This window comes from Bos javanicus, chromosome 9 (assembly GCF_032452875.1).
Source record: "Bos javanicus breed banteng chromosome 9, ARS-OSU_banteng_1.0, whole genome shotgun sequence".
Taxonomy (NCBI): domain Eukaryota; kingdom Metazoa; phylum Chordata; class Mammalia; order Artiodactyla; family Bovidae; genus Bos; species Bos javanicus.
The window spans coordinates 25,241,186-25,363,081 of record NC_083876.1 but is presented as its reverse complement, the minus strand read 5'-3'; the positions used below and the strand labels follow the sequence as shown (position 1 = coordinate 25,363,081).

General features: G+C 39.3%; 1 protein-coding gene across 7 annotated transcripts; it reads left to right on the top strand.

Moving 5' to 3' along the window:
- The first annotated feature begins 548 nt into the window (after positions 1 to 548).
- TRMT11 (tRNA methyltransferase 11 homolog) lies at positions 549 to 62,494 on the top strand. 7 transcript variants are annotated; one of them, XR_009738404.1, is made up of 14 exons: positions 813 to 947; positions 9,333 to 9,398; positions 11,183 to 11,256; positions 16,024 to 16,105; positions 16,209 to 16,301; positions 16,594 to 16,728; positions 17,466 to 17,622; positions 27,750 to 27,830; positions 30,467 to 30,631; positions 32,776 to 32,848; positions 32,986 to 33,117; positions 40,193 to 40,313; positions 55,777 to 55,892; positions 61,940 to 62,028. XR_009738404.1 is itself a non-coding variant. In XM_061427351.1 (14 exons), exons 4-14 carry the CDS (start codon positions 11,234 to 11,236, stop codon positions 62,069 to 62,071), a joined length of 1,194 nt encoding a protein of 397 aa, XP_061283335.1. In that variant the 5' UTR covers positions 881 to 947; positions 1,112 to 1,217; positions 9,333 to 9,398; positions 11,183 to 11,233; the 3' UTR covers positions 62,072 to 62,494. The 7 variants fall into 7 exon arrangements, 6 of the variants coding, with proteins under 6 accessions (XP_061283336.1, XP_061283334.1, XP_061283333.1 ...); XM_061427351.1 differs by lacking the exon at positions 55,777 to 55,892 and adding an exon at positions 1,112 to 1,217 and having other exon boundaries at positions 881 to 947; positions 61,940 to 62,494; XM_061427350.1 differs by lacking the exons at positions 55,777 to 55,892; positions 61,940 to 62,028 and adding an exon at positions 35,188 to 35,279 and having other exon boundaries at positions 812 to 947; positions 40,193 to 40,309.
- The last annotated feature ends 59,402 nt before the right edge of the window (positions 62,495 to 121,896 follow it).

The window sequence follows — 121,896 nt, the reverse complement described above, 5'->3', positions numbered from 1 at the left end:
AAAGTTACCAAAAATATAAAAAGCATACTAAATCTTGAGTGGGCCAGCTAAGTCAGTCCCCGAGCCTAAAGTGGTTGGAGAAGTCTGTACTGAAGTAAGTGAAATTTCAGTTCAGTTAGAACTCGGATTTGAAGAGTTGTAGGAGAAGGCAATGGCACCGCACTCCAGTACTTTTGCCTAGAAAATCCCGTGGATGGAGGAGCCTGAGTGGGCTGCAGTCCATGGGGTCGCTAAGAGTCGGACATGACTGAGCGACTTCACTTTCACTTTTCACGTTCATGCATTGGAGAAGGAAATGAAAACCCACTCCAGTGTTCTTGCCTGGAGAATCCCATGGACGGAGAAGCCTGGTAGGCTGCAGTCTATGGGGTCGCACAGAGTCGGACACGACTGAGCGACTTCACTTTCACTTTTTACTTTCATGCATTGGAGAAGGAAATGGCAACACACTCCAGTGTTCTTGCCTGGAGAATCCCAGGGACGGGGGAGCCTGGTGGGCTGCCGTCTATGGGGTCACACAGAGTCGGACACGACTGAAGCGACTTAGCAGTAGCAGCAGGGAAAGTTAAAAGTACATTTCAGGTGGAGGATCACTGGGAACTACACTGTCTCATCGCAACCTGCTCTGGAACACAACGCAGCATCCCACACAAGCTCCTAGTACAAGGCGGCCTCAACCAGCGCGCACCTAGTACCAGAGGAAGCCTCCCCTGGAGCCGCAGGGTTCAAATTCCAACAGCTGGGAAACACGGGACAGTGCCCCGCTCGCCTTACTCCCGCTTCCGGCTCAGACTCCGCCCCCAGCGGAAGTGGTGTGTGGGGGAAGAAAGCGATGAGACACTCTGGACCGCGCAGGCGTGTTGTGGGTTGCTGCGATGGCGCCGCCGGGTATCTTGAACAGGTATCTTCTGCTCATGGCACAGGAGCACCTGGAGTTCCGCCTTCCGGTGAGCCCGCAGTGCCGTCCACTGCTTCTGGCTGGAGACGACGGCGCGGTGGGGATTGATGTGCGGGTGGAGGCGACCCGCGCAGTCTGAGCCCGCGGGGATTGGGGGTCTGTGCTTGTCGGGGAGATGACTCGTCCCCTCCAATCCTTCGGCCCCTGGGACAGGTCTGAGTTCCGCGGAGGATGTGAGAGAGAAGTCCGAAACAGCTTCACATCCTCGCTAAGCATATTTATTCATTCTTCTGTCCTTGTGCCAGTTAACCGGAGTTAGGTGAAATGGCAACCTACCCCAGTATTCTTGCCTAGAGAATCCCGTGGACAGAGGAGCCTGGTGGGCTGCTGTCCATAGGGTCGCACAGAGTCGGACACGACTGAAGCGACTTAGCATGTATGCATGCATTGGAGAAGGAAATGGCACCCCACTCCAGTACTCTTGCCTGGAAAATCCCATGGACGGAGGAACCTGGTAGGCTGCAGTGCATGAGGTCGCGAAGAGTCGGATACGACTGAGTGACTTCACTTTGACTTTTCACTTTCATGCATTGGAGAAGGAAATGGCAACCCACTCCAGTGTTTTTGCCTGGAGAATCCCAGGGACGGGGGAGCCTGGTGGGCTGCCGTCCAAGGGGTCGCACAGAGTCGGACACGACTGAAGCGACTTAGCAGCAGCAGCAGCAGCAGGTAGGTGAATACGACCGGTCCTCTTCCTGCTGGAGCTTTTCGTCTATGGGAAAATAGAGACAGCGGACAGAAATGCTTAGGGTAGTATTCTAAGTATCGAATATGCGGCTCAAATTTCATGGGGGTTGGAGTAGTGGTGGTGAATTTGGGTGCTAGGGTTGAATGATGAAAAGTTGGGGAAATTTTTTATTCATTCAAGAAAGATTTTCAGAATACATGTAATAGAATGTGCTGGACGCTGGGGATATAATAACGACAAGAGTTTCTGTCTTCACGGAGTTTACCGTTTAGGATAAAGGGTGACCAGATGCGTAAACAGAGCATTATGAAATAACTTTGGTAAGTGCAGTGATAGACACGCAGTGAAATACCAGCATATGGAAGGGAAATCTGAGGGGTGGGGGATGTTGGCCATTGAGATGGCTTTCAGGAGGGTATAACACTTGAGCTGTAACTTAAAAGATGAGTAGAAGTTAGCCAGGCCAGGGAGAGACACAAGTAAATTAGAATTACAAGCTATTCATTATTACTGAATTACCAAATATGTAGCAAAGAATGACAAGAGAGTGGGAGAGAAGGATTGTTGTTGTAGTGTCTTAAGTTGTGTCCAAGTGTTTAGCGACCCCATGGACTCTAGCCCACCAGGCTCCTCTGTCCTGGGATTTCCCAGGCTAGAATACTGGAGTGCGTAGCCATTTCCTTCTCCATGGGATCTTCCCAACCCAGGGGTTGAACCCGTGTCTCCTGCATTGGCAGGCGAATTCTTTACCTCTGCCTGGGAGAGAAGGGTCAGTTCAGTTCCCTCAGTAGTGTCCCAACTCTTTGCGATCCCATGGATTACAGCATACCAGGCGTCCCTCTCCATCACAAACTCCTGGAGCTTGCTCAAACTCACGTCCATCGCATCAGTGATGCCATCCAACCATCTCATCCTCTGTCATCCCCTTCTCCTGCCTTCAGTCTTTACCAGCATCAGGGTCTTTTCCAATGAGTCAGTTCTTCACATCAGGTGGCCAATATATTGGAGAGAAGGGTAGGGTTCATAAAATGCAAAGCCTTAAATACTCTGGAACTTGGAGATTTTATTGAAGAATTTTAAGTAAGGAAGTGACAATCAGATTTTTTAAAAATCACTTTGGAAGCAGTACGGAGGATGGATTTGAGGGTAATCAGGAGCTAGGAGTTGAGTCTGTTGGAATAGTCTTGTTAATAAATTAAGAAAGCCTTAATTAGGGCAAGGAATAAGATGACTGTATACATTGGGACAACATTTAGGTGATAAAATCATCAGGGCTTGATGATGAGGGTTGACGGTTAGATGATTGGTTGAAGGTGGGGGGAAGAGGGATCAATCAAGGATGAGTCCTGGGATGGATATCAAGGTGTTTCTGTTTAAAATAGCACGGGCAGAAGTAAGATTTAAATTTTGGTTATGCTGAATTTGATATGCTTGTGTAACACCAAACAGACATGACGAGGCAGTGAATATGAGTATGCATGGATCTTAATATAGCTGCATGGGCTGGTACCTAACATTTAGAAGTCTTTTGCATATGAACTCTAGGAGAGAGAACGAAATTATTCAGAGAAAGCATAGCATCAAAAAAAGCAGTAGGCCAAATACAGCATTGGAAGCATTGATGTTAAGGGGAAGTGGGAAAAGAAGGTCATGAGGAAAATAGGCAAGCGTCAGAATAGGAAGAGAGTTGTTCTTGTTGTCGTTCAGTCTCCAAGTTGTGTCCGACTCTTTGCGACCCCATTAGCTGCAGCACGCTAGGCTTCTCTGTCCTTCACTCTTTCCTGGAATTTGCTCAGACTCATATCCATTAAGCCAGTGATGCCCTCCAACCACCTCATCCTCTGTCATCTCCTCCTCTTCTTGCCTTCAACTTTTGCGTATCAGGGTCTTTTCCAGTGAGTCGACTCTTCATATCAGGTGGCCAAAGTATTGGAGCTTCAGCATCAGTCCTTCTAGTGAATATTTAGGGTTCATTTCCTTTAGGATTGACTGGATTGCTCTTCTTGCAGTCCAGGGCACTCTCAAGAGTCTTCTCCAGCACCAAAGTTCAAAAGCATCAATTCTTCAGCACTTAGCCTTTGTGGTCCAACTCTTACATCCATAAATGACTACTGGAAAAACCATAGCTTTGACTGTATGGACATTTGTTGGCGAATTGATGTCTCTGTTTTTTAATGTGAGACCAAAGAAATCAAGAGGATAAAGCTTTAGGGTTTTTCTAGAGTGGTTGTATAGTTTTAGGAAGAAATAGATTACTTGGTTTAGTGATCACTAGAAAATGAGAAAGCAGAGACAGACTGCTCTTAACACAAGAATGGAAAGTAAGAGATTGGTTAACAGTTTGAGGGAGACCTAGAGTTGAGGGAGAATCCCTTTCCCTGTTGGAGAAATTGCTGTGTTTGACGGCTGGAGGGAAGGGGAAAGTGGGTATAAGGACACAGCTGGAGGTGTTGGCCTTTCCACAGGAGGGAGCTTGGGCAGAGGAGACTTAGAGCAGGTGAGGGTAGTTGCCTGAAGGGCTATTTTCTAGGTAATGAATGAGTCAAGGTACTTTCTTGAAAGATAGAGGACCAAGCAGTTGAATGGAGAAATTGAGAAAACTTTGAAACAATCTTGAGAGCAAAGAGGGAACTGATGAGCTAAACTATTAGGTAGAGAGGGACTCGCGTGTTAGAGTGATGTGGAAAACTCAGCTGGGGTGAAGAGCACATATTTGTAATTGTGCCAGGATTCTGTGATTCTCCAGTTGTGTTCAGTCCACTGGCCTTACGAGTTTCCAAGGAAGACTGCTGCATTCATTCAGGACTAATGTGTGGCTGAGCAGGTGCACCGGCGAGATGAGGTGCAAGGGCATAGAGTCTCATGGAGGAAGTAATATTTTAGTTAGATCTTAATTGATGAGGAAGATACTCTGGGGATGAAGAGGACTCAAGAGCCCACTTCACTGAGAAAAGAAAGCAAGTGTAGAGGCCCGGAGGGGTGGTTGTTTATGGTGGTTTGGGTGTGGGTTGTATGGGGAAGGAGGATGAAGTAATGGACAGTGAGGCTAGAGAGGTGGCAAGGATCCAGATTCTGAAGTGTTTTGAAACTGTTGGAAGTAATTTGGATTTTATTTTAGATCATGGAGAACCACTGGCTTTTTTTTTTTAATTTCCTTTTTAAGCCAAGAAGTAACAAACTTTTTTCCTTTTTAAATCATGAAGTGACTAGCAGTCATTTGTGTTTTAAAAAGTAACTCTGGAGTCCCAGAGAAGGGATACCACTTAGAATCCTCTAGGATTCTAATCCACCAGGGTGGAAACTAGAGAGCAGCCAAGGAGGGTGAGTGCCTGTAGTCAGGTAATGCAGGGAGAATGGCGTGGTTAGGCTGCAGTCTTAAAAACAGCATCCCTAGTAGTTGCTGATTGTTTACCTGTTTCTTCTTTCTTAAGTTCTTCTTAGTATCTTTCCTTTGTGCCAGTTCCATCTCCCCAGAACTCAATCTTTTTTCTGTCTCCATTGTCCTAAGGCTGAAACTCTAGTCTGGTGTTTAAAGCCTGCCATTGCATGATTTTCTTCTCTGCGTCCTCCCACGACCTCTGCCACAAACAGCGCAGCCAGATACCCTTCCCTGTCATTCCCACCATCTTGTTTGGGTCTTTCCTGTACCACTCTTCAGTCTATTGATTTTATATAGTCAGTGTTCATTTAGATTTGCCCACATACTTGTTTATTTTAGATTTCATGATTTTTTTTTTTACTTGATTCTTTTTCAGATATGCAGTTTCTTTTTTTTTAATCCTCTGCCCAAATTCTTAATTTTGTCTTTTATCTTCTTCAATATAGAAAGCACTGCTGTGTTAAAATATGTAATTGATAAAAGGGGTCCTGTGGGTCAGTTTCTTTCATGTATTGTTTCTCTTGCTGCTTTTTCATATGTGTGCTGGGTGTTTTTAAAATACATGCCAGATATATTTGAAAATTTATTTAAAAAAAGAAATGAATACTGGGATGATGCAAATGCTTTTGAAGATAGGAGCATTAAAACTCCATTAACACTCCAGGATCACTTGAACTCGTTTTCAGGCCTCGAGTTCTGTCTCTGCTCTGATTTGCACGCACTTGATAATATGCATAGGTTTGGGGGATTCCAGTCTGAACTGAGTGGTTTTATCAAACTTTCTTTCCTTCCCATTGTTGGCCCTGTGCTCTTTTTTGTTCTTCTGGCTCCATTAAGCTGTCCACCTTCACCGCTACTCTTGGATTTGATTTATTTCCCAGGGAAAGAGTGACTGTACCTTGAGATATCTGTCCTGTCCTGGATCTTGATTTGGTAATTCTTGTAATCTCTCATGCCTTCAAGTAGAGGTCATTTTTTTTTTTAATTCTTCTCAACGGGAGGCTTAATCTGAGTTACCTGAATTAGATTTGAATTGAATTGCCATCACTCAAAGTTCTCTTTCTGTATAGATTCTCCCTGTGTTTCAGGGCTTAAAGTGAGTTTCCATTGAAAGTTTTCTTCTAAAACTGAAGCAATCTTTTCTTCCTTTGTACTCTAGTATATTATTATTGTGTTTTGTCTTTTTTTTTTTTTTTTTTGCTTCTTTAAGGGCATTTACTGTTGTACACCTCACATTTCAGTTACTATTAAATGTTAGTTCTACTAGACCCTAGCTCCCTCAGGGTCTTTACACAGCTCAGTGAATCTTTACACAGCTCAGTGCCTTGCATATATTAGTCATTTAATAAATATTGAATTGAGTGAAATAGGATCTCTTTGGGGAAGGCAATCAAGCACGCTTTTGGACCCATCTCCTATGTTAGAGGGCTTCCCAGATGGCATCGTGGTAAAGAACCTGCCCGCCGATGCAGGAGGCACAAGAGATGTGAGTTTGATCCCTGGATGGCAAAGATGCCCTGGAGAAGGCAGTGGCTACCCACTCAAGTATTCTTGTCTGAAGAATTCTATGGACAGAGGAGCCTGGCGGGCTACAGTCCATGGGGTGGCAAAGAGTTGGGTTTGACTGAGTGTGCATGCGTGCATGCACACACACACATTATTAGAACTGCTAGACAGGAAAGCTGTAATGAGTAGCAGCCTATGTGATTTAAAGTGAAAGATTAAGAGTGCAAATATGGTTCTGGTTTTACCTCTGTGCAGTTAATCAGGGCTAGTTTTAGTTGGCAGCTGCCTTATTGTACTAAAAGTAAAGTTTAGGCACCTGGATTTTACTGCTGGTTCTGAAGCAAACTAAATGGATGAAAAAGTGAGTGGCTAAAAGAACTGCAAAGCTCGTGTGAATTAATGCATCAGGTATGCCCCAGATCATGCCATATTTTTGTATCCAGTGTCTAAATTCTTTGTTCCTGATGTAAAAAGATTAACTGAAAAGTAAATTTGCCATGTGATGAATAAAAATTTTGTTTTGCTTTTTCCAAGTAGATTGATGTGGTAGTTTTAATACGTGTTTTGCTTTTCAGTTTGAAACATGGATTATCACGTTTACTCTGACTTTTAAATCATTTCTTAGATTTTGGGTAATGGTGCTAATCCTATGCCGTAAAATTTTGAATGATCCTCACTTTTTTTTTATGCTTAGAACCTTTGTGCTTTAACCTGTTGTTCATTTCTAACTGTATTCCAAGAGCAGCAAACTTTCATGTTTTGAAAGTATGTTATGAATGTGTGAATTCATATTCATAATATGCTTCAATAAGGAGTGAACAATTATCATTCTTGCCAAGAAACAGTCTATAACTTCATTTTTCTTTTAAGTAGTGTAATTGTCAGTCTTGCTTGCTTTCTTGACCCACTGAACTTCAAGGACAGTGTTGTGGTGATCACTATCTTGATTCATTCAGTTACAGCCTAGGTTCTTTGCTCTTTTCATTACAGATCTCCTTAACCTTTTGAGGTAGCTGATTCCTGTTTCATTGATGAGGGAACTGGGAGTCGAGGGAGTTAAGATTCTTGTATAAAATCACATAGCTGCCATTTGGAAGAACTGGAAACCAAATTGTGGCCTGCCTCCAAGGTCGAATGATGCCTCCTGTTTACATTTGTGTCACCTATGTTGCAAAATAACTGTTGGACTACCTTGAGTGATTTCCTGATAGTCTGTGCTAGTTCTTGGTCTGTCCATATGATTCCGGTGAATGCAGCACCTTCTAGTACCTGGGATTAAAAAAAAAGATTCGTTGCACAGACAAAAGGAAAAACAGATAAGGCGCTAGCTGTGCAAACCTCCCATTCTTCTTGGTCTGGAGGTGGAGGGCTTTCACAGTCTGGGTGTACTTTCTCCCAGGGTGACCAGGGCTCGTGGACTCGGTGTTAATTCTTCCTTCCCCTGCCTGAGAGGAAAGGGGATTGTAGGCACCCTCTCATTGGGTTTCATCCTGTGTAAGACCTCCCCAGTGGAGTGGGAGTCTGCCTGCTTTATGTTATTTGAGGAAGGTAAAATTTGTTAGCAGCACGAATTAGAAAGTTTGTATTCTCATCATGTGTTTACCAGTACAAAGTATTTGCTTCATAGGCCATATGAACTATCTGAACAGATTTCAACTTTGCATACTTGATGTTTTTAAAGTACCTGTTGTATTCTCTTTCTAGTTCTGTAATTTTATCCAGAAAGGATAAAAAGTACCATAACTTGTACTTATTCAATTAATCTATAGTTATGCTCCCTAATAATCACTTTTCTTTTTTTTTTAATTCAACATATATTTATTCATCTAATTAACTGGACAAGACAGTGAACTTAGTCTGTAAAGTATTCTCTTCTGACATTTGGTAAAATTCTATTATTGGTCTTCATTAATCATAAATTAATACATAACTAATGATTTTATTTTCTAGAGAAAGAATAGTTCCAAATACAGCTTGTAAACATACATTAAAAATAATTTTCTATCCAAGTAGTCAAAAAATTAAAACTTTAACAAAAGTGCTATTTTTCATATATTTAATGAATTAAAAGCAGTACAGCATCCAGTTGAACAGTAGTGAAGGCAAATTGATACTCTCACCTTATAACTTAGAACAGTTCTTTAAGAAAGTATTATGACCATATGTACTTTAAGAAGCCATACAACTTTCCACATCTCTGGGTATAATATCGTTGTTTATTGCATCTCTATCTTAAAGAAACAATCTAAAATTTGGAAAAAGCCAGATATTTATGAAAATGAGTATTTAGCCTTTTAAACTGATAAAATTTAGAAAACACCTAAGTGTTCAACATATAGTATATTGTTTCCTACTGAAAAACTTGTAATCCTAATGCCAAGGAGAAAAATGTTTATGAAATTAATATTTAAAGGGAAGAAGAGTCCTAACCCTCATTACAAACATGTTATTTCCTTTCTGAACATCCTCAAATCATCTAATGGTTTTATTTTTATTGATCCATTGTCAGATACCATTTTTTGCAATCTGCTTTTTCCTTTTCAGAAATCAGGGCATTTTCTCAGAATCTTTTGACAACTTTTTTTTTTTTTCCTGAAATTTCTCAGAAATTGCTTCCCATGGTTGTGACTATAAAATATTTTCAGAACCCAGAGTTATAATTTGTCTGGTATTGACATTTTAGCTCTTTAGGTAGATAATCAACCCCCTCTCTCTTTTTTTTAAATTGTGTTAATAAATGTGTTTTATTATACTTCTAAGTTCCATGTGTTCAAATGTATTCTCTAATATTTTCAATATAGGAGATAAAGTCTTTGCTTTCACTTTTTGGAGGTCAATTCATCAGTAGTCAGGAAACTTATGGAAAGGTAAGTTGAATTTACATTTTTTATTAGACCTATATGTATAGTATCCTTAGAAATCTTAAATTTATATAGTTACTTGTGTCTGTTTTTAAGGGCAGTTGAATAAAAAGGATATTTGGGGGAAATTTTTGTTTTGGAAAGTTAGATTTATCTCCAATTTTCACTTTATTAGTTTTTAAATTTTACTTTGGTAGTCTACCATAATTTTTATCTGTCCCTTTATTGAAAAGAGGTCTGTCCTCTGTTGATGAGGTATAATTAGAATTTAGCTGCTTTCAGACTTATTTTTGGTACTCATTTTATAATTTTAAATTAATTATGCATATGTGAAATTGTGAGTTTATGAGCCATATATTTGGGTTTGACAGTTTATCAGTGTATTGGGGAAGTTTAAAAAACAAAAAAAATCATTTACAGTTCTTCTTTGACGTGACTTATAATTTGGCGAGACTGCCTTCTAGTCTTTTGATATATGTTTTCCCCCTTCGTTGTAATACTAGCAATGAACTTCTGGATCTCTTTTTCATTTGATAGCATTAATATAGTCACATATAATATAATCACATATATAATATAGTCACTCTGCTTAGCATTGATTACTAACAGGACTGTGTATTTTTCCATCAGTTAACTCAACCATAATTTATCTAATGATTTCACTTAACTCAGCTTGCTTTAAAATTTTTCCTAATAAAAATAATACTAAGGTTACTGTCTTTTCCCTGTTTGGGTTATTTTGAATTTTTTTGTAGGATAGTATAAAAATTGGAATCAAGACTGGGTCTGGCAGGGAGGTCTTCTCATAAAAAGTGAGAGAACTTAAATTGAAAGTTCTCTGGTATTGGACTTTTACACCTGAAGTGAAGTGAAGTCGCTCAGTCGTGTCCGACTCTTTGCGACCCCATGGACTGTAGCCTACCAGGGTCCTCCCATGGGATTTTCCAGGCAAGAGTACTGGAGTGGGTTGCCATTTCCTTCTCCAGAGGATCTTCCCCACCCAGGGATCGAACCCGGGTCTCCTGCATTGTAGGCAGACGCTTTACCGTCCGAGCCACCAGGGAAGTGAACTTCAATTATTGATGGAGGAGGAAAGGAGAGAGCGTGTGGATATAATTGGGTGAGGGGGATGAACTGAGGTTGGGGTCCTGCTACATATTGCTGCATTTTGGCAAGTGGTTATCTGGGGGGAGCACAAAGATGCCTATAATCTTGGGTATTAAAACCCCCTGATGCACTTGGAACTTTTTTCCTTGGATAAAATAATAAATGATAATTGAATAATATACTCTATATAATTTTTCATCATAGTTATTGCAGAGACCCCACCCTCTTAGGTGGCCAAAGCTAGCTAGAAAAAAAAAAAAGATGATTCAGACATATATTACTTAGTAATTCAAAACAAAATAGCTGTATTATAAGAAAATTTTAGCAACAATAAAAAATATTCTGAGATTATACTTAAGGGTAAAATGTGCATTAATTCTTGGTCATAATACATATGAGCAAACATGAAATTGACCTTAAGTTTAAATAACCTTAAATTTCCGGTAAAAAATGTTTTCATTTATATGATCATTTTAAAAAGAATTCTGATTTTGTACTGTATTATCCTAACAGGTTACCTATTAATTAATTTTTTTTCCACTATTGGAGCAGTTTTTATTTTGGTTAGTGTCAGATTAGATATTGTCACATAAAAGTAGCAAATAGGAATTTCTTCTTACTGACTTCTTAAATAAGGTCATAAAACCACTTAGAAGTAAGTTGTATATTATTATTTCTTTCAGTCTCCTTTTTGGATTCTTAGCATTCCCTCTGAGGATATTGCCAGAAACTTAATGAAACGGACAGTGTGTGCCAAGTAAGAAAAACTTATTATGTTCTCCTGCATGAGTGTAAGCTGGACTTCTCGTAACTACTCTGTTCTTTCGCTATATTGGCAGAAAGTAGAAGGGGTTGATTGTTGTGAGCCCAGTTTAGCTTGTAGTTATGTGTATTTGCCACTGGATGGTGGTAAGAGAACAGAGGAGAGTTACCTACTGAAACTGTGGATGAGAGAATCTCAGATGATGAAATGCAGAAACACGTGCTTTAGAATAATTTTTTTAAACTTCTATATTAAGCAAGCATATGGTTTAAGATGTAAATGCTATGTTATTACATAGGAAAAATGCCACATTTAATTATAACCAAAGTATTGAAAGCCTAAAAATCTTTTTCTTATATATGGTTTTTAATTAGATGAACAGATTGGTGAAGTGTAAGATGACAAAAAATGAAGCCTACCATAAAATATGTTTTACTGTTTTATTTGTTAGTGTAGTTCTGATTATAATATCTTGATGTGAATTAATATAATGATGTCATTCTTGTTTATCCTGCCTGAGTGTTTTCTGGCTTTCATCATTAGTATCTATTCTTCCTTCCTTCTTGTTTCGTTGTTGGAAAAATCTGTCTTTGGGTTTGGAAATTAAACTGCATTTTCAATTAGCATTTTAAAATTGAAAAACTTACGCTATCCTTGCTTTTTTTTTTTTTTAACACTCGTCTTCAACTCCCTGAAGATTTTGACAGATTTCTGAGAAATTCCTTCTTTTTGCTTGGAAATTATACTTAATAATGCAGTGCAAATAAGAATTTACATATATCTAGTTTTGTTAATATGGTTAGCAATGCTTTATTATTGAGTAGATTACAACCCCCATATAATTGAGGGCAGGAGGAGAAGGGGGCAACAGAGGATGAGGTGGTTGGATGGCATCACCAAGTCAATGGACACGAGTTTGAGCAGACTCCAGGAGATGGACAGGAAAGCCTGGCATGCTGCAGTCCATGGGGTCCCAAAGAGTAGGACACGACTTGGTGACTTAACAACAATTGAAAACTAGCTGCATTGCTCAGTCTAATCTCATAAATTGAAGCTTGTTAATGAGTTTTACTTAGTCAATAAAAATGACCAGAAAATGGAAACAGAACTAAAAAACACGTCATTTGAGTAATTATCACTGTATGTTAGCATATTAAAATTTATGGCTCTGAGAGATGTTTGAATTCCAAAGATAAATCTTATAGGCTTAAAATAGCTTACTGAGAACCAGATTTATATGCTTCCTTCATAGCTCATATCTTTGATGAATGCATTTGAGTAATGGTACAGTAAATAGTTGTGTAATACTTGTGTAACTTTATGAAATAATATCCCTGGCCGCTTTTTCAGTTCAGTTCAGTTGCTCAGTCGTGTCTGACTGTGACCCCATGGACTACAGCACGCTGGGCTTCCCTGTCCATCACCAACTCTCGGAGGTTGCTCAGACTCATGTGCATTGAGTCAATGATGCCGTCCAACCATCTCATCCTCTGTCATCTCCTTCTCCTCCTGCCTTCAGTCTTTCCCAGCATCAGGGTCTTTTCTAGAGAGTCGGTTCTTCGCATCAGGTGGCCGAAATATCGGAGCTTCAGCTTCAGCATCAGTCCTTCCAATAAATATTCAGGACTGATATAGGATGGACTGGTTGAATTTCCTTGCAGTCCAAGGGACTCTCAAGTCTTCTCCACCACAGTTCAAAAGCATCAGTTCTTTGGTGCTTAGCTTTCTTTATGGTCCAACTCTCACATCCATACTTGATTACTGGAAAAACCGTAGCTTTAACTATATGGACCTTTGTTGGCAAAGTAATGTCTTTGCTTTTCAGTATGCTGTCTAGGCTGGTCATAGCTTTTCTTCCATGGAGTAAGCGTCTTTTAATTTCATGGCTGCAGTCACCATCTACAGTGATAATGAAGCCCAAGAAAAGAAAGTCTCTCACTGTTTCCATTGTTTCACCATCTATTTGCCATGAAGTGATGGGACTGGATACCATGGTCTTAGTTTTTTGAGTTTTAAGCCAGCTTTTTCACTTTACTCTTTCACTTCATTAAGAGGCTTTTTAGTTCCTCTTCACTTTTCTGCCATAAGGGTGGTATCATCAGCATATCTGAGGTTATTGATATTTCTCCCAGCAATCTTGATTCCAGCTTCAGCTTCATCCAACCTGGCATTTCTCATGATGTACTCTGCATATAAGTTAAATAAGCAGGGTGACAGTATACAGCCTTGACATACTCCTTTCCCAATTTTGAACCAGTATTGTTGCATGTCTGGTTCTAACTGTTCCTTCTTCACCTGCAAACAGATTTCTCAGGAGGCAGGTAAGGTGGTCCCGTATTCCTGTCTCTTGAAGAATTTTCCACAGTTGTTATCCACACGGTCAAAGGCTTTAGCATAGTCAGTGAAGCAGAAGTAGATGTTTTTCTGGTATTCTCTTGCTTTTTTGTTGCTCCAACAGATGTTGACAGTTTGATCTTTGGTTCCTCTGACTTTCTAAATCCAGCTTAAACATCTGGAAGTTCTCAGTTCACATAGTGTTGAAGCCTAGCTTGGAGAATTTTGAGCATTACTTTGCTAGCGTGTGAGATGAGTGCAATTGTGCAGTACTTTGAACATTCTTTGGCATTGCCTTTCTTTGGGATTAGAATGAAAACTGACCTTTTTCAGTCCTTTGGTCAGTGTTGAGTTTTCCAAATTTTCTGGCATATTGGGTGCAGCACTTTCACAGCATCATCTTTTAGGATTTGAAATAGCTCAGCTGGAATTCTATCATCCCCACTAGCTTTGTTCATCATAGTGATACTTAGTAAGGCCCACTTGACTTCCCTTTTTAGTCTTTGTATATTTTTCATGGTTAAGGTTATACCTTAAGTGATAACTAAGTAAAAGTAGTATCACTGTGGAGGCCTTCTCCCTATAATTAATAGGTAAAGGGGAAGTCATTTTCAGAGGATAAAATTGACAATCCTAATTGTAGCATTAATTATTCTTGAATAACAGACATTAGAAGTGTGTATTCAAAACTCACTTAGATTCAGATTTTTTTGTGGTAGAATAGGGATTGAAAGTTGATTTTATTTGACTTATTTTTAACATGCACTGGTTTTTTTTTTTTTTTTTAGCATATTACAGAGTGAAAAATATAACAAATGCCTAGGTACCTATCTTGTTAAATCTCAACATTTTGGGGTAATTTGCCACAATTTTTTAAAAAAATAAACCATTACAGAAATGATTGGTGCTCCCTCTGTACACTTCCCAGTTCTAACCCTCCTTCCTTCAAAGGATAGTTTCTTAAAGCATTATTTGTGAGAAAGGTTTCATTATTATTGCTATAATCAGTGAAATATTTTTGATCATACGGATATTAATAAGTTGACGCCATGCTTATTTATATAGCAGCCATGGGAAATGTAGCAATCCATTTAAGTTTTCTAATGTCTAAAATAGGAATCATAATAGTGCAGTCATATATATGGAAACAGTTTACTATGAAAATCTAAATCATAAAAGGTGTTACTCCAGTGTGCCAGTTATAATGGAAGCTTATGATGTTATATATTGAATATTTTTATTTTTCCATTTACATATAAATTTATTATATGTATATAAATTATTTGTTATATAAATTCTTTCTGAAAGAGGATATGGAGTATTATTTTTACTGAATCTGGGTTGTCACTCCAAGCATTAGTTCCTTTATTATTACTGTATAATAGTTCATTAGGGATAATTATGAATTGTGGCATTGTCTGTGCCTTTCCTGAATGGCCTGGAGTTCTTGTCTTTTTGCATAGAGAAGTGATGTATGGATTCTGGAGTCAGATGGATTGGGGTTTGAATCCTACCTTACAAATTGCTATATGACTTGAGAGAGTCATTTAATCTTTTTGTACCTCAGTTTCCTCACTGGTTAAATGGATGATGATACTGATAGCTACCTCAGGATTCCTATTAGGAATACCTGAATTAATATTAAATGGCCTTAAAACAGTCCCTGGTACTTTGCGTTATATTAAGTGTTAGCTCTTACTTAGCTGAGTAAGAGTAGTATAATTGTAGAGGCCCTGTTTCTATAAATTCAGTACAAGGGAAAGGAGGAATTCATTTTCAAAGGATAATATTTGCAGTCCTGAGAGCAGCATTTTTTCTAATCATAAAGTAGTTGATTTTAGATGCACAAAACTGTAATATATAGATCAAGTTTCATTACAACTGATTCTAAAAGTGGTTTCGTTGATTGCAATAAAATTTTGCTTAATTTTTTTTATTCCCTAAAGTAGATATAAACTTGAAATTTTTTTCATAATAAGAATTTTTTATTTAAAAGTAACAATTACTAAGTGTTATCAAATATGGCTAGATATTAATGGTAACATTTTTATCCATTTTTCCTTTTATGTAGAAGACATTGGGAAAGATTGAATTTTCTGCACTTTATAACTGTTTCATTAAAAGAAGTGATTTTTATGGCATCATTTGTGTTCTAGTTTTAAAAAAAAATGAAATGATAATGGTGAAGACTTCGAAAAAGATCTTGACTTACAAATTCTTCTTCTGTGTAAAGTTCAACTTGTGTTTGTAATTTAGACTTAAGCTATATTTGTTTTCAGGACACGTATTTTTCATTTAATAGCTTAGAAACATAGGCAGTAATTGTTTTGGTGGAGCGAGCATAAAGAACCAATGAAATAACTGTTACATATTACTGTATGAACTAACTTTTTTTACTGAGGTTAGTGCCAATCATTTATTTCCTAGGTCTATATTTGAACTGTGGGGTCATGGGAAGTGTCCAGAGGAGCTGTACAGTTCTCTTAAAAACTACCCTGTAGAGAAGATGGTACGTAGCAAATGTGGCTTTATATAAGTAGATCTGTAGATACTGTACTATCTACATGTGTACTATGTACAAAACTTAAAGGCTTTATCTGCTCTTATTTTAGGTTCCATTTCTGCATTCAGATTCTACATATAAAATAAAGATTCACACATTTAATAAAACACTGACACAAGAAGAAAAAGTCAAACGGATAGATGTAAGTGAATTTAGCAAAAACCAAAACCTATGGTCGCAAAGAGTTGGACACAACTGAGCATGCAGGCAAAAGCAAAGCTAAAAGGACCTATGAGATTAACGTAAAATAGCCACCGTTGATGGATAAGAATCCCCAGTGTCTACTGAGTGCTTTTGTACCACATTGCTAAGCACTTTTCATGTTTTGTCTTATTTAATAGCTGATAACCAGACTTACAATATAGGAATTATTATATAAGCACTATTTTTCCTTTTAGATATTTATATTATTTAGAGTTACTTTTATTTTTTAGGCACTTGAATTTCTGCCATTTGAAGGGAAAGTGAATTTAAAGAAGCCACAACATGTATTCTCTATTTTGGAGGATTATGGTTTGGACCCAAACCACATCCCTGAAAATCCACATAATATTTATTTTGGTAGATGGGTAAGCAAGTGTTCTTTTTACTTATTTTAGTTTTCTTTAAAACCTAAATGTTAGTCCTTTGAATTGGACTCTATATGTAAAACTTGAAAGGAGCCGAAGAGTCAGAACTACTGTGTGAAGTAAAATCAGTGGAAAATATGTGGTTGTGTGTTTTTTTTTCCGCCCCCCGAGATTCTGATGAAATGCAAGAGGATTATTATAAGGTGTTATAAGGTGTGGGGCCTAGGTAGGAGGTTGCGTACCTGGAAACCTTAACCCAAAACTTGCTGGAAAGCGTGAACTGCTTTTTAAATAAAAGTAGAGAAAAGGCAGAGTGCTGTGACAGCAGGAACCTCATTTGTGAAGCTCTGTGATTGAGGTTTCCATTCTTAAAGGAAATTACTGCAAAGCAGTTCTGCCCACTTCCCTGAGGCACTGAGAGGACAAGTGGAATCTGTGGCTTATGCTACAAGATATTGCTATTTAGGAGAATAAAAGAGGTGGTTAGAGCTCCCTACCAGCTCCTGGAATAGTTGCATTCAAATTCAATTCATATTTGCTTTGAAAAGCAGAAGTAAATGGGAACACACTAAGAAATAACAAGTGTATGTCCGTAACTGCCTCAGTCACATTTTTATATGAAGCAGTGATTAAGTGGAAAGAAGTTATTGTCATCAAGATACTGTGGATTTAATGTGAATAATTATTTTAAATCCATTTTGTAGATTTATACTTATTGAAAAATATCTCTGATCTAGATTGCAGACGGGCAGAGAGAGCTTATTGAGTCATACAGTGTCAAAAAGAGACACTTTATTGGAAATACAAGCATGGATGCTGGTTTATCATTCATCATGGCCAACCATGGAAAAGTGAAAAAAAATGATATTGTGTTTGATCCATTTGTTGGAACAGGTATTTTTATTTAATTGTTTTAAACTAATGTAGAAATGTTACTTGTTTATATTAATCAAGGTCATAGTATTATTTTTGCTAAAAGATTAAGTAGAATAATTTTTTATTTATCACTAAATAAGAGACAACCACATATTTGTATAATAGTTAGTATTTGACATTTTTGCTACTTCCAGAGATAACGCTGAAAGAAATTTTGTGGGCTCTGTTTTTATTTTTATTATGTTTTTAAGAATTTTGTGGGTTTTTTCCCCATAAGTAACGACTCAGGGGATCATACCATTCATTATAGAAATGTTGTAAAGCTTTACAGTTTCTTTATATAGGAAATTTCTTACTGTACATGAATTAAAAAAACGGGAAAACACTTGAGGAAGAAAGACTTGAGTGACACAATTTTAAAAGTATTCATCTTTTAAAATTGGCAGTTATATACTTACATAAAAAATGATTAATGTGCCTTATCTTTGGGTTGTGGAGGTTCATGTGTGAAGTTTGAAAATAAGAAAAGTGACTAAGGATCAGTGGCCTAGAGCATGTCTGCTGAGGCCGTTACCTGGGTTTTGTACGCCCTTGATTGGATGTCCTCGTAATTAACTTTGTGTGAAAGCCCAAAGTTATTTCACCTGAGTCTGAAGACATTTTCCTGCTTCAACCCATTTTTCTTCCATCTTGCCTATGCATATGGAGTATTCACAATTAGGTTCGCCTGACTAAATTCACTATGTTCAGACTGTAAGAATAAATTATGTGCAGTTGGAATTTCTCACTGTAGTGGTCTTTCCCTGTCAGAAACTCCTCTGAAACTCCGTAAGCAGTGATGATGCGGGAGCTCCCATTTGTTGAATAGAAAACATGTCACGTACTAGCTGTGCATTCCAAAGTTATTGTCTGATTTAACTCTCTACAGCTACTGAGATTGAGATACTCTACAAAATCTTCCTGAGATTATGGCACAGAGATTAAGGGACTTGCCCAAACTTATGCATGGTAGACGTCTCATGGGTTTCACACTCAAGCAGACTAACTCCAGGGCTCAGTGCCTGTTACTGTCATAGCACTGCCTCTCTCAGCATTAGGATTTGCCAGCCAGCTGCTGTTGCTAAGTCGCTTCAGTCGTGTCCAACTCTGTGGGATCCCATAGATGGCAGCCCACCAGGCTCCCCGTCCCTGGGATTCTCCAGGCAAGAACACTGGAGTGGGCTGCCATTTCCTTCTCCAATGCATGAGAGTGAAAAGTGAAAGGAAAGTCGCTCAGTCGTGTCTGACTCTTAGAGACCCAATGGACTGCAGCCCACCAGGCTCCTCCATCCATGGGATTTTCCAGGCAAGAGTGCTGGAGTGGGGTGCCACAGCCAGCTACTGTACCATAAACTAACGTGAGGAATACAGCACATTAGGAGCAAATAGAATCAAGGTCAAGAGATTTCTAAATGGTGGAATAATTTCCTGAGTTGTTAAATCAATCTTGGTGCATCTCTCTGCTCCATTCCTCCATTGTCTCTGTATATCCTACCCCTGACATATTACCCATTCCTTTTTTTCCTATCCTAATCATCCTAAGTGCCTCCCCAACTTTTTGAACTTGACAGGAAATAAAACTTATGGAAATGTTACAATTATAAAAATAAGAGAAAGAAATCCTACATATCCCTGACCCAGAGTGGACGGTTGTTAAAATTTGGCATTATTTGCTTTATCACTTTCTCATTATGTTTTATATACACAGTATTTTTCTTTCTGTACCATTTGAAAGTAAGTTGCATCCATTATATCCCTTTACATCTCAAACACTTTAATATGTATTTCTTGATGATAAGTATATTCTCTTACATCACCACAGTATAGTTTTCACTGTTAGTAAACATACTATTCAGATAGTACTTTAGAGTTGGTATTCCATTGTTGTTGGTTGACTCACGAATGTTTTTTATACCATCTTTTTTCTTTTTCATTCTAGCATCAGGTGTTGTATTTTGTTGTCAGCATTTCTTTGATCCCTTGATATGGAATATATCCAAAGTCTGTCTTTTTCTTTTAGGAAACTTGGAATATTATCCCTCCTCTCTTTATTTTTTATCCAGAATATTCCTTATTTTGGCTAATTTGATGTTTCCTTATGGTTAGATTAAGGGGTCTTACTTTCCTGGCTGGACCACTGCATCAATGATTTTGTGTCCTTCTTAGGGCATCCACATAGTACCCATCTCTCCCCATTGGTAATGTTAATTTTGATCAACTGATTAAGATGGTGTTTGATTTTTTTTTTCCCCCCACTGTGTGATTACTATTTTTTTTCCATGCATTTAATAGGCAGTCTGTATGGTGACACACCAAGATCCTACATCTGAATCACCCCCACCCTGTGGTTGTCAGGTTTAGCACTGATTGTCGGTTCTTGCCTACACCTGTCTTGACTTTGGCTACAAAGGGATGATTTTCTGTCTTTAGCACTCCCTCCAGTGGACACCTTTCTTATTATAAGCAAAAGCTGTTTATTTTCCTTTGTATTCATTTATCTATTGTTTATAAGAATTAGTGGATTTCCCCTCCTTTCCCCAAGTGGTCTTAATTCATTTTTTTCTTAATTATTTTATTGCTCAAATTGTCCCAGATTTGTCTTTTGCAGGCCCTTTCATACTGGATCTGTCTTGTGATATGTTCCTGTAGTCTTTTTTTTTTTAACACCTCCCTCTTCTTTCTGGCTCATTCAGACCCTGGAATCAGTCATGTCTCTTAGAAATTCTTATTTCTTTTAGTGGGGAATGGTATTAATATTAGAAACCAAGATCTAGGTGCTAGGTATTTTTGCTTCTACACCCTTTCAGCAGACAACTTGGAAATGCATGTGTGTGTGTGTGTGTATGTATATATAATCTGTATATAAATGTATATGCAAATATACATATTCATGCATACGTACTGTATGTACACATAACTAAACGTATATGCATAGTTTAGAACTTGTGAGTTCTCACATATACTACAAATTCCACTCTAACCTTTTTTCACTTAACAATATTTCCTAGAAATCACTTTCTTTAGTTCATAGAGATTGTTTTCATCTATTTTACAGCATACTGCATGGGTTTGAAATGAAATGAAAGAGTCAGTTGTACCTGACTCTTTGTGACCCCATGGACTATATAGTCCATAGAATTCTCCAGGCCAGAATACTGGGTAGCCGTTCCCTTCTCCAGGGGATCTTCCCAACCTAGGGGTCAAACTCAGTCTCCTGAATTGCAACAGATTCTTATGTACTGTAATGTATTCAGATAGTCTCCTAAGCTTGGGTATAGGTAGTTTCCCATATTCACAGTTATAAATAGTGCTTGCAATGAATAATCTTTATATATATACTTTTATAGTGTTGGAAATACAGCTCTAGGGTAAATTCCTAGAATTAGGAAATTAGGTTGAAGAGTTTACGTAATTTTGTTAAATGTGGCGAAGTTACTCTCCATTATGCCATTTTGCTTTCTTGCCAGCAATATATAGGAGTCCCTGTTCCCCCACAGCCTCACCAGCAGAGTGTATTATCAGGCTGTTGAAATTTGCCAGTCCATTGGGTGAAAATGTTATCTCAGTGTAATCTTAATTTGTATTTTTCTTATGAGTGAAGTCTAATAACTCTATTTTAAGGACTAGCAGTGTAACTTTTTTGGAATTTTCTTAAAGTCATTTCCCTATTTTTCTGTAGATATTTTGGTTTCCCCCCTTATTTTTAAAAATACTTTGTATTTTAGTCCCCCTCTTTTTTTCCTGTTTTAATGTATATAAATATATAAAATATTTTCTCTCAGTTTGCCATTTTTCTTTTGATTTTGCGTGTAACTTTTTTTTTTTTTTTTAACCAGGCAATAGCTTTCCCTACATCCAAGTTATAGAGGAATTCAGCTATGGTTTCTTCAGTAGTTTTGATTTTTTCCTTTTAGATCTCTGATGCATTTGGAGTTTATTTTTTGTGTGCTGTGAGGAATAAATCTAATTTGTCTTTTTCCAAATGCTAACCCTCTATTGCCGGGGTCCTGCCCCGGCTGATCCAGGGTATTCGAAGGAGAGACGGCGTAGGCGAAGATCAGGAAACAATTGCTTAATTAAATGTTAATTAAGGATATAAAGAGTAATAGAATGAGGATAGCTCAGTAGGAAAATTCAGTGGAGAAAAGAGGCTGAGTAGCTTGGTTTACGCGGGAGACCAATAAAACTTCAAGACAAGAAGTTTGCACCACTTACGTAGGCCGCAGGCGTCCTTCCGTTCTCCCGAAGGAGAGGAGACACTGAGGCCTCCCCGGTCGGATCTTAGAAGCCCAGGCATAATTAGTAAGCATGGTGGGTTCCGCGCTCCAGATGGAGACTCAGCCAGAGTGAAAGAGAGAGCGACATGGGGAGACCAGTATTTCGAGAATCTGATCCCAATTCTTTATTTTCCAGAGTCTGTTTTTATACACTGAGATGTTATACAAAAGTCACGTGGGGACAGCAGTCCTGACTTTTATTAAAGTCAGGTGCTTCACACAAATGTATACAGAGGTCTTAGGGGTGTTACATCATCTGGCCAGGGGGGCCTGCTGACAATTTACGACCCTCTCCTTGTGACAGCGGTCAGTCAATCAGGACACTTATTTCTCCAGGGCTGATTATTCTCAAAACAGACGCCACCCAAATAAAGTTACATTCCTACAGGGTGAGGGTGTAGTGGGTTTTAGTTAAGGAAAGAATTTACTTAGCCTAAGGTCTAATGTGATTAATATCAAAGGTTAATACTTATTTCTTCTATATATTCATTAATGTGTGTAAGGGCAGGGGATGTGGAGACGTAGCAACAAACATTGGCTCAACAAATGAAAAACCCTTCACCAACACAATTTCTAATCAGCCCACTATACTTATAGTTTTCTAACTTCTCTAAAGAACCTGTTTTTAGAGGGTTTAAAGCATCTCGTGCCTCTCACGGTTGGGAGGCTGTGAGCAATCACATGTGGCCGGACGAGCCTGTCAGGCAGGCTAGAGAACCTTCAGAGGAGTTTGTAGGTTAAAACATTCTTATCACGCCCAGGAATTATTATTAACTGGAGCTCTAGGTTAACTCCTTCTCCAAAAGAGGTGGTGGGGGACAGCCCCCTGTAAAGTCAGAGGTGTAGGTGAGAGCACAAAGTAGTAAAGTAGGCAGGCTCTGGTTATGGGGGTAGATGCTCAAGGAGTTCCAGGGGGACTCCTGAGGCTCGATCCCGCCTTTGCGTATGTCGAGCCTCCTTCCTCATGACCTTTGTCACGGGCGGAGTACCTCACTCTGGCCCCCAACACTCTATTAATTATCTTGTTCTTGGATTTCTAAAACCTTTTTCTGGGGAGTGATTTTTTATGAGATACATACATGTACGTGTTTAATATGCACACACACACACACACACATACACATAGGCAAGATCATAAAGATTAAAAATAGTTACTGGTATGGGTAAAATTTTCTTCCCTGGACATGGATGAGGCTGGGCATGTTATGAAATGCTAACTTCCATAGCAGTCAAGATGTTGACTACCTTTAGTGTGGGAAGAGGTGAGAGATCTGCCCCTAATGTGCTTTAGGGCAGCTCTTTAGAGTGAGGGGCATATCTTGGTCATTTAAGTGTTTGTATAGGACAGTTACAGAGGATAAGATGATGGGATGGCATCACCGATTCAATGGACATGAACTTGGGCAAACTCCGGGAAATGGTGAGGGACAGGGAACAGGGAAGCCTGGTGGGTTGCAGTCTATGGGTTTTCGAAGAGTCAAATACGATTTGGCGACTGATTGATAACAACATAAGGACAATTAACGGAGAAATTAATTGCACTATGCAGGACAGTTAATGAAAAATTGCAGGAGGAAGATCTTTGCAAAGACGTTGCTAAAATACATTTCATAATTTGTGCTTGTTGTTTAAGCATAGCTTTAAGACTTTAGCTGTTAGTGCTTTTGTTTTAAAACTGGTGCTCAGTTGGTCCTACTCTTCGCAACCCCATGGACTGTAGCCCACCAGGCTCCTCTGTCCATGGAATTTTCCAGGCAAGAATACTGGAGTGGGTTGCAATTTCCTTCTCCAGGGAATCTTCCCCACCCAGGGGTCAAACTCACATCTCCTGCATTGGCAGGTGGATTTTTCACCACTGGCTCCACCTTTAGAACTGATAATGGCCAGTAATTGTGAACAGGCAACAGTTTTTAAGCAGTTTGTCCTCTTGCTTGGGCCTTTTCTCTCTGATGGGTAGTACCTTCTGAAGGATTGGAGAAATAAGCAGCCCTGTGCTTTCCTCCATGGTCATAGTTTTTCACATACTATTGGTTATTTTTGTCCTTTTTCCTTTTTAGTTTTTGTTTGTTTATAAATGTAAGTGTCTGCAATCCCTTTTCTGTTTTAAAAGTATAAAATTGATATTTATTAGTTTCCTAAGTGCTTTACCCACAGACTACTTATGACTTTTGATATTCTCAAGGTTATAGAGTAGGTTAGAGAACTTCTGGGAAGTTGAAAGGAGAGATATAATCTTTTGCTACCTAAATACCTTTTTCTTTTGGACAGTCTGCTGTCTTGTCTAGAATGACATTATAAGCTGCAGAAGTACACTTTTCATTTCTGTTTTAGCAAATACATTGATTCTCATTGTAGTAAGTTTTTTTTTTTTTTTTAAGTTTTGCATCTCCATTTTTCTAAGGGAGAAGATACATATCCTGGATCCGCTCTCAGTAATTAGAAAATACTGCTATTCTAATATGAACATCACTAAAGGAGTGATGAGGATGCATCAGTTGAATACCTATAATGTCACAGGCAGACCTGTGATGTGATATAAGACTTGTGAATGGTACACAACTCTTAACTGAGTGTATAGTCTTACTTAATCCGTTTAATAACAAATTTTTACTTTTGTGTATTTAAGTAGTAGCCTAATAAATATTTACTTCAGTTGCTGCTGATCTAGAGGAGGTTGTCTGATTATAGACCACTGTAACAGCAAAGAGAGTGAGTTTTAAATCCTTACTCTTACCAGTTACTATGTGACTTTGAGCAAAATTCTTAACTTGTTTGGGCCTCCATTTCATCATTTGTAAAACTGTAATAAGTAATATATTGTGAGGGTAAATGAGGTAATATATGTATATGAATTCATTAGGAAATTGTGTGATGCATGGTAGACAGTGAACTGTACTGTTTATCATTTTTAAATTATTTTGTTAAGCACTGAGATCCTTTTTGGTGAAAGATGTTAGATATAGCCAATATTGAATTGTTAGCATGAACAATTTGGCCATGAATTCATTTTCTAGTTCCTTCTTTGGCTGATTTCCAAGATATTCATAATTTGCAGTTATTTGCAAATTATGGCAGTGGGAAAAGTAATTGAGGGTTAAAATTATAAACTTCTGTTTCTTTGTTTATAATGAAAATAATTGGCATGAATTGTCTGCCAGTGTCTGCAGATGCAGTGACATAGCTCTGCAGCCATAGCTCAGATTCCTTTTCCCTTTCTCCTTTCTCAAATGAATCAACTCCTTTAGTGGAGAATATACCCAGGAGACTGGTTGTGTATTCCTTGGCTTCTTCTACCTTCAAATGGCCCATAGGTGTAAGGAAAAGAGTGAAATTTTATCTTTGCAAAATGATAGAGCAAGGTGTTGAGATACCCACTGTCCTAGCTCTGAAAAGAGACTATGAAGAGGAGGAGAGGAAGTTAGGAGAGAGATAATGGATCTCTATAGGTCTTTCTAATAATTTCTGCTTCCGTTTTATTCACCACTCTGTAGTCCCATTTTCCTGAGTCTCATAGTTTGGTAGACTTTCTGTTTTCTGGCAGTATCCTGCATATGCTGCCAGTTTATTAGAGTTCTGTGTATTTTGTTTTCTTCTTTTAGGGTAACATAGGTAAAGTAGTATCACAATTTTTCCTCCTTTTCTTTCAGCAAAACTAAAGCCCGGTTCTGACTTTCACATTTTGTATAGCTTTCTGCTTAAATCTCTATAGATGGAAATCATAAATTAGTTTCTCCATTATAAAGTTCAGTTATTGTGTCCGTTTGTCTACCAAGATATTGCCCGAACCTTAAACTGGTTACTGTTTAAGTAATAAGAAATTAAAACACTGGTTTACTAGTGTGGATCACACTGTGGTACTTTTACACTTGATAGCATAATGAGAAATTGGGTGAATTGCATTATCTGCCCCCTCAACACTTCACCCCTCCTTTTTTATTACCCCTTCTTCCACCAAAAAGCTTCCAAGAAAACTCCATCTGAGATATATAACTAAATGCAAAACTGCTTCAATTTAGAAATAAAATGAGATGATTAACAATGATAACCCAGTGACCAGAGAAGCTAATTTATAGTGATTTTATTTAAAACTTGAAAACCTTTAAAGAGTACAAAGTTAACTAACAGATGTAGTCTAACAGATTATTCATCTCCTTTCAGCAGTGTACTCTAAATTGGGTCTTCTCAAAGCTCACTCTAACCAAATGGATAAGGTTCTGTTTAAGGAAGCACAGGAAAGCTTTTCTGTTCCCCTTGACAACTAGTTCTTCTAGGTGAGTATCTGCCTTAATTGGCAGAATTGCAGTAATGCTTCATAATTTGGATGAAGTGATTTTTTTTATGATTATTTCAAGTCATTACATACAGTATCTTTCCTAAATTTTGACTGTTCCATTTATAGGCTAAGAATTAGGAGGTCTTACTTTACCTCCTCAAACAAATGCTTTTTGTAGTTTGTATGGGGGAACCTAGTTTTTGATTTCTGCTATGCTATTAGTCTTCCATCTCTCTTACTCGTGGCTCCACTAGGAAGTAGTCAGTTGTTTGTCATTGAGCAAAGTATTTTTAAGTACATGTTACCAAACTATGTTTTAAATGACTATGGAAGGAACACGATTTATAGATTTACAGATCTATATCTATATAGATATATAAATCTATATCTATCTATAAATCTCAAAACAAGATTTATGGATCTTGACCCTCTGGAGGCACTACCCATCTTAATTTTAGAGATTACATTTCAAAAGGATAGAATGGAAAGAGCCCTAGTTATTTCCCCGTATCCAAGTTTGTGCATCGTCTAAGTATATGTTTCTGTATATTTCTGATTTCATATTGACTGGCAGATCTTTCTGCAGTAAAGCTATTAGGATTTACCCAGTCACTAAGAACATTTTTAGTTTGGGTATTTTATAAAGTGAAGTTCACTGAAAAGAACAGCTATTAACTTTGTGAATTTTTGTTCTTAAACAATTTTAAAATATTTCATTTTTCATTAAGGGTTTCATTTTTAATTTCTATTAGGATTCTTTTTCATATTAAACTGGTCATACCTACCAAGTTACTTAGTCCCCTCAGATTGTATTAGGACATTTGTGTTTTCTTTGTTTACAACACTAGGTAAAAAGATTTGTTGTATTAACTGTTTTTGTTTATGTCTGATAATAGTTATTCAGAAATTTGTATTTACAGTTTTTTTTTAATAACAGCTTTATTCAGACATAATTGCCCTACCATAGATATTTACAGTTTAAAATGAGATAACTACCTCACTGATTATAGGAGTAACTGTTACTTGTCCTCATATTTTAATTTTTGTAAGAATTAATCTCTTATATATTAATTATGCCCTCTTTAAGTTATCTGAAACTCTGACTTCTGTGAGAATTAAGTTCAATTGTTAGAACTTACTTATTGCCAGCTCTTTGTGTAACAGCCTTATATGTTTATTTGTAAGAAGGGAGCAAGATGCTTTTATATAGACTTCTCAAAAATAAAAGGAAAATGTCTAAACACCTTATTTTCACCCCAAAAATGGATAATTTTCCCAAAGTAGTGCTGGGAATTTTTAAGTAGTAATGCCAGGACATATATTAATTCCTTGCTTTCGAACCAGGGTGATGAGCACAGGTTAGGAGTTTGTTTTTTCATCCTGAAACCTGTTAAATATGGCCAGAACCAAGGTCATTCCAGGGTACATTCCAGGTCATTCCAGGTACCTGTCTGCCTACAGGTAGTCTGTAAGAATCTGGATCAGATTAAATAGAGGAAGAAATAACAGTCTGGAACTTTCTGGTTAACAAATCACAACTGTGTGATTTTTTTCAGGTGGCCTTCTGATAGCTTCTGCTCATTTTGGTGCATACGTATATGGGACAGATATAGACTACAATACTGTTCATGGCTTGGGTGAGTAGTGGTTCTAGACAGTGTTACAGTCTTTCCTCTATAACAAGTGAGCAAATGAGTCTTTGCTCTTGTACCAAATGTACCTTTAAAATACTTAAATAGTTATGTATGGCATTATGCAGCTGCTTTTAATGTTAAAATATAGCACTGTGATATAGTTTTAGTTATTTTTACAACAATAAGACTTTTCATTGGGTATCTGCTTTTCATGAAGTTATCCAGTGAGCAAAATGATCTCCCAGGGGAACCAAAGATGAATAACAAAAAGCCCTTCTCTCAGAGCTATTTTTGGTCTTAGATTTTTAAAAAGTAGGCAATCAATAAAGTTGTAAAACTTTATGGCTGGGAAAGAAGTAGGAGAGGGATGAACTAAGCCTTTTGTAATTAGTGTATTTACCTAGTAAAACATAGTTTCTATAATTTAAAATAATTTAAAAATTATCACCATTCTTTTGTTTAGCAGTCATTTGTTATGTGTATACTTGATTAATTACTCTAGTCCTTGAGTACCATATATGTTTTTGATTTCATAATTAACCAAAACATCTTCAAAGCAGTTAAGGTGACGGTAACTCTAAAGATTCTGCATTAGACTGAGAGTAACTTGAAATAAGCATCGGCTTGGTTTTGAGGCAGTTCTGGAAAACACTTTTAAAATCTAGAAGCTACGCTAATGATATGTGATTGCATGAAATTGAATCAATCTAAAAATATTTATTTATAGCTGAATAGTGTTAAAAATGTAAAGTTTCTTTGATTTTGAAGTTGTATTTATGTTATTGTTTCATCGTTGTAGCTAGAATCAGCCTGTAAAACATGCTTTTTATTTTTCTCACCCAGTGTAAATGACTATATAGGTGAGAATTTATTAGACTTTCTTTTCTTGACGTAATTTGATATATTGTATTTGATGAACTGCTTTTTTTTCTACCTTGACTTTAAGGAATTTAGTACTATAAGGAGAATGAATAACATTTTATAAAGTTCACCTAAATGGGCTAACTAGAAAAAGATAGTCTTTGTTTGCAGTATTTTAGCATAGACAGAGTGCTAAGAAGAATTATTCCTGTTTGCTTTTAGTAGAAACAGTCTGTTTGCTTTAAGGGTATTGTCCTGTGTGCTTCATTTTAATTTTTATTTATTAGAGTTACATGTAAAAGTTATATGCTAACCTCTCAGTCTGCTGGAGTAGAATTCTGATTGAGGTAGAATTTCCTCAGAGCTTATCCAAGGTGCTGTTAGATTTGCCCTCTGTTTCCTATGCTTCCCATCTCTTCCTATACTCTTCAAATACTTCCAAATTTCTTCTATTTTAAAAATGCAAATTTTTTTCTATCAACCCTATAGAGGCCCTCCTCCTAGCTACTACTTTGTTTTCCTCTTCTGTTTGCCAAAGTGCTACTTAAAAAGACTAGTATTTACTTGCTGTTTCCTCTTTTTCATCTCTTAACTGTCTTCTGCCTGTTCTTTTCCAGCTTCCATGCTTACTGAAAACTCAGGCCACAGGTCTACAGTACTTGGCAGTGTTGACCTTCATAACGCCTCCCTTGGTTTCCTAGACAGTGACTTCATCTGGTGGTACTTTGATTTCTTTTGTGTCTTTCTCAGTTTCCTGAAGGCCCTGTGGTTTTCTTCAGGGTCTCTTTACATGTTGCTTTTCTCCAGGCATCTTTGTTAGCCCCTTCTATCACATTACATACTCTGCAGAGTCATGTCATTCATCTTTTAATTTTTAGGTTTTGTTTTTATTGTGAAGTAGATCATAATACAGAGGAGTTTATAAAAATAGAGAAATTATAGAACAAACATACAGTTGCTACTTACGTTAATAAAAAAAATCATTCATTCTTATACATTTAGCTTAAGTTTATTTACTGATATCTCCCAGTGTGTATATATATTCTGGCCTCTAACTCCCTGCTGAATATCTCTTTCTGAATCCTCTATAGATACCTCAAGGTATATCGAGATTGATGTATCACAAATGAATTTCATCTTTTTTCCTAGGCTTGTTTTTCTTCTTGGTTTCTCAGATCTTAATTGACGATGTCATCATCTACTCATGTCTCCTAAACTAAAACTTTAGAACTTCCCTTGAGCCCCCACTTTAACTTTTCATATCTCGTGTCTCCCTTTTACTTTCTCTCTCTATGGTCACTGCTTCTGCATTTCCAAAGTTAGCTCTCTTCATTTCTGCTCCGTTTATCTCATTCATCAGTATTTCTTCATTGCTAGAAGAAAAGGACCATGTTCTGTTCAGCCCTATATCTATTTTTGTCATTTATTTATTTTAAATTGAAGGATAGTTGCTTTACAGTATTGTGTTGGTTTCTGCCAAACCAGCCCTGTATCTTTATTAGTGTGCTTTGAATGCATTAATTATTGAATGAGTGTTTTAAGACCATTTTACATGAAAGGATAATTAGACAGCACTATAATTTACTGTTCAGAATATGTTTTTATAATAAGTTAAAATAAAAATAATTGTTCATTTGTATAAATGAAATTAAACTTTTATAAACAAAATCAGGTTCTATTTGAGTTAGGTTTGGATGAGCTAAATATTGCTTTTAGCTAAATGACAAGAGTTAAGAATGTTGTTTGTTAGTTCTGTCTTCATTTTTCTTTCCCTTTAGGAAAGGCTAGTAGGAAAAACCAGAAATGGAGAGGACCGGATGAAAACATTAGGGCAAATCTTCGTCAGTATGGTTTAGAGAAGTATTACCTTGATGTCCTGGTCTCAGACGCATCTAAACCTTCCTGGAGGAAGGGCACGTATTTTGATGCAATCATCACTGATCGTAAGTATGTTTTTATACAAAAGTAGGAATAGGATTGGAGAAGGCAATGGCACCCCACTCCAGGACTCTTGCCTGGAAAATCCCATGGACGGAGGAGCCTGGTGGGCTGCAGTCCATGGGGTCGCGAAGAGTCGGGCACAACTGAGCGACTTCACTTTCACTTTTCACTTTCAAGCATTGGAGAAGGAAATGGCAACCCACTCCAGTGTTCTTGCCTGGAGAATCCCAGGGACGGGGGAGCCTGGTGGGCTGCCATCTATGGGGTCACACAGAGTCAGACATGACTGAAGTGACTTAGAAGCAGCAGCAGGAGTAGGATTGAGTTCCTAAGGTCATTTATATTTCATGTACAAAATATATCAGTACAACAAAAAAGAACCAACTTGTACTAACGTTACCCCCACTCCTGACTTCTTCACATAGTGAGAAGGAAGAAGTTATGAATGTAGGGCAGGACATCAATTTAACTTCCTGGTTTTGTTTTTCTAAACTATGTATATTAACTTGTCACCCCTTTTTTCTCTTCAGCTTATTTTCAAGACATAAATTTGTTTGTATATTTGTTTTATGTTTACCTGTAGTTGGTTATTAGCGTACCAACTAGAGCCAAAATGTCATTTGCAATTATGGGATCAGATTTTGAAAAGAAAGTTTCAGGTATCTCAGATTTTCTGTGTCTAACTTTTTGTGTTTGTTGTTGTTTTTGTGCCCATTATAACTGGCATCTTTTTCCTAGAGTTATAAAAAATTTGGAGTTCTGTGAACCACTGGGATTGTGAACCCACTGAGCTTCAGGAATGTTCACAGGAATTTGTTTTCACTTGCCTCCTTAGCTCTTGGGCTTTTCAGGCATCCTGTCTAAGAATAGATCTGCCTTTTCTGTAGTCTTTGACTGTACATAATGGAAAGCTGTATCTCAGCCCTTCCATCTCAGACCTCTTCAGTTCTTTGGTAACTTAGGTGGTTTCATATATAACAAAAGGAAAATTATTAAGGCATTACAATGATAGTTCAGTTGGTTAAGAATCACCTGCAATGCAGGAGACCCCGGTTTGATTTCTGGGTTGGGAAGATCCACTGGAGAAGGAACAGTCTACTCAGTCCAGTATTCTTGGGCTTCCCTTATGGCTCAGCTGGTAAAGAATCCACCCACAATGCAGGAGACCTGGGTTTGATCCCTGGGTTGGGAAGATCCCCTGGACAAGGGAAAAGCTACCCCCTCCAGTATTCTGGCCTGGAGAACTCCATGGACTACAGTCCATGAGGTCTCAAAGAGTTGGATACCTTGTAAAGTTTCACTTTACAATGTCACTATGAATATACTTATGGAAATTGGGTGGCTTTTTATTTATAACGTACTGTATTACTTGCTCTCACTCTATATGTATTTATAAAATATGTAATTTTGTTCCTGATCAGTTGAGAGTAAGTTGTGTCCATCTTGGCCCTTTACCTTCCTACACTCCAGTGTGTATTTCCTAAGAATAGGGATAGGCTCTCAGATAGCCAGAGAGCATGCATGCTCAGTCCTGTCCAACCGTTTGCAATGCCATGGGCTGCAGCCTGCCATGCTTCTCTGTCCATGGGATTATCCTAGTGAGAATAACTGGCGCAGTTTGCCATTTCCTCCTCTAGAGGACCTTCTCAACCCACAGATCAAACCTGTGCTCCTGCATTGGCAGGCAGATTCTTTACCACTGAGCCTGGGAAGCCCTAGATAGCCAGAGTACAGTTATCAATTTCAGTGAGTCCGTGCAGTACTTTAATCTGTAGTTTCTCATCCAGTTTTGTCGGTTGACCCAGTAATACTCCTTTATAGCATATTTTTCCCTGAAGTACAGTATCCAGTCTAATGTCAGGCATTGCTTTTAGTAATCATATCTTTAAGGCCTCCTTTAATTTGTAGCATTTCCACAACCTTCCTCTGTCTTTCATGACATTGACATTTTGAAGAACACAGTCACCTGCCTGCCTGCCCTCCCAGTGTTAACGAGAATGTCCCTCTCGTTTGCATTCTCAGCTGGAGTATTGCACAGGTGCTGTGTCCTCAGGATGTCACATCTGGAGGCACGTGGTGTCCATCTGCTTGGCAGTGGTGATGGGGTGACTTTTGACTGTCCTTATTCCCTGTGCTTTCTCTCTAGCTCCATATGGTATTAGAGAATCTACAAGAAGAACAGGTTCACAGAAGGAAATACCAAAGGGAATAGAAAAATGGTAAGTGAATATTAAATATGATATATTACTACCTTGGGAAGAAGCATATTGCTTCTTTTTAATTAACTGAGTTTAATAGTATTAGTTTTCAGTGGTTTTTAAGTTTTTCACTGATTCTGAAATTTTGTTTTGTCTAGTCCAGAAAGCCACGTTCCTGTTTCCTTGAGTTATCATCTGAGTGATATGTTTTTTGACCTGTTAAACTTCTCAGCAGAGACCCTTGTATTAGGTGGAAGGCTCGTCTATTGGTTACCAGTATACACACCAGAGTATGTAATAATAATAATTTTACTTTTAATTTCATTTTTATTATGGTGTTTGTGTATCTAACATGCTTTTTTTCTGTCTCTAATCATATTCAGAGTGAGTATCTTCGTGTTTAATGTGTACATGTGAACAATAGCCTTTATTTACCAACATGTTGTATAAAACAGACCCCTTTCTCTTATTGATTGAATTGTTTTGAACTTTTTATTTTACATCAGGGGTTGGCAAATTACAGCCTATGAGCCTGATATGGTCTTTAGCCTTTTTTTTGTAAAGCAGTTGAGTTAAGGCTGGTTTTTACCTTTTTAAAGGGCTGTTAGAAAGGAAAAAGGCAACGAAAAAGAGTATGTGTCAGAAGCACACGTGGTCCATAAGGCTAAAATATTTACTGTCTGACCTGTAAGTGCAAAAGCTTGCCCTAGTGTTTATCACTCTTAGCTCAGGGTCTGTGTGTCAGCTGTTCATTAGCTCTTTTGCCAGGCCACAAACCTAGGTAATTTTTAACAACTTAGCTCAGTGATTCATCTATTTACTGCCTGTTAGCTTTAATATATGTTGGCTCTTGTGATTGTCTTAAAAAACTAAGACCAAAATAAGAGCTATGCATATAGTTAAAGCCCTGATTATGTTCAACATTAGTGGTTTGGGTTTTATTATTCAGTAATTATTAATTTTAAACAGAGCTATGTACATCAACAATGAAAGACATGATATGTAATCTTTAGAGTTGAAAAGCAGTATTAAGCTCAAGATTTGGCTATTCAGTCTGCTATAGAAATCTTTCTTAAAAATTATTTTAATTTCTATATTTACTGTATATAGTTATACAAAGAGCATTTTAGAACAGTTTTATCTCATTTGTGTTTTTGTAGTGGTGGATGGTCTTTCAGCAGTTGGAAGCTATGCTTTTTTGTTTTTTTATAAATGTCACATTGGGAGCTACCATGTGCTAACTTTAGTCTTGCATTTTGTTTCTTGGCTAATAAAACTGTGTACATTTGTATCTGAACCCCTTAACACTGGGCTTCTGTTCTGTTAAGAAATTAATCGTTTCTTAATTTTAGAAATGTGAGAAGTTAATTCTAAGGAATGAAATGACTTGTCTAAAGTTTAAAGCTGACTAGTTCATTGGTTTCATTATTCCTTGTGCTGTGTTCACTTAATTCAGCATCCTGCAAAGATCTCAGGTACCTGGTATATGAAGTGATAGATGAGGTTTTATTAATATTTTCAGAAAAGAACATATTTGCTTATTTCTATGAAAAAGTGGTTTCTGCCTTAGACAAGCTAAATTCCAGCAGCAAGCTTCCTTGTGTTTTTGTTTTAATTCAAGTTTCAGGACTGAATTTTTTAAAAACTTATTTTGAAATAAATTTAAAAATTACAGAAAAGTTTCAAATACAGTACAAAAAGCTCTAATTTCTCCCCTCATCCAAATTTTCCAACTGTTCACATACACCTCCTCTGCCCTTGTTTGCTCACACATTACATTTATGCCCACTGTCATTAGTCTTTTTCGGAACTGTTTAAGAAGTTGCAGATATGATGTCCTATCACCCCTACGTATTTCATTGCATTTCTCAGTAGCAAGAGCATTCTTGTCAAATCCCCATCAAGCCCCAGAGTCTGGAAACAGCACTGACAATGCTTCTGCCCGATCCTGGACCTCTTCAGATTTTACTGATTATAGTCTCTCCAGGAAAACTGCCTTGATCCATCATGTCATTCTCCTCCAGTCTGGAACACTTCCTCAGTCTTTTCCTTATCTTTTGTGTCCTTAAGAGTTGTACGGTACATGGCTTATATTCTGAAGGTTGACCCTTAACCAGGTCCATCTGATGTTTCTTCCGTGATCAGACTCTGGTAATGCTCTTGGTAGGAATACCACAAAAATGATACTATGTTCTTAGTGCATTGCATTATGGGGCACACAGAAGCAGCCCCTCCTGGAGATCTTAATCATCTGGTCATGTTCTGTCAAGTGGAAAAACTTTATCATTTTTGATAAAGAAATATCAGAACTCTGATAAAGAAAGTGATTTATCATTTTCTTTTCAATATGTATGTTCCAGGGGACAGAAACCCAGGATACACCAATATCTCGTTTTATTGTTGACAACCACCATAATGATGAGTTTGCTATTCCATCATTCCTTCTGCATTTGTAAGTTGGCATTCTGCAAGGATTAGTTTCCCTTTCCCTCCCATTAATTTGTTGATTTATATTGGTATGGAGTCTTCCAATATTATTCATTGGGTTATAATTTAATTCTATCATGACTTTGTTACTTACATTGTCCTAGATTTGAACTATGAGAGTCCCTTTGAGGTAGCTGCTCTGTCATTTTGAAGTATCCTCGTTAGTTTTTGTGTTTCTTATTTTCTGGCATTTTTTTACTTTCCACTATTTTGTAGTTTATTATTTAATTATAATTGAAATTAAATGTGGCTATGAGTATGTTTTATAATTCTTTTATTGTTGTTAAGAAAAGTCAAATTGGAGGCACTTTCAACTATTTTACTATTTCTGAAGATCTTAAAAAATGGCTAGGATGTTTCTTCAGTGACGTCTCTTTTGATAGTTTTTGACAACGGGAAATTTCCAGGTTCATATAACCAAAGGGATTTTTTTACAAGTAAAAAAGGAGGCAGGTTTTTAATCTTTTTTTTTTTTTCGCTTTAGATGTTTTATCAAAGGGCAGATTTCATCCAGGCTAGGACACAAATAGGAAGACTTTTGTGGCATTTACTTCCCTGACTTACTTGTCTGAGAGTTATTTTCAGATTTTCTGATGTTCATTACTAGACTTCCATTGTGTCTTCTCCCCTTAACCCGAAGTGCTCTTATTAATGAACTTAATTTGTCATGAGTTTATATTAGGGAATGAACTGTTTTCACCTTTGCAGCAAACATAACCCCAAATCTTTACTGTTTCTATTAGATAAACTTAAAACTAAAGTCATCTGCGAAAGTTTGAAATATTGTTCTTGCTTTTGAATTAAACAATGTAGAATTAGTTTGGTTATGTTGTATTGTGGATATAGCTTCTTATTAGACTGGGAATAAAGAGTTCATTTTAAAACTGTGCCTTGGCACAGCTTAATTGGAAAGCTTTTGTATTTTTGGTATAGTGATGTTGGCTTTTAGTCTTGCTGTTGAATTCATTTACTCAACCAAATCCTGTTAATATGATTGAAGTTTAAAAATAAGAATTGCACATTATAATCAAGTTAAGGTATTATTCATTAAACCCAGGACATTTTGAAAGTTGTAAGGCATCATAAAAACATCACAGCTTAGTTATTTGTGAAGAATTATCAAAACTGATGATTGAAAAAGGATTTTTTTCACTGTTTAACAATTTAAATTGTGGTGAAGAAACTACTGCTCAACAAATTCTGCTTCCTCTAGATCAGATTCTTCCTGCTCCAGTATATTGGGTTTGAGGCCTGCATCAAGACACTCTGTACTCTTTATACCCTTTTACCTTTTTATTTTGTCCCCTTTGCTTGATATACTCTCTCTTCTTTCTTCAGCTGTAAAATTCTGGTAATCTAAGGCCAGGCTTACTTGTCACGACCTCTGACCCTCCCGGCCCTTCTCAGCAGAATACATCAGTCTAGCATCTGTGCTCTTATAGTAGTTTACTCTTATTACTCATAGAAACTTAACCACATAAAGTTACTGTTGACTCTTGGTATATGTGAGTTTATTCACAATTTCAACTATTTGCAAATGAAACTGAAGATCTGTGTAACATTCATTTGGTCAGGCCATACATTCAACTTGTGTGTTTGATGTTACAGGAGTTGCTAAGCTGTTGAGTGACTGTAGCTTCTTGCCCAGGTTCCACATATCCATATGAAACGATTAGGAACTGTGTTTCTTTGTGAAAGATGTCCTTTCATAGAAATCCAACTGCTAAGCTTGTGAAAAAATAATGACAAAGTGAAGAAGTCTGATAAAGAACTCCAGAGTAGGACTTGGGGGTAAATTTTAATTGTGATAAAATGAATTTTGTGGTGGCTCAGAGCAGTGAACAGAACATATTTTTCATTTTTCATTTGGGAAACAGAAAAAAATGATTCTTTAAATTGTTTTTAGTAAGTGCTCTAATCAGCACAAAATCTGTGTCTTGAATGGGAAGTACACCTCATATGACATTTGGAAATGGTTAGTCTGAGGCGTGAAGATTCACAGGAAGATAAATGACTGTCAGAACTGATTGATGGAAAAGCTATGTATAAATATAGGGGTTTTTCCCCATTTTTTTAAAAAAAGTTGAAATTTAATTTGTATACCATGAAAATCACAATTTTATCTTTAAATAAGATTGAATTTGTCATAATATTGTTTCTGTTTCATATTTTGGTTTTTTTGGCCACGAGGCATGTGGAATCAGAGTTCCCCTAACCAGAGATCGAACCCACACCCCCCTAACATTGGGAAGCAAAGTCTTAACCACTGGACTGCCAAGGAAGTCCAGAAAAATCACAGTTTTTAAGTGTGCAACCCCACAGTTTTTAGCCTTGCCACAAGGTTATTTAACCATGCTGCTAAGTCACTTCAGTCATGTCCGACTCTGCGAGACCCCATAGACGGCAGCCCACCAGGCTCCGCCATCCCTGGGATTCTCCAGGCAAGAACACTGGAGTGGGTTGCCATTTCCTTCTCCAGTGCATGAAAGTGAAAAGTGAAAGTGAAGTCGCTCAGTCTTGTCCGACTCTTAGCAACCCCATGGACTGCAGCCCACCAGGCTCCTCTGTCCATGGGATTTTCCAGGCAAGAGTCCTGGAGTGGGGCGCCATTTCCTTCTCCAATGCATGAAAGTGAAAAGTGAAAGTGAAGTCGCTCAGTTCGTGTCCGACTTTTCGCAACCCCATGGACTTCAGCCTACCAGGCTCCTCCGTCCATGACATTCTGCAGGTCTAACTCCACAATGTTTTTATCATCCCCTAAATAAACCCCGTTCACGCAAACAATGTCTCTTGCTGTTTTCCCTGCCAACCACTTATCTATCTCTGTGGATTTACCTATTCTAGCTGACCATTAACTATTTAGATTTTTAAATAGTTGCTTGTATCATAGGGGGATGGTAATAAAAACAGAATTAAGATACCATTCCATCATCATAATCTGGGCATAGTACAGATTTATAGCTCCTACTTAACAGATGGCAAACAATCCATTGGTATGAAATATATTAATAAATATATAGTAGATGATTTTAAATGCTGTTTTTTAATTTTTTTTAGTATATTTTGGAAGTACATGATTAAATTGATTGGCTCATTCAAGAGTAGTAAGTTAAAAACAAGTTTGTTAATGATGATAACCTAAATGATGTCCTTTCATGCTCAAACTCAAAGATCAAGTCAAAAAATAATCTAGAACATGTAAATATGTTTTTCTGCTGTTAAGCCAAATGCCATGACTTAGTTTTACCAGTTTAATATTATTCATGTCATAAATAATTGTATTGGTTTTGTCCTTTGATTTCTAGATTTCTCTTGGGTTTTATAATTATACAGATTATATAAGCATGAGGAATTTATATTTGTATACATTTAAGAAGCATTTTAACAATAATACCTTATTACTTTGCTGGAAAATAAGATGCTTTTCTTTAAAAAAGGGTACATTACTAAATTTGACAGTTTCAGACATCTAGAAACCCTGCTGCTTGCGAGCCTAAGGTCAGAACTGTGTTTTCTTTCTGTTATCATTATTTTAGTCTGTCAACTATGATATAGAATGTATTCTTTCATATCATAAATGCTTTATATGAAGTCTCCAAATTTGACGTCAGCTGATGTTATAAGAGCACATTTTTGATTGTGTAGTTAGCATTAGAGAATTGTGGGGTGAAATGAAATCCAAAATGGTCATTACTTGTTGGAAAGCCCTGAGGAAGGAGTCAGAGAATGACTTCAAGAGAATTCCTTCCACTGATAATGAAGTGAGGTGCATTATGAATGTCGTTTGGTAAGTGGGTGGTGAAGGTTCTGAGCAAGTGGTCAAGGTAGTGAGGGAGAGCTTGTTGAAGGTCACAGGGACCTAGATAAATCAGTTAGAGGGGTGGGGGAGACAGTGTTGATGTATTACAATGGGCTAACCAAGATGGTGGGTGGTCCTTTACAGGAAGTGCTGATCAGCTCCTTTCCCACCTTGGATCAGAGCTTTAAAATTTCCCATATAAGAAATGTTTGCAGAAACTATGTATCTAGAAAGGTATGAAGATTTGCAAAGAAAAAAGAAAACAAAAACTGGCAATCCCTGTGTTCTTAAAGGTGCCCATACCTAGGGAGCCCTCTCTTCTACTGTTCTTCTGAATTCTGCTCCATAACTATTTCCCCCACATTTGTTACTTGCTTCTTCTACCAAGATCAATGCCAGAAGCCTATTGGATGTCAGGTTCTGAACTCCTGCAGCTGGACTGCTGTGCTTTCTTGGTGTCCTCATCTTCATTCACCGAGTACGCTACATGGGCTGCACAGCAGCGGGTACCACCACTCTTCATCCTGACTCTGGTTTTATTTCATGGCAGATGATTGATGTCCTCTGTAGTGTTCTAGCGGTAGTTTGTCTCAATTATCTTTACATAACAAAGTTATTAGAGTTCTCAAGATGTCATTAAAATTTTTCAGGGACATTTCATTTTAAAGGGGAAAACATATAGTGTAGTGGACTTTATACTTGGGGAATTTATAAAAATCCCTAGCTGAATCAGTCCGTCAAGAATGTCAGAGAGTTATTGTGGTCTTTATTTGTCTTTTTGTGCTCTTTTGGTATCCTTTAGGGTCGAATTGTCATTTTGTATTTTTGTGGTTTAAATGCTTGGCATTCTTCAATAAAACGTATCTGTATTCTCTCACATTATATAGGTAAAAAAATTAAACTGCTGCTTGGTAAAAAGCAGATGGTTTATGGATTATGTGGACAGTTAGCATATGTGAAATAAAATGGTGCAGCCTATATGGGGACGAGGTCCCATTCTACACTGGATCAGCCCCCTTGATGATCCTGTGCAGGATGCACCTGTGAGTGTTCATAACCGTCAGTTCTTCTTTCTTCAGATACACCGAGGAGATGGTACCCTGGCACCCCTGCTTGAAACTCATCAGCAACTGCGAGCAGAAGCTTTCCAGTCACACATCAAGGCGCTTGATAACAATGGAAAAGGTGAAGGAATTTGAGGTAAATTATCCAAGTTTTTTTTTTCTTCAGATAAATTCTGGAAGAATTAAACGTAGATTTTTCTAATTTCCTCTAATGAAGTTTGGTTAATGTTAGTCCTTGATTTTTTTAAGTTTTTAATGCATTCAGGAGGAGGCAAAAGTTGAACAGGTTTGTGGCATTTGGTGGGGTAAGAATAGAATATAGAAACTGAAGAATAGAAAGAATGGTTGACCTTTATTTTTCAGGCTATATTTGTTATCCTTAGGCTAACTTAGTTATAGAACAGAGCACTGTTAATTAAACAACCAAGGTGTAACTAGCAATGTACTAGTTACCCGTTTTCTTCAAAAGCAGAACCTGCTTGACTGCAGACTTTACTGCAGAGAAAAGGGCACTTTATATAAAGGAGAAGGACCCATCTGTTAGGGTCCAACATGTGTTACCTCTTTTGTTCTTTCTGTACCACACACAATTCATTTCAGGTTGAAAAGAAAGAACAAAACATCTGTTATTTCATACCAAGATCAGATTTGATATGAGTAATGCCTCCTCATGGAGCTTAATTAAATCTGCAGAATACATCTTGGTCTGTACAGATCTTGATTAACAACCAAAGCACTTCCACATTCACTAGAACTTGGGTAAGCCCCATGAGTGCTTTAGATCTGGAGGGCAAGCAGAAAAGAATAGAGTGTTACTGCCTGAGGATTTTGTCTTACTCATCCTTAACTCTGCATTTCATTTTTTTCATGTGCTTCACAGCTTATGGATTCTTTCACAATAATAAAGACTAATATTTATACAGTGCGTTTGCATATGTTGTTCTACAAATTTCTTGTTTTTTTTTTCCTTTTAATTTCTATTTCCTGTCTGTCGCTAATATAGGCCCTTGTTACCATATACCTGGTTTATGCTGATAAGCTCCTAAATTACCTCTCCTTCTACTTTTCACACCTCTAGCTCTTATATGTTAAATGTGCGTGTGTTCTAAGACTCTTTGGTTGTGTCCAACTCTGTCCGACCCCATGGACTGTAGCCTGCTAGGCCTTTTCTGTCCATGAGATTCTCCAGGCAAGAATACTAGAGTGGGTTGCCATGCCCTCCTCCAGGGGGATCTTCCCAACCCAGGGATGGAATCTGCATCTCTTAAATCTCCTGCATTGACAGGCAGCTTTGGTATCACCAGCGCCACCTGTGAAGCTCTATATGTTAAATAAATCTTCCTAAAACACTGCATTTGTTAGGTGACTTCTTTCTGCAGGAATTTTAGTGACCGATTTTTATTACAGAGTAAGGTTCAGAATCTTCAGTATGACATTTTTCTCAATAATTGGGCTTTAGTATCAGGGCATTTCTGAAAGCTAAGCTGTGCGTATATGCACACATATATATGTGTGTATCAGTTCAGTTCAGTCACTCAGTTGAATCCAACTCCTTGCGACCCCATGGACTGCAGCACGCCAGGCCTCCCTGTCCATCACCAACTCCTGGAGTTTACTCAAACTCATGTCCATTATTGAGTCAGTGATGCCATCCAACCATCTCTTCCTCTGTCGTCCCCTTCTCCTCCTGCCGTCAATCTTTTCCAGCATCAGCGTCTTTTCAAATGAGTCAGCTCTTCGCATCAGGTGGCCAAAGTATTGGAGTTTCAGCTTCAGCATCAGGACTGATCTCCTTTAGGATGGACTGGTTTGATGTCCCTGAAGTCCAAGGGACTCTCAAGAGTCTTCTCCAACACCACAGTTCAAAAGCATCAATTCTTTGGCGCTCAGCTTTCTTCACAGTCCAACTCTTCACATCCATACATGACTACTGGAAAAACCATAACTTTGACTAGACATAACTTTGCTGGCAAAGTAATATCTCAGCTTTTGAATATGCTATCTAGGTTGGTCATAACTTTTCTTCCAAGGAACAAGTGTCTTTTTATTTCATAGCTGCAATCACCATCTGCAGTGATTCTGGAGCCCCCAAAAATAAAGTCTGTCACTGTTTCCACTGTTTCCCCATCTATTTGCCATGAAGTGATGGGACCAGATGCCATGATTTTAGTTTTCTGAATGTTGAGCTTTAAGCCAACTTTTTCACTCTCCCCTTTCACTTTTATCGAGAGGCTCTTTAGTTCTTCTTTGCTTTTTTTGCCCTAAGGGTGGTGTCATCTGCATTTCTGAGGTTATTGGTATTTCTCCCAGCAATCTTGATTCCAATTTGTGCTTCATCCAGCCCAGTGTTTCTCATGATGTACTCTGCATATAAGTTAAATAAGGGTGACAATATACAGCCTTGACATACTCCTTTCCTGATTTGGAACTGGTCTGTTCCATGTCCAGTTCTAACAGTTGCTTCTTGACCTGCATACAGATTTCTCAAGAGTCAGGTCAAGTGGTCTGGTGTTCCCATCTCTTTCAGAATTTTCCAGAGCTTGTTGTGGTCCACACAGTCAAAGGCTTTGGCGTAGTCAATAAAGCAGAAATAGATGTTTTTCTGGAACTCTCTTGCTTTTTCCATGATCCAGCGGATGTTGGCAATTTGATCTCTGGTTCCTCTACCTTTTCTAAATCCAGCTTGAACATCTGGAAGTTCACAGTTCATGTACTGCTGAAGCCTGGCTTGTAGAATTTTGAGCATTACTTTACTAGCGTGTGAGATGAGTGCAATTGTGTGGTAGTTTGAGCATTCTTTGACATTGCCTTTCTTTGGGATTGGAATGAAAACTGACCTTTTCCAGTCCTGTGGCCACTGCTGAGTTTTCCAAATTTGCTGGCATATTGATTGCAGTACTTTCCCAGCATCATCTTTTAGGATTTGAAATATCTCAACTGGAATTCCATCACCTCCACTAGCTTTGTTCATAGTGATACTTCCTAAGGCCCACTTGACTTCACACTCCAGGATGTCTGGCGCTAGGTTGAGTGATCACACCAACGTGATTATCTGTGTCATGAAAATCTTTTTTGTACAGTTCTGTGTATTCTTGCCACCTCTTCTTAATATCTTCTGTTTCTGTTAGGTTTGTACCATTTCCGTCCTTTATTGTGTGCATCTTTGCATATATGTATTACATCTTTATCCATTCATCCATCAGTGATAGATTACTTCTATATGTTGGCTATTGTAAATAATACTGCCTTGAATGTGGGGTTGTATATATCTTTTCTGATTAGTGTTTTCATTTTCTTAAGATAAATTCCTAGAAGTGGAATTGCTGGTTCCTGTGGTAGTTCTGTTTTTAATTTGCAGGATCTTCATACTGTTTTCCATTGGAGAAGGAAATGGCAACCTACTCCAGAACTCTTGCCTAGAGAATCCCGTGGACAGAGGAACCTGGTGGGCTGCTGTCCGTGGGGTCGAACAGAGTCAGACACGACTGAAGTGACTTAGCATGCATGCATGCATTGGAGAAGGCAATGGCAGCCCACTCCAGTGTTCTTGCCTGGAGAATCCCAGGGACAGGGGAGCTTCATGGTCTGCTGTCCGTGGGGTTGCACAGAATTGGACACAACGGAAGTGACTTAGCATGCATGCATGCATTGGAGAAGGAAATGCAGCCCACTCCAGTGTTCTTGCCTGGAGAATCCCAGGGACGGGGAGCCTGGTGGGCTGCCGCCTGTGGGGTCACACAGAGTCGGACACGACTGAAGTGATTTAGCAGCAGGAGCAGACTGTTTTCCATAGTGGCTGCACAAGTTTACCTTCCTTTCAACAAAGCACACAGGTTCCCTTCCGTTTGTATCCTCACCAACACTTGTTATTTCCTTTGAAAAATGGCTATTCTAACAGGTGTGAGATGTTACCTGGTTGTGGTTTTGATTTGCATTTCCCTGATTAGTCATGTTGAGCATCTTTTCAGGTATCCATTGTCTATGTGTTGTCTTTCAGCTCTTTGGGTTTTTGGTTTTTTTTGGCAATTCCATACAAATTTTAGAATTGTTCCATTTCTTTGAAAAATACCGTTGGAATTTTGATAGGGATTGCACTGAACCTGTAGCATGGACGTTATAACAATATTAAATTTTCCAGTCCATGAGTATGGAATACCTTTCTATTTGTGTTCTCTTTAGTTTCTTTCATCAGTGTCATAGTTTTCAGATCTTTTACCTCCTTGGTTAAATTTATTCCTAGGTATTTTCTTCTTCTTGATGCAATTGTAAATGGGATTGTTCTCTTAATTTCTGTTTCTGATAGTTTGTTAGTATATAGAAATACAACTTATTTTTGTATATTGATTTGTGTATTCTGCAGCTTTACTGTATCTGAAACGTCACAGTTTATTATCTCTAACAGTTTTTAGTGGAGCCTTTAGGGTTTTCTATATATATTATCACATCATCTACAAATAGTGACAGTTTTACTTTTTCCTTTCCATTTTGGATGCCTTTTATTTCTTGTTCTTGCCTAATTGCTTTGGTTAGCACTTTCAATACTGAATTGAATAAAATTGTCAAGAGTGGGCATCCTTGTCTTGATCTTAGAAGACAAGCTTTAAGCTTTTCACTCTTGAGTGTAGGCTTATCATACCTGGCCTTTATTATGTTGAGGTACATTCCCTATATACCTGCTTTGTTGACAGGTTTTTTTTTTTTTTTTTTAATCATAAATGGATGTTGAATTTTGTCAGGTGCTTTTTCTGTATCTATTGAGATGATCATATGATTTTTATTCTTCCTTTTGTTAATGTGGTGTATCATGTTGATTGATCTGTATTAAACTGTTGCATCCCTGAAACTGTTGCATCAATCCCACATGTTCATGGTATATGATTCTTTTAATGTATTGTTGAGTTTGGTTCAGTAATATTTTGTTAAGGAGTTGTGTATCTGTGTTCATGAAGGATATAGCCTGTAATTTCTTTTGCTGTGGTATCCTTGTCGGGTTACAGCTGGGCTTGTAGAATGAGTTTGGAATTGTTCCCTCATCTTCTATATTTTGAATAGTTTGAAAAGGTTGGTATTAATTCTTGTTTGAATGCTTGGTAGAAATCACCGAATGAAGCTCTCTGGTCCTCTGCTTTTGTATGTTGAGAAGCTTTTGATTACTAATGCAATCTCTATTGATTTCCCTGCTGGCTCAGATGGTAAAGAATCCTCTTGTAGTACAGAAGACTGGGGTTTGATCCCTGAGTAAGGAAGATCCCCTGGAGAAGGGGATGGCTGTGCTGTGCTATGCTTAGTTGCTCAGTTGTATCTGACTCTTTGCGACCCCATGGACTGTAGCCCGCCAGGCTTCTCTGTCCATGGGGATTCTCCAGGCAAGAATATTGGAGTGGTTTGCCATGCCTTCCTCCAGGGGAACTTCCCAACTCAGTGATCGAACCCAGGTCTCCCACATTGGAGGTGGATTCTTTACTGTCTGAGTCACCAGGGAAGCCCAGGGAATGGCTCCCCAGTCCAGTATTCTTGCCAGGAGAATTCCATAGACAGAGGAGCCTGGTGGGCTGCAGTTTATGGGGTTGCAGAGTCAGACACGACTGAGCGACTAACACTTTGACTGTCACTTTTTCAGTCTCTATTAGTAATTGGTCTGTTCAGATTTTGTTTGTCCTCATGACTCAGTCTTAGAAGGAATTTCTAGGAATTTGTTAGAATTCTTTAGAAGTCTTTCTAAGAATTTATCCTATTTCTTCTAGATTGTATAATTTGTTGGCATGTAAATGTTAACAGTGGTCTCTTGTCCTTTCTTTTTCCCCTGTGGTGTCAGTTTCAAGTCTCTTCTTTCAATTCTGATTTTACTTATTTGAGCCTTTTTTATTTTTAATGAGTCTGGCTAAAGGCTTACCAGTTTTTATCTTTTCAAGGAACCAGCTCTTAATGTCATTTATCTTTTCTATTATCCTTTTAGTCTCTATTTCATTTATTTCTGCTCTGACCTGTATTTCCTTCTACTCTGGGCTTTGGTCCTCTTTTTCTAGTTTGTTGAGGTATAAAGTTAGGTTGTTTATTTAATGCTTATTTTAGTATGTTTGAAAAATTAACATTACCAATAGATTTTTCAGTTTTAAGTCTTGATATTAGAAAGTACAGTGAATGACATCAGCAATTGTTACTTCGTGGCCTCTGTAAAAAGTACACCGTATGACAGTTATGAAGACTTGAAGCAGTGATTCTAAAGAACTGGAAGAACAGTCTAGAGAAAAGGCTTAAGAATTAATGGAGCTACATGATAAGCCAGTCATTTCTGTTTTAATGACAGAATTAAGACCCATTGTGGACCATTTCACGTTTGCTTTCCTCCGAGTTTAATTTGTTTAAGAAAGTCTGGTATTTTTTGGATAGATTTATATTTCCCCAAGCAAATTTGATACACAGAAGAGGAAATAGAGGATGATCTAAAGATGCTTCTGAGAATATTTCTGCTATCTAAAAATAAAGGCAGTCTCCTGAGATATTTTTAATATTTAATATTTTACTTTTGTCCTTTTAAATTAATTTATAAAGTAAGGAAATCCTGTTGCTCGAGTAATTTTTTGAAATGGCCTTCCCTTTATAAGATCAAATTTAATCAGTGAGTTTTAATTTGCATGGAGTTTATTATAACTGAAATTATTTTGTCATGTTGAATTAGTCATGTTTGGCTTTTAATTAATTGCTTCATTTCTACCTTCTGTTTGTATGGAGGGGAGTGTATATAATTGCAGCAAGATCCCCATCCTTTATAATGAAAGTGATGACATAAAATTGTCAAACAGTTCTCATGTACATCTAACGAATTATTCTTGACCTTGTTCAGTGTTGTTGACTTTGGCAGTGGAAGACTATTAATTTTAGATTTTTACACTTTTGTATACTGTGTCTCTTCATTTTTGATTTGTCACTTGTTAGGATTAACTTCAGTATAACTCTTGGCCCAGCTGATATGTTGTTATAAAGTGTTCTCCCTCTCCCCCCATTTAAAATGTAAACATAAGTTATAAATGTAAAAAATATCTAAAGAGTATAGATAAGTCATAAAATTTTGTATCTGTATTGTATGGTTTTTTAGACTTACTGAACATTGGTAGTAAGGAAGAAAATTCTTGCTGACTGTGTTAAAATATGAAAATGCATGCTCAGAAAAGCCAGTTTTTGTCATTATTCCCTGTTGCTATAATCTGAAAGCTAAATGAATGACAAATAGCCCTTTTATAAGGCTTTATTTTTTGCAGCAGTTTCACATCAATTTGACCTTCTTATTGTTGCATATGGTTAGAGATGAGGAAGTGCCCAAGGCCCTAGCCCAGTCCGCTTAAGTAGGAAGTAGCCAGTTTGAGACCAAAACTCCTCCTTTGCACCTGAAATTCTATATCCTTTTTTCAGCATCATGTTGCCTCTTTACCAAAACACAATCCTGCCTTTAGAATATGCCAAGATTAAAAGGCAGACATTCTTGAGTGGCATGTTACAAGTTTCTTTTCTCATGCCTCATGTGGCTGTGGTAGAATGTGATTTGTTGTACTACATCTTATTTTTCCTGCTGATACAACGTGTAGTCAATGCTGCCATATGTAGTTGTGGTCACAGTAGTTACTTGTATAAAACATTTTTCTCATATAAAATTCATAGGAGAAAAATGCTGATCTCTAGAGTTATCCTGGAGAAGGCCAGGGCAACCCACTCCAGTACTCTTGCCTGGAAAATCCCAAGGATGGAGGAGCCTGGTAGGCTGCCGTCTATGGGGTCGCACAGAGTCGAACACGACTGAAGCGACTTAGCAGCAGCAGCAGCTAGAGTTATCCAGAAGACTATGAGTGCGGTAGTTTCTCTTTAGTGAAAATTACCCAAAATAATACTCTGTGTTCTATACCAGTGTACTTGGACAGACCAATGTGTACCCAAGGCAGCCATTTTCAAGATCTCCTTGAAATTTTTTTTTAAACATTCATACAACTTTTACATGCTATAGAAGTACTTAGTTAAATATAAGAAAATTATCTCAAATTGCCATCACACTAAATAGGCCTCATATGCCCTATTTTGGAGCAGGAAATGGCAACCTACTCCAGTATTCCTGCCTGGAAAATTCCATGGATGGAGGAGCCTGGTAGGCTACGGTCCATGGGGTCGCAAAGAGTCAGACACAACTGAGCGACTTCATTTTCTTTCTTTCTATAGTTCCTTTTCGAGAAGGAAATGGCAACCCACTCCAGTGTTCTTGCCTGGAGAATCCCATGGACAGAGGGGCCTGGTGGGCTACAGTCTATGGGGTTGTAAAGAGTTGGACACGACTAAGCAACTAACACACATGCCCTAGTTATTTGTGGCTTATTTACTTGACATCCTGCCTTACCCTGCTGGTGATTTGAAAAGCACTGAAGTATGGGTAAATTAATCTTAGATATCACGGACATTAATTTAGACTAAAGTTATAGTGTGAGTCAGTTGTCATTTTTTTTTTTTTTTTTAGTAGCTAGGCAGTATAGTTCACATGACTTAAAATAGAGAATATTGGGAGGTCATAGTGGCAGGTGATGAAAGTTAATGTAATTTTTTATTTTGGACCAAATGAAAGAGTCCCGTAACATGAAGCCTATGAATGCTTCATTAATCATAATGGAAGGTGGCCAAAACCGAAAGACTTGACTCAAGGACTGAAAGATGTTAAAGCTGTGGAGGGAGAAAAGAGCCATTAACATACCACTAACAACAACTGTTTTAAATGAGGAGGAGAGAGAGGAGAAACTGAGGTCACTTGTTTGAGAAGGTGACTTACAGATGGCTTGAAGTGGAAGAAGTTTGACTGTATAAGTAGTTGGCATATTAGAATGACAGTAGTGTCGCTAATCATAAACTCTGGCGTTCTGCTGACTTCATGCCTGCACCTGTTTCCATGATGCATTACCCTCTCCCAGGATCAGTGTTGTTAGCTGTTTTTCCTCAGGCAGCCATTTGAATTAAAGGTTGTCTCTTCCTGTTTCTGAAATACTTTGTTTTTTGCCTATCCCTTGCCAGGGTGATTGGGTATTTTCCTTTCGATCAGAGAGGAAAGATTAAAAATTAGGTATGAAGTATTTCGATCTTAAGCCTAGTGGGAAATAGATGCTACTTCGTTTATCAGTGACAAAAATAAGACAAAATGACGCTAAGAACGTGATGGTGGAATATGAACTCAGTCTGAGTCTTAGTACAATACAGTATTCATTAGCATCAAAATGTGTGTGTGTGTGTGTGTGTGTGTGTGTGTGAGAGAGAGAGAGAGAGAGAGAGAGAGAGGTCAAGGAACAGAGGTGGAGAGAGAATCTTCCAAATTATTTTGCATTAGAAATCAAAAGGAAGCTATTTGTATTAGTTTTAAATTATAGTTCAACTTGAGGTGTTTACAAAAGGCTTATAACCACACATAGAAGCCTGATGATGCTATATATCATATTGTATTAATTCAGCTTTAAGGATCATGACATCTACTTACAAAGTGAATTACTTTTGCTATTAATGGTAGTTTCCCTTGAATTTAAATTTTAGAGAGTCATCATTTGACTTTTTCTTTTATATTTCTGCAAACAAATGACTTTGCCAGACTGGATTTTCTGTTAAATTAATCCTATCACAATATTTTGAAATTACTGTTTCTGGTAAACCAGGTAAAAACAAAACTCTGTCCCCTACTACCTCCAAGAAGGAATCATTTAAGATATCTGGGTCTTTCTACTTAACGATGCTACTTGGATATAATTCTCTTATTTGCAGGAAAAAGCAGTTCTCTGATGGCAGAGGGAGCATTCGTCTTAATGTTCCAGCTCTAATGTTCATATTTTCAAACCATGACAGTAAAACAGTCTTTAATGTATTGCTCTTACAGAATCTTAGGCAGAGGTCATTTGCAAAATATAAAGTGTGATCTGGGAGTCCAAGGCATGAATGGTTTAGGGAAATGAGAAGTGTATGTTCAGAGTCAGCATAATCCTCTGGAGCTTTTTTTTTATAATTCTCAAATGACACATTTTCTATTTTTTGTATTTTTATTTATCATATGGTTATTTAATTTATTATAATTCTCAAATGACACATTTTCTGTTTTTTGTATTTTTGTTTATCGTATGGTTATTTAATTTAGAATTGTCTTTTTAGTATTTTTCAAATTCAGACACAAACTTGTGTTCTCACCATATGACCCACCAAGAACCTAACCCTGAAATTTAATATGTATTTTTTTGCCCAAATCCTAAGGGTACAGTTTAATGAATAATTATAAAGTAAACATTTCTGTAGCGACCACCAAGGTCAAAATTATGGAGTATTGGAGCACCCCACTTTTGTGGCTCTTTTTGGTCATAAACACCTCCTCCCACAGGTATAAGCACTAATCTGACTCTAACGGTAATCATTTCCTTGCTTTCTTTTGTAATATTATCGCTATCCAGTTCATTGCTAAGCAAAATAATTCTTTGTTTTTGATCTTTATATATATAAATGCACATGTATTTTTATTAATTTTCCTTTTAATGGGTTGTGATGGTTTTAAAAAGTCACCTAGGAGATGAGTGTCTCCACATTAAAACAGTTGGTATGTGCATGTCTGTGCATGCTTTGGTCTATGACTCATCCTTTGCTGCTTAAAATAAGTAAGATTCTTCTTAACTGTAATTAACTATTAGATAGAGTAACTAATAAGTTGTCATTAGATTTTTATCCTGTGCTTTGGCCTGTATTTTAATGTTTGGGGTTAAGTTTTGAATTTTATGAAGTTATAGGTTTTAGTGGTGAGCATATAGAATATACTCATAGTTCTGTATCATCATGATAGCACAGATATCCATGATGGGTTTTTTGGTGTTTTTTTACAGTTAGAAGTTATGTGTTGAGTGCCAGATGTCAAAGTTCAGTCATTGAATGTCACTCATTTTCAGAACTCTAGCTATAAAGAGTTTTTTAATATATTAAAATATTTTATCAGATTTTAGGTAACTTAATGCCGTACAGAGTAATTTTTTTTTTACAAGTATCGATTATATGTGAACACCTAATTTAGGGAGGAAGATTTCCAACCCTTACCTTGTTCCCATTAAGAGTAATGCTAGAAGTTTCCCTTAATAGTATTGGATGCCAGACTTTTGACCTGCTTGTCCTTGGTTTGGAAATGGCCTAGTGCTGTTTATAGTTGTATAACTTTAGCACAAGTGGTTTCTATAGCTACTGTCCAGTACCAGATGTAGAACAGTGGGAAGCTTTGATAAGGGGAGCAAGGATTTTTAAACAAAAGCCGGACATGGGTAATTACCCTGAAGCTGAACTGAGGTCCATTATATTCAGCACTATCATTTACTTTTCATTTCACTCTCTGCTCATTATAAGAAGGAAAATCTATTGACTCTTTTCTCTTCCATCTCTTTGCCTTCTTCCTCTCACCTTATTAAAGAATGTATATTATACCTTTAATCTGTTGCCTGAATCCAGAAGTTGGTCTTGACAAAATTAGGTGAGCATCACCAGTTTGGCTTTTATTATGATGACAGCATCATTGGTTTCCACTTATCAAAGAATAAGTTTCATAAGCCATTTGTATCAAGTGTTTGCAGTGAGACTGCTGTGTTATATAAACTGCTGCCACTTTGAGAATATAAATGACTTAAGGTTAATACTAGTGAGGTAGAAAAAATCATTATCTCATTATCAGGAATTGTCAGTTAAGTAAAAGGACAACTTAAACCTGACCTATAATTAAAATAGAAGGCATTTGGTTTTCTTCTAAATGGTTTTCAACTTCATCCCCAAAGTGATACCTTTCTAGGGGAAAGCTCTTGTTTTTAAACAGTAAATTAATTATAAATTGATGATTATCCTTAGGTATATTATTGGGGGATTCTTTAAAAGTCACTCTTTGGCAGAAAAGGGATGCTGTGAGAGAATTTTGGCTTCAGTTAGAATGTGAGTAGGGAGTGGTGTGAGAGATGAGACTGTAGAATTAAGCAAGGGGATCCAGTTTGTAGTAGAGGGTGGGCTGCAGGCAAGGAGGTTGAGGAAATTCATACCTCCCGACTCCTCTTTTTTCTCTATAAAGAAGGATATAAGTTTTTGTTGAGAGCGAATGGAAAAAGTACTATGCAAAATGAGAAAGAAAGCTGTCTTTTACTGATTTTTACATTCAGATAGTTTTGTTGTGTTTTCTTTTTCTGACTTGATTGCGTGCTCCCTGAGGGGAAAGCCATGGCTTTCATCACTCAGCATGTGTTTATAGAACCACTTCTGTCATCTGCTGAGATAGAACAAGACTAATGAAACATCGTCCTTACCCTTAGAGAACTTGGTGTGAGAGAAAGTTTGGTTCTGTAGTGATCTGTGCAAGTTGCTCTGTGAACACCAGTGGGCACCTCCCTGAGGAGATGGTGCTAGAGTCAAGAGGCCAGCATTCTCAGCAAAGCTACAGAGGGTGCATTCAGGGAATTATAGACATTGAGGCGTGACTGAAAGTATTTGGGGAGAGGTGGTTGGAGATAAAGTGGAAAACCAGAGGCCTGCCTAGTGTTGAAGGTCTTTACCAATAAAGAGTTTCAAGTTTATCCTATTGGCGATGGCGAATCCTGAGGGATGTGAGTTAGGAGAGTAACAGAGGTTCTTGTTTAGGAAGGTCACCCAGACTTTAATAGGCAGGCAAGTTTTTGTTGTGGAAAGATGTCTGTGACACCAGCCTGGAGGCTTCTGGCATGATCTTGTGAAGACAATGAGGCTGTCAACTAAGAAAGATAGAATATAGAGATTGTGATATATTTCCAGTTTTTTAAGGAATCTCCACACTGTTCTCCATAGTGGCTGTACTAGTTTGCATTTCCACCAACAGTGTAAGAGGGTTCCCTTTTCTCCACACCCTCTCCAGCATTTATTATTTGTAGACTTTTGGATTGCAGCCATTCTGACTGGTGTGAAATGGTACCTCATAGTGGTTTTGATTTGCATTTCTCTGATAATGAGTGATGTTGAGCATCTTTTCATGTGTTTGTTAGCCATCTGTATGTCTTCTTTGGAGAAATGTCTATTTAGTTCTTTGGCCCTGATCCAGCAATCCCACTGCTGGGCATACACACTGAGGAAACCAGAAGGGAAAGAGACACGTGTACCCCAATATTCATCGCAGCACTGTTTATAATAGCCAGGACATGGAAGCAACCTAGATGTCCATCAGCAGATGAATGGATAAGAAAGCTGTGGTACATATACACAATGGAGTATTACTCAGCCATTAAAAAGAAATCATTTGAATCAGTTCTAATGAGGTGGATGAAACTGGAGCCTATTATACAGAGTGAAGTAAGCCAGAAGGAAAAACATCAATACAGTACACTAACGCATATATATGGAATTTAGAAAGATGGTAACAATAACCCAGTGTACGAGACAGCAAAAGAGACACTGATGTATAGAACAGTCTTATGGACTCTGTGGGAGAGGGAGAGGGTGGGAAGATTTGGGAGAATGACATTGAAACATGTAAAATATCATGTAAGAAATGAGTTGCCAGTCCAGGTTCGATGCACGATACTAGATGCTTGGGGCTGGTGCACTGGGACGACCCAGAGGGATGGTATGGGGAGGGAGGAGGGAGGAGGGTTCAGGATGGGGAACACATGTATACCTGTGGTGGATTCATTTTGATATTTGGCAAAACTAATACAATTATGTAAAGTTTAAAAATAAAATTAAAAGAATGCTTAAAAAAAAAAAAAAGAATATAGAGATTGTGATATATATAGGGAGAGACAGTGATATTGAGAGTTTCCGGGTAGGTATATGCAGCAGGACCTGAAGACTGATTGAATGATTGGGGAAGGGAGACAGGTTGAAGGCTGACTTGGAAATCTGGGCTGAGTAGGTTGCAGGTGTTGTTACCCTTGCCCCTCCATCCCAAAGGACAGGGCGCAGCGCTGCTCCCCTGGGCTACTGCAGGAGGCTTCCCCCTGGTTTCCCTGCTTCTGCAGCTTCTCCTCCCATCACATAGAGTGGAAGTAGATAATCAAACTCCCCTGTTTAAAATTCATCAATAACTTGCTATGAAATTTAGACCAAAATTCAGAATCCGTCACATAACCTTCAGGGCCAGCCTGAACTACTTCTAGCCGGTCTCTCCAATTTGATTTTGAGCCACCTTTCCGTTCATTCTTCAAGCCTGAGCCACACTGGCCCGCTTTCACTCCCCAAAATGTACTTAGCTGTTTCTAATCTGAATCTTTTCACATTGTGTTTCCTCCCTCATTGTGTTCCTAGAATGCTTTCTTCCTGTCTCTTTTTACAAGTAAATTTGATTCATCCTTTAGGTCTCAGGTAAATGTCACTTCCTTTGGGAAGCCTTTCTTATTCATTTTCTTCTCTCCCATCTAACTAGGTATCTCCTTATATTTTTATGGTACCCTTTTCTTCCTAGTATTTCATCACAGTTTGTAAGTATATGTTAGGGTGTATATTGTTTAATGTCTGTAACTCTGAATTAATGGAGTTTGACTGTTTTGCTCACTACTCAGTAAATACTTATGAAATAAATAGTAACTGTTCGGTGATTGTTTGGGGCCCTTCTAGAATAAAAGCAGTTAAATGTATTTAAATCATCCATTTGAAGGAAGAGTAATACACTGAATTTTGTCATTACCCTGATGTCACTCCTGAAAAGTCAGTGATTTAGAAATAGTTTAATCCTATGATATCTAGGCCTTATTTGTTATGAGAAGCAAACAAAAAAACAGGTGGATCACTATACTGTGGAAATCAGAACACCTTCCTTCTAATTAAGGCAGAAATAACAAAGAATGGCAGATCTCTGGGAGAAGACAGTAGTTAGAAGGATAGTTTTATGTAAGTGCAGTTCTCAGCTTTATTTTCTTAAAAGTGAGCGGTTTTATGACATTCAGTTTGAGGACACTCTTGCAAATATATATTCTCCCAGATTAATCCAGAGTGTCATTAGTTCCATTTAAAGTTGCAGCTTCAGATGTTACTATAAAACATAGTTTGTTTTTTTTCTTGAGGATTTGTTCCCCTTTAAGTTAACATTTATTAAATTATAAGCAGCCAAAGTACTTCCCTTTTAAAGTCTCTTTTTTTCTTTTTGATGCTGTACTTTTTTCCCAGATGGTTCAGTGGTAAAGAATCTGCCTGCCAATGCAGAAGATGCAGGTTCGATCTCTGGGTAGGGAAGATCCCCTGGAGGAGGAAATGGCAACCCACTCCAGTATTCTTGCCTGGGAGATCTCATGGACAGAGGAGCCCGGCAGGCTGAAGTCCATGGGGTTGCCAAGGAGTCGGACACAACTGAGCAACTAAACAACTTTTGATGTAGAATTAGTTGTAAAAATAAAGGTTAACTTGAATAAGGCGTGGTTTATGTACTTTTTCTTTATTTTTGTAGAGAATAATTTGCAGTTCTAGATTGGACATAAATGACAATGATAAAACACTTTAGAATCACTAAGGTAAATACGTATTGGTATATTTCCACCTCATTCTTCTAAGGATGAAATGATGTGAATACATGCCAGTGCTCTCTGAAGGAAAACGGCTGTCCTGTTGATGTTCTGTGGCTCTAGATGTTTACAGCAACCAGGATTCAGACAGAGAGGGAAGTGGAGTGCTCCTGACTGTCCGATGCATCGTGGTCAGCTGGGCTTCAAATGCATGCGCTGTACCCACATCAGGAAATACTGTAAGAATTTATCTGCGCCAGCCAGCAGGGGGCACTGTACACATTAAAAAGTACATGGCCAATTGTAAAGCTTCCTTTGATTTTTTTTTTTTCCCTTGGCAATTGTGTCAAAATTCCTCCAGAAGTTTATGTTTAGAATTAGTAGTGATAGGACCGGAAATTGGCTGGGTGGGACAGTGGTTAAAGGGGTTCTGTCTAAAAGTTTAGAGACGAAATATGTACTACCATAATGTTGCTGTTCAGTGAAAAACAGCCTCAAAATGTCACACTCCATTTTGAACAACCCACTAATCTACCATGCAGGAAGTTAACTCTTTAACCACTGCTTTGATGTAATGTCTGTTAAAAAAATGTGTGACAGAAAAAGTATGCGCTTTAAAGCCTGATCTAGTCTACAATTCTGGCATTACTTGATAGCTATGTGACTTGTGTCAGATTATTTAAACTTTTGAAGTCTCTGTTTGTGGAAAATTTAGATAATAATCTGCTGTGAAAAGATGCAGAAAATTAATTCACTTCTGTCAAACACATAGCTATAAATGTATATCAATTGCTTTCTTAAATCGGAGTTTATATGTTTCTTGTCATAATTGCTATTTGTCTTACAAAGTTAAGCGATAGATCTGAAAACTGTGTATTCCTATTATGTAACCAGAATTTTCCTACAGAAATTCTTGATTTCTGGTTATAAAAATGATAAACAGTAGACAGTATAATCAACAATCTTAATATTTTATTCCTGTTTCCTCAAGTACTGACATGTGCCAAAATTTAACCAGTAGTCATCATATTTAGGTAAGGTGGTCTGTAATCTTTCATTGCCATAGTTTTTTTTATTGGCATTTCCTAATTGTTTGTGTATGTTTATTTTCCATGCAGTATATCTTGCTTACTAAAAACTGGCAGAACTCAGGTTTTATGATACATAGATGATATCATGACTGATAGTGATAGACAGATTGGGAAGTGTCAGAGAAACCAGAAATCAAACACCGGGGCAAGCTGGAGTTAGTGAGGGACTTCAAGGGTCATGTTGCTTGAGGATCCTCTTCTCCCTTTTAAGTAAACCCTTGGCCTTTGAGATACTGAGTTGAAAAAAAAAAACCCTGCAGATATTCTTGGTTGAGATGGGCAGGGAATGTGAATAGAGAAGAGTTATCAAAAGGTGATGAAAAATATGTGGAGTTGAATATCATCATCTCAAGTGTGATCCCTGGTAAACTGAACTAAAGATAGGTTGAAAGAGAGAAATAAGAAAAAAAACATTGACTTTGCTATTTTATTCAGCATCAAGGTAACAGAAGTTCTGAATGCTGCAAATGGTATTTTTCATAACGGACCAGAGTGTACTGTTCATAGGTGTGATATTTACATATATCTATGTGGACCATAAACGTACTGAACCTATTATGTGAAACATTTTGTGAACCATGTCTTTTCCACTTAGATGAAAATGGTAGTCAAAGTCCTGGAGTGTCTGGCTTGCCCTGAAGCAGACTTATGCTGTTAGTAATAGAACAGCGCTTGCCAGATCCCTGGCTGAACAAGGGATTTGGAGCTTTGGAGTTCTCCAGGAGTTTTTGTTATGAATGTCTGATTTTGCAGTCAGGGGGCAATCAATCATTGCATAAGGAGGCGTTCCAGTATAGGACTCACATTAATTCTTCTCTACTCCCTGGGAGATGAATAGGATCCCCTCTCCACCCAAGGCTTCCCTGGTGGCTCAGCTGGTAAAGAATCCGCCTGCAATGTGGGAGACCTGGGTTCAATCCCTGGGTTGAGAAGATCCCCTGGAGAAGGGAACGGCTACCCACTCCAGTATTCTGGCCTGGACAATTCCATGAACTATTATTACATGGGGTCGCAGAGTTGGACATGACTGAGTGACTTTCACTTCACCACCACCATACCCCCCCCATCCCCGAAGAGGTTGCATTTCTAATAATAGTCTTTCCCCACTTTTCCAGTAGCATGTATTTCTCTGTCACTGCGTCTCTGTAGCACTGAGCATATGATCTGTTAAGAGGCTTAGTTTGCTTTTACTGTATTTTGAGTAAATCTTGAGGTCTAAACTAGTCAGATAAAGAATGCCATAGCTAGTACATGTTTTCTTGGTAATCATTCATTGGTATAGGTTATAATCATCACTTTGAGTTTTCCAGGCTTCTGCTGTTCATTCCTAGTCTCTGCCTCTGGTCTTTATAGTCTTGTCTTTATTTATCATCAGTTTGTCCTGTGTATATCCTTGAAATCAAAGGCACGCTATCTTGTTAAGCTCTCAGTCTGTCTTCTGAGGACACCTGTCTTCCATTGTGCTCTGACTCTCTCCTGCTTCCCCTCATGAGCTGCATAGTTGGCAGTTGAGGTAGGTTACGTGCAGGAGCAACTGAGCCCCAGTCAGTTCCTGGCCCTTCCTGGTCTTCAGCTGTCTTACCACACCTCTGCCTTTTAAGCTTGCACACTCGCATCACACATTTCTGTCCTGTCATACCCCTGTAGCCCTGGAACATTCGCTAAACTAGTCTGCAGTGCATTTTGGTATAGAGGTGATTTGCATGGCTTAGAGGAGTCACAGGGAGAAGAAAGGACAGAAAGCAGAACCGAAGGATCTCACTGCCTGATAGTGTTCTGATCCCTCTTGTTCAGAAGGGGAAAGTGAGAGGACGTTCAGCAAACTGATGTGAAATTGTATGTCACTCCCAAACGTTAAGAGAAAAGCCTCAGCACTGGGGAGAGTTTGGACTTGTTTGGATTCAACCAGAATGCTGGTGTAGTAGATTTGCACTTTAGTAAGTTGTATTTGATCCCACTGTAGAAAATAGACTAGAGAGGGAGCCGCAAAGGCAGAGCAACTGGCTGTTCAGGAAAAAAGCAAGGAGAGATGAGGAAGGCTTTAACTATAGTACTGGAGTTATAAATGAAGAGGAGGGGTGGATGTGAAATATTTAGGATGTAGAACCTAAGATTACACACACACTACACTAAGTCACTTCAGTCGTGTCCGACTCTGTGCGACCCCATAGACGGCAGCCCACTAGGCTCCCCGTCCCTGGGATTCTCTAGGCAAGAACACTGGAGTGGGTTGCCAGTTCCTTCTCCAGTGCATGAAAGTGAAAAGTGAAAGTGAAGTCGTTCAGTCGTGTCCCACTCCTAGCGACCCCATGAACTGCAGCCTACCAGGCTCCTCCGCCCATGGGATTTTCCAGGCAAGAGTACTGGAGTGGGGTGCCATTGCCTTCTCCGACCTAATATTACAGGACTGATGTAAAGTGAGAAAGAAAGAGAGAGCACTTTGACCCAAAATCACTTTCTGATTTTGATGACTGGGTGGAGAATGACACAAAGAGCTGTGAGACGTAATAGCAGGAGAGATGTCACTTCTGGATATAGCTCTATTTACAACTAAGTAAAGGTATTTCTGGAGAAGACAATGGCACCCCACTCTAGTACTCTTGCCTGGAAAATCCCATGGATGGGGGAGCCTGGTGGGCTGCAGTCCATGGGGTCGCGAAGAGTCGGACACGACTGAGTGACTTCACTTTCACTTTTCACTTTCATGCATTGGAGAAGGAAATGGCAACCCACTCCAGTGTTCTTGCCTGGAGAATCCCAGGGACAGGGGAGCCTGGTCGGCTGCCCTCTATGGGGTCGCACAGAGTCGGACACGACTGAAGCCACTTAGCAGCAGTAGCAGCAAAGGTATTTCTGCCAGGATTAAACTCATGCAGTTCAGCAAGTAGACAAGTTTCCTAATGATCTTATTTGATATATTGACAGAATGCAGAATACCTGGAGGAATAGATGAAGGCGTGTCCTGTCCTTTCTTATGACTCCTCGGTCAGACATTTGATTAGAGTTGGCATGTGCAGAGGCTGAATGCTGGACCGTTGTTCTGTACTGCTGCTCTCCCATGTCTGGTTCTGAGATGTGGACCTTGAGTCCTCCCTTCAAGTCAACTGTCCTCCTAGGGTTAGGGCATCTGTGGCTCCTTACATCTCCTAGTAGGAAGATTTTGTGTCATTGAAGTAATTCTTTTAGTTACTAGAACTAAGTTAATAGCATTTCTGATCCAGTTCTCTTCCTTTCTGGGAGGCCTTTGTTCATCACATGCTTTGTTCCCAGATATACTTCTGCTTCTTGAGTTGAGGAAAGAGTTAGCTCTTTGGGGGACCAAAAAAAAAAAAAGCCTCATCATGTTACATTTAAAGAGTGTAATCCCTGGGTCTGATAGACCTGTGTTCAAATCCTAGCTGTGTCACTTACTAGCTGTATTATCTTGGGCCTGTACTCTTAAATAATTCATCTCTAGATGTGATAGTAGTGTGCTTATCTCTTAGAGCTGATGAGTTTATATTAGATAGTGCTTATGAAGCATTTGAGCTTCCCTGGTGGCTCAAATGGTAAAGAATCTGCCTGCAATGCAAGGCACCCAGGTTCCATCTCTGGGTTGGGAAGATACCCTGGAGGAGGGCATGGTAACCCACTCCAGTATTCTTGCCTGGAGAATCCAGTGGACAGAGGAGCTTGGGGCGGCTATAGTCCATGTGGTCGCAAAGAGTTGGACGAGACTAAGCAACTAACAATTCCACTTCTACGAAGCACTGAGGATGGTGTGTGTGTATGTGTGTCTGACTCTTTGCTGCTCCTTGGTCTGTAGCCCACCAGGCTCCTCTGTCCATGGGATTTCCCAGGCAAGAATACTGGAGTGGGTTGTCTTTTTGGCCCATAATAAATACCACATAAACACTATCTTTCATTTGGTATTCTTTAATTTTTTTACCTGTAGATAGATAAAATTTATTTTTAATCTTTTGACGTTTATATAGCCTGAAGTTAGTAATCACCATCATGTTTTCATGTGCTTGCAAGAATTTGGAAGTATAGTATTCTTAGTGCCATAGAATTTAAGTAGCCACTTTTTTTTTTTTTAATAAAATGAATCAGGAAATCTCGGCATGTTTAATAATTTGTTTCTTTTGTGTGTGATTTTTAAAAAAGCATTCTGGGGCAAAATAGTTTCGAATAAATGAATCAGCCAAAATAACTTTATTTTGGCTAAACCTGGGCTATTATTAATATTAGATATGAGGGAAAGAATGAAGATATTCATCTCATACAGGAATGAGGAAAAGTACAAGAATATTTTGAGGATTGTGATATTCCAGATATATTTGTAGATATTGTTTTATACTGAAACCAGAGTAATAAATTAGGCTTCATATTTTCTAATTGTGTCTCCATGCCTGTTCTCCAAATCACATTAATCCTTGTGCAGTAGAATATGAACTTGCAGAAGGGGATGGGATATGAGGTTTTATTTCTGATTCGATTTTTTTCACATTTTGAGGCGACTAGTGAAATTGACCAAGAAGCTGATGTTTCAGTGTTTTCTGTCAGTCTTCTTATCCCTCGGTTTTCGAATCTGAAACATGACAGTCTATCCCAGTTTGGTATTTCTAGTTTCCTAAAGATCTGTCTGACCATTAGTCCTCACCTGTCTTTGAAGTCTCAAGAGTGTGAAGACCACTTGTTTAGCCTGTATCTCATCTACTGAGGTTAAAGTTGCCAGGAGTGGTTGACGTCATTAACCAAACGTGGACGTATCCCCAGACAGTTTTACTGACCTGTAAGGTATCATGCAGATATAGTAATTTGTTGGAATAGAAGCTTCTTCGCTCAATAATTCTTATAGTCAAAGAAGGCTTCTCTTTGTGCTGAGTGAGGAATCGGAAGATGCTGATGGCTGTCCAGACTAAAGCTGTGGGAGATGGTTCTCCCTGCTTTCCCTCTCACCCAGTAAGAGTATGTGTCCTCTTTGTGCAGAGGACCGTTGGGTGGACCGGGTGAGGTGAAGTAGGTGAAAGTACTTTGGATACACAGGCATGACCCAGATATAAGATGGTGGTATATTTCCAATTCACATGTGATAAAGGAAAAACAACTGTGTACCAGAGAGTGAGATTTTGCTTAAAGTAACTGCTTTGCTTGCAGGCTAACAAAAGAAGTAACTCAAACATTTTTATTTTTTGTATTTTCCAACCAACCAGAACCGGGACCAGTATTCACATCTGCTGAGTGATCACTTTCTGCTGTACCAAGGTCATAATTCCTTCCGTGAGAAATATTTCAGTGGGGTAACAAAAAGAATTGCCAAGGAAGAAAAGTCTAGCCAGGAATGAAAATTTAAGATTTTTGACAAAGGGGAAAGAAGAAGGATTTGATAGAAAAGACATCTGGATGTGAATTTTCATGTATAATACAGAAAATGTACTGTTTTAAATAGCTTTATATAATAAAATAAATTCTACAAAGTACAATTCTTTTAACGCTAGCTTTGTTTTACAGACTATTTTGTATGTGTCTTTTGAACTTTAATTTATATTTGTACTTTCAAGTATTATGGAAATTAAACAGTTATATTTTTGGTAATTAATTTATAAAGGGAACTAATCATATTGAGTTTTTAAACATAATCTGCTGGATATGTTATAGGCAATTGATAGTGGTTGAGAATTTATCATTAGGTAGACTTATTTTGTTTTTGATTGTAATTGTTATACATTGTCATTGTCACTAATAAAGCTTACTGAGGATTTCTAAAATCATGTAGTATACAGAGGGGGTGTGATGATGGAAATGAACTTCTATTTATAAATCGCAGACAAATAAGTAGTAACAATGATCATGGTGATAATGAGAAAGGCTAGGACCTGACAACCTAAAAAGATTCCAAACTCCTTGAGGCCTGTTCACATTTGAAGTTCGTCTGTACCTTGGATTTGCTTCTGCATTCCTAAACCTTGACTGTCGGTCAAGTTAACTACCCACAATTTTTGGTTTAGAAAGTAACTGATAGTTAAAGCAGTAACAACAACACAAATCCTTGATGGTTCCCTAATGGTATTAAGTCTAATCAGAGCTCTTTGAAATAGAAGCTATATTTTTCTTGAAGTAGAAACTTTGCTGAGTCCACATTGTGTCCATCATGAAAATATCTTGTTTGGAAACCACTATACCCATTAATTCAGGATGCTAATAGCTTTCCTGTTTTCAGTGGCCAAAGTACCTCAGCAGGGCGGCAGTAAATGAATCCTCTCTCTCTAACCAGAGCCTATTTTTATTTATGCTGTTATTATTATTTTAGTGTTACTGCTGGCTTTTATGGACTCACAATTTGAATGTGCATAGCTTAAGACCTCCAGAAGACCGGTGCTGCCCAAGCAGAAAGGGAGCAGGCCGTCTGCTACATTCTCCCTCTTTTTCTTGTTCTGCAGCTCTGAATTTCAGCAGATCTCAAACAGTTCAGTGATTATTTTGTTTGGGTTTTTGGATGTGATTTGTGGTACACTGGGGAACATCTAAAAGTATTCAAGAATGATTTATTTTCAGTATTTCTGTTGTAAACCGTCTTATTTAAAATTTTTTGAGGTTGTATGGGGAGTGAGTTTGAAAGTTTGTAGCTGACTAAATTTGGAATATGAAATTTTAGCCTTGCCTCGTTTTTTGGTTTTCACAAAAATTAGTCCAAATTAGATCTGGAAAAGTTGCAATGTTAATTTTAATCACTTGTTCTAGAAAAATGACCCTACATTTAAAAAAAAAATTCAAATGATTTCGTATTACCTCTAGTGGAGGTCTTCTCCTCTTTAATTCTTCATCGTTGTGAGATTGTTTTCACTTGTTTTAAGGTCGGTACCCAAAAGTGAAAAAGAAACTAATCACTCTCAACCAATTTCGATTTTGGAGGTCACACGTCCTCTTATTCTAGAAAGAACAACTTTATTTTCTGGCATCAGGATCTTACTACTTCCTGTATAAGTTGGAGAAGATCATTTCCAGGATTGCTTGAGTTTTATGTATATTCCTCATGCACTTTACTAGCAAGAATATCACCTAGCATAGTGCCTGTATGTTAGGCAGTCCTGAGGTGTGTATTTACAGTATAATCTGTGAGTGAACCTTAGGTGGTCTGAGGGCTGGCCTAGTTAATGTTCATAATATGACAGACTCTATAATTTCGCTTCTGGCATATATTAAAACATCTATAAAAGCCAGATGGTTTACCTTGGTGGTGTTTCATCATAAGTAACCTCCTTCCCATCCATTCTGGTGGATTTTTTTTTTTTTCTTTTTTTCTGTGATAGCTGGGAGGGAATAGTGGAGTAGGTGGTCTTTGGGGTATTTAGACAAAGTGACCAGCAGATTAAAAATAAAAGTTTCAAATCTCCTATAAATTTCTAGCCGCTTCCTGCCCAGGGTAGCCCGGGTTTAGGCCTGTTCACCGCTAACGTCCTTATGACTAATTCTTTAAATACAGAGATTGAGCAATAAAGTATTTTCAAACTGTTTAAACTCTGGAAGGTAAGTCAGTGTTACAACTATTTCCTTATGGTGAAATTTCACTTAAAATTTGATATTGCCTATACATTTAAGGAGAATGATGATTACAACTAAAGAAATTTCAAGTTTGGTAGGGAAAGGTAGAGTATGAGTTAATGGACGAATTACAGTGAAGGTGTTTACATTATTGAGTGAAAGATGTGCTTTAAAAGTTTGGGACAGAAACAACTGTTTAGGTAATATGTTTTATTATACTCTTACAATCAGGGATGACTTTTTTTAACATCAGGAAATTAGATGTTAAGGTGGTTATATAAGCAAATCTGACTCTTGAATCAAAGGCCTTAGTCATTTTGGATAAAAAGAAATAACCCATGCTGGAAGTATTATCAGGTATTGCTAATCTCAGGAGATATGTAATAAGGCATAATGTTTATGTTTTAAAGAGTGAAGGTGACATGTTTGGGGGAAAATGATCTTTCTACCGCATTCTAATCTCCCTTGTAAAAGCACTGTGGAACTAAGCTGATGTTAATAGTTCTAATAGGGGGGAAAAATCCATTGTAGATAAAGCAGGGCATAAATTAATTAATTAATATGGAGCATAGGGATAGAAATGGGAGGTAATTGTGGCTAAGAACATTGATTATCTTATTGTTGATTTTTCTGTTTGACCAAAGGGAGTAAATTATACGAGAATAAGAACTTTGACAACTTACAAGAGCATGGTTTTTCTCCATTATAAAGTTATTTAGAAAACTAAACACTTGTAAGGATCTTTTTTTCTTAGAAGAATTGTACTCATAGAATAAGCAAAATCTACTTTTATTTCCAACTCACTCACTCCCATTTTTCTCAGATATTTATCAAGTAATGTGGTTTGTAGTCCAAACCAAAAAAAAAGTGCTTTAATCCAGAACATACACATGGACACAATAATACTAGACTGATGATGTTTGTACTTTACTAAAACCTTGAGAGCGTCTGTAAAAGAGTGGTTTGAGAGCATAAGGTCTAGAGTGTAAAGAATTGTAATGGAATGATAAACATATCTGTGACTCTGTCTAGCCATAGAATCATAGAGACAGCACATTCCTAGCAAAGCTCACTAGGGAACCTGACCCTCTTCCCTCAATAGAGGTCTGCCTCAGGATGTTCATATGTTTCACTAGGTGGGATAAGCAAGTTGACATTTAGGCATAACCAAGGCCAACCTGGAATTTGGCTCTTATCCCTTCCTTCATAAGCCATTGTAGACAGGCTTTTAGGGAGATGGAGGCTAAATTCTCATGGCAGTCTCCTAAGAAGCCTGGGTCACAGAACAAAATAGGCTTAACAGATGAATGTTAAGATAAGCCCACTTCACTTTATGTAACTGCTAGCCCTATTTCTTGGGATATTAGGATGTTCTTAGTATATTTTTGTTATAGCATTTGAATGTTCTTACTAAGATAATTGTATCACAGTGATGCCAAATTGAATCACCCAAAAAGGAATCTGCTTTGACCTCTATGACTTTAAAATCTCTCCTTTAATCAAGCCTTCCCATCTCTCTCCTGAGGGCTTATCAGAAGAACTCTATTTTGTCTAACATCCAGCAGTGGAGATTAGCTGGGCTTATGTGTGAAGTTAGTCAAATTTTAAAAATGGCTGAGGAGAAAATTAAAATTGGAAGTGAAATGGTACTTGGGTTGGGCTTCGATGGTCTGCCTAAGTATTGTATCTAATATGTTGTACATTTGTGAAGTGAATCAGGATGGTCAGCGCTGGTATTGGTGAACCTTTAAAAATCTGTAAAACCTCTTTAAACACTTGTAAGAATCTTTTTTTCTTAGAAGGATTATATCCATAGAGTAAGTGAAGTCTACTTTGATATTGGTTTGTTTATAAATCATGGACTGGAGTATCTCACAAGTCTGAGTGCTTCCAGCACAAACAGCAAACTAATTTTTTTTTTTTTTTTTTTTGCATTTTTCTACAGTTTTTACCTTGTTGGGAGACAATTCTTCATAGATGTCTTGCATTTCTATATATCTTACTAAGGAAGCAATGACTGCCTACATTCTAGACTCTTTTGGTAGATGTGTGAGCACCCTTGAAAGATAGAGATATAGTGTCTCCCCCCTGCCTGCTCCCCCTTCTAAAAAACAGCAAACGACTCGGCTCTTGTCAAAACTGAACACCTGAGCCAACCAACCTGCTACTGCCAATGTGGAGTGAATCAAACAGACTCACCTCGATGAGAAGGGCCCAAACCTCATTTGTCAGATGGAGTTGCTATACTCAAGAATGCAGCCGGCATAGCCCTGCTTACATCTTGGATTTAGATGAAAAGGTGGCAGCTATCCGTTTGAGGAAAATTTTGTCCCCTATTCCACATTGCCTGAAACAAAGGGAGTGGCTCAATGGTCTCCTTGATTCTTAAAGGTTACATTTACGGTGGGTTAAAAATGCTTTTACGTTACAGTTAGGAGATTCCTCTAAGTGCCTTTTGCCTCTTTCACTGAAGGATTGGCCAGACTGAAACCCAGTAGTGCTCAATGGGCTGCTGTGGCCACTCCATTTTGGCACCAGGCACTCAGACCCGAAAATGGGTGTGGTTGGCCTGGTCCATGGGCAAATCTCAAAGCTGTTCTCATAGCTCCAGCCAGTACCCTCTTTGCTGAGACTTGTTATATTTTTACTGACTTTTAGGCTATTGCTGATGACCTATGGTTTGGCCCATCACTTGGAAAACTACAGATTGGTTGACTAAAGATACCCTTCCTTGGGGGCTACCAACAGCGGAAACAGACTTGCTGCTGACAGAGCTGTCTGGGTCATTCTCTGATGAAGCCAGCTAGAAGAAAGCTGTTGGCTGGGCCGACACCACCCAGATTGCCATCGTTGTGGCCTGGATCCATCGTTGTCCCACATGTGACCGCACACCCGCCAGTATGTAGACAGGACACAAAGTAAAGGGCTGTGTTTCTGACGCAAAGCTACTGTTCGGTGCCAGACTTATGACTCCTGCCGAAAAGTAGACCTGATTGCCTTGCGGTGAAGGAGGCCACGTTGCATGGAGTGTTGTCCAGCCTGCTCCTGGCAGATTGATTATTTCGGATCTTTGCCCCCACTCTCAGAGCTGTTGGTTGCATGTCACTGCTGTTGGCACTTTCTTTGGTTACAGTGTTGCTGTTCCAGTCTGATCAGTTGACTCCAGCCACATCACTTTGGCCCTTGAAACTAAGTGGTGTCATATGTTTAGCTTACTGAACCATTGGTATGACAATGGTATTATACCTTTTATTGCAAAAGCCGCTCAACCATGGGCTGATAGTCAAGGTATTTGATAGACTTTCCATGCTCCCTACCATCCACAGGCATCTGGAATTTTTGAGCTTTGGAAATTTTCTCTGCATTGTTCTATGTTTTCTCTGGCAGTCGTTTACCAAGCCTTCTCAGAAAGGCTTAGTAATACATTGCTCTAGAGTTAGCTCTGAACAGTACAGTGTTTCATCCTTTGTCAGACACCTAAGTGTTTTAATTGTTGGGTTTCAGCTCAGAGACAATTGTTGATTAACAGCTTGAGCCTCAGACTGGGAAGGTTGTCACAGCTCCCTCTCTGGGTCTAGTTCTGGAAATCTGGTCCAAAAGGAGCCCTCTACCTGGTATGCTTTATTGATGTTGAAGCTGGAAAATCAATATTTCAGCTGATTTATTATCTTTAATTTTCTTCTCTTTATATTTTCCTCTAGAGCCCAAAATATGTAAAAACATTCTTTTCTGTTTTATTTTAATGATAACTGTTTTGCCATGTACCAGTTACATGTGCTACTCTACTTTTCCTTTTTTTATTTTAAGGACTAATTTTATTTGTTGGCTGTGGTGGATCGTAGTTGCTGCATACAGGCTTTCTCTAGTTGCAGAGAGTGGGGCTACTCTTCCTTGTGGTACACGGGCTTCTCTTTGTGGTGGCTTCTCATGTTGCAGAGAACAGGCTTAGTTGCTCTGCAGAATGTGGGATCTTTCTGGACCAGGGGTCAAACTGGTATCCCTCGCATTGCAAGGTGGATTCTTAACCATTAAACCACCAGAGAAGCTCCCTGCTTTTCCTGTTATACGTGTTCTAAAGCTTGCTTGCTGCTGATTGGTTGATTAAAGGCATAAAAAGATGAAGGTGTGTAGGGGAACTGCATGTGGTTTGGAATCACTGAAGGGAGCAACAGAATGAGGCTAGAAATTACGGCAGGAGGGCTTTCTACCTTGCCTCCTGGGGGCGGAAGGCAAGCTACCTTGGGATTTTCGTGGGTGATATTGTCAGGCTTGGACTATCACCATCACTGCAGCAGTGATTTGGAATGAAGGGAGATAGATTAGAAGCTGGAATGCTAGTCAGAGGGTTGCTTAGAGATGTGGGGATCTCAACCAGAGAGCAGTGACAGTAAAGATTGAATGGAGAATATTTAGAAGATGAAATGAGCAGGTCCTGCTGATTGACTGACTGCACACAGAGATGAGTAATGGATGATGTCCAGAGTTCCAGTTGGGCGACTGGGTGGATGGCACAATGGAATAGAAAATAGAAAAGACCGTGTGTTTAGGTTTGGACAGATAGACATCCTGAATGTGAGAAGCCTATGGAACAGGCACAGAAAACTGCACAACAGACTGTTGAGTATTCAAGAGCAAATCTGGATAGTGGTTGCAAATTTGAGGAGCAGAAGATCCTTGCCTGAGACAAAGAGCCACTGAGTGAAGATACCCCCTACCGGTTCATTCTGTTGCATTGCCCCCTTGCATGATGTGTATATTTAGTAAAGAGAATTGGCATGACCCAAGGCAATGGCACCCCACTCCAGTACTCTTGCCTGGAAAATCCCATGGATGCAGGAGCCTGGTAGGCTGCAGTCCATGGGATCGCTAAGAGTCGGACATGACTGAGTGACTTCACTTTTTTTCACTTTCATGCATTGGAGAAGGAAATGGCAACCCACTCCAGTACTCTTGCCTGGAAAATCCCATAGATGGAGGAGCCTGGTGGGCTGCAGTCCGTGGGGTCGCTGAGAGTTGGACACGACTGAGTGACTTCACTTTCACTTTTCACTTTCATACACTAAAGAAGGAAATGGCAACCCACTCCAGTATTCTTGCCTGGAGAATCCCAGGGATGGGGGAGCCTGGTGGGCTGCCATCTATGGGGTTGCACAGAGTTGGACACGACTGAAGCGACTTAGTAGCAGCAGCAGCAGCAACACCTGTCAGACTGAATGAGGTAGTTCCAAAATTATTATGAGAAATTTAATTTTAATTACAAATATAGTGAGATATAGTAAGATGAAATTCATCCAGTGAGATGAAATTGCTGCATTGCACTGTTAGAAGCTGCAGAGAGCAATACCCCTGGCTTTGGGGTGATGAGCCCCTGTCCAAACTGAATGAATACATGCACCCCATTTATTGTATATGTTCATGAGCCTCATTATAGAACTTTAAAAACTGACAAGCTGTTAGTTGGCTCAAAGACAAACCTGCTAAAGAAACAGGCCACCATGGTTTGGACTCTGGATGTAGAAAAAGGAAAGGAAACCTCGAGTTTTTTCCTCTTCTCCTTTAAAAATATTTCCCCTTTCTCTTTTTTAAGTAACTCTTAATAGCTTTTGGGTAGCAACATAAAAATCACACAGGGTAGGTCAGAATGTGGGGAAATTTTTAATTAAGTTGAGGGTTTTGTTTGCCCCATTAATAAAAAATATTGGGCCAAAATCCCAATTTCCCTCCATCTCTTTTTTATATATACTTATGCTTTTGGCAGAGTCCATGACAAAACCTCTTCCCAGTTACGGATGGGCCAAAAGCCTTTTCTGAAGCCCCTACTAATTTGGATTAAACTGATTGATTTGAAAGCTTCACACAGAAATTCTGCCAAGAAATGTCATAAGATTCCTTGACATTTAATTCTACAAACAGTCTTATCTTTTGAAGCAAAATAGATGAGTAAAATTTTATTTTTTGATTTTTGCCTTTGTTAGCTTGTTTTCTCAGTTTTGGAAAAACAGATCAAGAATCTGGAAACAACAGAACTTTGTTTTTGCCTTCAGTTTGGCTTTCTGAACCCAAAGAGAGGTCTTGCATGGTGCTAACTGGGTTCCTAAGGAAAAAAGGGCAACATAGTGCTGTGGAAGACACGGCATGTTTCCATGAGCTGCTGAGTGGTCCATGAGACCCGATCCTGCAGCGGGTGATCAACCCTCCATGAGACTCCATCCTGCACTGGTCACCTAGTACACCCAAACAAGGGTTAGACCTCGAAGCCAATCAAGTGGATCTCTGTATACTTTGTTATCATTCTTGGCATTGAAAAAGATACAGCCCCCGTCCTCAATGAGCTTCAAGTCCAGGGGGCCAAAAGTGGTAGCAAATAAAGAGCTAAGTAGTCAGGTTTCCAGAGGGTAAGTCCATGGGAGCTTAAGAGGAGCAGTTAACCACTTTGAACAGTGTATAGTCTTTAATCATGTGTTTCTGATCCTTTGACATGACATGCAACGTCTTGCTCACCTTGGAGAGTCTGCTCCTTCCAGGGCCAGACAATTCTGAGAGGTAGTAAAGGATTCGCCTCTCATATATACACACAGCTCAGAGCCTATAAACCCCTACCTCTTTCAGGCTCTCATACTCTGGGCCCCTGTTCCCACGCCATAATCACTCAAAGGCCAGGCACAGACAATAGGGACAGACCCTACACCCCAGAGCCCACGGAAACTTCAGACTTGCCAATCCCAAGCCTCCTCACCCTGCTTCTCCGTTTGTTCCTACGGGAACTCCCATAAAGGAAACCTTAATAAAAACGTTTATTTATAAAGGCTCTTACCCACCTTTTCCCCCTACCTCCCCTCTTGCCTCCTGACAAATCTCTGTGCACCGGCTTGGCAAGACTTGCCCTCTTTGGGGATCTTTGATGAACACTCTCTTTTCATTTGCAATGGTATTCTGACCTGTTGGTCTCAGCAAACCTGAATAATCAGGAAATCTACATTTTCAAACACAAACAGTGGGAGAGGATTGGGTCCAGGAAGACTTCTGAGAGAGGCTGACATCTAAGTTGTTTGTCAACAAAGTTGACATCTTTATTGTTTGACAACAAAGGTCCATCTAGTCAAGGCTATGGTTTTTCCAGTAGTCATATATGGATGTGAGAGTTGGATAGTGAAGAAAGCTGAGTGCAGAAGAATTGATGCTTTTGAACTGTGGTGTTGGAGAAGACTCTTGAGAGTCCCTTGGACTGCAAGGAGATCCAACCAGTCCATTCTAAAGGAGATCCGTCCTGGGTGTTCTTTGGAAGGAATGATGCTAAAGCTGAAACTCCAGTACTTTGGCCACCTCATGAGAAGAGTTGACTCATTGGAAAAGACTCTGATGCTGGGAGGGATCGGGGGCAGGAGGAGAAGGGGACGACAGAGGATGAGATGGCTGGATGGCATCACTGACTCGATGGACGTGAGTCTGAGTGAACTCCGGGAGTTGGTGATGGACAGGGAGGCCTGGCGTGCTGCAGTTCATGGGGTCACAAAGAGTCGGACACGACTGAGCGACTGAACTGAACTGAACTGACATCTAAGTAGGCTCCTGAAGAAGAAGCTGTGGAACTTGCCAGCTGACGTCAGGTTGTGTGAGGGCGGGCAGGGGATTCCAGGCATCTGGAAAAGCACACTTGGATAGCAGTTCAAGTAGCTTGGATACTTGGAGCTCAACTACAAGTGTTGGATGACTAGAAGAAATGAAGCTAGAGAGGAAACTAGGGCCAGATCATGAAGGACTTCCAACCCTTGCTACAAAGTCTAGGCTTGAGGCTTGAACTGAGAGAAGCTCCCTCCCCATGAAGATTGTTCCCTTATGCCATTGTCAAGGCTCTTTAGGAAGTTGTAGCTTCTTGCAAAATGGCTCCCTGTGGCTGAGATTCTTGACTTCCTTGACAAACGTCCCACGTGATGGAGTTTTGTGACTTTGCCACTGCACTAGGGTCAGTTGTTTTCTTGGTTCTGGATCTCAGTTAATGACCTCTGAGTAGGGCGAGCCTCACTGAGGCAAAGTGTTATCATCTGGGAGCCTCAGTTTCTTCCATTTAGGCTCCCTTCTCAGGCTCCCAGTTACTCTGTGTGAGAGATTTTTTGGCTGAATGCAGCAGAAACCTCCCTGACCTTGACTGACAGATACTTGCTCCTGAGCCAAGAAACAGTCTTGAGTTGGCCTCCTGCGTTGAGGGAGGTGATTTTTTATTGGTTTCACTCTTCACACAGTGCTGACGGTGTAAGCTTGCAGAAGAGCAAGCTGACGAAAATAAAGACTCTGAGTTGCCAGCTCGTGTTTGTCCTTATTTTCAAGGACAAACACAAACCTTGTCTCCAGGAGCTGCGTCTCTACTCCAAGACAAATGAGCTGTTGAAGTGTCATAATTTTGAAATCCTAGCAAATAGATTTCAAAAGGATATTTTACTGATCAACCTCAAGAAAGCTGTCATAAATAAAAAACGGTTTGTGATTCAAATACTGTTGCTTGTTTCAGAGACTTGCCTTGGGGTTCATTGTTCTTAGATCTAAGAACCCTGAGCACTTCTTTAAGTAGGCTACCAATAACATCCAGTTTTGTGGTTTTTTTTTTTTTTTTTTTGAATCATATTCTGATGACTTTTTAAAAGCCCATAAATAATGAGGATGAGAAGGAAGGCAGGATGAAATCCTCAGAGCCCTTGTTTATCATCCTTCTTTCCTCTCCAGCCCCCTCCATCATTCCCTTCTTGCTTCTCCTTCAGCATTCACTGCATACCCAATGTATACCAACCACCTTGGACAAAAAGATGATAAAAAGTGTGTTTATCTCAGGCTGAGAAGCTATATACATAGTCTTTGGTTAAGGTGATTTTTGTTAAACTATTAAAAATAATATTCCGAGTTTCAAAGTCAGGTACTTAAAAAAACAAGCAAAAATATCAGACAAAACATAGATTATGTCACTTTCAATATACTGCTCTTTTGCTGAGAGACTAGTGAGGTTGAGAATGGTGGAGAGGTAGGCTGGGGATATGGGTGTGTGTGCTAAGTCGCTTCAGTCATGCCCAACTCTTTGCAACCCTATGGACCATAGCCTGCCACGTTCCTCGTCCTTGGAATTCTTCAGGCAAGAATACTGGAGTGGGTTCCATACCCTTCTCCAGAGGATCCTCCGAACCAAGGGGTAGAACCTATGTCTCTTATGTCTCCTGCATTGGCAGCCGGGTTCTTTACCACTAGCGCCACCTGGGAAGTCCCCTTCAAACAAGCTGCTGCTGCTGCTGCTAAGTCGCTTCAGTCGTGTCCGACTCTGTGCAACCCCACAGACAGCAGCCCACCAGGCTCCCCCGTCCCTAGAATTCTCAAGGCAAGAACACTGGCGCTAGGACAGTCTAAATGTGAGGCCATCATTGCATCACACACATGGGACAATCAATGGCGAGAACCAAGTGTGACTTGTCTGGCTCCAGGAAGGTTCTTCCAGCCGGATGGTGTTTGGGCCAATAGAATGAGACACAGTTCCTAAAACCGAGGACAGTTTTAGTCTTTGATCAGAGAATGGAGAGGTGAGAGTTCACTCTGTGGCCCATGCCCTCCCTGACAAATTGTGCTCCCGGCTGCTTTATAGGGTCTTCATGGGGCGAGCGGGGAGCAGACCTCCCAAGGGTGGGCATGCCAGCAGGTGCAGCCAGGTTGGGGGGCTCCAGATCCCAGTGGGGCGTGAGGGAGGGCGTGGTCTCTGTACGCAGCCCACCGCCATCTTGAATTCTGCCAGCCCGCCACCATCTTGAATTCTGCCAGCCTCCCACCATCTTGAATTCTGCCCTGCTTCAAAGCTGGGGTGTTGGTCCAGCAGATTCTTGCGAGGAACACCAGGGCAAGGCCTCTGCCTGCGGCATCTTGTGAGCAAGTGAAACCAGACTAAGCACAAAGGAAAAGGAAAAACGAAAGGTTAGGCTTTATTTTATTACCCAGATTCTATGTTTACTTCCCAGGAATTATTCATGGGCTTTGCTGGCAAGAAAAGGACCCGAAGTTATCAGGTCCGTCCCAGCCCCGTCAGGACAGCTCTGACTTCACCTGTGTCTGTTTCTCTCACTGTTAACTTAAAAATAATAACGTTTACTTCTCTATGTCCCTTGGAATGAAGGTATATTGAGGTGATATGTATGAATGCGTTTGGAAAGGTTGTTCCGTAAGGAAGAGAAAACCCAGAGCCTAACGCTAAACCCATCAGGCTTGTTTGTCACAAGAAAGGGTCGAATCCTCCGGGCTGTCTTCCAAGAAAGTTTTCACGTGATTTCAAAATTTGCAAGGAAGAACTTGGAGTGGATTTGGGGCTCAGTAGGGGAAGGTAAAGGATGGATTTATTTCCTGTCCATTTTCAGATCCTTTCTTGAGTCCTCCTGTGACCTAGTGGAGGCAGCGTCCTCTTCTGGGTGCGTGACTAAGCAAAGAATGCGATTCCTTTTTTTTTTTTTTTTCAGTTATATTTTTTTATTTTTAATTGATTGATGATTGCTTTACAATATTGGTTTGATTTCTGTAGCCGCCTGATCTCCCACCTTGGGGGTCAGCTGAGGCTTATTTCCTGAGATGCTTGATTCCTTTCTGACTTGTCAAGTGGTTTCCAACAAAGAAAAGATCTAGTCAAGGTTACGTGGAAAACCATGTGAGACTGGGAAACAAGACAGACTGCTGGAGGGCTGTGTCTTCAGGATGAACATCACCATCCTCCCTGAGGCCAAAGCGTGCCCGTGTACTGCACTGGGGAGGAAGCTGTACTTTGAGAAGGAATGAGGACTGTTTGTGCAGTTGAATATGCATATGTGAAGAGGACCTGGCCTGATAGCTGAGAACTGGAGCCCTTGTTTATCGACAGGAGATAGGAAGCAGGGAGGGAGATAAGGTGAGCTTTGACATGTGTATGCCTGCACCTGACCCCAGAAAGGCTGTGTCTAGGGCAGATAGCAGCTCTGGTCTGCGGTCCACTGAGTCTTGTGTGGTGACAAATAGAGAGCCCTCAGTTAAGCGCACAAGACCCGTGTCCTCTAGTCAGTGAACTCTGGCACAGTTTTATCAGAGGAACCCTCATCTTATGCCCTTCCTAGACTTCTTCGTTTTTTTTTTTTTTTTAAGAGACTGTTACAGACTCAATGAATGATAAACTTGATTTGAACATTCATTTTCCATTAGGAAGCAGCCTAAACAAAGTCCAGGTTGCCTGGGAGAATGTCTGAGGTTGCAAGTCTTTACTGCCTCCTCTCTCCTTCTTTCTCTTCTCCATTCCTCTGTGGCAGGAAATAAATGGTACTCCACAGGCAATTGTCTGGTGGTCTCAATGGTGTGTGTCTTGATTTTCTGATGCTGGGAGTTGAAGTCTTAAGTTTTCTTTGAAGTTACTGTAAATTATATGTCTGGCTGGAGACACTTTCTGTTCCTTACTCTATTAGGGGCTCCCTGGAGAAGTTGAGAGTCCCTACTGATTGGAAGGGATTGGTGGTCAGTATTGAATCAGAACTCTGAGCACTGTAATTCTAGGAGAAGTCATGGCCACCAAAGAATCAAATAGGCTTCGTTAAGCAAGTTGCTTAAAGGATCTTTGTAATGGGTTTAATAATAATTAGAATAGTTAAAATGCTTCTATCCAGGCAGCAATTAGTCTTCAGGAAAAACACAATGTGTCATTTACTCTATTGTCTTCAGTCAGTCAAACCTACCATCTGTATCTGAGAGGGTTTTAGCTTTTTGACAGCAGTGGAACTCAAGACACATAGGTCAAGCCCTAGTGGCCTAAGAGATTACCCCCTTGTGGCTCTGGTTGTCTTCAAAGTCTCTACTAGAGCACCTTTGCTAAAAGGCAGGTGGGGACTGAGAGGCTTAGCAGCACAGTTCCATCTCCCCAATAGTATTTCAAAAGGATAAGGTCAATGCAGATGATGGAGCTGGATAGATTTTTGTCATTGGCACCTCAGACAGATATAGGAGCCTATGTTGGGTCTTGAGATTATTTCTTTGTGTACCTCTGGAGGTACTGGATCCTTGTACCTCCGGTCTCTATCAGCCCCACTGTATCTCACTATTGGTGGCCAAAGATGTGGCAGGTAAAAGCTCCTCTATAAGTTGGATTAGTTACTAGATTTCTAAGTTTCTCTTCACTTCTAAGATTCTGGACCCAGAATGATCCCAGAGGTGGTATTAATCCAAGCCAATTGTATATCACACCATTCAGGATGTTCCTCCCTATTCTCTCAATGTATTTTGGACCAAAGATCATGTAGCTAAAACGAGGTCTTGTAAACAGACCCAAAACATGAGTAGTAGGAAAAACAATACGTAGAAGGCAGAGGATTGGCATGAGGAAATTCAGTGAGCTGCAGTACTGATGATAATTACTAGTATATACCAAATATCTAATAGGTGGACATTGTGATAAGTGCTTTTTATGGAATATTTCATCTTCATGGTCATTTTATGCCATTGGAATTATATCTGTTTTATGCATGAGGAAACTGAAATTCACAGAGACTAACTGAAGTGAGTGGTTTAATGGTGAATGATGTTAGAGGTGGGATTTGAACCTGCATCTGACTGATGAGGTCTGTACTTTTGACCATTGCAGTCTACCAATAGCTTGTCTCCTATAGACGGTAGGTTTCTCCAGGATAAGGCCTCTGGCCCATTTCTCTTGGATTTCTTAATACCTAATCATAGTGTGGTTATACAGAATTGTATCTTTTTCTCAAGGAAGCGTAAGGCCTCCATTGACAAAACTGCACATTGCCATGTCCAAAGACAGCTCTGGAAAGATATTCAAAAAATTCATTTGGAGGAAAGAAAGGAAAAAAGTCATGGTCAATGGAGATGTGGATGAGAACTGCTACTGTTGGCCATGATGTCTTCACAAGCCCTTTGCTTACCAGCATTCTAGTGAAAATGAATGGACAAAGACCATCAAGACCCAGAGAAAGATTATATAAATTCTGTTGATTTATTTCAAATGTATTGTCACTTTTACTCTTTGTGAGTAGGTTCTATTTTTAATTTCCTGTCCTCATGCTTTAGGACAAACCTAGACCTGGTTGCATGATTTTTTTTAAAATTATTATATTTCTTAAATTCAGAACCTTAGGTCAAGAACTCAAATTTAAAAATTAAGGAATTCTCTTCCCTTTAGGGTTAGCCACTCTTTTACCTACAAGCTCTAAAAATAATGCCTCGCCTCTGAACCTGACATCTGCCCTTTCTGCTCTACTTTTATCTTATCTCTGGCTCTCCAGCTCAAGCTGTCCACCAAGGGAAGTGAGCTGCCAGAGCGGGTGTGTGTGGTGCCCTCACTCTCCTTCAGGCAAGGAAGGCCGAGTGTGCTACAAGAACACTGTTGACTCTGTCTCGACAGAGAGAATGGGCTATTCAGTTCATGTTCTGTCACTCAGTGGGTCTGTGACAAGGTGCAGATAAAAGCCCCTCACTGCATCCAGAGGGTCTGGGCTGGCCCTGCTCACAGGATGTGGCCAGTCACTGCCAGAGGTGAGGACGGGGCCTGGACTCTGTCCAGCAAGCACACAAGAGATTCATTTCAAAGTTGCCCTTTTTGTCTTTTGATGGAGAAATGAATCCCCCAACTCTGTTGACAGACAATGTCCCCATTTTAAGGGCTGGTGGTAAGTCAGTATATTAGATTTCTGGGTCGAGCAGCATTGTGAAAATGCAACATAAACCACTTGTGGTCTGCTTTTGGGTCAGAAGACAAAAGCACTGTGCAGTTTGTGCTTGTAGAAAGGGGATTATTTGGTGTCTTAGTCTGTTTGGGCTCCTGTAATAGAATACCATTGACTGGGGAACTTATAAACAACAGAAATTGATTTCTCACAGTTCAGGAGGGTGGGGAGTCCAAGATCAAAGTGCTGGCAGATTTGGTGTCTGGTGAGAGCCTGCTTCTTGGTTCTTGAGTAGTGATATTCTCACTGTAAACTCACATGGCAGAAGGGGCAAGGGAACTCTCTGGGGTCTCTCTTTTGTAAGGGCACTAATTCCATTTGTGAGGCTCCATCCTCATGACCTAAGCACCTCCCAAGGGCCCCACCTCCTAATACTATCTCTTTGGGGGCTAGGATTTCAATGAATGAATTTGGGAGGGACACAGACATTCAGTCCATTGCACTTGTGTAAATGGAATCCATAAGACTCATGTTCATGGGTAGTTTCAATCTCCTTCTCCACCATAGCTTTCTAAAAGTTGCCAGAAGGTAAGTAGACTCTTGTGATCTAAAAGTGCTGGTGAATCATGCAGCCCCTGCATGAAGGACAATGGGATGTGAGAGGAGAATCATGGCCACAGGAGAGGCTCAGCTATCTGGTACTTTGCAGTATACCCCCCCAGAGCTTGTTAGAAAGTCAGGCCCCAAGTCAGACTTGCTGAACCAGAATCTGCATCTTAACAGTATCTCCCAAGTGATTTATATGGACATTAAAATTGGATAAGTACTCTCTGAACTCAAAACAAGTTCCAGTAATATCACATAAGTTAACAACTGTCGTCTAAGATCAGAGAAGAAAAATGACCAACATCATTCACATAGTCCTTAAACTTTTGTTATCAAGGTTAATTATTTGTTTCTTTAAACTAAAATGGTTGACTCTCTCCAAAACCATTTATTGTGCATCGGTAAATCATAGCCTTCTTTTTTTTTTTCCCCTCCACATGCTTCACAATCCTCACAATAAACCAAGGGTCAGTCAGTTCTTTCAGCCATTGATGTCTGTAACCAGTTCAGTGTGATATTTGAATTTGTTGGTGTCCTTCTTTGCGACCAATAGCCAGTATATAGCCATCACACTGTGAGAAGATTACCGTGAATAACAGTATGAACAGCTGTTGGTCTTACCTGCCCAGGTGCCCATTTTCCCTTAATTTCATAATAGCATCTTCCTTATCAGAGGCCTCTAGGTGGATGGGGCTGTCAAACAAGGTCCCCTCCCCTCTCCCCCCGTGGCCAGATGGGTTGGCAGTTACCTAAAGGGACCAATCAGACACCCTCTGATTGTGAGGCTGAAGCTCATTTATTCTAAGAGCTGAAAGGACCATTGCTGCCTACATTCCAGGGCTTCAGAATTATCATTCTGTCTGAGGCTGGCTGTTTCACTTTCTATTCTGTTGCTATTTCATGCTCTTATAATACAGTCCATTTTTATTTGCCCAAAATAGCCAGAGTTCCTTTCTGTTGATTCAAGTCAAATAACATCGGCTGAGCAAAGGAGTCTAAATATGATTCACATTGTGAAAAACTTAATTTCATTTTTAATGAGGAGGTAAGGCTCTTACGAATCACAACTTTCTACTTTGTTTCATTGACTGGATTGTGTTCTCTAGCCAGATGTCAAAGATTTTAAGGTTGTTCCAATGTTATTTATAACGTTTATCCTGTACCTTGTTGTAGTTTATTATATATTAGTATGTCCTTGCAAAGTCTAATACTGATAAATAATCACTAGGATACAGCTACTTGATACATTCATGGTGACTTCAACCTTAAGCACAGTGTGGTTTTTAGTTTTCAGACTTTTTAAAAAATTTTATTTATTTTTTATTGAAGGATAATTTCTTTTCTTTTTTTTATTGCTTTTATTTTTTTATTTTTAATTAATTTTATTTTATTTTTAAACTTTACATAATTGTATTAGTTTTGCCAAATATCAAAATGAATCCACCACAGGTATACATGTGTTCCCCATCCTGAACCCTCCTCCCTCCCCATACCATCCCTCTGGGTCGTCCCAGTGCACTAGCCCCAAGCATCCAGTATCGTGCATTGAACCTGGACTGGCATCTCGTTTCATACATGGTATTTTACATGTTTCAATGCCATTCTCCCAAATCTTCCCACCCTCTCCCTTATTGAAGGATAATTTCTTTAAAGAATTTTGTTGTTTTCTGTCAAACCTCAACATGAATCAGCCATAGGTATACATATATTCCCTCCCTTTTGAACCTCCCTCCCATCTCTTATATCTTTTGGTCTTCAGGTGCTCTAAGTGAGTTACATCCTAAATGAGTTAAAAATAACCCCAGGGAAAGGAAGAACACATGTTGAACTTATTAATCTATTGTATAGAAAATAATATTAGTACAGACCCATCCACTTAACGACCATCAAAGGATGTCAATTAGTGGACACATTTCAGTTTTATCTATTCATAGAGCTGCATAAAAATTCACACACTTTCCCCACAAATGTATTCCTTTTTTAAAAAGGAAATAAAATTGATTAACAATGTTGTGATAGTTCCAGGTGTACAGTAAAGGGATTCAGCTATATATATATACATACATCTGTTCTTCAAATTCTTTTCCCATTTGAATTGTTACATGATATTGAGAGCCAGACATCCTGGAATGCGAAGTCAAGTGGGCCTTAGGAAGCATCACTATGAACAAAGCTAGTGGAGGTGATGGAATTCCAGTTTAGCTATTTCAAATCCAGAAGATGATGCTGTGAAAGTGCTGCACTCAATATGCCAGCAAATCTGGAAAACTCAGCAGTGGTCACAGAACTGGAAAAGGTCAGTTTTCATTCCAGTCCCAAAGAAAGGCAATGCCAAAGAATGCTCAAACTACCTTACAATTGTGCTCATCTCACAGGTTAGTAAAGTAATGCTCAAAATTCTCCAAGCCAGGCTTCAACAGTACATGAACTGTGAACTTCCAGATGTTCAAGCTGAATTTAGGAAAGGCAGAGGAATCAGAGATCAAATTGCCAATATCCACTGGATCATGGAAAAAGCAAGAAAGTTCCAGAAAAACATCTATTTCTGCTTTATTGACTATGCCAAAGCCTTTGACTGTGTGGACCACAACAAACTGTGGAAAATTCTGAAAGAGATAGGAATATCAGACCACGTGACCTGCCTCTTGAGAAATATGTATGCAGGTCAGGAAGCAACAGTTAGCACCGGACATGGCACAAAGGGCGGGTTCCAAATTGGGAAAGGAGTACGTCAAGGCTGTATATTGTCACCCTGCTTATTTAACTTATATGCAGAGTACATCATGAAAAATGCTGGGCTGGATGAAGCCCAAGCTGGAGTCAAAATTGCTGGGAGAAATATCAATAACCTCAGATATCCAGATGACACCACCCTTATGGCAGACAGCAAAGAAGAACTGAAGAGCCTCTTGATGAAAGTGAAGGAGGAGAGTGAAAAAGTTGGCTTAAAGCTCAACATTCAGTAAACTAAGATCGTGGGATCTGGTCCCATCACTTCATGGGAAATAGATGGGGAAACAGTGGAAACAGTGAGAGACTTAATTTTGGGGGGCTCCAAAATCACTGCAGATGGTGACTGCAGCCATGAAATTAAAACACTTACTCCTTGGAAGAAAAGTTATGACCAACCTAGACAGCATATTAAAAAGCAGAGACATTACTTTGCCAGCAAAGTTCTGTCTAGTCAAAGCTATGGTTTTTCCAGTAGTCAAGTATGGATGTGAGAGTTGGACTGTAAAGAAAGCTGAGCACCAAAGAATTGATGCTTTTGAGCTGTGGTGTCGGAGAAGACTCTTGAGAGTCCCTTGGACTACAAGAAGATCAAAGCAGTCCATCTTAAAGGAAATCAGTCCTGAATATTCATTGGAAGGACTGATGCGGAAGCTGAAACTCCAATACTTTGGCCACCTGATGGGAAGAACTGACTCTTCAATTGACTGTGATGCTGGGAAAAATTGAAGGCGGGAGGAGAAGGGGACGACAGAGGGTGAGATGGTTGGATGGCACTGACTCAATGGACATGAGTTTGAGTAGCCTCTGGGAGTTGGTGATGGAGAGAGAGGCCTGCTGTGCTGCTGTCCATGGGGTTGCAAAGAGTTGGTCACAACTGAGCGACTGAACTGAACTGATACCTTGGAGCTGGGGCTTTCCAATCCTCCTGCAAATGCAGGTGATATGAGAAACATGAGTTTGATCCCTGGGTTGGGAGGATCCCCTGGAGGAGGGCGTAGCAACCCATGCCAGTATTCTTGCCTGGAGAATTCCATGGACAGAGAGGCTTGGCGGGCTATAGTCCATATGGTCACACAGACTCAGACATGACTGGAGTGACTTAGAATGCACATGTACCTTGGAGTTAAGGTGCTGATTACACTGTATGCACGTTTTCAACTTTAACAGATTGTGTCAGATTATTTTCCCAAGTGGTTATATCAATTCACTTTCTCACTAGAAGTGATTAACAACTTAATTGTTCTGCATTCTCACCAGGACAATCCTTTTAATTTTAGTCATTTTGATAAGTATGTACTAATTGTGCTATATATTACTTTTCATAATAGTTTTGCTGAGACAGTATTCACATGCCACACAATTTACTCATTTCTTGAGTGAGCAATTCAGTGGTTTTTAGAATATTCACAGAACTGTGTAACCATCACTTATTGTTTGTAATTTTTATTTTCCTGATTTCTAGTACTGTAGATGAGCACTTCTTCACATGTTTACAGGTCATTTGGCTTTTAGCTGTGATGGGTCTAGATCTATGCCTCCTTTGAGGGGATTGTCCATCTTCTTTATTCACTTGTTCCGCTGGAGTTCTTAAAATATTCTATGTCTAAACTCTTCTTCAATTTGTGCTTTTTACTTGTTTAATATTGCTATCTCATAAACAGATGTTTTCAATTTTGTTGCATATAAATTCAAAAACTTTTTTGTTTATAGTGACAACTTACTGTGTCCTGTTTAAGAAATACTGAGTTTCCTAAGTCAAGTCACAGTTAGTCTTCTATATTATCTTCTAGAAAACCTGTTGTTTTGCCTTTCACCTTTAGATCTATGATTCATTCACTCAGATGTAACTTTAGTGTATTGATGTGAGTTAAGGAGAAAATTTTATTTTTATTCTGTTAAAATACCAGTTTTCTAGCACTGTTTCGGAGAAGGCAATGGCACCCCACTCCAGTACTCTTGCCTGGAAAATCCCATGGATGGAGGAGCCTGGTGGGCTGCAGTCCATGGGGTCGCTAAGAGTCCCACACGACTGAGTGACTTCACTTTTACTTCTCACTTTCATGCATTGGAGAAGGAAATGGCAACGGAGTGTTCTTGCCTGGAGAATCCCAGGGACGGGGGAGCCTGGTGGGCTACCGTCTATGAGGTCGCACAGAGTCGGACACGACTGAGGTGACTTAGCAGCAGCAGCAGCAGCAGCACTGTTTATTCAAAGTGCTAGAATATTCATTATTATTATTATTTATCATCCATTCCCCACTGCTCTGCAGAGCAACATTTGACATAAATGAAGTATTCATTTATGCACAGGTCTGTTTAGGGCTTTTTCTATTAAATATTCCACTGATAGGGTTGTACATGTTTGGGCCAATACCACCTTGTCTTAATCTCTGTAACTTTAGAATATGATTTGAAGTTTTGATATCTAGAAAAGCCAAGTCATCATCTCTTTCCTTTTTTGCTTTTATTCAAAGGAGCATTTTGACTATTTCTTTTTGTGTGTGTGTAAATTAATATATTTATTTTAATTGGAGGCTAATGACTTTACAATATTGTAGTGGTTTTGCCTCTTTGTATTTTCTTATGAATTTAAAAATCATCTTGTCACATCCCACAAAAGTGTGTATTAGAATTTTGATCGGAAGACTTTCTTCATTCTCCTTTCCCACACCCCCATTTTTACAAAGTGTATCCCCTAAAAATTGTTTCCTCTCACTTTGTGAGTGACAATATTCTAGGCACTACAGCTATTAATATGATGGTCAAGACTGCAGTCTAGCACTGATTTCTATAGGAACCAACTTCCAGACCAGAAGCTGTGGAGTTATCCAGAGTTGAGAGCCATTGGAGTTCCTGACCAATGGCAGGGGACCGGACTCACTTAGGAGATGAGTCAGCCTATCTGGGGAGTCTTGGGCACCTGAGCAGGGGATCACAGGGAAAGAAAAGTCTGCCAGTTTGGAGAGGGAGAACTTGGAGTCCCTTTAAGTTAAGGTACGAAGGTATGGGCTTGAAAGCTGGTGAAATCCAATCATTCTGATTCCTTGATAACTGAAAGAGTGATCCATAAGCATAAAACAATGCCAAGTCACAGAAGATGTTTGGTAAATGGTTACCTTTCCTCCATTCTCTTCATCTGACCCAACTACCTGTAAGGTTGTGCTTGAATGAACACATGGCAGAGCTAGGCAGCTAGGCTGCAAGTGTTAGGCAGCAAGTGAAAGCGGCAGGAAACCCGTGGTTTGCTAGTTTGTGTCAGAGATAGGGGATTCCTTTGAGCAGATGTGTTGTCTGTGATGCCAAAGAGACAAAGCTGTGAGCAACCACTAAAATGCCAAATTGTTAGTGACTATACCTTTACTGTTTGTGGGAGAATTCTGAAAACATCCGTACAGCAAAAATTGTTTGGGTTTCTCTAATTTCTGCATAGTTTCTTTTTCTTAAAAGAAGCCAGCTTCTTAAGAAGCTAAGTCATATGCACTGCTTTTTGCGACCGCATGGACTACAGCCTGCCAGACCCATCTGTCCATGGGATTTCCCAGGCAAGAATACTGGAGTGGGTTGCCATTTCCTTCTCCAGGGGATCTTCCTGACTAAGAGATTGAACCCGTGTCTCCTGCATTGCAGGCGAATTCTTTACTGCTGAGCCACCAGGGAAGCCTACACTGTGCTTTACTGGCTAATTTGGTGAGAAACAGAAGGAAATACAGTGTCAGTGAGTTAATCTTTGTGGAGTTGATGGAGCTTGAGTTAGTGAAGAATATGTGGGGGAAGTGAATGTCATTTATGGCCTTCTTATGCCATCAGTTCTGATCAGTTCTTTCCCTTCAGAACCAATTGTCATTCTCATTGCCAGTTGTGTTTGGAGTGTAGTAGTTTGCCCTTGACGGAGAAGGCAATGGCACCCCACTCCAGTACTCTTGCCTGGAAAATCCCATGGACAGAGGAGCCTGGTAGGCTGCAGTCCGTGGGGTCGCTAAGGGTCAGACACAACTGAGCGACTTCCCTTTCACTTTTCACTTTCATACATTGGAGGAGGAAATGGCAACCCACTCCAATGTTCTTGCCTGGAAAATCCCAGGGACGGGGGGATCTGGTGGGCTGCCGTCTATGGGGTCGCACAGAGTTGGACCTGACTGAAGCGACTTAACAGCAGCCACAGCAGCAGTAGTTGCCCTTGAAGGAAAGACTGGTTATCATTAATCACTGCATGCAGCTCTGTTTCTTTGGGGGGCTTCTTTTAGATACTGATAAATCTTTCTAATTAGCTGTAAAAATCATGAAAAGTAGATGTCATGTTTTAATCATAAGCCAGTTGAGCCATTGCCATTCGTGTGATAGCTTGAATTCTTTTTTCTTTTACCAAATTGCTTTGAATTTATGACATTTTTAGTAGATTCTCTGTAAGTCCACAGAGCTCAGGATTGCAAAAGTAATTGCATTGTTTCCAGTAACTCAATCACAGAAAAGCAAAGCAAAAAAAAAAAAAAAAGAAAAAGGCAAAAGAAAGCATTGACACATTGTCAGTGGTTTATTTTCCCATATGTTGGTGGGATATTAAAGATCTTTGAGATCTTTGCAGATAATTCAGTGCAGGCCTGGTTCTAAGAATAAAACCTGGCATAGTGATCAGTGAGGGAGATTTTTCTTTTTTCTCAGAAGCTAAAATGAACTGTTCTAAGAGTTGGGGCAAGGAAGATGGGATTAGAAGTCACACTACAGTTGGCCTTTAGTGTTAAGATGTAACATCAGATCTAGTTCAGAACATCATGGCCACAGCTGGAAAAATCAAGTCTCAGCTCAGGTTTTCTCTGTGTCCTGGCATATCAGTGGTTCTCAAACTGCAGCATGTATCAGAATCATCTAGAGGGTTTGTCACAGCACAGATTGCCAGGCTCCAGGCCACAGTTTCTGACTCAGTAGGTCTGTCATGGGGCCTGAGATTTGCATGGCTGTCTTGTTCTCAGTTGATCCTGATGCTGCTGGGCACAGGTACCAAATTTCGAGGGTCTGATTTACAGTCCCAGCTCCATGCTATCCAGCTGTGTGATCTAAACACTTCTTAGTGTTCTGTGTCTTTTTTCTGGAATCACTTGCTCCTAGTCCACTGCAGGTTTAGCAGTCACTTTAAGAATGACTGTGCTGTATGTAAAATAGATAGCCAGCAGGAGTTCACTGCGTGGCTCAGGAAACTCAAACAGGTTCTCTGTATCAACCTAGAGGGGTGGGATGGGGAGGGAGATGGGCAGGAGGTTCAAAAGGGAGGGGATATATGTATATCTATGGCTGATTCATGTTGAGGTTTGACAGAAAACAGCAAAATTCTGTGAAGCAATTATCCTTCAGAAAAAAAATTAATTTTAAAATTAAAAAAATTTAAAAATGGTCCACATAAAAAAATCTTTAAAAATAAAATCATATTAAAGAAAGAAAAAAAGAATGACATGATATATCTAATAGCACCTTCTGGGATCCCAGCTGATAAAAATATTTATCTCACTGTTTTTGGGGAGTTCTGAGAATGAACTAATGACGTTCTTCAGTATAAGGTCAGGTAGCAATGTTGAACATAGAGAATAAAGCCTGATAATTAACCTTTCAGCACTGACATTCTGAAAAGAAAACAGTTATTTCTGAAAGGCACATACTTGTGATCTTGTCTTTGTGTATGCCACAGCACCTGAGAGAATCTCTTAAGTTTAGTAGGTGTTCAATAGATGCTTGTTGAGCTGAAACATTGAATTTTAAATTTAAACGTGGTTGCCAGTTCTGTAAAATTATAGTCTTTGAGTAGATAGAAATAATACAAATTTTGCACCCTTCATATGTGAATTAGAATTTATACATAATTGGGAGAAATTATCTGTTTTCCTCAATTTTTTAAAAGTTGAAGGTAATGACTGAGCATTTGGGGCTCAGATCAGAGAGGGTCTTATTTGAGGAGTATTCATGTTGCCCTTACCAGGATTTCTAGGAGTAGCCTTCCAGCTCTATGTCTCTTTGGGAGGCTTTTCCCTTGTAGCCATCACTGATGGCTGGATTCTGAACATTGTTAAAAATACAGACTTGTATTGTAATAGAAATGCTGTGAGCCCGAGTTGAGTACCACACATAAGGAGATTTGCCCACTCTGAACTTGGGAGAATGAGCACTCTTCCTGAGTCTTTACTCATGAAGACTCAGCGAGCGGTTACTGAAACCACTCTCTTATAAAATACAGTCTTAATCACTGGACTTCACACACTAAGTACATGTGGATAATTCCATTTTCTATTTTTAATTGTAAGGGCAAGTTCATTTCTCTAGTTAATAAGTCAAGTCCTCTAATGATGTTGGCTTCCCAGGTGGCTCAGTGATAAAGAATTTGCTTGCTCATGCAAGGAGATGGAGGTTCAATCCCTGGGTTGGGAAGATCCCCTGGAGGAGGAAGTGGCAACCCATTCCAGTGTTCTTGCAGAGGAAATGCCATGGACAGAGGAGTATGGTGGGCCACAGTCCATGGGTCACAAAGAGTCAGACATGACTGAAATGGGTACGTGAATGACAAAGTTACAACATAAACCCACTTTGGAAATAGTTCCTTGCCTAGTACTCAAAAAATTCATGTGACATGAATATAAAATAGTTCCTCTTTTATTTTCCTGTACACAGGAAAATGGGCATCAAAAGTTGACTGGTTAGATAATAAACGAATACTTTATTAGTATATTACTACATTCTTTTTTAGTGTCTTAGGGAGATTTTTTTCTTGGATATAAATGTCAGTGTTTTTCCTGAACTGCTGGTTTCTTTTAAACAATGTGAAATTGTTACTAACTGAATTTCCATGCTCACAGTAGCTGTTAGACAGCTTGGACCCTATTTGTGACTAATCAGCTAATGTACAGGATATGGGTTTTTGCCTTCGTGTGTGTGTGTGTGTGTCCGATTCTTTTGTTATCTACTTTATAAAAAAGACTATAATTATAAAATTGTTCATGTTTATTTTAGACTAACTGGAAAACATAGAAAGGCAAAAACAACAAGCCCAGAATATTTTATAGTCTTTTTCTATGCACAGGTACATCTTTGTGTTTCAATAAATTGGCATATTAGTGTGTAACTGTGTTATAAGCCACTTTTTTTCTGTAAACAGCATGTCTCTCATCACTTACTCTTAATGTATGCTATCCTTCTGTGTTTATATTTCTTTTAAACTACCTAAAATCCTTTCAGAACAAGGAAGGATACATGTGAATTAATCACACTTAAAAAAACAAACCAGTATCTGGTGACTAGATACAGATTGATAAGGAATAATCCTGATCACATTAAAGGTGAAAAATACATTGAAATCCCCTGTAGTTTCCCTTAGCAGTGGTGTTTGTGATGGAGAAATGAATAGAGTATATACCCTTCATATAAGAATAGGCCACCCTTCTTATCAAAATAAATTGCCAACCTATCCTCAAGAAAACATGGTCTATAAGTGGTGTTTTCATGAAGGTGGCAGATTGGTACCACACTGAGGTTTTAACACAGCTGGGACAAAGGTTCACTCCACAGTTGGGGGTCCCACATTTGGGCACCAGTAGGAAGCTCACTGATCCACACCATGTGGAGCCCCAGTTTTGTTCATCTTAGGTGCTGCTACCCTGTGGAGCCAATCAGCTTAGCCTACGGGTCACCGCTTGCCCTCTGGCTGGCTCTCTTGGGGTTCCTGACAGTCCTTGCAGAGGTAACTGCCATATCTCAGCTTCCTGGGATCAATTTGCGGGCAGTGCATTTTCAAACCGAGAATTCATGCAACATGCTGTGAATTGTCCTTCCAAGAGATAAGGCATAACTTACTTGGTCATAGAATCATGTCTTTTGAAAAGATGCCATGGTTGCAAATGGACTCCTGAATATTCCCAGGCTGATTACATTAATAAGTAAAACAAGCCAGTCCTTCTTCCTTGCTTTGCCTGTACACCTGTGCTCTTTGCCTGAAATATCCTAAATTTGCATTTTAACCAGGCTTATCCCTAAGGAGAAGCTGAGGAATCTGCTCTGCCAGAAAGTCTCGTCTACACTCCTGCTGCATGTATTCCGGTGCATATGGCTTACACAGCATTTAGCATTTCCTACACCATAATTTCTCCTTATCCTGTGCCCCCTGTGAGCTCTTTAAGTCCAGGGCACAGGCTTCTTTACTTATTATAGGCACATACTACTTGTTGAATGAATAAGTGATACGAAGGTTTTTCTCAGCAAAATGGATTTCTTGGGTTAGGGATAAGTATATATAAGCTAAATTAATTGAATAGTACCTATAGCTAAAATTAATGATCTAAAGGGCCATTACCAATTGGTACCAGTGTGGTACCAATCTGCCACCTTCAGGGAGAGAAAAGACATTAGAGCCTAGGAATTAATCACTTTTTTTTTTTTTTTTGCTGTTGGATCCCTGGAACATTGTCTTTTTTCTACACTGTTTTCTACACTGCATCCAACATGACAACTTCTTAATTTCTTATTTCAATGAACCTAGATAAATAGGAAGTTAATTAGGCAGAATCCCTAATTAACTGGATCCTACCTGTACCAGACTTTAGGGAAAAATACAATACAAAGAGCAAGTAATTAAATAACTTATTTTCAAGATGTGCTGCCAGAAAAAAGTCTGAAGGTCAGCACTCATTTAATCCATTTCATCATTTATTGAAGTATATAAAGATAATCAATCTTCATTGTGATATTATATCATCAAAATTTTCTTAATTTTTGAAAAATAATGGCTGATAATGAGAATAATACATTTAAGAAAGATTCTCAATAAAAACTCAAAAGATTATTTAAATGTAAACTAACATGATATTTAGGGAATCAAGTTTCCTAAGTTAATTCCTAAATTCCAATAAAGTATTCTGTATAAAAAAATACTGTCAATAAAATAATCATGGAGACACATGCAGGACACCTTAGAACAACTGCTTTTCACTCTCTTGTTAAAGGAAACTTTCAGAGATTCACAGACTTAGGGAACAAACTTATGGTCTCAAGTGGAATTTTTCTGTTTCATTTTTTCATGTTTCTCTTGTCAGTCATGCCTTTAAAGTGAGTAATTAAAAGTGTCCATTTGATTTTGAGGGGAAGGGATAGTTAGGGAGTTCAGGATGGACATGCACACACTGCTATATTCAAAATGGATAACCAGCAAGGACCATTGTATAGCACATGAAACTTCGCTCAATGTTATGTGGCAGCCTGGATGGGAGGAGATCTGGGAGAGAATGGATGCGTGTATATGTATGGCTGAGTTCCTTCACTGTTCATCTGAGACTATCACAACATTGTTAATCGGCTATACCCCACTACAAAATTAAAAGTTTTTAAAAATAAAGGAAACTTTCAAATTTCCATTTTCTGTTGGACTTTGTGGGAGAGGGAGAGGGTGGGATGATTTGGGAGAATGGCATTGAAACATGTATAATATCATATATGAAATGAATCACCAGTCTAGGTTCAATGCATGATACAGGATGCTTGGGGCTGGTACACTGGGATGACCCAGAGGGATGGTATGCGGAGGGAGGTGGGAGAGGGGTTCAGCATGGGGAACATGTGTATACCCGTGGCAGATTCATGCTGATGTATGGCAAAACCAATACAATATTGTAAAGTAATCAACCTCCAATTAAAATAAATTTATAATAATTAAAAAAAGAAGAAGACATAGAGTACCTGACTATGCAAGATCTATAAGTAAGGCTTTTTTTAAATGGTGCCTCTCATCTCTCTATTGCTGAAAAATATTAGTTAGATAATTAATGCTGGGTGCTGCTGCAACATACAAATTTCCAAACCTCGATAACAATATAATAAAGTTTACGTTTTGCTCACATGGAATCCATGTGGGTAGGTGAATCCTTCTCCATCCGATAGCCATCCCACCTGGACCTCAGAGTCTCCCAAGGTCACTCATGTGAAGAAGGAAGATGGAGGAGGCACATGAGTCTTAGTTGTCCTGGCCTAGAAGTGACACGTGTCATCGTGGTTCAGAGTCTGTTTGGCAAGATCTAGTGGCAGTACTCCAGATAACTGCAGGGGAGGCTGAGACGTGCATGCGAGGATGTGGATGCTTGGTAAACATTAACTGCTTTAACCACAACATCCTTAGCAACTGGATTTCACTCATCCCCTTTTCTGCCTGGTAAATGTACTATGAGAATTGATGGGTTAGGAGTAGGAGGCGGGGAGAAGAGGACATAGGTTGTAGATATTTATTGTGTCCTCTGGTAGCAGAACTCCTGTTGCCTTATGAGAACCAGCTCTCTCCCAGTTTTGGTTCATGTAGTTCTGGCTTGACCTTTCTCGAGCTGGGCAAGCAGACATAGTATGAGACAGGAGGGGCCCTTCTTTAAGTCTCCCTATGTCTATAATGCCAGTAGGTGTTCTATGACATTGAGAGAACCCCTGGAAGAAGCAGTGCCAGTTCATGCCTTGACTTTACCTGTTATGTAAGCCATGTATTCCTTTAGTTTGAGCTAGGATGAGTTTGGTTTCTCTAAGTCATAACTAAAAAAACTAGTAGTTATCACTCTACAAACTCCAAAATAGCACCCTTGTTCTTCTTTGTCTTTAAACCCAAACAACTAGCAGTTGCCTAAGAGAGTAACTAATAGTTATAACCCATATATTTACATCACAGAATTGTTGCTTTTGTAATTTAGATATCATATAAATGGAGAGTAACAAATTGTCCTACATATGTTTTTTTTTTTTTCCTAATCCTAGTTTAACTGCTAGTAGTTTTATAATTACTAGTTGGCTGATTACTATGTGAGTCAAAATGGATTTACTTCTGCCAGTTAATAATTTCCACTTGTGACAAGTCAAATATTTAAATCAGCATCAAGAATATTAAGGGAGACAATCCCCTCCATCCCATCACCTCTACCAAAATGAGACTGTTTGGCAGATATCTGAAATAAATCTGAGTGATGTGTTCTCTGGCCATGGCAACGCGGAGCTATAGATCTCACAGCCGGAACCAAGCTTTGCAGAATGTGTCAGGGAATCTGGCCCAGTTGTCCTGTTCAACCCAACACTTCTGCTGAAAAGTCTGAAAGAAGATAACGCTCTAACTTTCTGGTGACCCAAACTATTGTAACCTCAGTCTCTAAATCACATGACATTTGCTTACTTTCTTTCCAATAGGCTGATTAATTATTTGTCTTTATGTAGTGTTCTCAGTCAGGAGCCAAAAGAAGTTGAAGCAGCTGGGGCCAATTTTTAAATTTAAAACTAACAGAGCAATTTGGCTGACTGACGTGGAACCGAAGAGTGACTTTCCTTTAACATTGTCATCACCACAGGGTCCAACCTGCTCTGCCCCAGACGTGGGCAGATGTGCAACATGTGGGCTTTGAAGAGTGTGACTAGGAAACCAGACAAGACGTGGACATATAAAATGAGACCAGAGGCTCTGACGTACCACTTTCCTTTCTTACGTAGTTTCTTTCATCTGATTCTGTGTAGGTTTGCTGGAAACCCCTACCTGGAAAACAGAATTCCTCCTCTTTCACAAGCCAGGCAGCAAAAGTAGAGAAAGTTTTATTGTCCAAGATAGTTAAATGAACTGAATAACATTCCACATGAAAATTCCCTTAAATCCCTCCCCATAGATTGTCCTCAGGTATTAAGGTTAATTAAACCCAAATCCTCCTACTGACTGGATAGAAAGTGTTACTGACTCTGGAAGGGTGGTGGGGGGTGGGCAGGAGTCAAGTGTCCTTTTAGAGCAGGGATCCTCAACCTCTGGGGTCTGATGATCTGAGGTGGAGCTGAGGTAATAATAATAGAAAGAAAGTACACAATAAATGTAATGCACTTGAATCACCCTGAAACTATCCCTCCAACCCTGGTCTGTGGAAGGATGGTCTTTCATGAAACCAGTCCCTGGTGCTAAAAAGGTTGGGGACCGCTGTTAGAAGACCTCTCCTTTTTTCCCAAATTGGGACTGTTTTTCCTTTAACATGTATGTATATATGTGCATGTACTCAGTTATGTCCTACTCTTTGCGACCTCATGGACTGTAGCATGCCAGGCTCCCATGTCAATGGAATTTTCCAGACAGTACTAGAGTGGGTTGCCATTGCCTACTCCAGGGGATCTTCCCAACCCAGGAATCGAACCTGGATCTCCTGTGTCTCCTGCACTGGCAAGCACATTCTTTACCACTGTGCCACCTGGGAAGCCCCTCAACATATATAATCTAAGCATTATTTTTTTTCCCTATGTGAGAGTGGAGATTTAACAATTCAATTGACAACTTCAAATGAGAATAATTGATGTCTGGCATCTTTGACTAGGAAAGGCTAATATTAAGCTTTAAGTAGGATTCTCTGAGTAGGGCACAGCAACCCACTCCAGTATTCTCTCCTAGAGAATCCCATGGACAGAGGAGCCTGGTGAGTTACGGTCCATAGGGTCACAAAGAGTCAGACACGACTACAGCAACTTGGCACATCTGCACAGGATTCTCTAGGGATAGAGAGAGTATGGATCATTAGACTATTAGCTCGTTCTTCAGGATTCTGCTTATTATGTGGTTAACATAATCAGCTCATGTCTAAAAAATCCTGAAGTTACGTAAACCAAGTCTGGGTTGAAGCTAATTGTCTCAGTTGAGTATTAGCATGTATATGGATGTATGAGATGGAGAACACATCCTCCAAGTGTGTGTTGAGGATACTCATCATGCTCACGTGGTACTAAGTAGATGGGGTCAGTGGCTCAAGTCTGCTCATAATGTAGTTGCTGAGATAATACTAGCATAGATTAAGCAGTAGTGTATAGAGCTAGTTGCTCAGTTGTGTCCAACTCTTTGTGACTCCATGGACTGTAGCCATTTCCTCCTCCAGGGGATCTTCCTGACCAGGGATCAAGCCCACACCTCTTGCATCTGCCGCATTGGCAGACAGGTTCTTTACCACTAGTGCCACCTGGGAAGTGGTTTCTAGCAAAAGGCAGCATATAGCTAAAAGTATGTGATGTGATACAGACTGAAACTTCAGGAGCTCAAAAAACAGGCTGTGGCCTGTCAATGATACATTGACAGTGAGAGTGAACGATTGTTCCAGGGATTTAAGAAAGGTTTAATTACAGACCATGCACCTCACCCATTATGTGTGCCTGAAAAATATACACTCTTTGTCACAAGATAGACTGGTTTGGGAATATGGGAAGTCTCAACGCTAATGCGTCATTTCTACTGCTGAGGAAACAGCATTTGTATCCTATTTATTGTGGCTTTGCTGAAATACATTTTACATTAATTGGAGAAAATATTTATCTATAATATATCCTATTCTTTTTTATTCTTATAAAAGGAATATTTGAAAGGTAAGATAGTCACTTTCCTGAGGGAAGTATAGAACTCAGTGATGGAGTGGGCACTTTGGGATTGGGTGAATTGCCTGTGAAATCAAATTTAAGTAAAAAGATAGCCCAGCAGCCATATGTAAATCATTCCCTCATGTAGAAACAATAGTGTGCACTGGATAATTCAATAGAAAACATTAGTCATTTATCATCCTTAATTATCAGTCATCTCTAACTGCATCTGGTTTGCATTTTTTATTAGAAAGTTTTTTTTTTTTTGAGTTGGATCAGGGTATTTTTTTTCTTCCGTTCATGATTTCATTTTGTTATTCTTTTAAAAATTCCATCACTAATTCCCATGATGTGAGGAGGTTTTTATTTCATAAGACACAATAAATCAAGCAACTCTTCTGTCGTAAAGTCGTCCTTACAGTGCATTTGTCATAGGCCCTGGATCTCTGGGTTTACTTAAGGTTAGAGAGTCACGCTGCTTTGAGGACAAACTCAGCCAGCGCCGAGGGGTATGCACGTAGCCCCACTTGAGGAGCCAGAGTTATACAACTCCAGTCAGCTTAAGAGGGAACAGCTGCTTCAGACAAGACAAGTGGCAAAAGCTGACCCGGGGACACTGGGAAGTTTGTGTGCTCTTGTCCTGCTACTCTGGACAGCGTATAGTAGCTGAGGTGCACTTTTTCTGTAGAATCAATGTGTGATAGTCTTCTCGTATAAAATAATGATAACAGCTAATATTTTTCAAAAATTTTATATGTACTCTGTGTTATGCTATGTACTTTTATACATTATTGCATTTAACCTTTAGAACTACCCTTTGTGGGAGGTAAATATTATTTACATCTTTCAGACAACTGAACTATGACCAGAAGGGCTTATTGCTTCTTAGTTTTTCAGCTGGGGAGTTCCTGGACCATAAATGTAGAATAAATCAGAACCTCAGACCCACATGAGGTAGCCAAAGAGAGAATTATTTTTACTGTGAAAATCCCAGGACAAGACCATAAGATCCTTTTTTTCTTCCTACCCATGATAGGGAGTTTCTTTCTACTGCAGTTGTAGACATCAGGGACATCACAATCATCAGAATGCGTTGGGCTGCAGAGATCTTTGGTGATGGCTAATTGGTCATGGTGTCCCTAGGAATGAAATAGATGAGCAGTTTACTTGTATCAAGTATTGCTTGATCTGTATAAAAGAAAACCACAAGTTCGGCTAGCCAAAACCTGACTTGAGTTGCCACAATGGAAAATAAAGTCCACTCACCAAGTTTTCTGACCGAATCCAATTCACAGATCCAGAGCTTCTTGACTGAAAGCCAGGCCCCCTGGAGGGAGGACCCTTCATTATTGCTTCAAGTGAATACCATAGATTTCCTGCAAGTCTTTTCCTAAAGGGACCTGCAGCCATTTGATAGAATGACCATGCCTTGTGGAAAAGCAAAAGGAAATACACAGGTCTTTCAGTAATTACTAGATACTGGCTCTTAATTATTTTAATTTCTATGACCTAAATACCCACTGTAGTCCACCAGTTAAAATGGGGGTTTTCAGTGGTCAAGAGACTGATGCAGTCTGAGCCCAAGTTTAACTCACCATGAGCTCTGTTTTTCAACTGACCAAATTGTGATTATTTCTGCTGAATATATAATTGTAGTAATCGGGATATGTAATTGGAAGCGTTCAGAATTCTTCCTTAGGCTCTCTGACCTGTGGAGAAGGGTCATTATAATAGGGGGAAGGCAAAGTTGAAGCCCCTCGGATTTCCCATTCCTACAACTATAGTAAACCAAAAGAAAATGGAAATTGCAGAGATTAGTGCCACTGTCAAGACTTGAAAGGTGCAGGGTGCCTGTTCATGTGCCCATTGAACTCACCTGTTCAGCCTGTGCAGACATTGACTGAATCTTGGAGAATGACTGTGAATCATAAACTTAAACAGGTACTAACTCCAATTACTCTCTGCTGCTAAGTCACTTCAGTTGTGTCCGACTCTGTGCGACCCCAGAGACGACAGCCCACCAGGCTCCCCCGTCCCTGGGATTCTCCAGGCAAGAACACTGGAGTGGGTTGCCATTTCCTTCTCCAATGCATGAAAAGTGAAAAGTGAAAGTGAAGTTGCTCAGTCGTGTCTGACTCTTAGCGAGCCCATGGACTGCAGCCTACTAGGCTCCTCCATCCATGGGATTTTCCAGGCAAGAGTACTGGAGTGGGGTGCCATTGCCTTTGCTAGTCTCTAAATATGACTCAAACAAAGAAACACTGGCCCCGGAGCTTGGAATACAATTACTGACCTGAATCATGCCTTTCCCTCTATAAATTATTTTGCAAGAACCACCAGAGGCAGTTTGTTTTTATCTGGCACAGTCAACAGTGGACCTTCACAGTCTTGAGTAGGAGCTGTATTAATTCTGCTCATTGCTATAAGGTATTCAGTCGCAGAGCAGTTGATTGTCAGACACTGAACAAAACGTGACACTAGTGATCTATGTAATATGATGTTGATTGTGTCTAAGGAGCAGAAAGTAGAAATCAGATGCCGTGGTACAAAAAAAATTCTGTAAACAAGAGTCAGTCAGTTCAGTCGCTCAGTCGTGTCCGACTCTTTGTGACCCCATGAATCGCAGCACACCAGGCCTCCCTGTCCATCACCAACTCCCGGAGTTCACTCAGACTCACGTCCATCGAGTCATTGATGCCATCCAGTCATCTCATCCTCTGTCATCCCCTTCTCCTCCTGCCCCCGATTCCTCCCAGCATCAGAGTCTTTTCCAATGAGTCAACTCTTCCCATGAGGTGGCCAAAGTACTGGAGTTTCAGCTTTAGCATTATTCCTTCCAAAGAAATCCCAGGGCTGATCTCCTTCAGAATGGACTGGTTGGATCTCCTTGCAGTCCAAGGGACTCTCAGGAGTCTTCTCCAACACCACAGTTCAAAAGCATCAGTCCTTCGGCACTCAGCTTTCTTCACAGTCCAACTCTCACATCCATACATGATCACTGGAAAAACCATAGCCTTGACTAGATGGACCTTTGTTGGCAAAGTAATGTCTCTGCTTTTCAATATGTTATCTAGGTTGGTCATAACTTTCCTTCCAAGGAGTAAGCATCTTTTAATTTCATGGCTGCAGTCACCATCTGCAGTGACACTGTTTCCCCATCTATTTCCCATGAAGTGATGGGACCATATGCCATAATCTTCGTTTTCTGAATGTTGAGCTTTAAGCCAACTTTTTCACTCTCCACTTTCACTTTCATCAAGAGGCTTTTTAGTTCCTCTTCACTTTCTGCCATAAGAGTGGTGTCATCTGCATATCTGAGGTTATTGATATTTCTCCCGGCAATCTTGATTCCAGCTTGTGCTTCTTCCCGCCCAGCATTTCTCATGATGTACTCTGCGTATAAGTTAAGTAAGCAGGATGACAATATACAGCCTTGACGTACTCCTTTTCCTATTTGGAACCAGTCTGTTGTTCCATGTCCAGTTCTGTTGCTTCCTGACCTGCATATAGGTAAACAAGAGAGTGGGACATAAATCCCACAAAAATTCAGTGGCCCACCACCTCGGTGAGATTTCTAGGGGTTCCACAGTCTGGAGAAAGGTGAAAGATAAGTTGCTGCATCTTGCACCATCCGCCATGAAAAAAGAGGTACAATGTTCAGTGTGTGGTTTTTAAAAAAATTTGAGGTCACATATACCACATTTGTATATGCTCCTAGCTCTGTGTAGGGTATATCCCATAATGCTGACAGTTCTGAACATGAACCAGAGCAAGAGAAGGCTCTGCAGCAATTCCAGCTTCAGAGCCTGCTGCTCCACCACCTGGGCCTAGTGATCTAGCAGATCCAGCGGCAATGCGTGCATCGCAAACAGGGATGCAGTATGGAGCTTCAGGCAAGGAAATCTCTGCTTTTGAAGCAGATCTGTGCCTTCCTTTGCAAATAATCATCCTTTTGAAACAGCTTCTGATTTGCTACTGTGCTGTGTAAAGACCAAATGTTCAGCCACAGGACACCAAGTGAATAGGTGGCTTGAGCTTCCCATCATGAACTGGATGTCATCAGACCCGTGAAGCCATAAGAGATACTCAACACAGGTATCATCCAGACAGAACCACAAATGAAAATTTTCCCATTTTATTCATTGACTCGTGAATGAATTACTTAAATTTCCATTATTACTCAAACACATGTGTTTACTTTAGTTCTGGGCAAAATTTACTTAAGCCGCAGGGAATGTGAGAGAGGAATGTTTAGTTACTGGTATCACTGCAGGCAGTTGCTCAAGCTAGAACCTAGACATCGTCACCAACCACTTTTCTCCCATTCCCATATCTATCCTCATCAAATCATTCTGTGTACTCTGTCAGTTCTATCTGCCTCTCAAATTCATCCCTTTTTATACATATGAATTTCTACTCTTGTGGTTCATAGTTTCTTTATGTCTCACTCAGATCACTGTATCTACTCCATCTGTTCTCCTTGTCCCGCAAATCAGAGCCATATTAAGCCCAACTGTGCATCTTCCTACTTAAAAGTTCTTCCATGATTTGTCATTGTCTATAGAGTTAAGGTTCATGGTTTTTGGCACCACGTTCCGTACTTGGTTCTTGCTCATCTCTTTAGTTTTATTGTCGGTTATTTCTTCCATACTTGGAGCTTCATGATCTCTTATGACATTTAGGCCTTTGTACAAACTGCTTCTTCTGCCCTAAGGAACCTTTCTCTCTTATTTGTGTAGCTGAAACACTTTGTTTTTAGGGGTGGGATTGCCTTCCCTCCAGGCTTCCCATAGCTCCCTGTGCTTGTCTTTGCCATGACATTGTTTGCACTATGTTTGAGCCTCTCTCTCTGAAAGAATCATAACTTATCCGGAGGCAGGAGCTGAGCCTTATTTGGGCTGAGCCTGGTGCCTGATGCAGAGAGGGTGTCTAAGTAAACATTTGTTGAATAAAAAAATCACTGAGTAAAAGGAATAGAGTGTACATCCAAAAGTTCCCCATTCTTTATTAGTTCACAAACCTAGTTAAGTTAGTAGTTTTCCAATTATAAACCATCACAAGCTCAGTGTAAGAACTTGCTTTTGTTTTAAGTGAATATACTGTTCTTCAAAGACACAAATGACATTAAATGTTTTGTAAATGAACCCACTGAAGTGCAAGAAGAAATATTATATTATATTGGAAAATATTAAACAGATCATTTCCCAAACCACAAATTTCAAATTAAAGAAGAAAAATCTTCAACCAGTATTAAAACCTACTTTAAATACTGCAGGCATTTAAAGGGAGAAGGCAATGGCATCCCACTCCAGTACTCTTGCCTGGAAAATCCCATGGATGGAGGAGCCTGGCAGGCTGCAGTCCATGGGGTCGCTAGGAGTCAGACACGACTGAGCGATTTCACTTTCACTTTTCACTTTCATGCATTGGAGAAGGAAATGGCAACCCACTCCAGTGTTCTTGCCTGGAGAATCCCAGGGATGGGGGAGCCTGGTGGGCTGTCGTCTCTGGGGTCGCACAGAGTCGGACACAGCTGAAGTGACTTAGCAGCAGCAGCATTTTTAAAGAGAGACACAAGCAAATCTAGGGCCCAAGACTGTAGACTGAAGACAAATAGCAAACTAAAGAACACTGGCCAAGAAACTAAAATGTTAGGAAACCCACTCTGGCGTGAAAATGAAATAAACTCAAAAGTGTTGAAAATATCTTGATATCTACACTGTTGTCCTGTTGTTTTTGGTTTTGTTTTTCCCTATAAACTGAACTCAGAGACCTTTTCTTTGCAGAAAGAGGCCATGGCTGTCATTTTATCATGATGTGTGTTTGTTCATGTCTTACAACAGTCACCAAATGATGAAGAAAGGAGAGCCTCATAAGAGGCCTAGGGCATGCTAAGTATGCCTCTAAACTAGATGATGATAAATAACCCCATCTAGAAAGATGCCTTGAAAACTGGTTTCTTCCCCACATACATCTCCCTAAAGAAGTGCTGAACTTCTTTCTTTTCTCTCTGCTTTTACAAATCTTATCTTTTTAAGATCTTTCTCAGTTTCCCCCAGTGTCTTTCAAATGTTCTTTAGAAATTCAGTCACTTTGGTCATTTCTCCTGACCTTAATGAGAGCTCTAGAATCAGACTATTCAATTATTCATATTATTGTTTTGTAGCTATCAGTAATTATGCTTGTGTGTGTGAATATTGTCTCCTTAACCAGATTGTTTCCTCTGCCAAGAACAGTATCATGGATTTAGAAAAATATTCCTGACAGCTATTAGCATAAAAGCACAAGCTGGAATCAAGATTGCCGGGAGAAATATCAATAACCTCAGATGTGCAGATGACACCACCCTTATGGCAGACAGAGAAGAGGAACTAAAAAGCCTCTTGATGAAAGTGAAAGAGGAGAGTGAAAGAGTTGGCTTAAAGCTCAACATTCAGAAAACGAAGATCATGGCATCTGGTCCCATCACTTCATGGGAAATAGATGGGGAAAAAGTGGAAACACTGACAGACTTTATTTTTGGGGGCTCCAAAATCACTGCAGATGGTGATTTCAGCCATGAAATTAAAAGACCCTTACTCCTTGGAAGGAAAGTCGTGACCAACCTAGATAGCATATTAAAAAGCAGAGACATTACTTTGCCAACAAAGGTCCGTCTAGTCAAGGCTATGGTTTTTCCGGTGGTCATGTACGGATATGAAAGTTGGACTGTGAAGAAAGCTGAGTGCCGAAGAATTGATGCTTTTGAACTGTGGTGTTGGAGAAGACTCCTGAGAGTCCCTTGGACTGCAAGGAGATCCAACCAGTCCATTCTAAAGGAGATCAGTCCTGAGTGTTCTTTGGAAGGACTGATGCTGCAGCTGAAACTCCAATACTTTGGCCACCTCATGTGAAGAGTTGACTCATTGGAAAAGACCTTGATGCTGGGAGGGATTGGGGGCAGGAGGAGAAGGGGACGACAGAGGATGAGATGGCTGGATGGCATCACTGACTCTATGGACGTGAGTCTGGGTGAACTCCGGGAGTTGGTGATGGACAGTGAGGCCTGGCATGCTGAGATTCATGGGGTCGCAAAGAGTCAGATACGACTGAGTGACTGAACTGACTGACTGACTGACAGTGTACATAGTGAGCACTTAGTAAACATTGTCATTAAATTGAATTAAGGAAAAAGAAAAGGAGACATGATATTATTTTTCCCTTGCAAAATTATTAATGGAAACAAAAATCAAAATGACCATTTTCAAGGGTCCCTGTATGTAGCAAGAGTTTCTTTTTTGTTTTCAGTGTTAAAAGAGGGCATTATGTCACACCGGTAGTTTTCAACCTTGGATGCCCATTTAAATGGAGTAGGGAATTTAAAAAATTGCAGATACCAAGGCTGCTTGCTATCTAGACCAATTCAACCAGAAGATGCAAGGGAGCATAAAGGGATCTCCAGGTAATTTTATTTTATTTTATTATTTTTTTAAATATAAATTTATTTTAATTGGAGGTTAATTACTTTACAATATTGTATTGGTTTTGCCATATATCAACATGAATCCGCCACAGGTATACACATGTTCCCCATCCTGAACCCCCTCCCACCTCCCTCCCTGTACCATCCCTCTGGGTCGTCCCAGTGCACCAGCCCCAAGCATCCAGTATCATGCATCGAACCTGGACTGGCGATTCGTTTCATATATGATATTATACATGTTTCAGTGCCATTCTACCAAATCATCCCACCTTTTCCCTCTCCCACAGAGTCCAAAACACTGTTCTATACATCTGTGTCTCTTTTGCTGTCTCACATACAGGGTTATCACTACCATCTTTCTAAATTTCATATATATGCGTTAGTATACTGTATTGGTGTTTTTCTTTCTGGCTTACTTCACTCTGTATAATAGGCTCCAGTTTCATCCACCTCATTAGAACTGATTCAAATGATTTCTTTTTAATGGCTGAGTAATACTCCATTGTGTATATGTACCACAGCTTTTTTATCCATTCATCTGCTGATGGACATCTAGGTTGCTTCCATGTCCTGGCTATTATAAACAGTGCTGCGATGAACATTGGGGTACACGTGTCTCTTTCAATTCTGGTTTCCTCAGTGTGGATGCCCAGCAGTGGGATTGCTGGATCATAAGGCAGTTCTATTTCCAGTTTTTTAAGGACTCTCCACACTGTTCTCCATAGTGGCTGTACTAGTTTGCATTCCCACCAACAGTGTAAGAGGGTTCCTTTTTCTCGACAGCCCCTCCAGCATTTATTGCTTGTAGACTTTTGGATCGCAGCCATTCTGACTGGTGTGAAATGGTACCTCATAGTGGTTTTGATTTGCATTTCTCTGATAATGAGTGATGTTGAGCATCTTTTCATGTGTTTGTTAGCCATCTGTATGTCTTCTTTGTAGAAATGTCTATTTAGTTCTTTGGCCCATTTTCTGATTGGGTGTTTATTTTTCTGGAATTGAGTTGCAGGAGTTGTTTGTATATTTTTGAGATTAGTTGTTTGTCAGTTTCTTCATTTGCTATTATTTTCTCCCATTCTGAAGGCTGTCTTTTCACCTTGCTTATAGTTTCCTTTGTTGTGCAGAAGCTTTTAAGGTTAATTAGGTCCCATTTGTTTATTTTTGCTTTTATTTCCAATATTCTGGGAGGTGGGTCATAGAGGATCCTGCTGTGATGTATGTTGGAGAGTGTTTTGCCTATGTTCTCCTCTAGGAGTTTTATAGTTTCTGGTCTTACATTTAGATCTTTAATCCATTTTGAGTTTATTTTTGTGTATGGTGTTAGAAAGTGCTCTAGTTTCATTCTTTTACAAATGGTTGACCAGTTTTCCCAGCACCACTTGTTAAAGAGATTGTCTTTTCTCCCTTGTATATTCTTGGCTCCTTTGTCAAAGATAAGTTGTTCATAGGTGCGTGGATTTATCTCTGGGCTTTCTATTTTGTTCCATTGATCTATATTTCTGTCTTTGTGCCAGTACCATACTGTCTTGATGACTGTGGCTTTGTAGTAGAGCCTGAAGTCAGGCAGGTTGATTCCTCCAGTTCCATTCTTCTTTCTCAGGATTGCATTGGCTATTCGAGGTTTTTTGTATTTCCATACAAATTGTGAAATTATTTGTTTTAGCTCTGTGAAAAATACCATTGGTAGCTTGATAGGGATTGCATTGAATCTATAAATTGCTTCAGGTAGTATACTCATTTTCACTATATTAATTCTTCTGATCCATGAACATGGTATATTTCTCCATCTATTAGTGTCCTCTTTGATTTCTTTCACCAGTGTTTTATAGTTTTCTATATATAGGTCTTTAGTTTCTTTAGGTAGATATATTCCTAAGTATTTTATTCTTTTCATTGCAATGGTGAATGGAATTGTTTCCTTAATTTCTCTTTCTATTTTCTCATTTTTAGTGTATAGGAATGCAAGGGATTTCTGTGTGTTGATTTTATATCCTGCAACTTTACTATTTTCATTGATTAGCTCTAGTAATTTTCTGGTGGAGTCTGTAGGGTTTTCTATGTAAAGGATCATGTCATCTGCAAACAGTGAGAGTTTTACTTCTTCTTTTCCAATTTGGATTCCTTTTATTTCTTTTTCTGCTCTGATTGCTGTGGCCAAAACTTCCAAAACTATGTTGAATAGTAGTGGTGAGAGTGGGCACCCTTGTCTTGTTCCTGACTTTAGGGGAAATGCTTTCAATTTTTCACCGTTTAGGATAATGTTTGCTGTGGGTTTGTCATATATAGCTTTTATTATGTTGAGGTATGTTCCTTCTATTCCTGCTTTCTGGAGAGTTTTTATCATAAATGGATGTTGAATTTTGTCAAAGGCTTTCTCTGCATATATTAAGATAATCATATGGTTTTTATTTTTCAATTTGTTAATGTGGTGTATTACATTGATTGATTTGCGGATATTGAAGAATCCTTGCATCCCTGGGATAAAGCCCACTTGGTCATGGTGTATGATCTTTTTAATGTGTTGTTGGATTCTGATTGCTAGAATTTTGTTAAGGATTTTTGCATCTATGTTCATCAGTGATATTGGCCTGTAGTTTTCTTTTTTTGTGGGATCTTTGTCAGGTTTTGGTATTAGGGTGATGGTGGCCTCATAGAATGAGTTTGGAAGTTTACCTTCCTCTGCAATTTTCTGGAAGAGTTTGAGTAGGATAGGTGTTAGCTCTTCTCTAAATTTTTGGTAGAATTCAGCTGTGAAGCCGTCTGGACCTGGGGTTTTGTTTGCTGGAAGATTTTTGATTACAGTTTCAATTTCCATGCTTGTGATGGGTCTGTTAAGATTTTCTATTTCTTCCTGGTCCAGTTTTGGGAAGTTGTACTTTTCTAAGAATTTGTCCATTTCTTCCAAGTTGTCCATTTTATTGGCATATAATTGTTGATAGTAGTCTCTTATGATCCTTTGTATTTCTGTGTTGTCTGTTGTGATCTCTCCATTTTCATTTCTAATTTTATTGATTTGATTTTTCTCCCTTTGTTTCTTAATGAGTCTGGCTAATGGTTTGTCAATTTTATTTATCCTTTCAAAGAACCAGCTTTTGGCTTTGTTGATTTTTGCTATGGTCTCTTTTGTTTCTTTTGCATTTATTTCTGCCCTAATTTTTAGGATTTCTTTCCTTCTACTAACCCTGGGGTTCTTCATTTCTTCCTTTTCTAGTTGCTTTAGGTGTAGAGTTAGGTTATTTATTTGACTTTTTTCTTGTTTCTTGAGGTATGCCTGTATTGCTATGAACTTTCCCCTTAGCACTGCTTTTACAGTGTCCCACACACAGCCTTTGTTTTAAAGTCTGTCTTATCTGATATGAGTATTGCTACTCCTGCTTTCTTTTGGTCTCTATTTGCATGGAAAATCTTTTTCCAGCCCTTCACTTTCAGTCTGTATGTGTCCCCTGTTTCGAGGTGGGTCTCTTGTAGACAACATATATAGGGGTCTTGTTTTTGTATTCATTCAGCCAGTCTTTGTCTTTTGGTTGGGGCATTCAACCCATTTATGTTTAAGGTAGTTATTGATAAGTATGATCCCATTGCCATTTACTTTATTGTTTTGGGTTCAAGTTTATACACCCTTTTTGTGTTTCCTGTCTAGAGAAGATCCTTTAGCATTTGTTGGAGAGCTAGTTTGGTGGTGCTGAATTCTCTCAGCTTTTGCTTGTCTGTAAAGCTTTTGGTTTCTCCTTCATATTTGAATAAGATCCTTGCTGGGTACAGTAATCTTGGCTGTAGGTTATTTTCTTTCATCACTTTAAGTATGTCTTGCCATTCCCTCCTGGCTTGAAGAGTTTCTATTGAAAGATCAGGTGTTATCCTTATGGGAATCCCCTTGTGTGTTATTTGTTGTTTTTCCCTTGCTGCTTTTACTATTTGTTCTTTGTGTTTAATCTTTGTTAATTTGATTAATATGTGTCTTGGGGTGTTTCGCCTTGGGTTTATCCGGTTTGGTACACTCTGGGTTTCTTGGACTTGGGTGATTATTTTGTTCCCCATTTTAGGGAAGTTTTCAACTATTATCTCCTCAAGTATTTTCTCATGGTCTTTCTTTTTGTCTTCTTCTGGGACTCCTATGATTCAAATGTTGGGGCATTTAACACTGTCCTGGAGGTCTCTGAGATTGTCCTCATTTCTTTTAATTAATTTTTCTTTTTTCCTCTCTGATTCATTTATTTCTACTATTCTATCTTCTATTTCACTAATCCTGTCTTCTGCCTCTGTTATTCTACTATTTGTTGCCTCTAGAGTGTTTTTGATCTCATTTATTGCATTATTCATTATATATTGACTCTTTTGTATTTCTTCTAGGTCCTTGTTAAACCTTTCTTGCATCATCTCAATCCTTGTCTCCAGGGTATTTATCTGTGATTTCATGTTGATTTCAAGATTTTGGATCATTTTCACTATTGTTTTTCGGAATTCTTTATCAGGTAGATTCCCTATCTCTTCCTCATTTGTTTAATTTGGTGGGCATTTATCCTGTTCCTTTACCTGCTGGATATTCCTCTGCCTCTTCATCTTGTTTATATTGCTGAGTTTGGGGTGTCCTTTCTGTATTCTGGCAGTTTGTGAAGTTCTCATTATTGTGGAGTTTCCTCGCTCTGGATGGGATTGTACAGGTGGCTTGTCAAGGTTTCTTGGTTAGGGAAGCTTGTGTCGGTGTTCTGGTGGGTGGATCTGGATTTCTTCTCTCTGGAGTGCAATGAAGTGTCCAGTAATGAGTTATGAGATGTCAATGGTTTTGCAGTAACTTTGGGCAGCCTGTATATTGGAGCTCAGGGCTATGTTCCTGTGTTGCTGGAGAATTTGCGTGGTATGTCTTGCTCTGGAACTTGTTGGCCCTCAGGTGGTGCTTGGTTTAAGTGTAGATATGGAGGCATTTGATGAGCTCCTGTCAATTAATATTCCCTGGAGTCAGGAGTTCTCTGATGTTCTCAGGGTTTGGACTTAAGCCTCCTGCTTCTGGTTTTCAGTCTTATTTTTCCCAAGACTTCTCCTTCTATACAGCACCATTGATAAAACATCTAGGTTAAAGATGAAAAGTTTCTCCACAGTGAGGGACACCCAGAGAGGTTCACAGAGTTACATGGAGAAGAGAAGAGGGAGGAGGGAGTTAGAGGTGACCTGAATGAGATGAGGTGGCATCAATAGAGGAGAGAGCAAGCTAGCCAGTAATCACTTCCTTATGTGCACTCCACAACTGGACTGCTCAGAGATGTTCACGGAGTTATACAGAGAAGAGAAGAAGGAGGAAGGAGATAGAGGTGGCCAGGGAGATAAAAGGGGGGAATCAAAAGGAGAGAGACAGATCCAGCCAGTAATCAGTTCCCTAAGTGTTCTCCATCATCTGGAACACACAGAAATTCACAGAGTTGGGTAGAGAAGAGAGGGGGTAGTGAGGAGGCACAGGCGACCTGGTGGAGAAAAAGGAGAATCCAAAGGGGGAGAGAGCAGTCAAGCCAGTAATCTTGCTCCCAAGTGAAAATGGGTACTGAAGATTGGGTTCTTAAAGGTACAAAATTGATAACAAATACCCAAAAGCAAAGATTAAAAATCTAGAGTAGAGTTTGGAATTTCAAAAACACAATATTAAAGAAAAGAAGAAAAAAAAGAAAGATAAAAAAAACAAAGTCACAAAATTAAAAAAATATATGTATATGAAGTTTGATTTAAAAAAATAGGGTCTTTTTTTTTTTTTTGCACAGTAATAGTAGGTTATAAAAGTGAAAACTAAAAGAGTAATAGAGGACTTAAAAATTAAAAAAAAAAAAAGAATGATTGTAAAAATATATCTAGGACATTCTCTGGTGGTGGTGTGGGTATTGTGGGGTCAGTTCATTTTCGGATAGTTCCTTGGTCCGCCTTATATTTCTCAAGATCTATAGGCCCCTTCCTATGTAGTTGGTACTAACGACAGGGTTTTAATCTATTGCACCTGTCACTTCCAAGGAGGGTCCCTCTGTTTTAGCTTCTTCTGTTTGCTGGTCTCTTCAGCGTCTGATTTCCACCCTGACACAAAGGGGGCGCTGGTGGACACTTTTTTTGGGCTCATTTGTTCAGTCGCGCTATGGGGAGGGAGGGACGCTGCACACAAATAACCCTGGTGTGTGCCCGCAGTGTCTCAGCCAAACTGGGCCTGCCCCTGCTCATGGCGCATGTGCCCTCCTTGCCCACACTGCTCAGGCTCTAGGTTGCTCCACCGGGAACCGTCCGAGGCCAGCCCTGGGCTGCATGCACCTCCCAGGTCTAAGCTGCTCAGGTTCAGGCACTCAGGTAGTCCTCAGAGATGCAGACTAGGTTGGGCCTGCATTTTGTGCCCTTCCCAGGTCCGAGCAGCTCAGGTGATGAGGTGTTCGGCGAGCGAGGTCGCTGCGACTTATTGCCTCCCCCATCCCTGCCGCTCGGTTTTCTAGGTATACAACCGGTGCACCTTCACAGGTGGATGTTGACTGTCCAGAACCCCAAGAAGTCTTAGTTAGCAAAGAAGCCTGCTTGCAATTTGGTAGATAATGTCTCTCTGGGGCTGCGATTGCCCCCTTTTGGCTCTGGCTGCCTGTCACCGGAGGGGGATGGTCTGCAGCCGGCTAGTTCTGTTCAGTCCTTTGTTCTGTGCATGGGCCTGGCGGTGTCTTTGGGCTTTTTGCATGGTAGCTATCCCACAGTCTGGTTTGCTAGCCCAAGTTAGTTCACTCAAATTGCCCTCGGGGCATTCAGGCCAGATCCTTACTGTAAGCAATGCAGCCCGCGCCTCCCTGCCCAGCCCCCGCTTGCTAGTGGCGGATGCAGGCGTCTGCGTTGCTTCTCCGCTGGGGGAGTTACTGTTGGGCTCGTAATCTGTGGGTTTTAATTATTTATTTATTTTTCCTCCCTAAAATTATGTTGCCCTCTGTGCTTCCAAGGCTTGCCACAGACTCGGCAGTGAGAGTGTTTCCTGGTGTTTGGAAACTTCTCTCTTTTTAAGATTCCCTTCCCGGACGGAGGTCTGTCCCTACCTCTTTTGTCTCTTTTTTGTCTTTTATATTTTTTCCTACATTCTTTCAAAGACAATGGGCTGCTTTTCTGGGTGCCTGATGTCCTCTGCCTGCCTTCAGAAGTTGTTTTGTGGAATTTACTCCACGTTTAAATGTTCTTTTGATGAATTTGTGGTGGAGAAAGTGGTTTCCCTGTCCTATTCCTCTGCCATCTTAGGACCGCCTCCCCAGGTGATTTTAAAATGCAGTGGCCACCTCATGCAAAGAGTTGACTCATTGGAAAAGACTCTGATGCTGGGAAGGATTGGGGGCAGGAGGAGAAGGGGACGACATTGGATGAGATGGCTGGATGGCATCACTGACTCAATGAATGTGAGTCTGAGTGAACTCCGGGAGTTGGTGATGGACAGGGAGGTCTGGCGTGCTGCGATTCATGGGGTTGCAAAGAGTCGGACACGACTGAGCGACTGAACTGAACTGAACTGAAGGTCGAAAAGTACTGTGCAATTGCATCAATTAATGAGTCTGTTGACAGTGGTAATTATTAAGGTGTTTTTGGAAACAGCTTCTGTGGACTTCTACTGGTTGCCTTTTTAGAGTGTGCCATGCTATTTGTGAGTTGTTAGGCTTCTCAGCTATCTCAATATCCTCTTCTTTGGTGTATAGGTACTTCTCTTTCACTCATCTATTTATTTTTAAAATTTTAAAAAAATTATGTTTATTTTAATTGGAGGCTAATTACTTTACAATATTGTTGTGGTTTTTGCCATAATTGACATGAATCAGCCACGGGTGTACATGTGTTCCCCTGTCCTGAACCCCCCTCCCACCTCCTACCCCATCCCATCCCTCTGGGTTGTCCCAGTGTACTGGCTTTCAGTGCCCTGTTTCATGCATCAAACTTGGACTGGTTGTCTATTTCACATACGGTAATATATACATGTTTATATTATACTTGTATAATATATATATATTTACATGTTTCAGTGCTATCTCTCAAATCATCCCAGCTTTGCCTTTTCCCACAGAGTCCGAAAGACTGTTCTATACATCTGTGTCTCTTTTGCTGTCTCGCATATAGGGTTTTCATTACCATCTTTCTAAATTCCATATATATGCGTTAATATACTGTGTTAGTGTTTTTCTTTCTGACTTACTTCACTCTGTAAAATAGGCTCCAGTTTCATCCACCTCATTAGAACTGACTCAAATGTGTTCTTTTTTATAGCTGAGTAATATTCCATTGTATATGTGTACCACAGTGTCCTTATCCATTCGTCTGCCGATGGACATCTAGGCTGCTTCCATGTCGTAGCTATTGTAAACAATGCTGCAGTGAACACTGGGGTACATGTATCTCTTTCAGTTCTGGTTTCCTCAGTATGTATGCCCAGCAGTGGGATTACTAGGTCGTATGCTAGTTCTGTTTCCAGTTTTTAAAGGAATCTCCACACTGTTCTCCATTCATTCATCTATTTATAATGAACAATATAAGTGACATATAACTACAGAGTAACTTGGGATAACCAAAGTTCAAGAAGTTTAAGGAGTTTAATGAGAATAGAAGTTTAGGTTGATTCTATACACTTACAGGAATAAAAGAGAATTGACTTATTTTTCTAGAAAAATCAACCCCAAACCACTTTCATCTGAAACCCACATCCTTTTAAATATCTAAAATAGTTATTTATTTCTCAAAAAATAAGAATTAGTTCATAACTATTTGGATAATTACAGAAACTCCTAGTTTTGTTTGCAGTTACAGGCAAGTGTTACATTGTTTTGTTTCATTCTTATTTTTAAATAATTTATTGAGATCTTACTACGTTCCAGACTCTCTGCAAAGCTCTTTACATATAATCTCACTTATCAGACTATCCATTTGAGGCATGTATAACTCCTGTTTTATACACAAGGAAACTGGGGCTCAAGAAGGTAAGAAACTGGACTTCTCTAGGAGTCTAGTGGTTAATACTCTGCACTTCCACGGCAGGGGGCAAGGCTTCAATCCCTGGTTGGGGAATGAAGATCCTACATGCCCTGTGGTATGGCAAAAAAACCCCAGAAAATAAAAAAAAATTTTTTTTTAATTAAAAAAAAGAAGGCAGATACTTATTAAGGTCACATAGTTACTGAGAAACAAAGGCAAGATTCAAACTCAGATGAGTAGAGGTCCAAAGTTCTTAACCTTTGCACTGTGCTCCAGGAATGACTTTTACTACATGGGGCTTCTGAGAAAAGCATTGAATTAGGTGCTTACACTGAAACACAAGGGTGATGGAAAAGAAATAAATTGTAGGAGTTTCTTCCTGATTTAAGTTCAACTGTAAGTCACTTGTGAATTTATGTCTACTGTAATTGTGTTTGTAACTTTCCCCTAGAATGTATTTTGGATGATCTAGTAAGATTTCAAGGAAAATTCATGGGATTTATTTTTCTCAGTATTAAAAGATGGGGAAAAGCAGCAATGGGGCTTTAATGTATGGTTTATTTATAAGGAAATTATAGAATGTATTAATACAACTGTTCTGTATCTAAATCCAGGGACAGTTCAACTACTCATTCTTGAACATGCTGTGCTGTTTCTTGCCTCTGTGAGTGCACACATGCTGTTTGCTCCACCAGGCCCTGTGCCCTGCTCTCCTTGATCATGTTTACATGTCAAATTCCAGCCAATCCTCCAAGATGCTCAAGCATCTTTTCTCTTGTTGAACTCTTTTCACTACTACCCACCAGGGGCCTAAGTAACACTTTTTCTTTGTTTCCCTAATTCAGGCTAGACGTTATGACTTTGTTATGGTTTCTACAGTTCTCCTGACAATCCTTATTTGCCTCTCCTATGAAACAGGAGGCTTCCTTGGGGGCAAGACTGTTTCTTAAATCTCTGTCCACAGTGCCTAACACATGGTGTGTGCTCAGGAGATAGTTGGTTGGTTGAAGTTTTGAATAAACTATGCTTTAGACAAATTGCAATTGACCAAAAAGGCCATGCTGTGAAAGCTTTCATCCATTTCTGATTAGATTTCTGTTCTACTTGAAAACCTATTGCCTCCCCAAAAGTTTTTAAGGGAAATACAGATATGCATGTGCAAATAAACACATTTACTATTGAACAAAGATACAGCCTTCTCTGAAAGCAATTAGTTGATTTCCAGTGCCATTCTTGGAGAAGGCAATGGCATCCCACTCCAGTACTCCTGCCTGGAAAATCCCATGGATGGAAGAGCCTGGAAGGCTGCAGTCCATGGAGTCGCTGAGGGTCAGACACGACTGAGCAACTTCACTTTCACTTTTCACTTTCATGCAATGGAGAAGGAAATGGCAACCCACTCCATTGTTCTTGCCTGGAGAATCCCAGGGACGGGGGAGCCTTGTGGGCTGCCATCTATGGGATTGCACAGAGTCGGACACGACTGAAGCGACTTAGCAGCAGCAGCAGCAGTGCCATTCTTAGCAACGTTTATGTGTATGGGTGTGTATGAATGTAAGTCTTTGTCTCCTGTCCTCTCAGTTTTATTTTTAAAGATATTTATTTAATTACTTATGGCTGCTCTGGGTCTTTCTGTGTGCTGGCTTTCTCTAGCTGCGGTGAGCAGGGGCTACTCTCTTGTGTAGAATATGGGCTGTAGGTGAGCGAGCTTCAGTAGATGTGTCATGGGCTTAGTTGCTCCATGGCATGTGAAATCTTAGTTCCCTGACCAGAGATTGAACCTGTGTCTCCTGAATTGGTGGGTGGATTCTTAACCACTGGACCATCAAGGAAGTCCCTGTCATCTCAGTTTAACTTCTGTACATTTAATTTAATAAGCCAAGACATCCTTACACCACTGTTTAGTACTTAATACTGATTCATCCCAACATTCATCTGTGCAATTTCTGTGACTACAATAATGACTTTGAGAGTCCATACACGTGAAGTGTGAGTATTATAGTTATTAATATGGGAAACAGCCTCTGAATTCAGCTCTTCAAAGCATTTCTTTGAATTGTTGTGTTTCTCACCCTGAGAAGAGGTGTTTGGGGCAGTGTCTTGGGTACCCTGGGTGGTACCCTGGGTCACGTCCTATCTGCCCGGCACTGTGAGGGTCCTCAACCCTGAAGGGCATGGTAATTATGGCAACTTGATTGTTTACACAAAAGCCAAAAGAGCACTAATTACCTTTTTGGGGTTGAAATGGTAAAACCCAAATAGTTCTCTCTCACTCTACAGAATATCATGCATCTTGATGACACATTGATTACTTTCCTGACCTTAAAATGACTGTATGGAAATTCATTCAGTATCTTGAGATCTTTTCAGTTTGCTCAAGTTCTGGCTTCTTAACTTGTTAATTCATATTCCATGTTTTTAAATTACCCAGAGTGAGGAGTTAAAAATAACTCATCACTTACATTTACGAGTCCTAAGAAACATTTAAGTTATATACAATCATATGATTTCAAAATTTAAGGTGCTGTGCAAGAAACATGAGGTGACCAATTAAGGCAATTATTTATATGATTCACATTTAGTCTTATAAAAAAACTTTATTTGGTATGATTAGTCATAATTACTTGCTCATAGTGGTTACATTCTCTGTGTAGATTTAGTTTTTATTTTAATTTAAGTATCACACCTGGTTTCCTAACTGTTAGAAGAAGAAACTGGAGCACACAGTGAATATAGTCTGAGGCCTTTTGCTTTTCTCAGTGTTTGGTGATTATGTTTGTTTATTTCTTTATTTTTGTTACGATATTTGAAATCCGTGGTGACTGGGCATTTGTCTTGGTGATTTCTAGAAATTTCAGGAACTTTGATTATTTCAGTGATTCTGCTTCGAAGGACTTATTTGCTAGCTGATCAATTGGATACTGGAATTCTCACAAATAAGTTAATATGACACCCTCTTAATTTGTGACTCAGAAAGTATGTGAGCTCTGCCAATCTTGGTGGAGCCATATGATAGAGTTCTAGAAACTGTGTAAGAGTTCTCGGTTTACCCCCGTGTACTCTGAACCCTTCACTCACATCTCTTATGTGCTGGAATTTGTCTGTGTGAAAAGGAATCTTACATTTTAATCTGCTCCATGAACTGTTTCTTACTTAGGAAATACTTTCCACATTGCTTATTTAATTGAGGTGGAAAGAGGGAGATTTTTTCCTAGAAAGGTATCAAATTATTTCCTTAAAAGTCCAAATGTAATTCTGTGAGTTTTATGTGTTATTCTCACATTTGATCATAAATCTGAGCTATGTGGGTAAGATAAAAAACACATGAAAAATTAGTGATTTCTCCTAATATGTTAACTCCTTCACATTGCTTAATTTGAACTTCAGATCCTGGAGAGGAAGTATAAACACTATTAGCTATGGTTTTCTACGGGATTTCGTTCCTCATTGTACACTCTCTCTATGCTCTGTATTTGGAATGTCAAGATATGTTGACTCTAAAGGTATTTTCAATTAATTATGCAGGGATGTGAAGTTTGGAGAACAGTAGAAGGGACTTATAACTACTTTCTTCTGAGTGTAATTGGGTTCCAGACTCAAGAAGGGTAAGCTAAAGCTACTTTGCTTTAGGCTTCAGTACAGTGGTCAAGGGGCTTCCCAGCTGGCGCTAGTGATAAACAACCTGCTTGCCAATGTAGGAGACATAGGAGATACAGGTTCGATCCCTAGGTTGGGAAGATCCCCTGGAGGAGGATATGGCAACCCACTCCAGTATTCTTGCCTGGAGAATCCCATGGACAGAGAAACCTGGAGGACTGTCTTCCATAGGGTCACAAAGAGTCAGACACGACTGAAAGTGACTTAGCAGGCATGCACACTGGCCAAGGTAGTTTCATTTGGTACCCTAGTGCAGAAAATAACATATATATTTTTTCCTAGTACTGGCTAATGAGTTGGGTTCTGGAACTTGCTCAAGAAGTTAGAAACAGAAAATAAGATGAACTCTGTGAGCAAGTTAAATTATAGAATTAATGCATATTAGTGGAAGAGTACAGTTAATCAGGTACTTGAATAGCTTGAGACCTACCAGACATAAATATCTCCTATAACTAATAAGTTAATTTAGCAAGTTCATAGGACATAAAGTCAATATGTAAAAATAAATTAGATTTCTAAATCTTAGCAATGAATAATTGAAAATTTTCTGAGTTAATAGACTTATCCAGGATGCTTCACTTAGCTCTAGAATTTTCCCCAAAGTAGGATGTAAGCAGCAAGAGGACTGAATGGTTTCTGGAACTATGTTTTGAACTGACTTTCAGGGTGGTATGTACTTGAACAGTTGTTCCTTGATTCATGATTAAGTAGTGGAATAGAAAAAAAGTGATTATGCGCATGAGACATCACTAACCAAACAAGTAGAGTTGTCTGTTGCATTTTCTCTGATTACTGTGTTTTTGGTGAAATACACCTTGGGGCAGGAGGGGGGATGGTGTTCTCATAATCACAATCATTTAATTTTGTTTGTGTTTCTCAGTGTAATAAAATCTCATGTGTTGCTTTGAGCATGATTGTACCCTCTAATCCTGAGATAGAAAATCAGTCAAAGAAGAGCATATATCTAGTAGGATGGAGAAGCATGTTCCTTCAGAAGGGAAATTTTCTCATTTAAAACTGTTGCAGTGTTATATAGGACTATTTTATATATTTGTGTTTCAATGTTGATATAGTCTCAGAGGAGCTTTAAAATTACTGCCCTGGTTGCCTGGATTCAATACTTATGATTTTACCAAAGAGAAATAGAAAACTTTCCCTCTGTTGTATCTTCCCGAGGCTTTCCACCCAGACCTTGGATGCTGTAGGCATGTCACAGAAAAGTTATTGCCTAGTCAATGGGCATGGAGAATGCCGGGGACCTCATAGGCCTGACCTTGGTTTGAATGTAGGAAGAAGCAAGACAATGGCTCTTTTTTTGTACCTTTTAATTACTATGTGTGAACTGAATGTTCAAGAACATGCTTGGGGTGGACACCACAGGTCACAGTAACAGTGGTCTGTTTTCTACTTAATTAATAACAAATGCATTATGTAGAGTCTTTTCAAAGAACTCTCACATTTTTTTCTACCAACACATTCTCCCTTACTTGACCCTTGCAGTGATTTTACAAGGCAGGTGGAGATCTGCTTTTTGAGATAGTGAAAGAAGCTTGGATTGAGAATAAAATTTAGATTCTAGTAACCAATTTTATCACCTCAATTTCCCCATATTTAAGATAAGATACTTCTAATGCTTTCATTATTTCCACTCCCTTTGTAAAAGACTCTGATGCTGGGAGGGATTGGGGGCAAGAGAAGGGGACGACAGAGGATGAGATGGCTGGATGGCATCACTGACTCGATGGACGTGAGTCTCAGTGAACTCCGGGAGTTGGTGATGGACAGGGAGGCCTGGCATGCTGCGATTCATGGGGTCACAAAGAGTCGGACGCGACTGAGCGACTGATCTGATCTGATCTGTAAACTCATAAAACACAGAAAGTTATTTCTTCAAGATCATACTTTTCCACGTATTTATAGTTAGGAATGGCTGTAAGCTGATAGCATTCATCTTTAAAATTTAGAAACAGGATGTTTGGAATGTCAAATACTCACCTGCCCCCATCATGCCTAGAATTTGTGCATTTAGTAGAAGCAAAGCTCAGTAATGGTTCACCAAATGATGACATCACAATCATATTTCTTCTGTAACTAATTTTTTGGTTGCATCTGGGATCTGTCTTTTGCTATTTTACATCATCTATTAATATGAAATTGATTTAAATTGATCCAACTTTCTTGGAGAATTTCCTTAAAGAGAGACTTATTATATCAGAGCTATGATAGGCTGCTGCTGCTGCTGCTGCTAAGTCGCTTCAGTCATGTCTGACTCTGTGCTACCCCATAGACAACAGCCCACCAGGCTTCCCCGTCCCTGGGATTCTCCAGGCAAGAACACTGGAGTGGGTTGCCATTTCCTTCTCCATTGCATGAAAGTGAAAAGTGAAAGGGAAGTCGCTCAGTCGTATCTGACTCTTAGCGACCCCATGGACTGCAGCCCACCAGGGTCCTCCATCCATGGGATTCTCCAGGCAAGAGTACTGGAGTGGGGTGCCATCACCTTCTCCGTATGAAAGGCTAAAATTTGGAGAAAAGGACACAAGGCAGTGAGTCATTGCTAAAGATATAAGCTTGGGGTTTATAACCACAGTGAATGGCTGGAACCATTTGTAATTACAGGGAATGTTATTTATTTCATCAAACTATTCCGACTTGCAGGCTTTTCTTTCTCTCAAACAGCTTAAATTTTATTTGATGTTAATGTGTCAAAACTAAAGATGACTAGATACATAAATGAGTGGGTTTGTGTTTTCCCCAAACTGTGTGATTTGACGGTGATGGCTATGAAACAGAGGAATGTTCTGATGGTAGTGTTAGAAGAAAAGTTATTAACTTCAGCATTCTAATATAGTATCTAGATTGGAAAATAGCTTTCCCTCATGGAAGAAAATCTCCCTGACTCAGCCTGTTTGTTAGCACTGATGATGTCTCATTAGCTGCTAAAAAGCTGCAATAAGTAATGCTTACATCACAGGACCTACATTCTGTATTAAAAAGACTGTATAGTAATAAATGATAATTATTTTAAATACTACTCAAGGGAAAGAAAATTTCCAGAGAATACATTTTTAATGTGCAAAGCTGATGAATAAAATGAGCATTTTACATCATTTTAACTTTCCTTACCTTCGGGCAATAGTATATTATGGTTCTTGTCTGAGAAATATGACATAATTTTTATTCTATTGCACACATATTGAGTGTGAAACAGTCTTTTATTTTTAATGGCTTCTGAAGCATGATTTGTGAATTTTTTAGGTAATATCCTGGGTGTTCTCAAACTTTTTAATCAACTGAAATTTTTAAAAATCTGAACTTGAACTAATATTTCTTCATCTCATCTTTACTTCTTTTTCTTCTAGAGATTTAGTTGGCTTATGAAAATGAAAATCTGTTTAAGCTCTTTATTTCTGAACTCTTTAATTTCTTTACATTTCAATATGTGTGTGTTCTCGGGGTACAAGCTGGGGACTGTGGGCAGTTAAGAGAGGAAGTGGAGAAAAGCACTTAAAAATGCCTCTTACCCGTTTAAAGAAACATCTCCAGGCTCTCTGTGTTTATTCTTATGGTAAGTGGTTTTACAAAGTGCTGGGTAGGATAATTTCCCTGAAATTTTCCCTGGATTTTAATGACCTGAAGAATTATTCAAAATTTCTTCCAGAACACTAAATGGAAGGACGTGTGGTCTAGTTTGGAGTTTCCCCACTGTTTTTCTGGACAGATCACACCTTTAGACTCAGCAGGCCACCCTAGAGGCACCATCCTTCTTTCCTCTCATTGAAGAACCCTTCTGCTGCCCCTGCCTTCTAAGTTGTTATTTGGACTAATTTACTGCACTTGGTGTCCACTCGCTGTCCTCTCTGTTCCTCTCCATGTCCTCTGTGCTGTGACCCTCATTTCCCTGGTCAGGTGCTGCTCAGCCTCTGCACAGGTGCTCCTGACTGCACTGTGGCAAGCTTTCTCTGTAAGGCCTCCCACAATCCTGCCCACTCTGAACTTCTGTACCCTCATGACAATTTGTCTTCTCTTTGTCTTGGGTACGATTTCAATTTAAAAGAATTATTCAGTGTGAATCATGTATATTCCTCTTAGGTATATGTGCCTTTTTGTTTTTTTTGATGCTATAAAACCATATTTATTAACTTGAGACCTAAATTATTATGTAGAAAAAGCAAGTCACTGAATAATGAAATAGTACAATTCAGTTACTATAAAGTATAAAATTATCATGATATGATATCATCATATCATATCATATCATAACATTTAGAAAACATAGATATATGTGCCTTTTAATTAAGCATGTTTCTCAGATGCAATATTGTAGTGCAAAGGAATGAATAGTGGTTACTTTGGCTTCCATAAAGATCTGATTTTTTTTTTTTTCAAAGTGTGCCTTGTATCACTCCATATAGGCTATGGGTACCATACAACATTTTCACATTCCTGCTCCAACCTGCTTCTCTCCTCAGCTCAGTTCTATGCCTTGCCCTCTGACTTGGTTGCAATCACTCTCTTTCTTTAGCCTTCCTGTTAGGATCTTAGAGAAACAAGATTGAGAGAGAGGTGGGGAGCATGACAAGTTGGAGAACTGTACAGTTAGGAGAAGCCCACCAAGGAATATTAATATGTACCAGTCCCTCACTTCAGGGATCAGTGTCCCTCTTGGTCAAACAGGCCAACATAAACACATGCCTACTCTGTTTTGCTCCCTCATGTTTCAGTAGCTTAGTGAAGTGAAAGTCACTCAGTCGTGTCCCATTCTTTGAGACCTCATGGACTGTAGTCTATGAAATTCTCCAGACCAGAATACTGGAGAGGGTAGCCTTTTCCTTCTCCAGGGGATCTTCCCAACTCAGGGATCGAACCCAGGTCTCCTGAATTGCAGGCAGATTCTTTACCAGCTAAGCCACAAGGGAAGCCCAAGAATACTGGAGTGGGTAGCCTATCCCTTCTCCAGGGGATCTTCCTGACCCAGCAGTCAAACTGGAGCCTCTTGCATTGCAGGAGGATTCTTTACCAACTGAGCTATCAAGGAAGCCCTTCAGTAGCTTAAGAAATGTCCAAAAGGGGGATTTTTTAAAAACAGGAAATGGATTAAAAAATTATGGATTTAAGCAACCACTCATTTTAGAAAATGTAGGTATTCAACATTTCATTAAGTCTACAAGTATATATTTAGTACCAGTTATGTACCAGACAGTTGGAAAATAATTAAATTAGGCAACTGTTCACACAGGCTTCAATCTACCAAGGAGTTACTTCCCATCCTCTCTCTTTGGAGAGTTACTTCTCATTGCTAGGAACTTGGTAACATCCTTTAAAAAAAAAAAAAAGTGAAAAGTGAAGTTGCTCAGTCATGTCCAACTCTTTGTGACCCCATGGACTGTAGCCTACCAGGCTCCTTTATCCATGGGATTTTCCAGGCAAGAATACTGGAGTGGGTTGCCATTTCCTTCTCCAGGAGATCTTCCTGACCCAGGGATTGAAACCCGGGTCTTCTGCATAATAGGCAGGCACTTTTCCATCTGAGCCACCAGGGAAGTCAAGGTACATCCTTAAAGTATCTGTAAATAATGTCCATCATTTGGTTGCCTTTCAGGAAGGCAAAAGGAGACAGGGGCAGCAGAGGATGAGATAGATAGATAGCATCACCAACTCAATAGACAAGAATTTGAGCAAATCCTGGGAGATAGTAGGGAACAGGGAAGCCTTGCATACTGCAGTCCATAGGGTTGCAAAGAGCTGGACATGACTGAGAGACTGAACAACAACAGGAATATATTGCATTTGGGATACTGTGAATGTGTGGTGTTTTGAATTCAGGAGAGAAAGCTCCCCCAGATTTCAGAAAAACTCTACTCTTTGATGTAATGTTAATACCATATCTCTTAGCTTTTCCTTTCACATTGTGGTCTATCCAGTCACACCTCCAGTTCATTTAGCAAAATTCTTTGTCTAGAATTCTTGTTCTACATATCTTCTGTTAAAATGAAAATAAATTTTATTCATTACTCAAAATGTATCCACATGCTTGTGAGTTGATATCAGAACTAATAGACTCTACATAATTGACTCTCTGTGTATTGGTAATTGAGACAATGCTGAAATCTACCAGATAATTCTCAGTAACTTTGTGCATGGCAAGTTAGATCCAGGTACTTTTCCTGATAATAATAGTAGTTAAAGTTTATTGATATCAGCTAGTCTGGGTTTATGCACAGCATCCCATTTAAACTTTGCCAGTCCTGTGAGGATGGGTGCATTTTTTCCCCTGATTTTGCATTTGAGGAAATGGAAACCTAGGTTAAGTCATAATGATAACAAGTCAAATTTAGCAGATATATTTGGGAGTGTTAGAAAAATCAGATTCTTTTTTAGCATCTGAGACATTGTAAAAGTAAAGTAAGGTAGCTTTTTTCTGTGTATTTTGAGAAGGAAAAAGAAAATGAAGTTCTTTAAGGATTGTGAAATCCTTCCCATATCTTTCCAACACTGAATGTAAAAACCAGGGGGACAGGGATTAGATCTGTTAAAATCATTGTATATTGTAAAATAATTAGCCTCCAATTAAAATAAATACATTGAATTAGAAAAACACCATCAGTTCAGTTCAGTCGCTCAGTCGTGTATGACTCTTTGCAACCCCATGAATCGCAGCATGCCAGGCCTCCCTGTCCATCACCAGCTCCCGGAGTTCACTCAAACTCACGTCCATCGAGTCGGTGATGCCATCCAGCCATCTCATCCTCTGTCGTCCCCTTCTCCTCCTTCCCCCAATCCCTCCCAGCATCAGAGTCTTTTCCAATGAGTCAACTCTTCACATGAGGTGGCCAAAGTACTGGAGTTTCAGCTTTAGCATCATTCCTTCCAATGAATATTCAGGACTGATTTCCTTTAGGATGGACTTGTTGGATCTCCTTGCAGTCCAAGGGACTCTCAAGAGTCTTCTCCAACACCACAGTTCAAAAGCATCAACTCTTCGGCGTTCAGACTTCTTCACAGTCCAACTCTCACATCCATACATGACCACAGGAAAAACCATGGCCTTGACTAGACGGATCTTTGTCAGCAAAGTAATGTCTCTGCTTTTGAATATGCTGTCTAGGTTGGTTATAACTTTCCTTCCAAGGAGCAAGCATCTTTTAATCTCATGGCTGCAGTCACCATCTGCAGTGATTTTGGAGCTCAAAAAAAAATGAAGTCTGACACTGTT

Coding starts and splice junctions, on each gene's coding strand:
- TRMT11 (XM_061427347.1), top strand. CDS start 876: ATGGCGCCGCCGGGTATCTTGAACAGGTATCTTCTGCTCATGGCACAG. Junction 16,729..17,465: donor ATATTTATTTTGGTAGATGG/GTAAGCAAGTGT, acceptor TCTCTGATCTAG/ATTGCAGACGGGCAGAGAGA. Junction 17,623..27,749: donor TGATCCATTTGTTGGAACAG/GTATTTTTATTT, acceptor GATTTTTTTCAG/GTGGCCTTCTGATAGCTTCT.